Source organism: Nyctibius grandis, chromosome 6, assembly GCF_013368605.1.
Source record: "Nyctibius grandis isolate bNycGra1 chromosome 6, bNycGra1.pri, whole genome shotgun sequence".
NCBI classification, from domain to species: Eukaryota; Metazoa; Chordata; class Aves; order Nyctibiiformes; family Nyctibiidae; genus Nyctibius; species Nyctibius grandis.
Window position 1 is genome coordinate 30702339 of NC_090663.1, and position 119137 is coordinate 30821475.

The window sequence follows — 119137 nt, forward strand, 5'->3', positions numbered from 1 at the left end:
CTAAGGCAGGGAAAACCGAGTTATTTTGCTGACACTGTCACCATATTTCACCAATCTGCACCAGAGCTAAAACTTTTCAAAACCAAAGATGATTAATTTAGGTGCTGTGCTCCAAAGCATGGTTGCACCTTTGCTAGTCTCAAGCCAGCACGTCCTTGTGGTGCCCTGTGGAGATGCGTTAAATTCGCAGCTCAGTTTGGCTCCAGTTTGGGAGGTTCTTGTGCGTGCTAAAGGTCCTCAGACTATCCCAGGAAGTTTGCTGGGCAACTGTAGGTTAGCATGTAATGGTTTATTAAGCCATATATTTTGTAAATGTATTTCACTTACCGATGTTAAAAACAAGGGCTTAGACTTCTACCTTGAAACTATCGATTGGGTAATAAAGACAATTGTTTCTAATGACACCCTGGAGCCTGTTCAACCACAGGGAGTCATGTTAGGGTAAGTATCACCAGGCGCTGCCCTAGTTCGGCGAAGCTGGGATAGTCTGGCCAGGGGATCCCGGTGGTCAGAGCCAGCGCAGGCAGCCCATCACACACTTCATGTGGTGGCACGTTGAAACTGCTCTCCTCTTCTCCCAGGTGTGAAGGGGAGGAAAATTAAATCTATAGAAATTTCCAGTAGACACAGATACTGCCTAGGTACCCCAGGAGAGAGCTCTTTCCTTTGGATTCAGCGTTCAGGTGGGGTCGCAGAAGTCCCAGGTGACAACTGGGACTTTATAAGGATTTATACAAAATAAAACCCGTTCGGGGTCGCTCCTGGAGCCCTGCGTGGCGGTTCCCCACGGGCGGGGCGGGGATGCCACCTCCAGCTCCGGCTCCAGCTCCGGCTCCCAGGCCGGGGGCCACGGGGCGGTCGAGCGAGCGGGGCGCACCCAGGTGCGCCGGGCCGCGCCCGGGCAGGCGGAGCCGCCGCCGCCCGCCCGCGACGCTGCGCAGCCCGCGGAGGGGGGAGCCCGCAGCCATGGGGCACCCAGAGGCGCTGCCCGCCTGCCCGCCCTGCTGCACAGGTCAGTGCTTGCGCGGGCGCGGAGGGGGAGCCGGGAGGCACTGCGCTGTGCGGCGGGGTGGTGGGTGCGCGGCGCTGGGTGTAGGGCGCGCTGGGGACGCGGCGCTGCGCGGAAGGTGCGCGGAGCTGCGCGGGGGGTGCGCGGTGCTGGGAACGCGGCGGTGCGCGGGGCATGCGGCAGTGCGCGGGGCGTGCGCGGCGGTGGGCGGAGGTGAGGGTGCGGGATGTACGCGGCGCCGGGCGCCGCTCCCGTAGCCCCCCGCGCTGCACCTGCGCCCGCACCGCGGGAGCGGCTGTCGCGACACCTGTGTACGTAAGACTTGACTTCGCTGTGACGTCACGCGGGTGTTTTCCGAGGGGCGCGGCACTGCCGGCGGTGGGGGGGCGCCGGGTGGTTCTTCCCCCGTGGCTGGCTCGTGTTTAAAGCCTCTTTTCAGCGTCTTTTGTGCATTTCTGTGCTTGGGGCTGTGCCGGGAACGCATCCTCGCTGCTTCTCAGTACACCGGCTTTCGGCCCCAGTAGCAAGGCCTTGGCGAAACTGGGCTTGGTATTGCCCGGGTGACCGCGAAAGGCATTTCATGTTCCTGCCAGACGGGAGCTGACTCGTGAGCACAATAAAAATGGTAAAATTACGTGTCTAATCAAAGCAAATAGTTTTCCAGATGACTTAGGACCAGTATCTTCAGTAGCTGGATAAAAGCCAAGCTGGCTGTCACTACCGAACTGCAGGGTATGTTAGTCCTAGGCTTTTGCAGGACCACAAAACGACAGCAAGTTAAACTCGCTACAAGGAGCATGTAGTACCGGGCTGGCTGATCTATCCAGCTCAGACAGAGAATATTTAGGTGTTTGAGAAAACATTTTTGGGTTTAGCTGAATCGTAAAAACACTTTTGAAGTTACAACAGTGGCTGCCTGAACTCAGACTGGTTTCCTGTTGCTATCAGCCTTGAGTCAGAGCTGGGAGAGTTTGTTTCTTCAAGGAGGGGTTCTGCTGACAGGTTCATGTTTGTTGACGTTTGGAAGTGGAAGGTGAAACTAGCTTAGCTACGGAAACTGGTTGCTGAACCAGCCAGGCGGCCTCAGAGATTTGTCACCTTCCTCAGTCCTTCCAGGTAATCTTCAGGCTGTTCACAGTGAGCAATAAAGTAATAGTAATTCCTGGATCAGCCTCTTCTTCCCAGCTCTTAGGTGGTTCTTTGATCAGGGGAGTGACATACCGCTTTACATGCAAGTGGAACAAATGACATGTTTTTTGAAACTAGAAAAAGCTTCTCAGCACAATAAACAGAGATGGCAACCATTCAAAATGACTCTTCTCATCTGGCAGATGGAACAGGTGAAAAATCCAACATCTCTGCAAAAGTGACGAAAGATGGTATTTCAGAAAGGAGAGAAACATCCTGTGGCAGTCACTGAGTGACTTACTACAGATGGCATGATTAAATTTTCATTGTTCGATGTCATAAGTCTGCTAGGGAATGGAAAACTTGAGAATCCATAGAAAAAGTAGTAGTAGTGTCATATGGAAGGGAATAAGCCTGCCATTCATCTCCAGCTAAGTGAAAGTACACTATTCACAAAAAGGGGGAGAAGAGTGTTATTTTCTTCAATGTAGAAACCCAACACATTGATAGAAAGCTGCCTCTTTCCATTGCAGGTAGCTAACAGACCATACTTATCAGGAGCTTTTGTCTTGATGCTTTCTAATAATTAAAGGCAAGAAATGTTGCTGCTTCTCACATAAAGCCTGTAGTATCTGAGTGGTGGTGGTACAACTGCCACCAGTCCAGTTTAGCATCATTATAAGGTATTGAGAGCTAAGGGATTTCATTCATTGGCAACCTCTCCACTTTTTTGCCTTGCCCTGATGTATGTTAGCTAAGAGACATATTTATGCTTAAAGGACTTTTCTTTCATGATTTAATCTTCAATAATTATGTCAAAACCTAAGTATATGCAAAATTTTATTCTTCTAAGATTACGCTAATACTTTAGGATCTTAAAGTACTTTCAGATACCAATGCAAATCCCCATTCTTTTTCATTATTGCAACTTCTAGTGATGATAAGATGGCAGAATACTATCTATCCTACATACTATGCAAAAGTAATTTCATGTAGATACATGTTCTTTAAGATTTTAATCTTCAGCTGTAGGTTACGGACATACCCATCTTGTGGGACCATTTTTATGAAGTCTGGCATAGCAATACAAAACAACTCCTGTTATGTAGAAACTCTCTTGGCAAACAAGGAAATGTGATTGCACAGCCTGAAAAAACAAATTATAACTTCCTGTAGTATGTTTGTTGTACAGGATGGCACAGGAAAACTGGGAGCAGATACTCCTTGTAGTTCCTTACTTGTAAAGGGTGGTATCTCCCAGTGTTAATATCAGCATTGTCAGCTGCACATGAAGATATGCTGTCAAGTTTCATAACTTTTTTAATACTTTTGATATTTTACATGTTCCTTCCTGAACAGTATTAGGTGAATTATCCAAGGCTCCTTATCGTTAATTGTGCAGTGAAGCACTTTTGACAGAACATTAATATTTCCAGAGCTTAGATATGAACAGACACAGAGACACACCCTTTTCTGCCAAGTCTCCAAGTGTTTTTTTCAGTTGGGGAAAAAAAACCCAGCTGAGTGTATTACTGATGGTGCCACTCAGCAGGATGAATCCTTCATGTGTCATTTTAATTACAGGGGAAACATGGAAAGCAAAATTATTTGTTGTATCCAATGCTTTATATGAACCACAGTGGACTGAGCTTTTGTACTTCTGCATCAGCTGTTTCATATTTTAGTATGTCTTTGCAATAAAACCTTTCTTTCCAAAAAGGTTGTCCTTAAAAGCTATTCCAGTTTAGGTTCTCTGATCCACGCTGTTGGTGTGGTGCAGTCTGCCGTGAGAAACTCTGAAATGTCAGCTTAGACTACTGTAAGCCCTGTTGCAGCGTTGCTGCCTGTCCCCTGCTTCCCCATGCAAAATAACAACTCCTTTTGTTCTTGGAAATGCAATACCTCTTCTTCCTTTAAAAAACACATCTAGGCTGATGGTAGTGACGTCGTTCCTGTCATCGTAGTGATGCTGATAAGGCTTGACCGGCAGAGAGTGTGAAGCTTCAGTCTTAGCTCAGGATCACCCAGCTCTGCAGCTGGGTTGCAGGGATAGCCAGGGGGACCCATCCTTGCGGGCTGTGGTCTTCCTCCAGCCAGGAGTTGTTGGGGTTAGATGAAAATTGCTGTGAGGTGTAATGAGGCCTCTACCTCAAAATTTTGAGTGGTTAAAGAAGATCTGGCTCACACAGTCACTGAACAATTTAAATAAAAAATACTAGTGCCCATATGCAGCAAGAGTTTGCTCCCTGTATAGGTTTTCCTTCTCTTTTTTTGTTTGTTGTTTCCAAATCTCAGCTACAAATGTAAAAGCAGAAGCCTGGAATAACAGCAGGCTTACTCTAGCAGGCAAAGTCTGAAATCATGGATTTGGCTATATGTTTGTGTTTTGGGGATGTGCTTTCTGCACAACACAAAAGGACCCTTTCTTCTTGAGACTTCAGGTTAGCTTTTAGTATTTTAAGTCGAATTTTACATCGAAGGTAATATTTTATTGTTGCATTTCCTGGTATTGCCCTAATTACTTGACTGAGCTAATGTAGTGCAAAATATATGTACAAAATAACGTATGCACCTGTGAATTATAGGGGTGGGTAATGACCTGGGACAGCATTGTGTATGTTATGTGGATTTTGTGAGTTATTTGCACAGTCAGAAATGGTAAGTGCTCTGGGAAGACATGGAAAGGAGTGAGCACAGCAAGGACGGGGCTCCTCCAGAGCTGTGCCTGGTTCATGAATCACTTGTCCTCCTTTTTCTGCTCCCAGGTGCTGTGCTCTCTTTTGCTTGCCATGACTCCTGCCAAGCCTGGTGCCAGATCATCAACGTGTCTGAATCGCGCTCTCCTCTCCTCGCCTCTATGGACGAGACTATCAATGAAACGTACCAGAGCATTTCCACACCTGCTGGAAGCAAATATCGCCTCTACGTTGGCTTGGCTTTGGCAATAGGTTCCAGTATCTTTATTGGTTCTAGTTTCATACTGAAGAAGAAAGGACTTTTGAAACTGGCAGACAAAGGAGTCCCCCGAGCTGGTAAGCAGTGGTGCCTGCCTTGCTCCTGCTGGGGACACAAATGCCCCTGTTATAAAATCAAGGTTTGAGTCACAGATCACACATTTAAAACTGTCATAGTTGAAACCCGTTGTACTTTAGTGGTGATCAGAAGTCCTGTCTTGGCTAGGGATGGAGATACAGTATTATTTCTCTGTATGTGATTAAAGGGACTGGGATTTCAGAATTCCTAGGGCTATGGGGGCAGCGGTGGGTATTAAATCTAGTGTGCTGGTGATATTTCCTCCCTGACAGCAGTTAGATACAAAATAAAATTCTCCATTCATCTTACCCTTCAAAATGCCTTTCTCTCTCTTTTTTCCATCTTTTTTTCCCCCGCGTTTCAGACAGAAAGTCTTAAGATGGTAACTAAGTTTAGTTTGTTTTTTTTTTTAAAAAAAGAAAATACGAGCTGTATAAAGGATACTTATTACAAAAGGTTCTACAGTTAGCACAACTATTCTTTCATCAAAGTCAACAGATGAAGAGCTAGAAAAAGACCCATTGGACTAATCTCATAATTCCCTTTGTATGGATTTAAAAATATAGCATTAGCAGTTTTTCTTTTGTTTGTTGTGTTTATTGCAATATACTGTTCCAGATAATTTGGTTATCTGAAAAAAACTGTGCTACTGAATATTCAATATACTTATATTTTATGTCAAAAAAAATTAATGCATGCAGTGGCATTTTTCTTTCTAATTTCTCTCAATTTAAAGTATAAGCGGAGTGAAACTGCAGCTGGCTATGTATGAATATATTGGATCTGACCTGGGAACGCACTTTGAAGCATTTCTTAAGCTCATCAGCAATCTTCATGGATGTTTTACTTTTGCTTGGAACTTTCCCTTTAGTTAAATATAATTTTTCAGGAGTCCAAGTCATAAAGCAGTAAAGCGATTAATAAAAATGTCAGTCAAAATTAGACGAAATAGTCTTCGTGTTGCATCCAGATAACATGCTCTTTCAGTACTTTGTAGGACTAGATGCAAATGTGAAGCTGTAGTTTTGTTTATTATAATAAGGTGATCTTTTTTTTTTAAGATGAGATTATTTTTTCCGCTTTCAGGACAAGGTGGATATTCTTATTTGAAGGAATGGCTTTGGTGGGCTGGATTGCTTTCAAGTAAGTCACTCTTTCCTCTCAACCTATATGTAAATGCTACATAAAGCAGATTGTTTTCAGTAGACTTATTCCCTATTTTTCACTCCCTTCATTTAAAAGAAATGTCTTTGCAATCACATTTATGACAGAAGCCGTTCTGATATCTCATCTCTCAAATATTGTGTTTGCTTCTTGGAGCTCTTGGCAGAATAACAACCTTTTCTTTAATGTCCAGTCAAAAGCAATGGGATTGAATCTGTCCACCTTCTAGGAGTACTTAGGGGAAAAGCATTTAACTTTCTTCAGCCTTTATTATGTCCAGGGGAGGTTAGATAATTTTGAAAGAAAAATTTGCATACATAGTGTAGAAAGAAGATTTTGGTTTATATTTGCTATCGTACAAAATATCTATAGCTGTATACCTTTTATTGCCTCCCTTCAACCTGATCAAAATGCTCTTTCTTCTGCAGTGGGATTAGGAGAAGCTGCGAACTTTGCTGCCTATGCCTTTGCACCTGCAACCTTAGTTACCCCCCTGGGTGCACTGAGCGTTCTCATAAGGTTAGTACAAACTGGAAGCAAACCTTGACAAATGAACCATTCGCTGCGTGAGGAAAAAACAGTATCTTTGGCTGAAAGTAGAGAATTTTAATAAGAAAACAGAAAAGCAAAATATTGACAAAAAATGCTTTTTGTTCCTTGGTGGAAAGATCCCTTGCTTATTTAGAACTGAATTTTCTGGGTAGAGGGAATGAGAAGTCTTGTTCCAAAGACTAATATATGCTTTCCCAACAACCTTCCACCTATATTATAAAGTATTTCTTATCAGCGTATACCAGGTATACTGCTGATGCACAGTGGTAGAAGGCTGTAATTCATCTCTTCCTAGAGAACTGAAGCATTCTTAAAAAGTCTTACCCTGTTCTTCAGTTGTGACAAAACTTTGAAAGAAAATACAGTGTTCCCCCATTAAATGTTTTCAAAAACAATTCTTTTTATAGGAGAATAATTTCATGTTAAGGCACACTTTGTAAGCATTTTAAGTTTGTTTAGTCTTTTCCAAGTCCTTCTGGAAAGAAGACAAAGAAAATTTTAGCTTTTTTAATATCCACAGTTAAGATTTGTCGTTCTTTTGAAATATGAATGCCCTTCAAACACTCGTTATTTCCTATGTATGAAAAACCAAATCATTTACAAGTACTTAAGCACATCTATTAATATGGCTATCACAGAAGCAGAAAAGACATGGATTATGCTTACAACAAATTTCTGGGAAATAATTTTTTAGCAAAAGTGGAATTATTGTGTTTTAAGTGCAAAACTCTTATTTGTAAGACCTGAGTATACTACATGAAACATTGTGTTTAAAACCAACCTGGGTTATGTATCTTTTCTTTTTTTTAAAAGATGTTTGCAGTAATCTAACTGCTAAAAAATGCATCTGTTCTGTCATAGCAAAACCAGTGTAACTCTGTTACCTACAGATGTGCTGGGATCAACGTGTAGGTAGATGCAGACTAACTGGCTGCCTGGCTGCTGCTTCTCAAAACAGCCTGAGCTTTAACACCCTCTCCTTTGATGTGGATAGCAATCTTTCCAATTTCCATGAAACAGAGGTCGTGAGAACTTCGTGTCAGTGAGCTCGTTACCCTTGTGTAAAAAAAATAGGTGTAATTTGAACAGTGGGTTGAAGAACGATTTGTGAGTGTACCCACACACCGTTAAGCCTGTTCCTGTGCCTAAGGCTGTGCTTTAGCTGACTAATCATGTGCCCTGTTGGTGGCCTCATTTGGGCCATATTATTATCCTTAGGTTAAATCTTGAACCCCTTGGAGAGCCTGGGGTCAGTCTTCTTTGAAGGGGGAGACGTGCCTTCTCTGTGTTTTTGGGGGAGTCCTGGCAAGCCATCCAGAAACTTTGCCTGGGTGGGAGAGCCTGGGAAGGGATGAGGAGGAACAGTTCCCAAAACTTGTATGCGTTGGTTCTGATGGCAAATGAAGTGCTTTAAACTATTTTTGGAAAAAAATGACAGCTCATGTAGTCAATCTACAGGTGTGTGAGAGTGCACACCCCTGACCCAGGCAATCAGTGATAAGAAGTTCCTTGAGCAATTCAGGCCCTTTACAACCTGGAGGGGAGGGATCAGGGTTGCTAACCCTGCTAAAACCTGCCCTGATCTTCTTACTCCTGACCAGCCTTCCTGCAAAACTCCTTAAAATTTGTTTGTTTCAGGCTGTTTTCCCATATATCCAAATTCAAAAGAGATTTTGAATTACTATCATGTTACACAGAAAGATTTTGAATGTCTCACATGGCTGGTGAAGCTGAACCTTTTATTTATATTTTGCCAAACAGTGCTATATTGTCATCCTATTTTTTAAATGAGAAGCTGAATATTCTTGGAAAGCTAGGCTGTGTACTGAGCATTTTGGGGTCAACGGTCATGGTTATTCACGCCCCTGAGGAGGAGGAGGTCACCTCACTAGATGAGATGGAAAGAAAGCTGCAAGATCCAGGTCTGTATACAGTTGCAATGAACTTGTGCTGCAGTTCATAGAGAAGTGTTCAGGACACTGAATAACTTCTAGCATGTACTTGGACATAGTCTGGTATTTTCTCTCACGCGCATTACTCTTCTTCCCTTTCCACTTTCTTACAGTGTTTGTTACATTTGCTGTTCTCCTAACAGTTGTTGCCCTCACGCTGATTTTTGTCGTGGCTCCAAGGAGAGGTCGGACAAATATCCTGATCTACATTTTAATTTGCTCTCTCATTGGTGCCTTCTCTGTCTCATCCGTGAAAGGCCTGGGCATTGCCATTAAGCAAATGCTAGAGCAGAAGCCAGTTTATCGACGTCCATTGGTTTACGTTTTGGTGGGCATCTTAGTGCTCTCAGTCAGCACTCAGATCAACTATCTCAACAAAGCGTTGGACATGTTCAATACATCTCTAGTGACACCTATTTATTACGTGTGTTTCACCACGACGGTTGTGACATGCTCCATCATCCTGTTCAAGGAGTGGAGTAGTATGGACCTGGGTGATATCTTTGGAACCCTGAGTGGATTTTGCAGTATCATCATAGGCATTTTTCTATTGCACGCTTTCAAAAATACTAATATCACCTGGAGTCAGTTAATGTCTGCTATTGCCAAAGAACCATCATTACCACACCGTGAATACGAAACCTGTCACACTTTACTGGAGAGCATGGAAGACCCAGCTTTGACATATGAGGAGGACAACATTTTATTCAGTCAATGAAACTCTCAAGCCTTGTTCATCATCGAAGAATCATGAATTGCAGACTCAGCCCACCTGTGTCTACCAGAATGCTCTTCTTTTCTGCAATCCTCTGGAAAACTGTCTGTAAGGCCAATTAAGTGTGCCAGCTGTTGGTAGTAATGAATAAAAATGTTCAATAATTAACAAGACAGACAGAAACCTGATGGTGATTGTATGTTAGGCAATGAACAACCTTATCCTTTTTTTTTGTGCAGCATCTCCTATTGGAGAATTTTAGCAGAAACGAATGGTCTTGTAAGCTATGTTTACAAGTGCAATTTTCCTATTGTGGTAAAAGATGATCCTTGCTGAAGTGACAAGCACTCTGCTATTATCTTAGTGACGGCCTTAATATTTCAGGCTTTCTTTATATTTTTATAATTTATTGCCAAGCAAACTTGTAGATAGTCTAGCTGAAGGATATTCATTGGAGATATAATATGAAGAAAATATTGTTTAATGCTTTTAGCCTGTAATATAAAATTTTATGCAAGCTTTTTTTTTTCATTTTTGGTAACATACCAATGAATCTTTAATAGAAGTCACAAGAAAAATTTATGAAATGTAGTTCTTGGTAACCATTCTCCTTCAAAATCAGTTTTTTAACAGCAAAGTCTTAACTCTTCTACCTTGGGAGTCCTGATTGGCTTGCAAATCCCTGGATGTGCATGTACCTTTTTATTTTAAAACTATGACCAAGTTACATTTTAAGAAAAAGCAAATTCATTAGAGGCCTGAACACAGTTGTTGTTGGCTTAAAAAAATTACATAAGGTAAAATAATAAATTATTCAAAGGCAGAAGAAAACCAGAATGTGCATTTAAGAATTTCCACTCTGTTTTATACCACTTTGAGGCTTAAGAAGGGGCTTAACTTATTTCGTACTTTTTCCTGATATTGCCATCTATTCATCAAAACCTTGTTTAAGCTTTCAGAACTTTTTTTCGTTTTCCAGAAAGGTATCATTGATTCTTGATAGCAAAACAGTCCTGTTATTTTATATTCCATTATAAAAGCAAAATTCATTTTCCAATCCATGCGCTATTTCTAAAAATATTAGGTAAAGGAAGGGCTGTAAACAAGGTTTGAGAAATATCAAAACATCTTTTGTTTTAGTTTGGCCTTTTCATGTTTTCTAAAAATGAATATTCACCTCTGTTAGATGTTTTAGCTATTAATCTACCGTAAACCTTGAAGATTAGTATCCGTACTACAGTATGCTCCTCAGTTGTGGTCACTGATCGTTATCTCACAAAAACAGCTTGCACAGTCCATGGTTACTCATTACAATCCGCTTTGTTTCCACTTTGTGAGCAAGAAAGTAGCTTCAGCAATCAATCAGATGTGTGGGTCACGATGAGCTCATCAGAAAGGTAGTATTTCCAATTTGGGGGTTTTTAAGTGTGAGTCCAGAACCTTTGCCAGAGGATGCTAGCATTTCAGCAATTAAAAACTGATTTTAATCAGCTGAGATTTATATGCCAAGCAGAACCTCCTTATAAAGCAGGCTGTGTATTCTCTAACGTGCAAAGAGTGTAGTAAAAGAGGACACTTTGGATGGATAGTGAATTGTTCCATGAAAGAAAGCTTATAATTTAGCTGTAAGAACAAAAGTGTTGGTACTGATATTTCATATGTGTTTGTGTTGTGCAAAGTTTAAATACTTCCCTCATGAAAGACATTCATGAAACATTTCTCTTGTTAATGATTTTAATGGTGCTTTAGAAGCTATCAAAACCTAGAAAGTAACACTAGGGATACGAGCTTGAAGTTATTTTTAAATTACAAGCACCCTTTTTTTCACTTGACTGGGTTTGTAGTTGACATACCTACAGGAAGAGGTAGACATTGTATCAATCACACCTTATTTCTAAACCCTCATTTTTACCATGAAGAGTGTATCTGAAAAATGTGATACTGAAAAGTGTGTCCAGTTCTTCTGCTCACAGTGCTTTATAAAATATTACAGGTAATCTTGCCAATGTAAAGAGAAACACAGAAGATGTCATTAGGCAATGGGTATTCAGGTTATCACCTGTGATTACCTAATTTGGGAAGTACATTCAGTAGTGCAGGAGGTGGCAGCAGTGTTACCCCAGCAAAATTTTCACAAAAAAATGTACTTGCCTTGAAAATATAATGACAATGTATGCAGCTTTGGAATATTTTTCAGCTTCTGAAGTGATGAGACTTGCAGCAATTTTTTGTTGTTAAAATGCATGTGTTAAAAAAGCTTCAAAGAAAAAAATATATAAACAGAGTTTCGTTACTTCTTAGGTAATGTAGAGAATACTTCGGCTTTATCGGCCAGATTCAAGGTACAGAATCTTTATAGTTAAAAATAGATAATGCAAAGACTTAAAGACAGTGTTTTCTTTATAGTTTGCCTTTTAAGAAAAACTTGCATTGCTTTTCACTGTGAATTACTCGTACAATTCAAAGAATAACTGAAGAAAATATTGACCCTAAAAAAGAGAAAAAGAAATCCTTTTACATAGCTGGTGGCCCCTCTATTTGCTTATACAGTCATCACTGTGGTGTGACCAAATGGGTTATTTGTCAAAAAAGCAACAAGTCCGATTCTTGAATGGATGTGTGTTGGCGTTTTTAAAGATAGGTAGGAATATTTTCTTTGATGAAGCTCTGGACTCTTTTTATACCAAGTCTAGGCTCTTTTTATACTAAATCGTGTCAGTCAATTAACTTGTACCTAGCAAGAATTCTGTATTTCCTACAGGACCTGCGTATCTGCTTTTATACTAGGAAAATAATGTTATTTTTCTTACAATATCAGAAAACCAAAGTTAATGCTTTTTTCATGGTGTACAGGAAGTCTGTAATGTTGAGGTAAATTATTGATTATCTTTTTGTATAAAAAGCATTTGCTATAAGAGATGTTATTTTTGAAAATGTTTATATTTAGTAATTAATTTTAATTTTTAGTGAAATTATGCTAATATGTCTCTTGTAATAAATTATTCATGGATTATGTACTAAATGATCTGTGTTTTGTAAACAAGGGATAAACTGGAATGTAACTCATATTTCTGGTGAGCATTTAAACACTATCTATCTGATAGATCCAAAGCAAATAATCTTGGTTTTAGCAGCTGGTCCTATGCACACAGAAGTGGATTTTAGATGAAGAAGGTCTGGCTGATGTCCTTGCAGTTTTTTGTGCATCGGACCTGATCATGACCTTCTTTTAGTAGCTTTGACTTTTACTAGTTTTTCTGACAGGAAAGAAAATTTCCTACTCCCCTGGAAAAGCCACATGTGAAACTACTATATATTCACCTTGAGCTAAAAAGTCTGTAGTGTTATGATGGAACTGGAGGGAAGAGTATGGGGAGATAAAAAGGTTTTAGCTCTTCTTACAGAATTACTGAATTTGACCAGATGTGTTATTTTTACCCTGGTGTTCTGTAGAAATCATCAGCAAGGAACATTTAATACTGATGTTTAGTAGTCAAAAGACATGGATTTTGAGGGACAAAAATAGCAGGCAAGTGAAAAATGCCTTACCTTCTAAACTAGGGAAGAAAACCCAAAGCTGATCTATTAGTGTCCTGGTTTGGCCCAAACCAGGCCAATTAGTCTTAGAGAAACCAAGGTCACTGCTAAATTCCTCACTGCTTACGAGTGAAGAGCCAAAGGGGGGGTCACACCTGCAGGGAGGAGCAGACAGGGCAGGTGACCCAAGATTGACCAACGAGGTATTCCATCCCATACATGTCATTCTCACTTTCCTATTTATCACTAACCCACTGCCTCCTGGAGGTGGGGCCCAGGAGGGAGGGGCCCTCCTGTCTCCCACTGATTGGTACCAGCTTTGCCAATTCTCCAGTTAAAAGCCTGCAGGTGTGATGGCAGGGGGAGCTACTGCATTTTCCCCTCTGCCCATGCTGGGGGAGCAACTTTGCCTGAGGAGGATTTCCAAGCTCTCGATCTTGGTTTTGTATATATTTGTATATATTTGATTATTTCTATTATTATTGTTATACTCTCTTTCATTACTATAGTTTATTAAAACTGTTTTAACTTTCCAACCCGTAAGTCTCTCTCCCTTTTCCCTTTCCCTTAGGGTGGGGGGGGAGAGGGTTAACAGAGAGCGTCTGCCACTGGGTTAATAGCTGGCCCAGCTTTAAACCGTGACAATTAGGAATCTCTTTTCTCATGGACAGTCTCAGTGGAGAGTATTTCAGTGAGTTGTCAGGTTTTCCAGGCAGTGAAATGAAGGATATTATCTAAAGTAATTTGAAGTGTTTTGGAAAGTAGAGGGAATGGTTAAGAACTAGAACAAAGAAAACCTCAGAAGCAATACATTGCTAATGAAATTATGGCTTTTAAATGCTAATGCAAGACAAATCTCGGCAGCTACTCATTACTACCGTACCTCAGGACAAATTAATGGACAATTAAATTCATTACATAGCTGTGCTGATTAAATGTCAGTAGGTCAAGAAGTCTTGGATAGGTTAAATAATCTGCAGGGAATTTGGAAAGAAGTACATAGGTTATTAGTTTCTACAGAAACCTGTTCTACCATCTTCCTTTACCTGCATTCCCAGACACACTTAAAACAGCCATGCTATAAAAAATTTTCATCCCCAAGAGTACTGATACAAAACTTCAACCTTTTTACTCATCACAGTTGCATCCTGGAGCTGTATGAGGTATTATATGCTCCTAGCAAACACCATTCTCTTACTGTTTAAATTCCAGCCAAACAAAACTGGCAAGTGTGTTAGAAAATACCTTTAAGCAGCGTGGGTTTCCCGTAGCTGACTCGTTTCTGGTGGGTTTTAAAGTGGTGCTGAGGTTCAGGACAGGATGGGGAGGCTGCGTGAGGGGGGAGCAGTGTTTGATCATGTGCGTTAGTGTGTCTGCACGGCCTCCCTGTTTGTGCAACTTTATAGAGGGGGTAAAAAAGTTGGTCTGAAAACCAAATGGCACTGGGGATAAACATCACCAGACTCGTACACACAAGTAATTGATCTCCATTGCTCGTCAGGAATAATTTTGACGAGGGAAGTAATTTCATTTTCTGACAATACATTCCAGTTTGTCAACAGTGGAGCTTTTTTTTATAGAGAAGAGATATATCCTAAGCAGCTAGCACACAGAGGCTGGGAATTCTGCCCTTTTTTCCATAATACTGACTTGCTGCAAGTTTTCTGATGTTTAGTCAGGAAGCATCAACTGAATTTTTACAAATGCTGAGCACTCATATAGCCTTTGACTAGACATTCGCTGTATGAGGATGGTGTAGTGTCTCCTTCTAACCCTTACTGCTCTTCTAGGTCTCTCTTTAATCACACAAAAGTTTTAAAAAAAAAACAGCTAACATATCCGTTTGCCCACATGTGCCTCTTTATGGTCAGTGACATGCATGGCATTCGGTGTTCACCTGTGTAAGTACTTTCATTTTTGCCTGTCTGAATAGGGTTAGAGTTTGAGCTGAGCTCAGAGACACCACGAGGACTAAGGTGGCCTACTTAGACTTTATTTATGGGTGTAGCTGTTCTGGTAAGTAAATACACTGTAGATAACCTGACCTTTGTCCTGTGGACCTTTCTTGTTGCTGATTAAACACTGGTTTCACTGACTTTTAAGCATGTTCTAGGGCTTTTTCATTTATTTCCTGTCAGCCTGATGGTAGCAGCTGTTAAATTTATCTGTGTCAAAGCATTAATAACAGCCTACTCACAATTTTCCCAAAGCAGCCTACAGAAAGATTACATTGAGATGTTGAAGCCTGGTAGGCAAGCATTATTGGCTCTGTGTATTAGACCAACATGTTTCAAGGGTGGATGCATATTCAAGATGGGACAGCTCAGTGAAACGGCCATGAGTAGGGTGCTTTGTGTACATAAACCTAATGGAGCTGCTCTTTACTGCACGGTACTGTAGTGTATTACATATTAACTTGCAGTAATAAATGTGGCAAAACCAGTTTCACAAGAGCTATTAAGAAAGATGCCTTATACATTATTCAAAGTCCCCACGTACTTTTATACTGCAGAGAGTTTGAATTTCGCATTTGTAGTGCATTATGTGCTGTAAAGCCTTGTACTCCTGTGCTCTGGGTGTAAAGTTGTGGTGGGCTCAATGTGTGGTACTCTGTTGTATAGATATGTATTTAGTCGTAGGTCTGATAAGGATCTGAATGTTCATAAATGAGTCTACTATAAAAGTAAACAGTGACATCAGTTGGTGGCAATTCTTCTAGTAGATTATATGAAATGATAGGGATATCATGCTTCACTTGCAGCAGAAATGCTTTAGAAGTGTGCTTGAAGGTACTCTCAAGTGTTCAAACAATAGGATGAACAACTTCCTTTCCCAAGGGATGATAACTGGCAAAATACTATTGCAGTAAAGGTGAGTGATTAATGTCAGGAATGGATGTGACCCGAAGATGCCATCATCTGGAAATTCAGAACTTGGGTTGGTTGATACATTTTATTCTATTGGTGCAGTTATTTTTTAAATTTGGAAAGGAAAAATTAAGTTGTGCAGAACTCAGTCATTCTTGAGCTAGTGGGTTTTAAGTATTTTGTCTAAAAAGTGCTATAAAATGAAATATTATTATGTATTTACCTATAAATAATGCACAATGCAATCACATATTTTTCACAGAATCACAGAATGTTAGGGATTGGAAGGAACCTCGAAAGATCATCTAGTCCAATCCACCTGCCGGGGCAGGATTACCTAGACCATATCACACAGGAACGCGTCCAGGCGGGTTTTGAATGTCTCCAGAGAAGGAGACTCCACAACCTCTCTGGGCAGCCTGTTCCAGTGTTCAGTCACCCTCACCGTAAAGAAGTTTTTCCTCATATTTATGTGGAACCTCCTGTGTTCCAGCTTGCACCCATTGCCCCTTGTCCTGTCAAGGGATGTCACTGAGAAGAGCCTGGCTCCATCCTCATGACACTTGCCCTTTACATATTTAGAAACATTAATGAGGTCACCCCTCAGTCTCCTCTTCTCCAAGCTAAAGAGACCCAGCTCCCTCAGCCTCTCCTCATAAGGGAGATGTTCCACCCCCTTAATCATCTTCGTGGCTCTGCGACGACGATTTTTAAGAACTTATTATTTGTAATGGTCTGAGACTCTCTTCTGTATTAAACAATCAACTTTATCTGTCCTTTCTTTTCTATAATATATTTGTATGAACCAAAATTACAATTCAAAATTAAAAGTGAATAGTAACAAGTACAGTTACAGTCATTGTCTGTGTCAGGTATTGCAGGATCCATCTGAGCTAGACTAATTTAAAGCACTTTGTTTTACTGCCAGGTTCCATTAACTTGTCCATTAACCATTCTGGGCATTTGCAAGGGGAGGACTAAGGCAGCAGCGGGCGAGGAGTGGGAGATAATACTGGAAAATTCCAGTACTGGAATTTGGAGGTTTGGATAAGATAATCCTTACCCTCCTTCTTTTACACAGAATTGGTAGAGAAGGTGCCTTGACCTGCGATGCAAGTTTAAAATGCTTCATGGATGCTCAGTCTTTCCAGCTGCTCAGATGTGACTTGGGAGCTGCTAAGTGATGACTGCTCCCTTTGCCTACCTTTATCCACAGCAGCGGGTATGGGCACACGCGTGGGTGCTGCTCCAGCAGTTTGTAGTTAGTTTGCTGTCCCTTTCTGAAACACTGCTCCGTTCCTTCAGTGCTGGATGCTTTGCAGCAAAAGGGCTTGCCTTTAAACCTGACCTAGCTAGAGCTTTATCAGAGGTTCTTCCATCATTTTTGCTGCTGCCAGTCAGCATTCCCCAGTGCATGAGTCATATTCAGTACCGAATAATTTAATAATATTGTTTCAGGAATTAGTGTAGCTCTGGAAAAAAGAATAAATAAAAAGGCCTATAAGGTGAGTAAGCTTGGTTACTTCTTCCCAGACAGATTTTTCTCCCTAATCATGAAAACAAGCCTGAACCAGTCTCCTGAGATATCTTTCTCAAATGAGTAAAAATTAGGCCAAGTCTGAACAGCTTCTTCAATATGTAGGATGCTGGTACTGCAGTTTAAGTGGAGACTGCTGTAAAAGGCTGAGGTTTTCTGTATCAGCTACATTATTGACATGTTTAATGCTAACCTTTCAGTAAATACATTCATGTAAAATCTCCAATCATCCCATCTCTATTATATCTGTGAGAGTCTCTATTAACTCTGCAAAAGTAGGACGTCCTTCAGGTTTCTGAAAAGAAAAGCAGAGGATAAATTTATATTAGCAGATCGATCAATTATGGTATCAGACTTCAGAAGATGGTTACAAGTACATATGAGCTACCACTTAAAAATTATATTTTATTTTATTAATACAGAAGAAAATATCAAGTTTATAATTTGAGGGGGAAAAAAAAATCATCTGTTCTTCATGACACCAGCAACGTGAGCACAGCCACTTTTCCAAGTGTTCCTGAAATTTCTCTGTATTTATTTCAGTTCTGGACCAGAATTCCTATAGGATTTCTCCCCTGCAACGGGTCACTGGAAAGCACTACCTCTCAGGAGACCATGATACTCAGGAATGTGTCCTGGGCTGCTGAAAAAGGGTCTTCACTGTTGAATCCTTTGATGTATCACAGCTCAGCATGGAACAAACTCCTGGGTGATAGCAGACAGGAGAAGAGAGAACTTCTTCCCTGTCCTCTCTCTGCTGGCTGGCATCCTGATGGATGTTTGCAGTAAGCAAGCTAGATGCAGTTTAGATTTCAGTCTCTTAAGTTTGTTTTACTCAGGGTCTAAAAATTTCATGTGGAGTTACAAGATGGGTAAGAAAGGAGAGGTAGGATAAAGGAGACAATGGTAGCAACAAGGTTCCCCAGCTACTCTCAGTGCATGGCTGCCTGTTTACATGAAAGCATTGCACACGAAGTTCTTCTGAAGTACTTTTTATCTAAAATTAAAGATTCATTTCCTGTAGACACTAGAGAAGGAGGGACCTTAAGGGATTACTCAGATGGAGAATCTGATGAACTCAATGTTTTGATACCAATATAGAAAAAAATAGGTGAGAAATGGAGAAATGACGAAAGAACATAAAGTACTGAATCAGAGAGGAGAGGGTGAAAGAGGTGCAGCCTAGGAGCTGTAGTGAAGTACAGAGGTACTGATGTACACCTGAAAAATGGGGTTTAAAAATCCACATTTAGTGGGCATACCCACTTTGTATATGGATGTGTTAAGGTTATCATTCAGAGCAGAGCTAGAGAAAGCTACGCATGATAGAGAGCTGTGAAAAAGGTATTACATTTGACGTAGTAGAGAAGCGAGACAATAGTGGCATATTCAAAACCAGGGATGGTCTAGACCTATTGTACTGATGATGTGCTTTATATTTATTAGATGCAACAGTCAAAAGAAACAAAGGCTTGTAAACCTAGGCATGATTTGTGAAAAGCATAGTAAGGGATACTGAGGATGCCGCAGATGTGAAATAAGGATTTAATGCCTCAATTTTTTAAGATTGCTTTCAGATCCACATTACAAATTAATAATAAAGTAATATCACAATAAAAAAAAGGACAACAAACCTCGTGCCAGCAGCTGTACATGACTTTGTACACAGTATGTGATGCCAAATGTGGTCGATAAAGTCGGTTACCCTGAGAAATCTCACGGACAACTTCAGAATTTGACTTACTTTCAAAAGGCATTTTGCCTTCTGTGAAAACTTCCCACATCAGTACACCTAGAAGTGAACCAAAATATTTAGAACAAAACAAAAACCCAAAACCCACAAGCTATATAACATTAGAAGCACAAAAACCACTCTTGATTTTTTGTGTATTGCATGAAAACATGGGCAACATGAGCTGAATGAAGACAGACTACCAAAAACATTTTCAACTGATACAGTTCTGCTCTCTTTTAAGTCAGCTAAGATGGTGGTCATGAAACTGAGAAGAATATACATTTGGCTAATGGAGACGTACCAAGAATGTATATTTCAGTCAAAATCAAATATTTAGGCACAGAGCCTTTCTCTTAAAAAAACACACTCATCCAATATAGGCAAGATTTGAAAAAAGGGAAGGACTCAAGCTTAAGATAGGTAGTATCAGTAAAAAGTTACACTTTCTTAAATCACATCAGTAGTTTTAGGGAAGCACAGTATGTTGCATATTAACCTAATCAACTCACCAAATGACCAGACATCTGATTTGCTGCTATATTTTTTGAAATGAAAGACTTCAGGAGATGACCATTTGACTGGAAACTTGGCACCTGAAGAGCTAATATATTCGTCATCAATGACATACCTAAAGAATAACAAGTAACAGCATATATTTTAATGATAGTTAAATGGCAAGCAGTTCTGGCAACATTTCCACAGATGGTTTATAATTCCGTAAAAATACAATGTCAACTTAGAAACAAAGAAATGGTATCACTAATTTAATATAAAATGCACACAGATACCCACTGGAAGCTACGCACTTAAAGATATTTCTGTTTAAATGAATGATTTTAGTTGTTCCTAAGAAGTACATCAGAATAAAAAATTTTAATATGCTCTGCAAGACTGACAGGATGGTTGCTATTGTCATCTTTTGGGTATATATTGATAGGAAAGATCCCTATGCCATGGGCAGGAAAACCAGCAGCAATAGACAATTGTTGTCTCTTAAGAGTCCAGCTTTTCAATCACTTCTACCCAAACATTAGGCAAAGGGCTACACTTCGTAACTGATGGGTAGAATCCACTGCCCAACCTCACAGATGTAATTTCTGGCATGTTTTTACAGAAGCAATACAGAAAGAGATGTTCATCACACACAAGGCAACAGCCCTTGCAGGTGCACTGGAAAAGTAATTTTCTTTGCCCAAGCTTATAGGAGCTGACCTCCCAGTTAAGGTGAAATTATGTGCCCGATGCAGGCATTTATAGGGCAACATTTTAAAAGGCTATTAGACTGATTCCCTACCTACATACAAGCTCTGTGCACATTTTCCCAGTATTAATGTTCCTGAGCAGGCGACAGATGTGCACTACACAACATTGGTTCTCACAGAAGGCATGACGCAAAGGGACCTTTTAAAGCACCTTTTAAAGGAGGTCACATTAAGAGAAATCGTCTCCCTTTCTTGTTTTGGTACAGGCACAGAAAGATGAGAGGTTATTGGATAAGGAACATATGAAATAGCAGTACAAAATAACCAGCAGTGGCAGTTGTGTGGGCTCTGAATAAGATCATGATCCCATCACCTCTCCATGGTCTCCCTGGGAGAGTGAGTGCCTGACCTAGAGCCACACCACTGGTCTCCACTTTTGGGCAGCAGTGAGCCATTTAGGGCCATTATTCTTGGACTGGACCCTGACAGCCCTTTGGTCTCTTACTGTGTTTTCTGGTATGTTTGGGTGAGTCCAGACCCCTGGTACTGACCTTACTCTTTTGAGGAGCAGTGCAACCAGTGGGCACTGCCATGGTATAGGACAGCCTTTTGAAAAACAAATATTTAGTTATGAACTGCTGGGGTGTTGTAATCCTTAGGTTACAAATAGGAGACAAAACCCAAAAGAAAGGTAAGCAGCATGGCTGGCTGATCCAATGACTTGCAGCCACAAGGTGAATGTCACCACCACCTCTTGCTCAGAGCCACTCACTGCCTTTCAAGCTCGTCTGCCTCCAAAGCAAGCCTCCAAAGCAAGGCCATTCAGTCTACTAATCCAGCAGAAAAACGAGCCAGTGAAAAACAGAAGTGGAGAGCTTTGCACTGGGCTTGCAAGGGGGAAGAAGGAAGGAGTGAGACAACCCCTTTGGGTAGCAGTCGGTCATTCGGTCAGCTCAGCCATAAAATACGGGGAAGTCTTGTGAGGGCAGAGCTACGTTTCTCTGGCCTGTGCTTGTCAGAGTGCATTTTGCTTTCTTTCTCCATGTTTGGCTGGTCCTCTCATTAAGCAGAAAAACCACTTCCCTGCCAGAGCAGCACGTCACGCTTCCTGCCTGCCCTGCCTGCCCTCCCTGCCTTCTGCCTCACCTACTCAGCTGCTGCCACCTCTAAAAGTCAGCACCAGCTCCTGGATCTGTCCCTAGGGACCTTCTGTCCTCCCCGCTGCTCAGAGAAGTTGGGGAACTTGTTTCTTCAAGCTTCTGGCTGTCTTGCACACACTGGGCATTTCTCTGTCCATGAACTACTTCTGAAGTTTACCAGGCACTTTGTTTACCTGTCTTACACTCACTGATATCAAGAGGAGAACGTGACATCCAGTTCGTGGTACAACAGTTAAACAACGTTATAATTTCCATCAGAATTCAAAAATTGACCGCAGTGGGATTCCCCAAATCAGTGAAGGAAGCAAGCAATGAGGTTAACTCTAGGTCATGCTGCAGCTGACTGAGAGTAGGTACTCACTAAACCTGCGTCAATGGCCTTGTACCTTGCCATGCCGAAGTCAGATACTTTAACAATGTGCTCAGCGTTGACTAAACAGTTTCTTGCAGCCTGGGGAAAATGAGAGAAACATATCTGAAATCTGTGCTAAAGCATTTTAAGAAAAATTTTTGTTTCAGCTCATACTGTTTATATTCTAAAAGGAGATCTAAGTGAATTTCTGGCTCTGAGTCAGTGAACATGTTTCGCTACTGTGTAGTTACACATCCACAGCACATATCAGCTGAAATGCTTGTAGTGTGAGTTGCAGTATTTTCACATATTCCTGCATGGTGAAAGAAATTTTAGGCTACAGAGTCTAGTTATCCAAGCAGATATTTTCCTGAACACTAGCATTAGGACACTCAATGTGAATTTTAAAAAATGTTTTGTGACCTTTTCATTACAGAAATCAGGAACTCCTTGGAAATTTCCAATATTTTACATTTCTTCAGGAAACTAGGGAGGAGAGCAGGAAGATTTCCTCTCTGCATCCAGATGTAAGCATTGAAAAAAAGCAGGGAGTGAGGAAACAAGATCTTCTCCTGTGGTTTCTTGTGTTTGAAGGGTAGGGCAGAAAAACCACCCAGATATCCCAGCATCAAGGTAAGGCAGTATGGAGCAGAAAAAAATGTAGATAGAAAAGATTTTGTTTTAAAAAGAAATAATCCTCATTGTTGCTGACCTTTTGCATTGCTGTGATTTTGGTTGTGTTGTGATCACTGCATGATACTCTTGTACCTGGATGTTCTAACACCAGCATGCTCCATGCTAATATCGCAATTTTCTCTGACTTCTCTCAATTATCAAGTAGTTTTTCCAGCTGTCCACAGACAAAAGAACAGCTGAAAAGTTTTCGTTTACAGGCAGGAAACCACTATTGGCTTACAAGATCCTGCAGGGCTGAAGTCTTACAGGACACGTTAGTGTCCCATAAAATGCAGTGGCATGTTCTATACTGCCAATTTTTATCAAAAACTTCAGAAAACCTATTGTACTTACTAAATCACGGTGAATAAAGCTATTTCTTTCCAGGTATTCCATCCCTTCGCACACATCCTGGCACATGCTCAGCAGAACGCCTCTGCCGAGTTTCCCTCGCCTTTGCCGAAGGTAATTGAGCAGGCAGCCGTTTTCCATGAATTCAGTCACAACGTAGAGAGGCCTGTGGCGTGTGCACACTCCATAAAGCTGGACCAGCTTCGGGTGGGAGAGTTTCCTGTTCAAAATCGCGTTTTAGACAGGGTAGCATTTGTCCTTGGCAGGTATCTAGACCTTTGATTCTCATGATGGTTTTGAAAAATACTTTCAGTACTTGATAAACAGTATTCAATTCAACTGGCCTTAGAGTTGTCCCACTGTCTAACACATTTCTGCCTACAATTTCCTCCAAAAAGTGCACTCTTTGAATTCATAATTGTTCATCAGTTATATAAATGCAGTGAATGCAAAACTTGATTTGGATGATGTGAAAAACAAAGGTCTAGTTATGCCTGGCTTTCAGGCAGGGGACCTGACCCTGAAAGGGTTCTTCTCTTCTGGGTTGTGCCAAGACCCGGATACCTCCTTAATTTACAAAATTAGCAGAAATGGTAATATAGTTTTTCAAAAGCTTTAGCTAGGTATGAGCTTTGCCAGTGGTCCTAGAGGCACAGAATTATGGATGAAAGAATAGTTGCAGGAGCATATTTATTTATCAGCACATTTACTCCCCATCGAGCTCCGCAGCACAAAGCAGTGCATGCTCTAAAGAAAGAGTCTGGCAATGGATGCAGTGAGCATCTGTGTCAGTCCAATTCAGACCTTTATGTCAGCCTTTCTGTCCTGCACATCCACCATTCCCATCAAACTGATTTGTCTGTTTTAAATGGAATTAGGTTATGTTTATTTCTTGGTGCTCTCAATGTCAACTGTCAGATATAATAGCTTTTGTACTTACATCATCACTTTGGCCTCTTCGATGAAATCATCTTCAGACATTGCACCTTCATTGATGGTTTTGATGGCAACCTTGATGGTTGCTTTCCATTTACCCAGCTGAACGACTCCAAACTGCCCACGCCCAAGTTCTTTCATGAACATCAGTTCAGATGGGTTTAATTCCCACTCTTCTGTAAAAGCAACCCAATATGTTACAACAGTCAGGTCCGCTTTCCTGAGCTGTGCTCCAGGAGACATACCTTGCTATTTGCAGTTAATGCATGCAGCAAAACATCACAAATGTTCATCAGCTATAGCATGAGTTTTAAATATCAGAAAATTTCCACATGCTCCTATAAGTTTACATGTGAATGTGTTTTTACAACTTGTAGAACATGATTAGTGTTTAAATTGCTTAATGTAGGAATATCTGAGGCTTGAAGATAACACAAGTGTTTAGCTTTGACTACATATGAGAATTTTTTTGGTATTATCATATGTGATGTTGAACTCTGAACCAGTTCTGGATGGATGGTATTGCTACAGAAGTAGTTGCTGGCTGCCTCTATTGTAATAACCACAACAGTTCTGCCCTTCAGAAATATTAAGCCTTGAGATTAATGGGAACATTCACAGGAAAGATACATGATTTTGGAGGTTCCTGTCATCAGCCAGATGATATGAACTTCCTGACCTATATAAATAAAACTGGCATTTATTGCTTGTTTTCTAATACTGTATAAGATTTCATTCTTATTTCTAAAACTTGCAGAACTGACAAGGAAAATCTTCACCATGAACAATATTCATTTCAATTTCCTAAGTATTTCAATAAATCAAATAGCCTTTGAAAAGCTACTAAATGTATATTTGAGTCTTAGTCCTGCTTAGAAAAGTCCAGATAGCTCTGAAATACACTGGTGGTTGTAACAGAAACGCAAGTCGCTCAACAGAAGGACTCGAGTCAGGTGTCTCTTTAGATACTGACGCCTTATGAGGAAATGAGTGTCTGTTTCTGGTGAATATGCAGCTGTTTATGTGTTTCTTATTACTGGGAAATTTCACAGATATGACTTAATTATTAGCTGGGTGAATGAGATCTAAATTCTTGCCTAGGCAGGTATTTGTATCTCCACCAAAAGAACATAAAAAATTTACCATGACTAAATCCTGCTGTTGCTGGTGAAGAACATCCATCTGATCCAACTGGATGTCGAAGACGAGTGATAAGACCTGTAGGGGACAAAGCAACAATATTCTGTTGACCAATTAATCCATTTTAAAGTATGCTATATTGTACCTCTTCTCCAACAAAAATATTTGGAATCCAATGTACATTTCTTATTTCTTGAAGTTACTTTTGCTTACAGGTTGTTTGGATAAAACACTACAGTGAGAACAAACAAATGGAGGAAGACTATTCAATAGGGCCCTGGCTACAAAAGTATCTATACTTTCATACAACCAAAAGTGATACTCTTGCTTGTTTGTACGTTAGTGATCTTAAATAAATGTATCTGTACATTTACTGTACTACAATACTGTATCACCCACCTAAGTGGTCTCTTCCAGCATGATTTCTCAGGTTTGTTTCCCTTTGCAAACAATATTTGTGTCTCTCATTCATTTTCTTTGCATTCATGAGCCAACAGTACCAGTGAGTACATCCCTCACCAAGGACTCCCTGTGTTCGTTCATTCTTCCCACTGTTACTTTCAGGTCCTTTCTGCTTCATGTGTTTCCTACAATCCTCCTCCACCCAGCAAAAGGCTCTGTCCATTCCCGTATCTTCCTTCCTCACTAGTATGAGGAATCTCTGTGTGCTTTCCCATCTCCACTCATTCAGGGTAAAAACATTTTATCAAAATGATGGGCAGAACCAAGTTGAAGGGCATTTTTTAATGCTAAAAATTATAAAAGGTTGCCGTCAGCCAACAATTAGAGGTGGCTAACTCTAGTAAGCTGCAAACCAGTGTTAGAGAGTCCTTGTGCTCCCTAATTCTGCCTTTGATTGTTTGTGGGGTGGGGTTTTTTTTTGCAAAAATCTGTAGAATGCTGCCTGCTGATGCACAGCATATCTCCTGCTTTTCTTAAAATGCATGCATGCATGCAAGTCCTTGTTGTAGACAAGGAGAGAATTATGATCAAATTTCATACAAGTCCCATTCAGTCAAGTATGAACCAAGAGAATACAGAGCAGGTAAATACATTAGGCTTCTAGCTTTGTAAAATTAATTTAATACATGTAGATGAGCTTGGTAGTTTCACTTCCCCCGTGGTATATGCACACTACAGCTATGACTTTGGCAGAAAGGATCATGGCATATTTGAATTCATTAGCAACAGAAAAACTTGTGTCTCTTTTTATAAGGAAAGTATTAGAGGAAAAGTGATTTCCAACTTCTCGAAGCCCTGAGGAGCTTCAAATCATCAGTTGTAAAACCTTATCAGCTTGCATGCATTACCTGCAGCATTGTGTTGATGATACTTGATGAGTTCAGGAACAGATGAAAAGAGGTATTTTTCTGCTACATAATATTGTCCCAAGTGGTTTTTCTTAATTTGATAATGTCGAATATCTCCACTATGACTTCTGAAATCAACAAAGGATTATAATTTTCAGTAAAAAGCATTTATACTATAAATCTGATGAAATTTCACTTTGAAAGAAAGCACAGAAAAATCTGAAAACTTGGGGTACAATTCTCAACTTAAAATGGCTCTGTGTAACTGGGGTAGTGTTTCAGGAAAAAAAAAGACTCTTTGAGTGGATCTCTCTCCCAGCTTTGGGAGATATTGTACAATGTTTTTTATTGCACAAGTATCATTGCATCCATAAGAAATAGCTGTAGCATTTAACAGACGTTCCTTCTAAATCAGCACTTACTTGAATCTATGCTTTTAAAATTAAAATGCTCTTCATTACTTGAGTTTTGCCCCAAAAGTTAAAACATATTCATGTATACTGTGAGGTTATATTTTCTGTTCTACTTTTCAAAAGGCTCCTCATTGGAACTTTTATTTGATACATTTACTTCTCTATATTTCTCTATACTATCTGTCTTTCTTGCTTTCTATACATTTTGCTGCCTACCTACCCCTGCTTTCTGGGAGATTCAAAATGAAGTTAGTTAGGTTTGCATTTCAGGCTGGAGGTGGTTGCTGAAGGTTGGTACCCTACTGCAAACACGAGCCTGTGCCCAGCACAGGGGGTGGCAGGAAGGGTTTGCCCCACCTTTCCGAGGAGGCGGGGGAGAGAGGAAGAGGGTGGTGGTAGCAGCAATGCCTTTGCTTTGCTCCTCTCACCTCTGGCTTGCTCTAAGAGGAAGAGAAGAAAAGCAGATGCCACTGATCCAGGAGGGTGTAGGAGGGCTGAGGGAGGAGGGTATAAGGCAGCTCAAGAAGGGATGAAGCCAGCACTGTAGGTGATTGCTACTGATGTGAGGGAAAAGCAAGTCCTGTGGCAGCCCTCTAGTAAAAGAAGTAAGACTGCACAGTGAGGAAGTGAGGTGATTTTAGGAGAAAAACAGGAGAAGTTTGGGAACAGCAGAGTCTGGGATGAATTTACAGTGCACAGAGCCTGCGGAGAAGGGAAGCAGTTCGGTGTGGCAGCCATGGCACTTCATGTAGAAAGAGAGGCATAGAGATGCAAATGTATTATTGCCTGCATTGTGTGAGTGGGATATATGGCTTTCACAGCAGATTATTTGAGGATTTCAATGAGTGCAGTTAATCTTGTCTTGGCAAGACATTTGCACCCTGACTCCCAGCTCCACTGCCCACCATCAACATTTCTGCACATGGGGTAATTAACTCTGCATGAACCGCACCCCAGTGGTTCCCTGCTCCTGTGCACTGAATGTCCGACCTACCCACTTATCCCGAGGAGTTTGGGGGGAAGCTCCCTCCATCACCTCTTGATTCAAACCCTGACCATTCAGAGCAACTCACCCTTTAGCCCGTGAATACATGGACAGCGTAAGAAGTCCCTGTTGGCTTGAATCTCTGACAACAAATGCACCTTCTTTGGACTGAAAAGAAAGCCAGATAGAGTTATTTTCTGCTTTTGAGCTTGAATAATCCTCCCTTGAGATAGGACTTGCAGCTGATTACCAGATTCTGTAGAATACCTATGACTACTTGGGAGGGGGATAAAGCAGTGGAGAAAGCGAATTGATAGCCAGGTAGATAGCAGAGCAAAATTAACCAAGGGAAAACACTAAGTGCCAGGCAATTTCTCAGAGTTAAATAATTTAGGTGAATTATACTATTCAGTGTGAAGTAGTGAAAATGCTTTGATTTATCAAAAAAAAATTTGTACAATTCACTAGAATAAAATACTGTAAAACAGTTCTATCTGAGGTGTTCCCTGGTGTTTCTTGTCCAAGCCCTGTGTTAGTCCTTGAGCAAAAACCTAATGAGTTTAACTGAGTTAAGCACTTTAGTAACTGATAGGGGGTAGAACGCAATATGGATTGTTTGCTCTATACATAAGGAAGATGCAGGGATTTTTGTTAAGCTCTGCCAACTGCACTAACTTACTTACTATATGCATTTCAGTCTTCAAGGTTTCATACAAAAGACAAGCACAGTAAACCGCATGTAATTCAATTTATCTAGTGTGGAAAATCTACGTAGAATTTGCTGGGGATACAACTTAAAAGTCTGTGAAGTCTGCATAGCCTGCACTGTACTCTTACCCCAGAAAGCCTTTTTATTTTAAAGTACTCTCTCTCTTACTGCATACCAAACAGATTTGGATTTGATTGTAGTAACGGTCTTGATGCCTCTCCTGATAGATCTTTCTAAATATCATTAGCTCTTTGTATAAGCTGAGTTACCTTCTGGTGCAAGAGTAGTGCTGTATAAGCTGAGTTACCTTCTGGTGCAAGAGTAGTTCTGCCTGGCTTCTGTTTATGTTTCTGCAGTACCATCTGCAACAAGAAGATAACCTATCCTTTGATTTCAGCCAGTAAAAATTAACGTTTGCTCTGTTTCACAAAAGTAATACATCTTAATAGTTGCACTATTCCACATCCAAAACCCAGAATACAACTATTGTTGTATATAAGCATCTCTAATTTGGAATTACTTTCTTAGACCACTGTAAATATGACAACTCTTTTCCCCATTCACTGTGACTAAATATGAGCTCAAACAAAAGAAAACCCAGGAAACAGTTACGCCAAACGGTGATGAAATTTAGTCCCACTCGCTGTGTCAAGTCTCTCTCCTCTAGAATTTTGCAGAATTTTACTCTTCTCTCCAGTAAATTAGGTTGAAGGAATTGGAATTAACTTCTAGTCAATTAATTACATGTTCACAACAGGAAGAGATCAGGATATAGAAACATTATGTAGTGAGCCTACAGAAATAAGAAACATCTGGATTCTGACATTCTGATTTATGCAAATGAATGTTGTTGAAGTACTCAGTGTTTGAAACGTCACATTACGCTCTCTGAGTAATAGTTCCAAACCAAAATGGTTACTTCATTCTAAGAGCAATGTTTTGTAACAAAAAAAAGAGAGCTTTCGATAAACATCTGTTCATGTCTAAAAGACTGAAGGATCAAGCACTAAAATGCACTCCAATCCATTTTTAGAAAAGAAAGCGTAATTATAATTTTCAAGAGTACTTACTCATATGTTTCTAAATTACTTTTCTTGTTCTCAGTAACATAGTTGCTGGGAATTAGACCTTCATTCCTGAAATGACATATTGAGGATAGTTTAGAGTGGATATTAGGAAAAATTTCTTCACCGAAAGGGTTGTCAAGCATTGGAACAGGCTGCCCAGGGAAGTGGCTGAATCCCCATTCCTGGAGGTATTTAAAAGACATGTAGATGTGGTGCTTAGGGACATGGTCTAGTGGTGGACTTGGCAGTGCTAGGTTAACAGTTGGACTCGATGATCTTAAAGTTGTTTTCCAACTTAAATGATTCTATGATTCTGTTATAGTATGGTGTAAAATATTAATAGGATTAAGATATGCATCTTCCTTTTGTTGAACTATAAAGATTACTTATACTCTTGGCTATGTCATTAGCTACTGAATTCCAACGTGGGAATTGAATAGAAGTCTGAGTCCTTTCATCCCAGGCACAATCTTTCTGACCCACAACTGTGGATGGCTACTGAAATGAATAAATCAGCTGGGATAGGATATTTATAGAGTGCTGAGAGCAGCATGTTAAGAAAAATTTTCAAGTCAAACCACAAGAAAATTTAGAAAAAAATGACATTTCTTCTGAATCAGAAACCACTGTCTTCATTTCTAACCTTGTAACTATATAAAGCTTTGTTGTTTAAGTCTAAAGTATATAAAGTGTAAAGTGTGTGCTTGCATGTATATACAAAATAATAATCCAGTGGACTCTCACTACAAATATGAGTTGAGAAAAAGCATTTAGAAGTATTTAAAGTAGATTTGAATGAAAAGGAGACACTTTTTGTATAACATATAACCATTCCCAGCATGTCGGTACAGGATACACTGAAGAAAATGCAAAGGAGAAAGGGGAACAACATGAAACAAACGTAGATGTGGAAAGGATCCTAACTGAAGTTATCTAACTCTCTAAGATGTCCAGGAATTTTGGATCAGGGATTTTGTTTCAGACACGTCTTAATAATCCCTACGGTCTTTATGAAGTGTTTACACATATACACTGCATTGTAAAGCACTTGAAGTATGGAAAGCTGGATTTGCACATGGCTCAGAGCCCAGTGATTTACATGGTCCTCAAATGCCCTTATGTTGCTCAGGAAATTACGGAGTCTAGGACTTAACTCCAAATTCCCAAGAGATTGTAGATTCCCCACCCATTTCTGGGGTGCCAAACACTGCTGAAAGTCTGCCCAGTCAATCCATGTGCCTCGTATGTAGCTGAACACTTTCAAAACTGCCCCTAAATTGTTGTGCGTGTCTCGTTCTACCTGCCCACTTTCGCAGGGTTTGTTTTAGGTTTTTATCTTTCTGTGTAGGGAGATTGAAATAGATGCCCACTGTCTTACCCATGTTGGTCTCTTGCCTTCCACCAGTGGGGATCATACTGTTCGAGGATAATGTATTCTTCCAACTTCTTGAGTGGTAAATCTGAGGGTCCTCTAGCAAAAAAGTCATAGAGTGCAATAACTCGGGGTTTTTTTGTGTAGTCTTCCAAGGCCTCAGCAGGTAGAGGAGGTAATGGCTTGTTCTTTAACTGCAATTGCCTCTTACGCTAGTGAAAAAAAAAGTATCTTTCATAATTAGTCTTTTCTCCTTACTACTGCTTGCTTAATTCCCCTGCTATTGTACCATCTCAGTAACCAAAAGGAACTCATCGTGGTCATTACTTCCCTTTGTAAAACACTATCACCTCATCACTTGTAAAAGAGTGAGACTTACATTTGAGTAGCTTGGTCTAGAAACCAAAATGACAATGGAAAGTACAGTGAATAATAAACAAGCCATCTACCTAATAGGGGTGATTTCTACATGGTATGAATGCTGGGACAACTCCTCAGCTGGTGTAAAAGCAGAGCAGCATTGAAATCAATGGAGTTACAATGTCTGGAAATTCGGTCATTTATCTGGAGAATTAGCACGGAGGTTGCTGCACACTTTCTTAGCAAATCGGCAGGAATATAATCATTTTCTTTTGCATCAAGTAGGTTGTAGCTTTGCACTTGGTTATGCTTTGAAAGCTCAGATTATTCAACTTAGATCTCGTAAAACTGAGGTGGGTGTTTCACATGCCAGCTGGGCAAGGCAAGCTTGCATCTGTCCAACAGGGCAGTCCCACCCTTCCCACCTTCATCACCCAAACCCAGAATTGGGAGAATGAACCACCTTGTCCATGACAGAGCACTTGGGAAACCTGACTGTGACCCTGTATTTATATCAGTATGAATCTTCAGATACCTTTACTCTATAATTTTTATGCAATGAAGCACCTTACATGCTCAAGAGTTAGTTACTCCTCTCCTTGTTCTGGTACTGAGCCACCATATGGCACATCACCTCAATTCTCTCTTTTCACCTGCCAAAATGTTACTTACCCTGCACTTCCAAGTAGATGCATAAGAAACTGCTGGTTGTGAGGCTGAATACTGGGTCACCAGGTCAGTGTCAGGGTCCAGGTTCATTTTTGTTCTCATTGCTCTGATTTTGAAACACATGAAGTATTTGTGTGAATACATATCTATAAATAGTCACATAAAAATATTCATTCGTGGATATGTATGCCTTCTTTCATATTAGGGATATACAGAATCACAGAATGTTAGGGATGGGAAGGGACCTCAATACAGGGTAGAGCTGCTTTAAACTTCTGTAGAATTAGCAGATCTATTGAAAATAGAGGGATTTTTAAAAGTCCTTTATGTGTAGATATTTTGACCATCCTAATTGCTGAAAAGATGAAGCATTTCACATACCTTTTTTGCACTGTGCAGCAGCAGCAGAAAACGGACTGGATAGTATGATCTGTGAACAAGAACATTTCTCATATTAGCAGTGTTCCTGTTTGTTTACAAAACTTACAGAATTAAGGACTACTATATGTACTTAGCCCTATTATTAGCTCTGTCTTGCTGTGAGAGATCTAGCAAATCAGTAAGGCTGGACTTGCATCCATCAAAGACAGCAGACCTTTCCTGCCGCCCCATCTGTTTGCTCCCACTGTCTCCCTTACAATGTCTTAGTGATTATGAGGCCATGTGATGAGTTAAATCAGCTCGCTAAATCAGAAAGAAAAAAAAAAAACCTTGTCAGCCAGATCAGTACCAATCTAACTGATCACATCACCCTGTGCAAGCTCTAACCAGTGCAATAAAGGGGATGAGAACATCATCAGGGACAGGACGTGGGGAACTGTCCCCTTCAGCTATGACATAATTTTTAGATCATTCAAGCCGAATACAAAACCACACTTGCACGACAAGTTTTTCTTATTGTGAGGTTTATTAAAAGAGACATGCTACATTCAATTCTTTGCATTAATATCGATTTTCCTGTTTCTGTTGCAGCCATTAATGTAATACATGCATTAGCCCAGGTTTAAATGCTACCAAAGATGTGCTTTACACTTATGTGCCAAGTGGTTGATATTTCTGAGAAATTACACATCATCACAAACATCATGCATTTCCAGAGAAATCCATCTAGTATTTCTTGTACAAGCAACAGAGAGAATATGGTATTAAATAGGTCGGAAGGTATTAAGAAGATTTGAACAAGGTAGATAAATGGTTGACATCCGCTCTGGTCCACTTCTGCTCAGGCTGAGACCTGCTTTCCCCAACTCGTGTTCCCACAGCAGTTTAAGCCATGCTGTGGCAGCTGTGGTCCCATCCCCTTTCCCTCTGCACTGCTGCTCATGTCATCCCCAACAGAGCGAGATGGGACGCTAAACCAGTGGGGAATTGCGCTCTGCTGGGTCGGCTCCCTGAACCGTCTCACCATCATGCATCACCAGTGGGCAGGTGGGAGGGCAGCAGCACCAGCGGGCCAGGCTCAGGCTCTCGGGTGTAATGCATGCTCTCTTATGAAGCAGGAGAGCCAGGCATGCAGAGACAAGGCTCCAGTCATATTCAGCTGCACTAACAGAAAATAAACATTATATCTCACTCCAGTGAGTCCTAAGTTTTCTCTGCCGCAGAGGTCATAGTACAAAAAAAAGGCCTCAGAAAGTTATTTGAAATAGAATATCCAAGGTCTCGGTATTCTGTTGTTTTATCTTTCACAATCTATGTCTTTCTCCCAGAAGTCCCACTAGTGTCTTCCACTTTATTTGTTTTTCTCTCATGGCATTTTTGGCTTGTTGATCCTAATAACTTAAGTCAGCTTGGAATAAATAGGACGTCCCTTCTGGTGCTCTGTAAGACTTTTTGCCAGTGCCTGTTATCAACGTTTCAGCCAAGCGTGCTGAAAGTATGCACCCTTATCACTCAAAACATTAAGCAACCTTACTACACGATGAAAATGTGATTATTTTCTCTATGAAGGTACCTAATTTAGCAAGTCTTGCACTAATAAGAGAAGGGAGAATGTCAGAAAGATAAGACCAAAACTAGTTCTTAACTGGAAGAGGAAGAGACCTGTCTCATATGCATTTTGGTTAGAGTATTTATCCTGAAAGTCGCGAGGCAATTTCCCTTAGACTGTTGCATCCTGTGAAGAACCTATTGTGTGGGAAGCTGGTGAGACTACGTTAACCAGAAGACGCTATCAACCGTTTGATAAAAGTTTCTGCTGATGGCTTCGCAAAATGCAGTGATTACAAATACACAAGCCAGCTGACACCAACAATTTTCTTTAAAGAAACCAGGCTGAAAACACATGGGCAACACAATTTATTTGCTGCATAATTTTCCAGTGTACATTAAACTGTCCCTCAGCTGTTTAAAATTATAGTGGCTGAAGTTTGCCTGAACCTAGTCTCTAGGTTTTTTTGATCATTGTTTTACTACAGGGTTGAGATTATTAATGTTCTAGGTAAAAACAAGCTTAGAATGAAAACCACTTTTAAAAAGTCAGCTGGGAATGATTTCTGGTGTATTACCATGGCCTTTTTGTTCCCCAGAAAACCCCATAAATTCAAGAGTAAAGTAGTGTCACAGTGTTAAGGAGTGAATGTCTCTAAAGCAGTATTAATTAGTGCCTTGGAAGCATACTGCATGACAGTGTGGTCTTACAGGTACTGTCTTTTGAGTAAGTTATGGCAATTTCATTAGAAAAAGGATTGTTTAAAATTACATGCTACTTACCAAATCTTCCCAAATAATATCTTGGGAGGGAATTGTGTTTGTCCCCTGACCTAGACTGTGTTATGTTCCCATTTCTTTTCATAATCACTTCTGTGTGTCATAAACAGTGAACACCATGGGTGAAAAAATTCTTGTCTGTCTTTTACTTCAGCAAGTGCCATGAAGTATAATCAACGTTTATAAAGTATTTAGTGATGTGCAAAAAAGGAATATGACATTTGAAAGCTTGTCTACTTCTGATTAAACCATCTAGTCTAATTAAATATATTATTCCTCTTTAGACAGCTTGCTTTCCTTATACAACACTTACCAGAAATATTTAGAAGCAGCACTGCAGAGTTTCAGTGTGACATAAGAATGATCTTCTAATAAGATTTTAAAGATTTGGCTGTTAGCACAAAAGTGAGGGGTTCAGACCGATGTTATGGACGTGTAATTCTGTCTTGCTTTTCTTTGTGAGCCCAGTGATTTCAACAAATTTATAGCGTAAACTCAGAAATCCTTTTTGCCTTCAGTGAATTTCAGACTTGATCTGTTAATGGATGCTTTTCAAGTTTTACTGTGCCAAAAGCAATTAGCAATAAATGAATATATGTGATGTTTTTTAAAACATCCCAAGCATATATGATATTAATCCGCATCTGGAATATTGTGTCCAGTTCTGGGCCCCTCAGCTCAAGAAGGACAGGGAACTGCTAGAGAGAGTCCAGTGCAAAGCCACAAAGATGATTAAGGGAGTGGAACATCTCCCTTATGAGGAGAGGCTGAGGGAGCTGGGTCTCTTTAGCTTGGCGAAGAGGAGACTTTCTCATTAATGTTTATAAATATGTAAAGGGCAAGTGTCATGAGGATGGAGTCAGGCTCTTCTCAGTGACATCCATTGACAGGACAAGGGGCAACAGGTGCAAGCTGGAACACAGGAGGTTCCACAAAATCCGGCAGGGGGATTGGACTAGATGATCTTTTGAGGTCCCTTCCAATCCCTAACATTCTGTGATTCTGTGATTAAGTATTTAGCCTCTTGTCCTGTCCATAGAACCACAGAAAAGGTATAGGTTAAAGCTTTAATTAAAGTGCTTCTTGGGACATCTGCTTCATTTGATGAGTGATTTTTCCAAGGCTAGAGTGTCTAACGAATTAAAGATCACAAAATATGACCAAGTTCTGCAGGGGAAAAGTGAAGGCTCCGATTAGACTAAGGCCACGGGCCTGATACGCCCACGGTGAACTGAATTGCTGGTCCCTGAGGAGCATCACAAACTTTGCACAGTTCTGCAAAGTTTGCTTCTCCTCGTTCTCCTTATTGGAGTATATTAAGTGTCAAATCACAGCCTATCAATTCAGCAGATATTTATCATCCTGAAGAAGAGCATTTCCAGCTCTTTGAAAACAAACCTGTCTTCACACATCTGTTCTCGGCAACCTCATCATTTCTGAAATTCTTTTGTCCAAACATTACTCCTAGAGCACTTGTGGAATTAACTCAGTAGAAATTAATAAAAGCATATATTATAGCAGTGCAAACTGTTAATTTCTGTTTGGAAATTTGTCAGGTCTGCTGGGAAACATTATCAAGGAACATAAGTAGAGAAAGGCCTTCAGTTCTGTGGAGCTAAGTTCTGCTTTAGTTAAATTGAATTAAGTCAGGAAGTTTTGATGTGATGGATTGAAATTTCAGCATCTCAAGCAAAGACCTATGTACTGATCTATGCATTTTACATCCTCCCTAGTCACTGGTAAGCTTCTTGCACAACACTTTTTCTTCGCTTGATTAAAATCATATTTTTTGAGTTCATAACTCACTACAGAAAGGCCCAAAGCTGCTCTGTGATGCTCTTTTAGAAAGACTTGGCCAACACTGCAAATGGTGAAAGCTTTGACACACTGAATGAATAATTTGATTAAACTGGCTCACATCTTGACCTTCTGCTAGCAGTGGAGGAAGATGCAGGCTGCCTCCAGGTGCCACAGCAACGCTCACTGCAGTGCTACAGGAAGCCTCCATTTCCTGCCTGAAGCTTCTCAGAGCTACACGCACCCTCCTGTGACTCAGGCTCTTCCTTCCTCTCTCTTTTCTTCTATTCAACAGCCATCAGACAAACTAAGAAATAATAATAATTTCTAAACCCCTTCATTTTCATGCAAAAAAAAAGCTATCTTCTAAAATGCAAATAAGAAATTGAAAATAGATTCTTAGAATTTACTTGTTGTTTAAAATATTTCTTGATTTTCCTTTCTGCAATTCCTTAACTCAAATCACTGAAATCAATAGAACTATTCTATCTGATTTCTTTCAATTTTGGACCAAGGACCTTTTCTTAAGCAAAACACTCTGGATTTGTCAAAGGGTGTTAGAGTCACATATGTATTAGCAGGCCTTGACCCCTTTGTCCCTAACTGAAGTAACCACATTGAAGAGTACATAAATTAAAAATTAGCCAGTGATGGTATCAGAGAGATTTGTGCTTCAAGCAAGACTATCACATTTTGGATTCCATATTTTGAAGAGAACAGAGACACCAATAAGATTTATCATGTTACAAATAACAGACTGCTTGGACAGGACACAGGAAAGAAATATAGGCTAACAGAACTATTCCATAATTTTTAACAGTAAATTATTTTTGAAGTCTGTTAAAATAAAGTACATATGGACCTATTGTTATTTTCAGGTCCCACTTCTCTGTTTCCTACCTAAACAAAAATTTTCCCAAAAATTCCAGAAAAAAGTGGTCAAATCCTGCTTCTTTTAAATCCACAGGAAGGAAGGTTTCTCCAGCATCCATAACCCCACTAGACCTTTCAGCCCACATTTCTCTGAGTTCTATCAAAACATAAGCTACCAAAACACATTTGGCTTTGATCCTCAGGGTGCGTCAGCATGGACAAATTAAAGTCAGTAGCTTAAGACCTAGGTTTAAATCAAACAAGATGCGTGTTTGAGCTCTTGAATCTAGCATTTGCTGAATCTTCCTTCTTCAACTGTGTGGAGAATTTAATTTCTTCAATTTCTGATGAAAGCTTGCAACCTCAAAGTTCAGCCAATTCTACAAATAATTTAACACAGGAACAAAACCCGTAGCCCATGTCACTGCTCATGTCTTTTTCGTTCTGGAAATGACTATGTTAGGAGGAAGACACTTGTTTTAAAAAGTGTCATATTATCTCCCTAGTGGCCATGATAGCCTTTCGAATTATGGTGCCCAAAATCAGACCTTTTAGCATGCACAGTTTTAAAACGAGAAAAGATATCATGGCAAGAGAAGTATGTGGATGAAGTGGAAATACTAGGAAACTGGTGTTGAAGCTAGCCTGACAAATACTCAGCCTAAAAATTTGCAGCTGACATTTTGATAACCAACTTAAAGGCCTGAAAACAAATTTTATCTGTGCACAACAGAGCAGATGGGATGCTAGAAGAAGAAGAAAAAGATTGGTCAGCTGTCAGGAACAGCCGTTTGCTTGAGAAGCTGAAAGGTAGTCCCACAAAAACAGAGAAGGCATAGTGAAAGCACACAAGTCCCCCTGAGATCGTCTGTTGCTGCCAATAACTGGCCTGATAAAGTCCCACCAGTATGCTTTGGGTAGATAACATTGTCCATAATCATTTTATTATTTCATAGGTTTCTTGGCTTGCGTTTCTTTTTCTGATTCACCGTTTCTCAAAGCATTACTAATCGTGAAAGCACTGTAGTCAATGTCCAAGACTTGCCCTCTTCTAGCATATTTTGCAAGAAGTTCTTGCTCTTGCAGTGGGCAGCAGGTTACGTGTGTTCAACACCACAAACTCAGCTTCACCCATCAAGCCCAGATCTTTACTGTAACACATGGTATTGCCTCCTGACCTGATATGTCTGTCAATTTTCAACAGTACTAGAAAAATCAATATCTAGCAGAAAGCCACAGTATAGAATTTGCTTCTAAAAACACTTTAAAAGACCACCTTTCAGCTTTTCACAAGTGCAAGCTGAGGCTTTCTGTCTTCCCTGTAAGTTAATTCTTCTCTGGAGGAAAGACAGCCCTAGTTCTACCAAACTCTTTATTCATGTCTACGCTGTACATGCTTTTAAGGACAGTATATGGGAATATCTCATTATCTGTATGTAAAAGTAGTTGCTTTGCTGAATCTATCATACAATGGATTCATATGTGTGCAGTAATTCTGAAAGTCAAGACAAGCAGTCTGAACAGAGCTCACCTGAGCAGCACAAGAGAAAAGCTGGTTGGTATTTTTATGGCAATATTTAAATAGCTCATTTGCTCAGTACACTGCTGCTACACAAAACAAAACTGCAAGATCAAAATACACAGCCCAGTTTACTTACAGGTAGAAAGAATCATGTCTGGATGTCCGCTTATGTTCCAATGAAAATATAAACCTCTCTTCATCAGTTGTGCCAGTAGAACAGCCCTAGCTGAGCTCTTCTCTCTGATATGAAACATGGCAAACCACAAATACTGCTTGACCCCGCCTACTTACCTTTTTTTTTAAATAAAAAAAAGCCCCAAACAGGCTAGATACTAATCTCACATCTGTTTAAAAAATAAAAGTAAAAAAAAGTGTCTGCTTTCTAGTATCAAAACACACATTTTACAGAAAAAAATTATTAAACTAATCAGTAGGGCTAAGTATTTCTTAAAAATAAAAGGAAGAAAATACAGCAGATGTAAATCACAGTCATTTGGTTCTGTTCAGATGAATTTTTGACCCCAACATTTGAAAAAATTCAGTTATAATAAAAAGAGGAAGAAGGACTGAAGTTGCTTAAGGATGAGTGAGCTCATCCAGAAGAAGGGATAGTGCAGCATTTCAACCTGACTTTGAAGACATCAGGAGAGTCAGCAAGACAGCTGCCTCCAAAGGTGTTCTGATCCTTTCCAAAATTAACCATCTAAGGGTACATTCAACTAAAAAAAGAAATGCATTCCTCTAGAAACTAGGTGCCTCACAGCTCCCAACATCCTAAGTAAGTATCAAACCCAATGGCAGGTATGCAGAAATTATCCTCAGGTAGTGGGAAGCGGCAGGTGAAGGGGTCAGATTCAAAGCACCCCCTCCACTGAGGAAACTTCTGCCAAAAGTCCACACAGTTAGGGTGTGTTTTATCATACAAATTAATAATAAATAAATAATTATTGTAAAGAAACAGGCTTAAGGTTCATTGGTAACTATTAATCTCCTGGTTTTCCTATGCTTCATTTGTGTTTTAAGGGAAACATTACTTAGTACTGTAGAATTCCTCATGATGTATTGTTGAAAGCATTGGCAACGCCATACTTTGCAGGTCTCCACTGAGAAACTGAGGTGCAAAGGAGCAGTTAGGGAAGGAAAGGCGAGCTTGGCTTACCTTAGATCTTCCACATTCCTTTTTCTTCTACAGGTAGAAACCCCTAGATTTTCCCGTTGAACAATACATGCTGTTGGTATTGAATGGGTAGTGGTTTGGACTCAAGACTTTGACAGGTTGGTTTGCATAGTTGCAATAATCTTCTGAGAGTTTGTCGTTAAGAAAAAGGAAATAGCCATTTAAACCTTTTCTGACAGCCTGTAACTTTTCAATGGAATAGCATGAGAAAAAGAGAGCACTTCTTCCAACAAACAAGAGGCTTCCTCCTTTTGAACATAAAAGGTTTAGGCAAAGCAGTGCTGGGATCTAAGCATCTCCAAAATTGATTACAGAAATACTCAAATGCAACAATGATGGAATGTATTAAGCTAACTATAGTTAGCTTGAATAATTTGATTGGAAATAAACTTCACCATACTCCTCTCTGCCTACTTGCAAAAAAAAAAAAAAAAAAGGGTTTGTGCAATCTATTTTTTGTTACACGTGGCACAAGAGCACAAGTAACAAAAAGAAAATGAAAACATGTAATAGAGTCGCTCATGAAGCAGCTACAGCAAAACTGAAGTGCAAATACTCATTCCACTGGTACAACGTTAGATTAATTGAAATAGGCTTCAGCAAGGCTGTGGAGACATTAGCCTCTAGCAGAGGGGACAGGGCATGTAACTTCCAAAGTGAGTTCAGACATTTCTGCACGGAACATTTCATCATGGCCAAATTCACTTAAATATATATTCATACTGCTATATATATATATTTAGTGTAGACTGTGTACACACACAGATAAACCTACCTGGACTATCATAACACCATATTCACATGAACAATGTGAATAGCCATGAGTTTGGCTTATGATGCACTGACAGTAAATTATTGGCAACACATTAGTTACTTCCAAACAACAGTTAACATTCAGTTTATTTACATAGACATGTAGTATGACATCTTCTGTTAAAAACAGAAAGGTTAGATCACTGTACATACAGATGACAGACAAAGAGGAGCCCTCCTTAAACACATTTGAGAGTTTACTTACTTTCATTTACAATCCCATGTATTGAGTTGTGTATGTAAGTGAAGGTAGGACAAACTTGTGCTTGAAAGTTTCAAGAGGAAAACACACTTTATATAAATAAATGCATGGAATTTATATATTTACAACACATACACCATATAAATTATTTTATAATTAATCTCCAACAAGGTACTATGGTACACTGACAGCCAGTTGTGCTGAATCTTGGACTTACTTTCCACAAGCAACATCAAGACTAACCATGGGAGGTCCCTGGTTGACCAAACAGCCTAGAATGGCTTGGGGCATATCATGGCTCAGTTCTGAAGCAAAGCTTTTTGAGTGTTACACTAAACAGAAGACTGTGCTGTTAACAACCTACTATGTGCAAATGAAAAAGGCACGTTTTGTGTTCTTGATGTGTCATCAACCAAGAAAAATAATGTTTCTGGAGAATCTCTGGAAATATTTCAATGTCAGTAAATAGCCATTTATAGATGCCTTCAATTTTTAAGCATGCAAATCACTACTATTACTACTGCCTGTGTAAAGAGAAACTCAGAAACGTGGACTGTATGTACATGAACCCAACTCACTAAATGCAAGTTAGGCTCCTGGGCTTTGGCCGCATTCTCTCCCTTCCTCCATAAAGAGCTCAACTTGCCAGCTATGCCATGCTGACATTTCAGAGAAAATATAGAGACTGCTAATATTGCTGAAGATACTGTGCTCATTTCCCAACATCATGCAAAACTCTCCTTGTGCTGGAGTGGATCAGATGTTACAGGTTCCCCACACTGTTTAGCAGCATCCAGCAGCTTACAGGATCAAGCTTTTAAAAAGAAATGGTAAAGCCACATCTCTGGAAAGTTGCGTCTTTCCTGTACTTGTGCTGCTGTTGTATTTTTTCAGAAAGCATCTTCACCCTCTGCAATGTCAATGATTGTGTGAAGCAAGTCTTCAAAAGTTGGGCGTCCCTCTGGTTTCTAAAAATAAACAGCATGCACAGCTGTGATCAGAAAGCAACAAAGTTGTGTTGATTTTGATAAATTATTGGTCTTGGTATTATTCTGTGGCAATGAATTTACCATTTTCACTAGATGTGACATGCAAAAATATTTCCTTGTGTGGATTTTGGATGTGTTGCTTAATCTCAGTAAGCGTCACTTTTTTTTTTACGCTTTGAAAAAGCATAAATAGGCATATGAAGAATGTAGTCCAGCAATAATTCATTATTTTGCATAGTGCTACATTTTTTCATTTTTGTTCCCCATCCCCACCTCCCCCAATGAATTGCTCCCATCTTTCTTTATGCAAGTTGTTCATGCTCCTAAGAATTTTGAGTGTCATTCTCTGAAGTGTCTCTTTTACTTCATTATTTTTTGGACTCCGAAATGAGACTGCATCAGAGACTTATGCAATGGCATCCTTCATCTACTCTATTTTCTATACAGTTCCTCCTTATGTGTCATAATATCCTGTTTGTTTTGTTTAATTACAGCAATATACTGAGGTAGTCTCTTCGCTGACCTTGCTAATACAGATAATTTAGCATCTTCTGAATGTCTGGGTAACTTGCACTTGTCTTCCATTTATCAGCCTCTTTAGATTTGTATCACCTGCTGAATTGTGAAGCCTCAGTATTCACCTCCCTCTACAAACCATTAATAAATTTATTAAATAAGGACTTAGGTACCTACAGTTAATTATGTTTTATGACACAGATTGACAGTATCTTGCCATTACTTCTGTCTTGTTTGTGAATAAGATTCTTTCTCTCCCACATGATGACTGCTTAGTTTTTATTGTTAATAAGCCCTGATGAAATCATTGATGTTCGTGTAAGTCCAAGAAATACATATTAATATTCAAAGAGCATTAACAAATAACTTATTATCTTCCAGGTAATTTATTATTCCATTTTAATGACCATTTCAAGCAGGTTACCAAGTACAAACAGAATTTAATGATCTGTAGTTTCCTGGCTCCCGTGAACAGCTTTTTTTGAACTACAGACATATTTGTCATTCTGTGGCCCTCCAGGGCACTGTTGTTTCTAATGTATTTTTTACTGCATAAACCAACTGGTTTGTAAGTTTTAGATCTCCACCAGTTGTTTTGATGAGTAATTGATCTCTGTTCCAGCACCTTCTCCAAGACAAGTGTCAGACATTATGTCATCTTTATTGCTGGAAAAGAGTAGTTTTTCCCCAGTACCCCCTGTGGCAAAGACTAACTAGAAATAAAACATGTAGCTTTTTCCATTCTTTGTTTCCTCCATTGCTCTCTCAAAATTAGAGGCATCTCATTAAAATGTACATATCCTCTTAGAGACTCTCTGCTTTAATACTACAAAACCTGCTTTATACTGATTTAGTTGATAAAGTTGACCTCTGAAAATTGTACAGTCAGTATCTTTCTGGGTTAGGAGGCTTAATAGTACAGTGTATTTTTATCTTTCTTTACAAACCTTGGGATAGGTATTTAGATTCAACTGCAAGTTAATCTATATTTCCTATATAATTTTTAATCAGGTAGTGAAGTATTCGTTTAGAAATATTTTTGGTCATTCTGGCGTGTTTCTGTAATGATTAATAAACTGAGGCAATACAAAATCAGGTTCTCCACCTCCAGGCCATTTTGACTGAATTTATTTTGCTAGCAGTATTTGTACGCAGATATAATCATGACCAGCACAGATTTAGCAATTATTTCATTTTGTTACTAAGTGCCTTTGCATACTTAATCTGACAGTCCCTTTATTTCACAGAAATTTCCGTGGTGGTTTTTCTTATCACAGCTCTAGTTCAATTGCAAACCAGGGGGAGATCTTTGTCTTAGCAATAAACACATGAAGAGCTGAGAGAGCTGGATACAGTCAGAATGCTGCAACAGAGATTAATTGCTGTTGCTAGATTGACCTTTTTTCAACTCAAAGACAAAAAAATAAAAAAGTATATACCTCCTGCCAGCACTTCATCATCATTTCATACACCTGCTTACAGGCTAGTTTGGGCCGATACAAACGATGTCCTTGGCTAACCATTGTTACCACTTCATAGTTGGAGCTTTTTTCAAAGGGCATTTTTCCTTCTGTAAATACTTCCCACATTAAAACACCTAAAAAAAAAAGAAAATAAACATTAAGAAAATAAGCAAATAAATTTTTAAAAATATATAGAAACATAGAATGGTTTGGGTTGGAAGGGACCTTAAAGATCATCTAGTTCCAACCCCCCTGCCACAGGCAGGGACACCTTCCACTAGACCAGGTTGCTCAAAGCCTCATCCAACCTGGCCTTAAACACTGCCAGGGATGGGCATACACAGCTTCTCTGAGCAACCTGTTCCAGTGTCTCACCACCCTCACAGGAAAGAATTTCTTCCTAATATCTAATCTAAATCTACCCTCTTTCAGTTTAAAACCATGACCCCTCACATCCTATCACTACATGCCCTTGTAAAAAGCCCCTCTCCAGCTTTCCTGTAGGCTCCTTCAGGTAGTGGAAGGCTGCTATAAGGTCTCCCCGGAGCCTTCTCTTCTCCAGGCTGAACAGCCCCAACTCTCTCAGCCTGTCTTCGTAGCAGAGGTTTGTTTATTTTGAGCCCTGGGCTCAGGATTTCTGATAGATAAATAGTTTAAGATCCATATTCTAGAAAGCATTCCCATGCATCATTGCTGAAAACACCTTATTCCAGTAGCACGGGTTTTAATAAGTAACAGTTCTAAAGGTCTCTGTGGAACTTTATGCAAGCATAGAACTGTGGCAAATGGTTTCTCTGAGCTGCTTCTCAGATGTCTGAATCCTTCCCAATAACTGAAGCTTAACTGCTATTGATAAAATGTAAAAATAGTGCTTTCTTTCAATGATTAATGTCTTACCAAACGACCAGACATCTGACTTGCTGCTGAATCGGCTATAATTAAAAACTTCTGGGGGGCACCATTTCACGGGAAATTTAGCCCCCGAGGAGCTTGTGTATTGATCATCAAGGACATACCTTAAAAAAAAAAAAAAAAAGAAAGGAAAAACATATCCTTCAGTCAGCCTCCAAGCCTGCAAATTATAATTTAGATTTGCATTTGAATATTAGAAGCTCATATTGCCACCTAATGGCCGTGACTGTTAGCATCACAAGATAAAAATATCTTCGCTGGGGTAGTACTAATGTTTCAGTCAAGACCCAGTACACTTTTCTTAGGACCTCAGAGTCTTCTCTTGTGATTATTAGCTATACAACACAGGTCTAGGCCACCTGCAAGTTAAACGTCTATATTACAAGAGAAAATTATGCAAAAGCGTAAGTTTCTTGCTCTGTTTCTCACCAGCCAGTCTGAATTCAGATGTCAGGGGACATGCAAGCCCAGTAGCATGGAAAGGTGGCAAAAGCCAAGAAGAGCATGGTCAAACCATGGTGTTTTAACACCTTCCTTGTAAGCACTGCTCCCCACCGCCTGCCTCACCCACACATCACCTACCTGATATAGCTAACAAGGGCAGGAAATTAACCCCTCTCCAGGTCTCAGCACCTCCCAGCGCTTCAGCTAGCGAGATGCAACTCTGAACCATCTACCCCAAGAGGATCCCAAACTCACCGAACAGCCTCTTTCTATCATTTTTTCAGATTAACAACTATTTTCTCTGCAGCATGAGCTCTGCTGTCCTAGACACAGGCTCTAATATGCCTCCTGCACCACTACAAGATTAATGTTTGTAAGGTTTTCACAGATGCTACAGAAAGTTGCTAATAGAAGACCAGTCAGACCATGGAGTCAATTCAAAGCCAGGCCTCTCATGGTAAGCACTAGACACTTCTCTAGAAAATAAATTGCCTAGTTTTGATTTTCCAGAATTAAAGCGAGTAAGGAAATTGACACATGACAACTGAACGAATAAGCTTTAAAGGCACTGGAAAAAAATGAACCACAGGATGTTTCCTAGAGAGGTCAAAAAAGATCATTTTGCCTGTAATTTTGCTGGGTGTGTGTTGCCTTATGGCTAAGTACAAGGGCTAGGTGAGTTTTCCCAAATCCCCTCAAATGTGTTTGCACACTCAGCCATACCTTGTCATTCCAAAATCCGACACCTTGACCACTCCTGAGTCACTCACCAAGCAGTTCCTGGCAGCCTGCAAAGGGAATGGTTAGAGTCTGATGAAAAACTTGCAGTCTCTGGCAGACAAATTACAACGGTCTAATGAGGACTTTGTCCTCATTGCTTAGCAAGTTCACTGATGTACCAAGTTTAGTGGTGTATTCTCATTGTAAAGTGTACATGTGCGTTTGCTCTTGATAGTACTGTTTTGACAACTAAACCATTTTGTAAAAAAATCACTAGAAAAAATGATGATCTCAAGGGATTCATGAGTGGTGAAAATGGCACCAATACAGAACAGAGATACGCTATTAAATCAGCGCAAATAGCTATTAACTCTTTACAAAAATTTCAGAGAGATTTTATTCCATTTTCTTAGGAGAGAGAAACCTCTCATCATTTTTGGTACAGAGCAGTTTTAGAAACTTGATTAGACCCTAAAGAGCCAACTTTAACTACTTACAATTTTCTGCAAGAACAAAAGCAATTATTTACAAACAGCCTGTTTCAAAAAGGAATAGGTAAGTTCAAAAATAAAAATTTCAAAGAGGAGAGTGTTGCCTGATGGGATGTTACCAGGTCTCTGTGGATAAAGCTGTTTCTCTCCAGGTACTCCATTCCCTCACATACATCTTGGCACATAGTGAGCAGGACGTCTTTACTCAAAATTCCCCGTTTTTGTCTCAGGTAATTGAGAAGGCAGCCATGCTCCATGAACTCTGTCACAATGTAAATAGGTCTCTGTTGTGTGCACACACCATACAGCTGAACTAATTTAGGATGCGTTAGCTTCCTGAAAAGATTGAAATCATGTTGTTACTTCCTCCGCCAGTGCTAGCTCTCCACCCCACAAAACTGCAAAAATACCACCTGCCCTGTATTTTATTTATAATCAGTATATGGCATCAGAGGCCTAGAACTGGCAATAAAAGTGCCAAGCACACAACTCACATCATTACTTTAGCTTCTTCAATGAAATCCTCTTCATACATAGCACCTTCCCGAATCGCCTTGATGGCCACTTTATACTGTGCCCTCCATTTCCCAAGGCGCACTACACCAAACAGACCGCTTCCCAGTTCTCTCATGAACGTCAGTTCAGAGGGATTAATTTCCCATTTCTCTATAAAACAAAACAAACAAGAGCCCATGACTCCTGAACTACTGAACTGGTAGGAAGAGGAAAGGGAAACTGGATTACTAGCAAATTTAGGGAGAAAGCATCTTAGAATTAACTTGAAAACTGCACACTTCTATACCTCACAAAACAAAAACACTTTTAGGTAGATGTGACCTTTAAGCAGCTCCTGACCAAGACAGAAGGCAAAACTCGAACTTTCCTGAGGCCAGTCATTACATACTGATATTATCAGACTTGATTTCAACAAGCTGCTGTCACAGAAAGTTGTGCCAATGCATAGAAGCTGCTCACATCACTTGATGTGCCATGCTTAAAACAGGTTATTCTAAATTTATATTAAAAAAAGGAACTCCTCCACGAAGATCAAAAGGGCCAAGGTTGAGTCAGAGTCTGGAGGCTTATGAAGGAGCCAAAGGCACAGCTCTTTAATTGGGCAGACCTCAAGGTGTTCACAAAAGCATGGAAGAAGATGCCAAATTCCCCTGGAGCACCAGTGACATATTCTGCCTCTCCTCACTGCTGCCCTTGGCATCACGTTCCTACCACAGGCTGTGATGCCTTTGCATACCAATCCTCTGTGCAAGAGTCTCAAAGGTACAACTTGGGCCCACATAAGTTAGTATAGCAAATCACAGTACAAAATTAGGTCTTTTCAAAAATTTCATTGTAGTATCTTAACATACATAAAATCATTAGAAAAGATATATGTAGATGAATATAACATGCAGTTACCATAGCTGAATCCTGCCGTTGTTGGTGCTGTTGTCTTCTTTGGGGTCACTGGATAACGCAGTCTGGTAACAAGACCTGAGGTTCAATGATAATTCAAGAGACACAGTTTACTTCTGAAATAGCACCAGGCAGCAAATCAGGCACTTGTTCATTGCAGACTTCAACACTGATTAACATTAAGCTTATCATTATACACAGCTTTGACCATATTTTCTGCTACTGCATTGTATTGACTATTCAAAGTGGCTACAAGAGGTACACAGGAGCACTCACTGCATTTATCTCATTGCATCATCTTTACTCATGAGAGATGGATATCACATACATATTTGTGCTTTACAGTTATGCTGGCACCAATAAAGGCTGAGGACCCCTTTCATAAATGAGATCAGAAAGATTATCTAACACTCACAACATTACTTTTGATCATTTCTGTTTCACACATATAAGCCCTACCAGTTTCATGCAGGGATTTTATGTATACAAAATAAATGCTGCATGCTAGCTGAATATTCTCCTAAAATCTTGTCAGAACTTGATATGACAAAAGGAATGGAGAAATTAAAAATAACTAGTAAAATCAGTTATAATAAATGAAAAGCAGGGTTATGTTTTTGGAGCATATTTTCCAGAAAGGCATTTTCCAGAATATCATCAGGAAATTCTGGATCATTCGAGTTTGATATAAACATCTGGAAACTATAGCTCATGAAGGAAATTCATGCACAGACTGGACTTGAAAAAAATATACTATATTAGCATCTGTGCCTTGAGCCTGATTCCTAAACTCTCCCCATCCCATCATACAGTGGGCGGACACCAGCATCAGCCATCAACTATAGATCTGAAGTGTCTAACCTTTACAAAGACTCATCTTTAGGGATTTCCTGAACAACACATTACTACTCTCTTCATCTGTTTGCTATATGGGAAGGTTAGATCATTTTAAGCAGTGGTGACCAGCAGGTAAAAAGCTAGCGCCTGAAGAGTATTCTGGGGAAGAAAATCCCCATCCATCTGCTGTGAGTTACAGGCAGCTGTTAGACACACTATGTGGAGTGAAATGAATTATTTTTCCTGACTTGATACAGCTATTCTTCTGTTACTCTGGGGACAGTAACATATTTGTACTTTTTTTATACATATATACTTACATAAAACTTTTCAAATTATTTCCTTTATTGAAAAAATGTGGAAATGCAGTGTCTCATGACTTCCCTGAAAAGAAGGCTCTACAAAAACCTAAAAACATTCCTTAAAACCCTAAACCACCTCACACTCCTTTTCAAATCAACCCTAAGTGACAGAAAAAAATTCAATTCATCTACCTGCTGCGTTATGTTTATGATACTCAATTATTTCTGGAATGGAGTTAAAGAGATGTTTTTCTGCGAGGTAGTACTGCTTTGGTGATGTCACTGTTTCTTTTATATGGTAGTGTCTTATTCCTGATGAACCTTCTCTGGAAAATTAACAACAATAATAACAATTAGTAATAATACAATGTCACTTGTGACTTTTTTAAGAGGAGCACATTGACAAGGAAAAGGAGACCGAAAGGGCCAGCACGGGTGCCCAATGCCACACACTTCAGGAACAGCTTGAATATGAGAGATCCCAAATGCTGGTGACCCAACTCCCTCTCTCTGCTCAGACCAAGTTGAAGATTAACCCATAAAAGGTTAACTTTCAGCCCAGTGAGCTCCCCGATTCAGTTCACCACACGCTGACGCAAACACTTGGGCCGGCAGGAAGGAAGACACCGAAGGGGGTGGGAGAGCAAGACCTCCTTCTTTGGGTGGAGGTTCAGGTCTACACTGGATTAAACCAAACAAGACCCAACCATGGAGTTGAGAAGCTCATTTTAGTCACCTGTCTCTTCTATCACAGCAGGCCTCATTTCTTTATTGAGCTCTCTCCTGGGCTTTCCTCCAGCCCATGGATTTGGATACAGATGCAAATGGATTTGGACGAGACAAGGTGTGCAGAGCAGCCACAGAAACTCACCCTCCAAATTTTGTATAAAGGGAAACTGTATACAGGCCAGGCTGACTTGAGTCTCTCACCACAAAGCCACCTTCTTTATCCTAAAACACAAGCACATGGAGAGTTTTGTACAACCGGTTTTAAGCTGCGTGCCTCTCCTACTCATTCTATGATTTGCGCATGCCAAAATAAGCCTCAGCTTTAATAAAAGAAGCTACTTTGCACAACTGTCATGGTTAATACTGCAAGGCTGCTGTGCTCACCTCATTTCTGAGGAGCTGCTCTGCCTTGCTTCTGTTCAGGTTTCTGCTGTACCACCTGCAAAACAACATCAGTAACCAAAACTTCTCCAAGGTGCATGATTTACCTAATATGCTTGAACCGAAGTATTATTACAAAACTACAGATTCAACAATTTTATAAGTGAAGGTCAAGAACTGAACCTTTGTTCATGCACAAAAATCAGTCTCCATTACATTGTGGAGTTACCCCATAAACATGCCCCGAGACAAATCCAGTGAGATCCCACAGAAGCCAATAAAGTTCAGGTAATTGAATGAATTTTTCAGCAAAAACACTTCTCAAACACACACAGGCTGATGGCAGGGGTTGCTCTGAGCGGTGGCCCGAGGGCAGGCTGGCAGCCCCAGGGAAGCAGCTGCCTGCACACCGGTTGAGCCACCTGCAGAGCTGGCTGCCAGACTGCTATTTCATTCAATAACGTCATGGTTCTGCTTTTCCAGGGAGGACCCACCTACCAAAGAGGAGGTCTAAAGTGAATTAAATGTCATGGTTGCACATCCCCGAGCTCAGTGCTGCATGGGTAGGTTAAAGCAGCCATGGAAGCACTGACATTTCAGCCAGCTGCAGTCAATAACATAAAAAGGAAAAAACGCAGCTCACAAATGGCATGGGGCAATCGTTTTAGAATCATAGAATCATAGAATGGTTTGGGTTGGAAGGGACCTTAAAGATCATCTAGTTCCAACCCCCCTGCCACAGGCAGGGACACCTTCCACTAGACCAGGTTGCTCAAAGCCCCATCCAACCTGGCCTTGAACACTGCCAGGGAGGGGGCATCCGCAGCTTCTCTGGGCAACCTGTTCCTGTGTCTCACCACCCCCATAGGAAAGAATTTCTTCCTAATATCTAATCTAAATCTACACTCTTTCAGTTTAAAACCATGTTTTGAGCTATACTGTCACAGCAGTAACCAAGCAGGGAAGTGGCACAGCAGCCTCTGATCAAGTTCTGCTGTTCCGGAGATAGTGGTTTGTTGCAGCTGGTAGGTGACCTGGAGTAGTCCTCCCTGGACTGCGCGGTGACTCAGGACAGCCCCAAGGTGGTAAGGCACAAAGTGGCTGGACCAGATAAGGCAGCCCCATTCCTTCCTTCCCTTTCTGCCAGCCCCGCAGCCCAGCCCAGAGCAGGGCAGGGCTCTTCGCAAGAGCCGCAAAGATGAGAAGGTAACAAAGAACAAGTAATTCCCTCTAGTAAAGCTGAGGGCAAAATCCCAGAAGAAATTTTACCTTCTATCAAAACACAGCAGTAGGAGCTATATATAGCTGAGAGTAGAGTTTTGGAGCTACTAATGTGGTTTTGTAAACTGGTTTTAATTATTATTTCCTCACAGCTCCATTTAATCTAAAAGTAATTAAATACATCATAATTTCTCAGCCATAACAGTTTATGCTGTACTGAAATTTGAATATCAAGAACAACAGGCCTGGAGACTACAGTGTTAAATTTTATCCTGATATGCTTAAATAAGTACTCCATAATTAAACATCAACTGGAAAAATTTTTTTTTTTTTTTAAAAAAAAAAAAAGGCCTATTCTTTCATAGCTGATAAGTTACATGCACACACTGAGACTTAAAATGCACAGAGGGATATATTTTCTTGAAAATTAGAGCTGCCTTCCAAAATATCTGATCTGTTATGTTTACTTTGAATGACTTCCACTGCTTTCTACTCTACTATCTTACTGGCACACACTTTGGATAGCCAAGTCACTTTAATATTAAGAAAAAAAAACATTCAGCACACTTATAATGGGTAAATTTCCTTTAAAGTTTCCCTTTGTTGATCAGAGAATTGGGAGGGTTTTTTTGCTTTAGTAGTAATAGCCTACAAACTACATGCCTGATGGCCATCTCACTGACTTCACTCTACATTATATATCAGAGCAAAAAAAAGAGGAGAATCAGAACAAATACATGCATATTTCAAATATTCACATTTAGTCTCTGAGATCAGTGCTATTGTATGTAAATGACTGCTTTCTAAAATTTAAAACTACTTTGTAATTCTCAAAGCATAGCTTTCATTTTATGATCTTCTAGATTTTAATTCAAATATTCACTTACTCATATTGATCAAGGTTGTTGGACTTCTTTCCTGTTACATAGTTGCTTGGAATATAGCCTTGTTTTCTAAAAAAATATATATAATACATAATCTGAGTGAAAACATGTAAAATTGCATGCCTAGAAGACAGTGTTTCATTCTGCTAATTACCGGTAATTTATTTATTACTGACTCACCCACTCTACTGCTGATTATACAGAAATTAATTTTCCACATCAGCATTGCCACATTAACTTTCACTGCACCGAGAGGAGTGACATAGGCAGCAAAAGTGTCCAAGAAAACCAGTGGAAGGGGTGAAGAGGAGTAACCCTCTGCTACTCTCTGTCACTTCTGTGCTCGAAGGTCCCATCCAGTCACTGGAAATACATTTGGAGCCTGACACAGCCTGATAACTCTCAATAACCCCTAACATTGCAACAGGGACCTGATCAATATTGAAGTATGGAAACTTTCACCTTTAAAACTACAGGGAAAAATTTTAATCCAAGGAATGTAAAGTTGTAGTCATTAAGGCATCTCACTGCAACTCTCTCTCAACTCATTCAAAGCTTGCCCCTAATAATCTAGCTATTAAATAAGATGATGATTATTCAAGTTTGAAAGCCGGAGTCTGCTGAGCTGAGTGTTAACCATATTGCTCCCTAATGAGTTGTTCGCCAGGAAAGCGGGAGCACTGTACCAGTCTAGTGAGGTTTTGCAGGTTGGCTGATCCTTTAATTGGTAAACCATAAAGTCTGACAGGAAACGTAACTGCAAAAGCTTCCAATTCTGCAACCGTCTTTGCACTCAGGCCCCACAATCTATCAAGAACTGTACTTTCAAAAATTGGTTTCTATGTGGGAATAAAGATACGGATGAGATTTCAGGGCTGGGGTCTAATACAGCTATTTGTTGACACACAGCCAATATAAACTACTACAACATGGAAACAGCCTTACTAACTTTATAATGAAAGATAACGAACTCATGTTTACCCATATTTGTCTCTCGCTTTCCACCAGTGAAGGTCGTTCTTCTCAATCACTGTATATTCTTCACCTTTCTCTAATCTTAAGTCATGGTGTTCTGTAGGCTCAAAGTCATACATTGCTACCACTATCTCTTCCTCTTCCTTGACATTTTCTTCAACTGGAGGAACAGGTGGTGGAGGCCTTTGCTGAAAATGACCCAACATTATTATCATCCCACTCTGCTCCATTATTCCACCCCACCCACCCTTACCATCACACCAGTACAAACCAGCCCAGCAATCCTGGAGGCAAAAGCTGGGCTAGTTCTGAGTTGCCCCAGGAGTGAGCTGCGGTGGCCCAGGGAGGCAGCTGGAGTGTGTGGCAGACGATCACCCGGGTGCTACCCACGGGGCTGGCTCACACTGCAGCCCCGCAGCTGCCAGTAAAGGGCAACGCTGGCTGGCGTTTGCTTTTCGACCACCTCTCCCATCATCAGTACAGACACAGCTAATAGGTGCAGCTAAATTGCAATGGGATTTTTTCCACCCCGAGATAGAACATGATGCCCATTGACACGTACAGAAATAGACCTTTACCTAGGATATGGAATGAATCTCAGTAAATCTAAACTCCATCTCAAAACCCAGCAATTATCTATTCAATATTTTGAAGATACTACCTACCGCACTTTTTTCTGGCATCGGAGAGGGAGATCTCATTACACCTAGAAACAGAGCATAGGAAAGCATCTGTGTCTATCCATTTAGCTATAAATTTTAAAACTGAATAAAAGGTTTAAACTTCAGATAAGGTTTTAATATCTTAACTAGCCTTCAGGATAGTTTAGTAAGTCAGAAAGAAAAGACAGCTCCAGATGAGCATTAGGAAAACACTGATTAAATATTCTTGCAAAAACATCCTAAATCAGATGGCAGGCTACATTCACCACAGGATTTAGCAATATCTGTGCCAAACCTGAGCATGCCACGCAGAGATCCCTGAACCAGCCCTCAGATGCAGAAATACATGAGAAATAAAAAAAGATATAGAGATTTAAAAAGGCATATGAAAAGGAAGCAGTGTTCTTGTCACCATGATAATCTAAAGCTCTGTTCCTATCAATATCTGCTCTTCTAAAAAAAATAATACTCCACCTGACCCTTGTTTCGCTAAATAAGGCATAAATGTTGTATGTATTTTTTATTACTTCTCTCAGGTCCAAGAGTATTTTTTTCTCCTGTGCTGCTTTTTTCCACTTAAAAGGTTGAGCTATGTGTCAGGTTTTACATCTTCCTGCCAAATAAGGCCAACCACGAGCCACTGTTTATTCTTCAAGTCTTTTAATGCAACTAAATCCACAGGACCCCAACATTCCCATTTAAGGCCCTGATGTAGGAAACCATCCGGGCACTACTGATTTCACTGAGAGGTACGCAACGGCTCAATTTCTTTTCCTGCTATGGGTTTTTCCTTAAATTGAGGACTAAATAATTACTGTATCCTTATGTAGGACAATATTGCAGTGAGGGTCACGCTTGCACATCTCTGCATGCTACAGCATCCACAGCTGAACAAGCAGAATCTGTGATTCAGATGCTGGAAGATGCACGTGCCTATGGAAGTCATGGTTCATCCAAGTTCAGCATACAGGCATTTACAAGCCTCTAAGAAAATTCAGTCACATGTCTGTAAATACATTGAGCCTTCTTGTACCATTTTTACACTGATGTAGTAACACCAAATGCAACATGGTTATTATTCTTTTACATGGGTATGTAGAAGTTATTCATTAAAACTGAAGAGCTGGCAAGGATTTCTAGCTGAATCTTTTTTTGCCATCGCTTTTATCCTCAGTCTGAGGTAAACACTTGGACAAGTAAGTTTCAGATGGGAAAATCAAATCAAATGAAACAAATTCAGCAACCTCAGTGACTCCTTTCAGCTTTTTCTAAGCGTTTTTTTGGAGGACAATTCACTGGCTTTTATATTTTTTACAAAATGCTTGGAAATGAAACAAATATTTTGATTTCCTTTAGGCACAGTATCAATGATTCACTCTGCTCTATAAATTTGCCTAATATCTAATGCATTCAGGTGTGACAACAGGATCACATAAAAAAGCAGAAAAATATGCCAAAACAACTTCATATGAAAACATATGTACTTACTGTTTTCAAAAAGATTATATTTTTCACAGCCAGGTGCTAATTTTTCTGTCTGTCTGCAGCACTGATAAATTCCCTCTGTCCAGAATTTAGGATGATATTTTACCATTATATTGCTGTTGTTCTTTATTTCTACAAGAAGAAAAAGAGCATATACTGAAAGATACCAAAAAAAAAAAAAACTGCAAGAGGGCCATTTTTAATAAATATTACAATATGTTTGACATGAGACATAATCTTCACTTGTCCTTACTTTAGCACTGCTTCTCTTAAGGACCTTTTTGCAAATTTACATGGAGGTGATACAAAGAGAGTAGAGGACATTTTTAGGATAATACATGACTTTGTTCCAGAAGAGAGTGCTACACTCCCTGCCTAAACCCGCCACCCAGCAGGGCCAGGCCTTTGGTGCATCCATGAAAGGAGAACCAGGCACCCGCCCGCACCATGCAAAGTAGTCAGGCAGCTGTGGAGGCCCTGGGGGCTCTGCCTGCCCCTTTGCTTTTTATTACTACTGCAAGCAACTCAATCTCCTCTACAAATAGTGTTCTGGAGAGAAAAATAGCTGACGTTTATCGCTATTGTATGGCCCAATGCCTGTGTTTGGTCTGAAAGGCTCCTTATCCCCATCCTATGGGCTTGCTGAGTTTCAGAGGTTATTCCCTGCCCTGTGGTCCCCCAACCCAGGAATTATTTCTTGTTACTTTACAGAGTATCTGCAATTAAGGTGACCATTTGATGGTGGCAGAAAGCATCAAGAGGCTCTTGAAAAAAAGATCTTTATTCACTATGATAGCATTAATGAGATGGCATCTCAGTGGAGATTTCATTTTACATCAGTGTAAGACCATCATGAGGCCCACAATGTTGTCTAGCTACGTCCAAACAAAACTTTTGAGTGCTGCCATTAACGAGCTTGGATAAAATTTTCGGTGATTTACATGTTGTGCAAAAGCACAGAGTCAAATTCTGATTGCAGCTAGACTTCACAAATCAAATTAAATCAGCCTGGGTGTTTGATACTCCCCGTACCTGTTATAACATGCTGTGTATGCAAGCAATGAGCTGGCCCAATAAAAATAAAAATCAGTGGATACATGCAACGGGAGCTTGATCACTGGTCAGCAGCTAAGCACCCACACAGCCACTTGCCCACTCCTTCCACCCAGTGGGGAGAGAATAGAAAGAGCAAGAGGAGAAAACTTGTGGCTTCAAATAAAGACAGTTTAATAACCAAAAGATAGAAAAAAAACAAAAGTAAGGTAAAGGCAATCACTCGCCATCTCCCACAAAGCAGACCAATGCCCAGCCAGTCTCTGAGCAATGGTCAATATGAAAGCCAGAAAACCCCAACCCTCATCTTCCTCTACCCCAGTTTATATTGCCGAACATGACATTATATGGCCTGGAAGATCCCTTTGGTCAGTTTAGGTCCACTGTCCCAGCTGTGTCACCTCCCAGCCTCTTGCCCACCTCCAGCCTACTTGCTGCGGGGGCAGCGAGAGAAAAAGGCAAAGCCTCCATGCTGGGCAAGCACGGCTCAGCAGCAACTAACACACTGGTGTGTTTTCAACACTGTTTTGGCCACAAATCCAAAACACAGCACCAAATTAACTCCATCCCAGCCAGACAGCTCAAGTAAAGGTATCTACATATGTCAGATGTTAAGTATGAGCAATTTCCTTCACCTTCTTTCAGATTCCTCACCCACTGATCCCGGCTTTGTGCACTTGGTGCAAAAATATAAAGTGTATTAGCATCATGTACAACCTGGAGGGAGGAAAAAGGAATAATTAAAATACATTCACCTGGTAATATTAATTTATTTATTCCTCACAAAATAGAAGAAACAGAACAAGACAGATGACTGTTACATTTGGCAAATGTGTACTCATGCACAGAATGCAGAAACTGGGAAAAGGTTTACTATTCATATATGATGCTTTCAGTAGAATAAGGAAGGACTTTGTAATGGTACATTATCTTGTGAGGAATCCTTAGGAGGATTTCCTTCATGCTTTGCTTTGTTAATTCTTCACCATGTGTTTTCTAAAAACAGTTCAATGTAATTGCTAAAGCTATTTCATAATCAGAGATCCTTTGTTCCTGGCCATTTCATATCTCCTTATGATTCTGTACTGCTCTGGGGTGATTCCTGCCTTCTTTTTCTTCACCGTTTGTACTGGTGGAAAGCAAGTATTGCCCCCCTTCACTCCAACTATTCCTTCTATCGTAAGCAGCAGGCACAGCATCCAACCCCCATATTCTAAACATTTCTTTTTCTCCCTCCAAGTACTTTGTTTTCTGTATTTATCTCCATTAAGTTCACAATGGAAGAAAATGCAAAAAGTTTTATCTTAATTTTCTTACTCTTATATAATTTAATGGTAATTAAATTTAATTTAATGTGAAAGAATGAAGACGGGGAAAAATGGGCTGCCAGCTAACCCGTTTTGCAGGAAGACCAGGAGAAGGCACTTCCCAGGCAAAACCCAAGCAGAGAGGGTGGGGAAAAGAAAAAGACCAAGTGTATGAGGCACAGCTCCCAAGGGAGGGGACTGCATGGGGAGCAGAGCTTGCTGGGGATGGTTTTTAATCACTGATCCTGAACCACCTCCCACACAGCCACACAGAGCCAGAGAACAGGCTCAGAATTTAGAAGTGACAGCGTTTTCAAACCAGTTGCATCCAAATGGTTTGGTGCTGTTGAAAAGAGCACTGTAATTTATACATTTTATATAAAGGAACATACCTGAAATGGATATTTATTTTGACAGGGAATAATACCATCACTTTTTACAACTTCTACACATTTAATCCTTGAAACATCGACTGATCCTTTTCTGTACTTTTTCTATAAGAGAAAAGCAAAAAACATTATGTAAAATATAACCAATTTTTTTTTTCAGTAGAGACTTCTTGCTTTCTTTTACACTTATGACACTGATGTTGTTTCAGCTGCAGAAGTAATTTGAAAAATGAGAGAGTATAAAGATCTACACTGGTGAAAGTATACAGAGTACAGTGTAATTGCTTAGTTAAAAGTACCACCTCTTTCTATATAAAGTTTCCAATCAGTTGTAATCACAGGTTTAAATCTACACTTCTTTACAAAAAAGAACTTGAGTACAGATGAAGGAAGGCTTCCCCCTTGCATCATCTCATCTGCTCCCTTCCTCTGTTGCTGAAGTGCTCCCACCATTTTGTGGCTACTGCCAAGTTTCCAGAGAAACTGGGATGCTGTTCAGGCAACACAAGCTCATGCTGAGGCAGAAAGCAGATGATGGGGGTGAAACCCATCCCTGGGCCAAGGTGGGGTCTGTGTTGAAGGAACTTACTTCACCGAGGCTAGCAGAAGTCCTGAAGAAGCAAGGTCAAAAGCCTAGACATCTGAGAAGGTTTGGGTTGCCTAAATTGATGATGATGATGATGAAAATTTTAAAGAAGGAAGGAGTGCCCACAGTGCTCAGCCAGTGCTGGCTAAAGTAGCAATGCATGGAAATACATCATAGTTCAACACTCCAGAGAGGAAGCTCTGTGGAAGAACAGCCAGTAACTGGCAGTAGCATGTGCTGGGCTTTAGTCTGCATGTAAAAGCAACAGGTAATAACAGCAAAGTCCACACACGAGTGGACTTTAAGGTAGCTGTTTCTGAAGGAACTGATTGAGAACATTTTTCTTTACCTGAAGCAGAAGAGGCTAAAAATGAAAGCCGAACACATCCAGTTCAGAGTGCAGCTTATGAAAGATGGACGCTGTTCACAAAATGTGGAAATAATTAGTAATGACTGAATTATTTTAAATACTCCAATCCTTACTTGGCTGCCCTCTTCTCTCCTGAGGGTGGACATTTCAGCCCAAATAGCTGAAGTCTGGCACAATCATAAGCAACTGAAAATACAGTCTTATTAACAGAATTAAAGAACAACTTCAAATATAGCTGTCACGATTCCACCACCCCAGAAACACAATAGTTACTACCCATGTGTCCTGGTTTCATTGGGATTTGGTTTCAGTTTGTGGCCAGCCATGGTGATCAAGGCCCTTAGCAGTTAAATCCAGGGCAGCTGACCCTGGCTGGCCCACAGGTGTATTCTAGATCATTGACATCAAGCTCACTATAAAAGAGAGGGTTTGCTAGGAAGAGGTGGGGCTCTTCCTGCCCTCCTTGCCTCTCCCTCATTGTGATTCCTGGAGCAACTTGCCAGTGATCTGTGGATAAGCATACTTTTGTCTGTTTTGTGTTGTCATTTATATTGATTTCTTCATTTCATTAAATCTGGTTAACTTCAACCTACAAGTCTCCATCCTTTTCCCAATTCCCTTCCCCAAATGAGGAAGGGACATTGGGTGAGAGAAAAACTGCTATTGTTTAGCCCTGGTGTGGGCTAAACGAAGACACCATGGAAAACAGGGAAGCTTTGTCAGCATTTAAAAAAAACTTAGTACTCTGTCTCTTATGTATATTGTTATGAACAAAGCAGGCAGAGAAAAAGTGCATGAAGAATTCATGCACGTCGTGGTCAACATCAGGAAGAATGACAGGAACTAAGTTCAGATAAAGCTGTAAATGTTAGTTAACACCAGAAAACCCAAAAAACTCCAAAGAGAAGCCCCAATAGGGGGCTTTTTAAAATTGGGTGGAAAAAGAAAGAAAAAAAAATAATTAGGCATTTTGATGAACCATTAAAAAAAAAGTCAAATCAGAAACATTATCATGATCTGTACTACAAAGTTATATCATGTTGTGCTGAAAAATAATTTGCACCAAGCATGCAAACTTGGATTTTTTCATCAAAAAACTGTTTCAAGTCTTTTGTTTATTTTATGGTATCTCCTTACTTGAACTTTGATTGCCTGAAGTCAAACATACATTCATGGAAGTGCCAAAAACTGAGTTACTGAATTCTACAACACTTGGTACAGCAGCAAGTATTGCTTCTCCCTCTGCTTGTCACTGCGTGGCAGTCCTGGCAGCTTCAGGGCTGCCAGATTAGCCGAGGCAGAACAGGAAGATCCAAATGAAACATGCTTTTTCATAAAGCACAGAATTCAACGCTCCACATAATTGTTTTGAAGGCACCTCTCCAGATCTTTTTTCCTGCACAATAACATACAAAGAAAAAATGCTTGCCCTGCCACTTCTGTAACATATCTGCCCAGCTTTCTGTGTCCAGTGGGGTACTCATATCGCTTGGATCCCATCTCCTGGTTAACCAAGCTTGTGGGACAAAGAGAGATGGTATGCATTGGGTTTTTTTTACCTGGAATGACAGAAATTCCTTAGAGGCTTTATTATTTCTCTGAACCCCCCTCTCCTCCAAGACTCAAGAGATTTTCATGCCATTTCTGGCATTCAGTGTTCACTCAAAAGGAGCACACATCTGCAAGGAGGACAAAGTACAGGAATCCAACAAGATAATTAACTAACATTTTGGAAAAAAATAAAGCAAACCTCCTGATACACAGAACATCATTCTAGTAATCATATTTCCATGAGATGCTAAATTAAGCCAACTCAAAGCTGACCTGCCTTGCAACTCAAACCAGCAAATTAAGCCTAATGTCAGAGAAGATTTTTTTATCTTTGTACACTTTAGATTTAAAAAAAACCTTACATATGTGAAATTAAATACAAATTTACTGCTCCAGACACCTTTCAGATTGCATCAGAAGCAACAGTTACTAATGGCCAGCAGCCTCAAAACTGTCAGGTGTGCAGCTGCATTTTAGCTCAGCACTTCTGACTGTTAAACCAAGGGGCACAGGCACAGGAAGGAATGACTCAAGAAAAAAAAAAATGCTAAAAAGACCACTGCAATTCCTCTCCCCTCCCTACTTCAATGATTTCCCTTTATAATGGGACAGCTTGCACACCATTACTGTGTTGCATTTATTCTGCTTGCCAAATGGCTTGCTGTAGACTCAGGTGTACGGCAGACATGAAATGCAGAATCAAGGGAGAGCTCAAGCCCTGAAGTAGTTGGGAAGTATAGGCGCAGGCATGAGCCAGCCATAAGAAATCCATCCACAACCACTCTTTCCAACAAGCAATCTCTGCTAAAAAAAGACAAAATTAGTACAATGGCTAATTACGCAATATCAAACCATAGGAGGCAGAGGGGCATTTTTCATGGTTTTTTTTGGAGGTGGAAGATGGCTAACATAGTAGAAAAAGGTTGGATTCACTGAAGAAATGGTAGTATTTCACCAGCACGTTCATGTATGCTGTCTGAACTGGACACAAGTGTTCACAGAGGATTTGGAAACATCACAGGCCAGTGAACCCAAGGGACCTATCAAAGCTGGTCCACCTCTTTTCTGAAGATATATGCCTTTAGAGGGAGGCCTGTAGAAGGAAATATGGTTAGAACAGTAATGAAGGTAAAAAATACTATAACCCAATAAGGATAACAAATAGATAAAAATATGTGCTTCAAAGCCACTCTAAAGGGTTGTTTGCTTTTTTTAAAAAAATGTATCTGCTTGCTGAAAATAACAAAAGAAAAATGACTGTACAGAAACTACTATACAAAGCTGCTCAAAATGCAAAATGCTACCTGTACTTCATACTTGCCCATTCTTCGAAAACTTTATTTACAGTTTCAGAAGCCCTGCTCCTTGCTCACAATAAGGATGGCCAAGTCTTGTCTCCATTCAATGCAAACAAATAAGCTATTCCTATTGTTTAACACATAAGACAGTAATATCAAGAAGTTATAAAACTAGAACTACATTGTCAGATACGGTACAAATATATGATTACACAGTTCCTGTCCAAAAAAATAAAATCTTAGAACACAGGAAGAGAGAAATACTTAAGTGTTAGATAAACTTAGTACACAACCAAACATCTCATCATCCACCCACCTAGAATTACTCCTCTGCTAAACAGTAGGTTTAGAAGTTAAGAAGCCTATATTCCCACTATCAGAGAAAAAGGTTCTTCAGTGTATTTCCTCTTTGCTTATGAAGATATTGTGCTGCTTACCCTCAGAAAAGTGGGGTTGGGGAGTTAAACAGTACAGTGGACACTCTGTTTGGAAAAAAACTCAATGAGAACACATAGAAATCAGCCCGGCTGCAAAGAAATTGCTGCATTCTGTCTGACCTACTCTGTCTCTCTCTCTGTTGTTCATACTATTTCTCTCTCCCATGCTTATCACCATATAGGAAATCCTGAGGTCATCAGCACGTGACTCATGGAACTTGTGTTCTAACAAGTACAGAAGGTCTCAGCATCAATGACATGTCCTTTTATGGAGCTGCTCTTCAACTTCACAAAACGTCAGAAAAGCCTGGCTAACCCAACATCTCATGTAGATAACTTCTCTGGTAGAATATGCTCCACAGCCAAATATAAGGGTGTTTTCATACTTTTTTTTTTTTTTTTTTTAAAATAGTCTTGCCATTTAGCGATAAGCACTGGATACTGCTGCAGTTCCCTCTTGAGAGGCGTTTTCACCCAAGCAATTATGATTATGCAAATATAGTTACTGTAGCTAGGTGTTAGATGGCCACATTTTCCATCCCGTTATTTTCCAGTGTGTCAGATATGTTGAAGAATGCCCTGCCTCCTTTCACTTCATTTTTTAAATTATTATTCTAAGAGAAGCAAGTATCAAGTATTTCTATTCCGCTTTCCAAAACAGCTTGAATTGTAAAAAACAAGAGGTGATTATTACTCTGATCTAGTCTGGCCTAATCCAAGATCTGACTCTTTGGAAGAACTTCAAGGGGAAAAAAAAAAACAAACATAAGTGAGAAGGAGAAAGTCTTAAACCCTGTCCTGCAAAATAGGAAACTGAGAATCCTTTACCATGACCTGGCTGCTCACCAGACATCAACCACCAGCACTGGAGAGAGCGAAAAGCACAAAAAGAAATTCTCCGTAATAGCACTGATGCAACTTCCTAACCATGACTACAACACATTATCTGTAATTTACTCTTCTCCTGCAATTGAGAGGCAGTCAGTTAGATGTACACAATTACAGTTATGATACATTGCTGCAATCACATAAGGCAGCAATATAAGTAAGACTAAAGGACAAAATAATCAGCCAGGCCTCCATCCATATCAGGCCCTAAATCACCTACAACTTTCAACTTTCAAAATAACTAGCACATAGCTTCAGGTTCTTTCAGACAAATATCCTCTTCCTGGTTTTCTGTGAAGTCCTCAGAGCTATGACTCTGCCCAGCTCAGCCGTAGCATTTCTGCCCTCTTTTCTCCCTTCTCAGGGCCATCTGTCCTGAGTGCATGACACCTTTCACTCAGCCACCCCTCTTAACACAGCCTTCATGCTATCTGAACACTAGACTCAGACAACTTGAGCCAAGAAGGGAGGACAGCCCAAGTCCATGGGCATCGCAGGCAAGCAACCAGAGCCCCAGGACAGGACCCGAGAGGTCACCTAGCCAAGGCACCAGCTGCTTTACCTACTCTTTCAAGGTTCAGGCGATGGAGTCCACAACTATAGAGTTGAGGGGTTTTTCTTTGAAGGTTCCTGTCCATCACCAGTACATCTCTCTGCTTTAAACACTTGCTGCTTCACCAACCCTTCATCACAGTCCAGGCTTTTGGGAACCTCATCCTTCCCGCTGTTCCTGCACTGAATCTCACAGACAGGTCCACATCTTCCTTGAAAGTTATTGCCCCAAACCAGATGCAGCACTGCAGCTGATCCCCTATCATCAGATTGTAAGAATTCACAGTCACATTTTTTCATCCTAATGTAACATTTGCCTTTTTCACAGCAACAAGGTATCATTGATGCATACCCAGGTTATGATTCACTATCCCGTCACCCAGGTCCTGCCAGGGACAGCTTGACACTTAGCTACTTAATCACATTCCATATTTGAACATTCCAGCATTCCTGCCTAAGCTTTTACCTTTTGCACTTGTCCACACTGAATCACATCTACAAAATAAAAAAAACCAAACAAACCAACCCTCCACACACCTAATCCCAATATACCACTTCAATTTCTAGACTTGTTTTCCAAAATGCTTGCAGCTCCTTCAAGTTTTATGTCACCTGAGAACTCAACAAGCTTCTATTTCAGCAACATCACTAGTGAAAATTCTGAAATGCAAGACAGGACACCCCATTCCAGATGGTCTTTCAATCTGAAAACAAGCCACCGATGCCTACTGAACACTGTACCAGTTTCCCATATGTTCTGCAATCAGATTTACAAGAGGTTTATATAGGTCATTTCTAATGCTGACATCTGAAAACGTCTCATACAGCAGTGTAAAGCAATCCTTACTAGAATGAAAACACAGGATATCTGCTGCTTCTCTGCTACCCACAAGACTTGTTACCCTGTGGTAGAAAGAACATTGCTAAGCCAGATTTTTTTTGTTGCTGTTGTTCTTGTCAAATCTTTGTTGGCTGATATGCCATTTGGTATCTTCCAGGTACTTTCAACAAGTCTGTTTTTTCTAGCACTTTTCTGGAAATTACCTTCATAGCTTACAGTTTCTCAGCTTCTCCTCTGCACTCTTTTAAAACTAGGCCTTCTCTAGCCTTCCAGAATCTCATTTATCTTCCAGGTCTTCCTTATTAGCACCTTTAAGACTCATTCACTCCTGTGAATGAGTGAATACTTACCGCTAGCCATACGGTAAGTATTCTCATGCATGCCTTGTCAGTGTCAACAACTACAACCTACTTTTCAACTTCAACTATGTCTCATAAACACCAAAATTCTTCTAGAAAGATGATTATGGCAGATCTTCATTTTATATCAGACTTTTCTTTTGATAGATGTTCTAGAGAACAGGGAATCATCACTGCAACATATCCAACTTTTTTTACAATTTAAGTTTCTTTATGACTTGCTCTTTTCAAGTGAGCATTCCCATGCATCTGTTAAGCTGCCTCCATTCACATGAATAGCTTTAAGTTATTTCTCTGATTTGAACAACTTTCACTTGCACCTGCTTAATATTTCCCCAGCTGTGCCTACTGTTACTTGTCTTCTCTTGGATTTTCAGGCAATATTTGGGGTCTTCTGGATCATCACCAATACAGTAGTTCCACCTATGAGCAAAAAATTTATTTTAAAAAATTATTTTCCTGAATCTGGAGGGAAGGGGGGGAACAGGAACAAATAAACCAGGAAGGATGGAGCTTCATGGTTCCCAATGCCAACGTCTACTACTTTACAGCAGACCTTCTATCCAGACCTTCTCTGTGAGATTTTTCTTCTCAGATTCTCTCAGCTGCCTTCCCTCCTGGCTCATTTTTGCCCCTCCCACGAGGTTTCTGGGGCCTTTGCTGCAGAACAGGGTCTTCTCTTTCAATCACCTCGATAGCTCAAAATGCTGACCAGCTTTATGTGCAGCTCTATTTTGGACAATTAATTCTTACTGTTTGATCTACCTAAAAGAAAACTGATTCGTTACTATATTTGCTCTGAGCGGTGGCTAGCTACAGACCTTGATCAACCCTCCTCTTCCCCAGGCTGCCATACAAAAGAGGTCTAGGCAACTAATCTGCAGTAAAACCTCTCCTGGTTACTGTAACGTCTCATCAATGCTTTGCACCACGTCTCTACTCACTTGTTTGCGCATCTTATGCTTTGATAAACAGCTCCTCAGAAGGACTGGGTTTTTGCTTTAAGTGTTCACTGCTGTTGTGGGGGACTAGCCGCTATCACAAAATAATTAAATCAATATAAATATAAAACGGCTTATATAATTTTTACATCTGTGTATTTACTTGAAGCAATACTCAGCTTCCTACATTGCTCTTCCTCATCAGAGAGGGATCTCTCACAATTCCATTACTCTAACTGAGAAAAGAGATCTGTATATAGGAATAACAACGTGGGTATTGTTATATCAGAGTTGTCTAAGTTTGCTTGACAAACTATAACCTGAAAAGTATCCATTGGTCAGCCATCTACAGATTACCGAAGTCACTTGCCAATTCTCCATCTTGATTAGTGCAAAGAAAATAAGTTAAAATTAACTATTTTCCTAATGCTGCTAATCTGTAAAAGCAATGGTTGTAGTCATTATAGAGGTATTATACAATTAGAAAAGGTGGCTACTCATATTCTGAGTTAGCACTTAAATATAGATCTTGTGAAGAAGTTTGAAAGGCCCTCTATTCCATCATGGATTTTTACTCTTTAGTTTTTCGTAAGAGGTACAAACACAATTTTCTCTATCCAGATGGATGTGACAGGCATCATCCTAGGTGGGATAACTTGCAAACACATCGTTGTACTTGCTCAGCAATATAGGTTATGCTGAAAATCACTGTTATAAGTTATTCATTACATCTTTAGTTTTATATATATATAAATATATATAAAAGCGCATGTGTGTGTGTGTGTGTGGTTTAAACAATCCACCTATACTGACTGCACTTTAAAAATGGATTCATTCTTTTTCTGACAATGCTGGGAAACAACTGTGTTTAATTCCATTTAAAAATGCTAGACAGTAAGAGCTGAACCAATCTAAAGCCCCACTCCCTAAGAGACAGTTGTGAAGGTATGTCCCCAGTGAGTACAGCTAAGGACTTCTATGCGATTCACGGGGAAGTGTATACCCACTTCTACTTCCTAGAGGGGAAACAGCAGCCAACTCACAGTCCTCTTCCAGGTCTAGCTGGAATAAAGTTACTGTGCAAACTTGTAAGTGTTTTAAGAGCTCTATCATTACTACCTACGACTTGGAACAAAAAAAGGTTCTGCCAATCTACTCATTTCAGAAGCTTTCATCTTAGTTAAAGAACAAGAGTAATCAGTGATCAGAAGCATTTTAATATGGAATTGTGCTTTCATTTATATAAAGAATTAAATCACCTATGCAATGACTAAGGAAACCATATAAATCAGGGTAATCAAGTTAAAAATTATAAGGGATAAGCACTATAGGAATAAACAACAGTAGAATTGATACACATTACTCTTCTGTTAAAAAAGTAACTAGCATAGCTTTTTGGAACTCTCTAGTGTTGTTATGCTCCAAAGGAAGTATTTGCACAAGATTAGTGTTGCAATGAAGCTACACAATTTTACCCTGAAACCTGCAGCTTTAGAGTGGGCCCCAGAGCTTTTAAAGTTATTTTTCCTTCCTTAAAATATCACCACGGTAATTTCAGTAGCTTCTGTCTCCTCTCTATTCAAATTACAAGAACGAAATACAACTCTTGCAGAAGAACCTTTTTTCCTTAGGAAGAGACTTTCAAAATTAGCAACCCCCAAGAATGTTCAAATTTTTATTCTGCCTTTTTCATTTATATCCTGGTTGTTTTTTGTTAGTTGACAGTTCTGTTTATGCAAGACAGTTTTCACACAGGTCTGATCCTGATGGCAAATACCACTACTGCCACTGAAGACAAGAGCACTCTGCGTCTCCCAAGATCAGCTCATCGGAAAATCGCCTTCTACTTGTCTCCACAGAAGCATCCTTCCAAATAAGACTCTTAAACCTTTTCCCTCTGGAACTATTATTTGCCTTCTCTGTAGAAGCAAATGGTTTCTGCATACTAATAAATAGGTAAGTGCCGTGCCTACCCCAACATCCCCTGTGCAGCCACTCCAGAGCTAACAGGTATTGCAGCACAGACTCTCCCCCATTTTGTCCTCCCTCTAATGCCACAGATCCCCATTCACCCAAACACACACAGGGTAACCATGGGGACCAGGATTTAGCCTACACCTTTTGAAAATGCAAAATCCAATATAAACCATTTATTACTGTAAACTAATCCATACAGCAACATAAGCAAACAATAAAAGTGCTAAAGCTTAAAGCAATTTCACATTCATAAGCTCATACTCAGCTTCATACTCAAGGTCAGTGCAAGTTGCTGTGGTCTGGAAAGGTTAATGTGAGCATGCCACGCCATGCGTGGGAGGATGGTAACCAAACCACACACATCAGCACACTTTCAAACTAAAGAGTGTCACTGCTAAGCAAGATGAGAGAGAGAAATACCACAGCGAAAGGGAACATTCCACAACTCCAATAGATATGAGTATACTAACAGTCTGCACATTGATAACAATTTATAAACTAATGACCGGATCTGCACCAGCTTTGTGGAAGCACTGCACTCATGATAAACATCAGTGTGAAACTTTTCAAACCAACAAACTAGCAGGACATCTCACTTGGCAAACCAGCTCCTTTCAACTACTCCAGTGACGAGAAGTACTTTAACACCTACGTTTATTATCTCGCCTTCATCTCAAAGAATTTCCCTTGCCTAAAATGCCATCTAGAGCAAAAACCTCTAGTCTAGTGGCACTTAGTTCAAGCCAGATACTCTGTCAGCATGAGCTAACTAAAACTTGTGTGAAGTACATGTTACCTGGTACCATGGCTATTCTGTAACACAGCAGTAAGCCTGCTCCAGTGAGGGCCATCAGACTGCCCTAATGTCTTCTCCCAGTTCAGAGACATCTTCTGACCATTCGTTGAGAAAGAATTCACAACAGTAAAATTCATTGCCACACAAGGAGAAAGAGGATAAACCAAGAGCACTTGGTGGACCACTCTAGTGGACACAGTAGCTTGAATGCTGTTTCTGTGTGGTGTGTCCTGTTGGCTAACTCAGGAGGAATAAAAGATACTGTTTGCAGCAGCTAAGCCACTCTGCAAAGGAGTGTGTGGGGCACTTGCACCATGGGACACCAGCCACCAGGCGTACTGGTAGAGCTGTAAAGTGCGTATTCCTTTCCATTACAACTGTTCAGCTGATATTTACTGATGTATTTCCAATTTCAGTGATAAAGTGGACTCCTAGATAAACACTAAGGTTTGATTTTCCAGAGTCAGCTGAAAGTGTGAATGCACCACATCTTTGAAAATAAACTCCAGAGCATTTTAAGTTGAATATGCAAGATATGAGGCCACTTTTGACAGAAAATGGCCAAATATACCTAGGGCCATGCATCTGTGAAGTTATTTCCACAAATGCCTCCTTGGATTTCAAACCTGCACTCCCTTCAAGATGAAATTAACAATTTGGAAGAAGTCATACTAAAACTTCAGCTAAATTTTTGCTGGTCAAAAATACAAAAAAAAAATCCAAATGAGATTTTTTTTTTTTTTTTTTTTTTTTTTTTTTTTACTTACTGCATTCAATATTTTATTTTCAGGCAAGCAGATTTATTTCAAAATTGCTTAACTTTGTTTATTAATTTCCTACAGGTTAGTATTTTTTTATTTCTTAGCAGAAAATAGTTCAGGAAAATGAACAGAAGCATACCTGAAGTAGTACGCTGAGCTTTCAAACCACACAAAATTGGAAAGAGATTTCCTAATAAAATATTTCACACTAGTGTTTCCTCACTAGAACACTACATGCCTTTGCTATACAACCAGATTACCTGGAGAAGCTACACTGCAATGAATGACTCCAGCTGACAGCGTTAAGCATAGTGCAGGAGTCCTCAAGAGCAAGGGCCAGTTTGCACAAAAATGCCTACTACCTCCCACTTCCAAACCACCGTAATTACTACTGTCTACATAAATCTATTTAAAGCTGGCTCATTAAATCTACAATGCATATTTGAGAACATTGAATGTATCTTAAGTCTTTCTCACTGTAGCATATTCAGTTTTATAGTGCACCTCATTACTCAGAATAGGAAGATATTTTACTGCTTCCCTATTTTTATACATTCATGATCAGTTCTTTGTGCTTGGAGATCAATTAGTTCAGTTATTTCTTACTACGATGAATTTTTGTCTTCATTACAAATGGAATCCATCACATTCAGATCTCATTAGCCACTTCTGCAACATTAAGGAAAAAAAAAAATACTCTTTCCAACAATGACAACTGATAAACCGTTAAAGGCTTCATGAAACTTAGAACATTAACTCAGCCTTTTATACTCTTGTAATTATTGTTAGCCCAATATTGCACACTAGTGCAATAATGGCATTTCCCCAACATTTACACTTACTAATTCACAGAATTCCTGCCAAAAAAGCACCAAAGCCAGAAGCCATCTCCAGCTTAAATAGAATATTCCTCTTTCTTTTTTTAGGGAAGTGATCATCCCCCTATACTCAGCACAGGTGAGGCTGCACCTCAGATGCTGTGGTCAGTTTTGGGCCCCTCACTACAAGACAGACATCAAGGTGCTGGAGAGAGTCCACAGAAGGGCAATGTAGCTGGTGAAGGATCTAGAGCACAAGTCTTATGAGGAGCAGCTGAGGGAACTCGGGTTGTTTACTCTGGAGAAAAGGAGGCTCAGGGGAGACCTTATCACTCTCTACAACTACCTGAAAGGAGGTTGGATCAAGGAGGGTGTTTGTCTCTTCTCCCAGGTAACAAGCGATAGGATGAGAGGAAATGTCCTCAACTTGCACCAGGGGAGGTTTAGATTGGATATCAGGAAAAATTTCTTCACTGAAAGGGTTGTCAAGCATTGGAACAGGCAGCCCAGGGAAGTGGTGGAGTCACTATCCCAGGAGATATTTAAAAGACATGTAGATGTGGTGCTTAGGGACGTGGTTCAGTGGTGGACTTGGCAGTGTTAGGTTAATGGTTGGACTCGATGATCTAAAAGGTCCTTTCCAACCAAAATGATTCTATGATTAAAAATTGCTTAAGGCAAGTCAGTTCCTGATGTATCTTTATTTTCAAGCTTTTTAATGTCCATCCTTTTAACCAACCTTAAGGTGATACATCTCCCATTTTTTTACCAAACAACATAATGCCCAGAAGAAGTTAAGCCATAAAAGCCAAGGTCCTATTTGGCTTCCCATACAACATAAGTTTCCCATGACATTACTCATAATTGTAGAGCTTTGCACAGGTGACCTAGAACAGTACTCTCCTTCCTCAGGAGAAAAAAAAAAAAAAAAACAAGAGTCTTTGAAACCAGTCTTGAAATTCAGCCTCTTTTACTGATTCTGTAGTTATGCTTCATCAATAGTTCACACACCTCCTCCATGACCTACAGTCCAGCAATATTTCTAAGTGCAGAAGCTACATTTCTCCTTCTCATGGCAGCAGTGCAGCTCCAGCTTCACTATAGGCACTTTGTACCATGACAGGGTGCTTAGGCTGCTTGAAAGCACATATAAAAAGACTTAAATAGGTTATGAGCAAGTTTAAACAAGATTTTACCCTGTTGCTAGTAGTCATGTTGATGAGATAATCGTTTATGACTCCAAGTAGGTATATGGCATTTTGTCAAGACATAGGACAGAAAAAAAAATAGAGAAGAGTGCTTCTATAATGTGCAGTCTCTGGTCAAAGAGCAAGTGATCCCCACTACCAGCTGCACAGAACAGGGTTAATTAAACATCTTGGCAGCATTTACAAGAACAAAATTTGCTATGGTTGACTGCTTTCTGTTGTCATGAATGTTCCATTTCTGTCACCAGACATATCAAGTATCTAATTCTGTCACCTTATTTATAAACCCGATTTGTCCACACTGAGTATTGACTAATCTGGTTAATGAGATTTAATTTAATCTTGTTTTTAAAAAGAAGTGGTATGACTATTCATATGACCACAAACCCTTAGTTCTTCTTGAACACTTTCTGCTGAATTCCCATAGCAGTTAAAATGGAAAAAAAACAAACAAACAAAAAAACAAACAAACAAAAAAAAACAAACCAAAAAACCCAAGAAATTACTTCAGTTTGGCCACTGACCACACTGAGAAACCACACATGCCTAGAGGAGCAGAACTCAGCCACTCTTGGCAGACTGCTACCACTGCAGTTACGTGATTAAAATGAGGGTGTGGGATCATCTTGGCATGGGATTTCCATGCTTATCTTACCGATATGGACTTTGAATATTGCCAAGCCTGAAATGAGATCAGTCCGTACCTATTCTTTCATCTGTCATAACTTTAAATTCAACCAGCATACACAGTACTCACATCTATTTCATCAATAAACCTCGAACTATTCAGATGGGCCAGAGTCATTTTAATCTCTAATATTTTTTTTTCTTTTTATATAAATTACTTCAGCCAGAATATACAACTGTCTTATTGTAAATACAAATTTACAGCCACCATCATTGGCCTAAAAAAAAAAAAACCAAACACAAAAAAACACAAAACCACAAAACAACTGATAAAACCCTCAAACTTTTTCCATTTCAGTTGCCAGTGACACAAAGGAATAACTGCCACTGTGTCAGAGATCTTAGTCACACAGTAATTTTTTTTTTCCACATAGAGACCATGAATTGCTGACTAAAATATTCACTGTGCCTCTCTAAGATCACAGAATCAGTCAGGTTGGAAGAGACCTCAGGGATCACCGAGTCCAACCATTGCCCTGACACCACCATGTCAACTAGACCATGGCACTAAGTGCCATGTCCAGTCTTTTCTTAAACACATCCAGAGATGGTGACTCCACCACCTCCCTGGGCAGCCCATTCCAATGTCTAATGACCCTTTCTGTAAAGAAATTCTTCCTAATGTCCAACCTGAACCTCCCCTGGCGAAGCTTGAGGCTGTGTCCTCTTGTCCTATCGCTAGTTACCTGGGTGAAGAGGCCAACTCCCACTTCACTACAACCTCCCTTCAGGTAGTTGTAGACTGCAATAAGGTCACCTCTGAGCCTCCTCTTCTCCAGGCTAAACAACCCCAGCTCCCTCAGCCGTTCCTCGTAGGTCAGACCCTGCAGACCCTTCACCAGCTTGGTCACCCTCCTCTGGACACGCTCCAACACCTCAACATCTTTCTTGAAGTGCGGGGCCCAGAACTGGACACAGTATTCAAGGTGCGGCCTCACCAGTGCCGAGTAGAGAGGGACGATCACTTCCGGCTGGCTACACTATTCCTAATAGAGGCCAGGATGCCGTTGGCCGCCTTGGCCACCTGGGCACACTGCTGGCTCATGTTTAGCCGGCTGTCGATCAGCACCCCCAGGTCTCATTCCACGGGGCCGCTTTCTAACCACTCTTCCCCCAACCTGTAGTGCTGCATGGGGTTGTTGTGGCCCAAGTGTAAGATCCGGCACTCGTTCTTGTTAAACCTCAGCCGTTGGTCTCGGCCCATCTATCTAACCTGTCCAGATCCCTCTGTAGGGCCTTCCTACCCTCCAGCAGATCGACACTGCCACCCAGCTTGGTGTCATCTGCAAATTTACTGAGGGTGCACTCAATCCCTACATCTAGATCATCTATAAAGATATTGAACAGCACCGGCCCCAGAACTGAGCCCTGGGGAACACCACTAGTGATCGGCCACCAGTTGGACTTTGCCCCATTCACCACCACTCTCTGGGCCCGGCCATCCAGCCAGTTTTTAACCCATCCAAGAGTCCACCCATCCAAGCCCCGGGCAGCCAGTTTGTCTAGGAGGATACTGAGGTCTAGACAGACTACATCCACAGCCTTGCCCTCATCTACTAAGCGGGTCACTTGGTCATAGAAGGAGACCAGGTTGGTCAAGCAGGACCTGCCTTTCATGAATCCATGTTGGCTGGTCCCGATTGTCCTGCATGTGCCATGTAATGACACTCAGGATGATCTGTTCCATCACCTTGCCTGGCACCGAGGTCATGCTGACAGGCCTATAGTTCCCTGGATCATCCTTCCGGCCCTTCTTGTAGATGGGCGTTACATTTGCTAATTTCCAGTCAGCTGGAACTTCTCCAGTTAACCAGGACTGCCGGTAGATAATAGAGAGTGGTTTGGCAAAATCATTTGCCAGTTCCTTCATTACTCTAGGGTGAATCCCATCCGGGCCCATAGCCTTGCGGGTGTCCAACTGGCACAGCAGGTCACTAACCGTCTCCTCCTCGATTACGGGGGGTTCACACAGCCCCCCGCCCCTAACTTCAGGCTCTGGGGGCCAAGTCTCCTGAGCACAACCTGTCTTGACATTAAAGACCGAGGCAAAGAAGGCATTGAACACCTCTGCCTTTTCCTCATCCCCTGACCCTATGCTACTCTCCTCATTCAGCAAGTGGGGGAGGCTCTCCTTGACCCTCCTTTTGCTGTTAATGTATTCGTAGAAACTTTTTTCATTATCTTTGACTGTAGCAGCCAAATCAAGCTCTAATTGAGCTTTGGCCCTTCTAATCTTCTCCCTACATGACCTGGCCACGTCCCTATAGACCTCCCAAGTTACCCGACCCTTCTTCCAGAGGAAGTAGGCTCTCTTTTTTTCCTTAAGTTCTAGCCTAAGTTCTCTGTTTAACCAGGCTGGTCTTTTTCCCCAACGGCTTGTCTTCCTACAGACTGGGACAGCCTGTTCCTGAATATTTAGTAATTTCTTTTTAAAGCACGTCCAGCCTTCCTGGACTCCTTTGCCCTTCAGGACCGATTCCCAAGGGACTCTGTCCACCAGCCTCTTAAACAGGCTAAAGTCAGCCCGCCGGAAATCTAAGGCAGAAGTTCTGCTCTTGCCCCTCCTTACTTCCCCCACTATCGAAAACTCTAACATTTCGTGGTCGCTATTCCCAAGACGGCCACCGACCCTCACATTTCCCACTAGTCCTTCTCTGTTCACGAACAAAAGAGAAGAGCTCATTATTTTCAGACACTATTGCTAAAAAGCCAAAATGCTGATTAATGTTTAAAAGAATCTAAAGTGGGAGGAACAGTGAAAATGGAAATAGTTTGAGGTTGGAAAGCTATGTGTTATGGCTGAGCGAGTCTAACAACCTGCTGATGTCAACAGCTGGAGCATCCTGTCTTCCTCCACCACCTGGCACCGCCTCTGGCACCTGTTAGATCCTGCACCAAGCTAACACAGCTTGCTAACCCAACAGAATGATAATCCAGCAAAAATAAAACCAGATCAAATATCTTTCTGCTGATTAGCAATTTTTTTCAGAGCCGTATGGATTCCAAGAAGTGCCAGGACTCATTGAAGCAGATGGCAGAGGCCTGCAATGCAAGCACAGGGATGAGACGGACTTGTCTGTTTCAGCAGCAAACTGCTGGGCTAGCGTAGGTGTAACGTATATTTTCACCCCAACTGTTTTTATCTTAGGCTGGAACATTTTAAGAAGTAACTGCGTCCACGGCTGAGGGCACTATGGGCAGCCCTGCTCCACCTCACTGCAAATAAAACTGACAGTTTAAACCCCCTCTCAGTGAGATCCACCAGTCAGTCTCCTGGAAGGGTATTTTAGCCAGAGGACGTTAACCTGCAGGGGAAAGGTACAGCTGGAAGGGGAAAGCTGGAAGTGGTGACTTCTTAAAGGGTGATAACTAGAGCTGCAAAACCTGTCAGTTACATTTCTATTTGACCCGAATGTAAGCTGACACAGGATAAGCATGCAAGACATGTTTCAGAGAGCTTCTTAGCCCCCACCTATTTATTCTCAGGGGTGGTGGGGATGCATTCTTAAAAAAAAAAAAAAGGCATTCTAAAATAAGTACATATTTTAACTCCACAGTCAGTGAATATACACAAATTCATATTCTGAGGTGGACTGAAAGCTGGTCGAACAGCCAGACCCAGAGGTTGGTGGCCAGTGGCTAGCGGTGTACCCCAGGGGTCAATACTGTGTCCAGTCCTGTTCAATATCTTCATTAATAACCTGGATGATGGGGCAGAGTGTACCCTCAGCAAGTTTGCTGATAACACAAAACTGGGAGGAGTGACTGGCATGCCAGAGGGTCATGCTGCCATCCATAGGGACCTTGGCAGACTGGAGAAAGCCTGACATGAACCTCATGAACTTCAACAAGGGGAAGTGCAAATGAGGATTGTCTCCAGAGGTCCCTTCCAACCTCAGCCAGTTTGTCATCTTTTTCTTAATCCTTGACTGTGTCCAAGCTATATTCAGAGAACAGCAGCTACAGCAGACTGCTGTGGTCTCGGAGCATGGGTAAGTGAGCTCAGTTCTGCCACAAGCGCAAGCTCTGGCAGAGAAACGCACTTAACAAGCCTTAGCTCTCCTGTATCCCCTTCTTTCATCAGAGGTAACACAGACAACAAAAGAGGTTGCAGAGTTGTCTCCATTAAGTTTTATTTGTTGAATGGCTTCCCAGGGTGTAGCACGTGCTCCACTAGCTACTGCAGCCATTTTAATCCCCTTCAGCATTGTGACAAATCTCGAAAGTAGCCTCAGTTAAGTGGAAAATCTCACCCCCAGCACTAAAGATATGACAGAGCACTCTGGGGCAGGTGATCTTGATGAAACAAAGTCTGGAGCTCATTTGAAAAAATGCTGGTCTGAGGTTTTACCTGGTCTACACTACAGACTTCTGGTGTAACTGAATTCACACAGAAAGTGGTAACATGGATGAGCTGCTCATGCTGCCAAAGATAAACTGCTTCAAGATTCATTTCAATCACTAGCTTACATGATCTACTCCAATGGATCTCATCTCTAGTGAACTTGGTCTGCAATACACTGCTCCTATCAAATGCTCTTTTTCCTCTTTGAATTCAGTTAATTCCCAGATGTGAAAGTAATGGCCTTCACAGTAAACATGGCCACAAGCAACTATGACTGTAAGTTCTTCTACCTGTTCCCCACGTTGTGACAGCAGTGATCTTTCATCTCTCTGGAGAGAGAAAGAAATCAGCTTTGATGATCACCTATAAAAGCTGTTTTATCTTATTTCTGGCATCCTGGCTATGTACTATTGCTCTAAGAACCAGTTCACATTGACTACCAGATAAATTATCTACATCTCTGTCAATCTGCATCATAAATATGAGAAAAGAGAAATGGCAGCTCATGTTCATTGCCACCCATGGCCATTGCCCCCATCCGCTCCTGACAGTTGATACACAGTAGGAAAAAAGCCAACAACATACAAAAGCAAAAAGGAACCGAGGCACTCTATAGTATAAATCTGTCTCCTACCTCCGCTCGACCTTCGTAATATGTTAGCATAGACTTTGTAAGTACAAAAAGTCTCTCTTTGTAGTTTAAGGGAGAAGTCCTCTTCTTCTGCTGGGACCTTTTAATCAAAATCTCTTGTAGGATAGTAGTCGTGTTCATTTCAGCCACTTGTCAGCTCTGTTTCTAGCCATTGAATATCAGTTCCTGTGAAGAGGAGAGGAATAAATAATTACGACACCTTTGGAAGATCACAGAGCTGGAGATTTCTGTAGTAAAAACAGCTTCTACTTATAAGTGAAACTGCCTGAATATACAGAAAGCTGGAGCTCACCCTAACCATCTGGAAGTTTACAAAAGTTAATTATTAGACAAGAAAGTTCAAGCTTTGCTCAGCTGAGGGCTGCACTGACATGTTCCCAGGAAGCCAAAGCTGTACCTGACTGGGATGAAATAAGGGACACTGCAGCCCACATCACAGAAAATATGGGTGAGAAGTCTGAAAGGTGCTCCAGGCAAACAGCAGTGTACAACTGCTCTTCACCACAAAGCCCTGATGTGGATCAAAGGTTTAATTGCTAAGGTCTGCGCATATATAAATGCTATTTGCAAAAAAGTTCAGTATATAAAATTGAACATCGATCGGTAAAAGTAATTTTGAAAATTCACCCCAATCATATTAATGAAAATTTTCAGGCACAAATGGTCATTCAGATGTCAATTTGAGAACAGAGAATTGAAGCTTATTTTTCAGAAAGTGCTAAGTATATGCCCTCTGTCTTCTATTTAGAAAGACATCATGCTGCCCATCAATAATCTAAGTAATTTACTTCTGACTGTTCTGGTTGCTCAGTAATATCAAGCTGCTTTAAAGTTTTACACCATGATTGATACCTGTAGGACAGGCTTAGGAGTACCTAAAAACGAACGCACCCACAGTTACTTTGTTTGCAAATCTGGCTCCAGCATCCTGCCAGAGACATTGCCAGGCAATCTCTCTGATCTCTGCAAGGATAGCAGCTTAAACACAGGTGACCTCCTCCCTCATCTGCTCGCTGCCGCCCCAACGCGCCACCCTGCCTCATGTGGGTGTGAGCGTTCCTTCTGCTGGGCTGGGGGCGAGGGAAGGGATCCAACCAGATGTTTCATCATGCAGCACAGACGGTTGCCTGCACAGACTTAACACATGAGGTGGCAGGAATGAAAGGTGTGGGAGAGGTTGTGCAGAAGATGTTCCAGAAAACGTTTTCCCCCATTACCTTTCCCTTTACCAGCTTTCTGCCAGACCTGTCCACTGCACCGCCCAGTTGCTGCCTCAAGCCATGCTCTGAAGCCAGGGCATGCTGCAGGCACAGACCTTAACCCCAGCCTGGGCTAGAGCAGCACAGCTGTGGGCTGAAGCCATGGCTTGAAGAAGGAACAGCAGCATCTGCTGAAGCACCGGTGACCAGAACTATCGTCTCAATTATGTGTATGTGTGGAGGGGGCAGGGGCATACCCCAAGCCAAAGCCCTAGATAATCACTGCAGATCTCTGTACCAATAGGAAATTTCCCTCCAACCTATTAAAAAAGAAAAATCTTTTCACTTCTCACAGGGCTTAATTTATGCACCTATTTACCACTTAGAGTATTTCAAAATTCACCAGGGAAATGTATATACATTTTTCTCTGCAGGCAACATAATTCCAGCATGGAAAAAATAGTGCATTTCATAGCATTGTGCAGAGAAGCTTGAAAAGCCACAGCCCTCCTCACAACATTACCTTACAAAAGTAAAGTTTAAATAAAATTAAATGTAAACAAATTCACTTTAGTGCCTCTCCTTTTGCTTTGTGCCCAAACACGTCATTATTTGTTGTGACAATAGATGACATTACACCCTTTGCCTTCCACTCTAGTCCTGATACCATGTTTCACTCCCTGTTTTGGCCAACTAAGCTCTCGTATCCTACACTCCTGCCACTTCACACAGCTGGATGTAGTTGTTCACTGCTTTAAGATATCCTTTTCTTTTCAAGGTATATCTCTGCATATGCTAAAAAATTAGTCAGTGGTTTACATGGAGCTACAAAATAAGACCAGGTTAGGATACGTAAGTAAAAGACTATAATAGGATCGGAAATGGTGATTATTATGAGTAATCTCTGTTTTTCCTCTTCCTCTGATGCACGTACATGCATACATTTCGCTGGTCATCTGTCACATTGCATTCTTGGGAAGAAGATGGATCTGTTTGAATTAATAATTGTCTTGAGGGCATTCTTTAATTACTCAAGCTGCCAAATTCTTTTTTATTGCCCTTCTAAAAACGAATTGGCAATATTAAAGGTAACTGTAGAAGGGAGGATACTACCATGAACTGAAAATACAATCATTGTTCAAAGAATTAAAAGTCAGTATTAACCTTCAGACCAGCTTAAAATACGTGAAACTATAAGGGTCCCCATCACGGGCTCTCCCACTCAAAACAAGCCTTCTGTTCTCTATAGTGCAAATTCTCTCTTGGCACTTAAGAAAAACATAATTATTATTTGTCTTAGAAATCGGTGTCTCAGAGATCCCCATAGTGCTACAGTAGGGAGCACAAGAAGGACTCAAAATTAACCATGATTTCAAACCTTAATACTGATAATGCTAAAATACTTCATTGTCCTGCCAGCCCTCTTTGGTCATATTAACATTATACATGAAATAAAACAATAATCCTTTTGACAAAATTATCATTAAAAATAAAAACATTAATAACATAATTGGTCAATGTCTGCACCTGGTTGCTACACTGAATTGTTGCTGCTATGGAGATCTCTGCAGATAAGAACCAGTTTCCCAGGTCAGAAGATCAGCCTTTGAATCTGCATTTGGCCACAGAAACCTGTTTTGTTTGGGTTTTTTTCCAAGCCAATGTCTCCAGCCACATTTCTCTTTCCATAAGTAAGGCTCAGGACAATTGAAGGTTCACCTGTTATTCTGAAAGTTCCTTTCCAAAATTGCAATACTTCCTTGAGAAGCACCTGTAACAGCCATCCTTACCTCTTAGCAAACCTATACATCACTTCTTTTTCTTCAGTAGAGTTTTAGAACTGCACTTTTCCCTCCAAATATTCCACTGTTCCCAGCCCATCCCTCAGGACATGAAGCTGTTTTCATGACACATTGTTATCTTCTTCAAAACAGCTGTGGGAGTTTCGTGCCCCCACCCATCTAAACTTTTCACAGTATCTCCTGCCAAGGACTTGCCCTGTTCCCTGCCAACCTTAGTTACATGATAACAAATACGATCTAATTTGCAGAGATGCCGAGTACTCAGAATTAGGACTGAAATTAGAGTTACAGACGCTCAATGTCTTTGAGGAGGGACAGGGGGATGCAACATTATCAACTTTAAGCATCACAAAGTCTGCATCAACTTGCACTGATCCATCTTCACATTTTACAAATATTCACCCGTACAGCCATGAAGTCACCACACATCTTCCTCAAAACAAATGAAAACAACTACTAAGACAAATCTGTTACTTTGTACATCTTGACCCATATTGAATTAAGTTTTTACTTGTAGACAGAGCTTCTTATGCATGCCACTTTTCCTGGTTTTCACTGGGGAAAACTGAGGCACTCAGTGATGAGGTAACCCCAGCAGTTGCAACACTACCCATATATCTCCCTGAATCCCACTCCCAGCTCCTGGATTTTGTTTGTTTATTCAAACAATTAGGCACCGTAAGCCAGCCCGTAAGCACATGTAATATTCAAACTGTTGAATAAATGGATGAAAGTCCCAGTGGAAGTTCTAGTGAGTAGAAAAGCGCATCCTGATCTGACACGGGCTTCTTTGATCCAAATGCATTAAGTAATTGTCACCTTTTATGGCACAAAGCTTTGTAGTGCACAGTCATTAAGTGGTTCAAAAGAATAAAGGCATTCTGAAAAACACATTTATCGTAATGATATCAAACAAACACCAACAGAACACATTCATCTGTCACTGAAAATAAAATTAAAATCAAGCTGGAACTCTGTTTTCTGCGTTTCAACCCCTCCTTAGTGATGGTAACATTTACCTAGGAATTTGGGTTCTCCCATGCAAAGTCTTAATGCTGAGCTGATGGGCTGCTATCTAAGATAGAGAATCCCTCTAAGAAATTGGCATCCTCAGCTTTGTGACTTGGGTTTTATGCATCCTGCACAACTGCTCTTTTTCAGATTTTGGGCCCATTAACCCCAAACTGGTAGCAATTCCAGGTCTGTGTCTTTAACATTGAAAAACATATCATCTAGTGCAGTACATTAATTAAAATTATGTAATATTCACAAATTCAATTTTTAAAAATATCAAAATGTCAATTTTAAGTATACAGGTGGTATCTTGTAATTCTGACTCAAATCTGTAACTCTTCCAGAATAGATATATTTTTTAATTAATTCAGATCAATTTGCTGATCAAGTTCATAATGTGTCCCTGCAAACAGCTGCAGTGGGGTAAGTGAATAGGCAGCATGCTGCAGCTCTGAGTAGAAAGCAAAAATAGCACAGAAGGAAGAAGAAAAGGAGAACTCCTTACCCTGTTTTTTCTGCTGAAGCTGCTGTTGCTTTATCATGAAACTACAGCGTTACATGTGAAGTTACTTACATGAGTATCCAGCACAGGCTTATTTGAATAATTACTACTCAGTGTAAGCAAGGATTGCAAAAATCTGCTCTTGTGCTTCAAATGGTAGAAAAGTCTTTTTGCCCCACATCTAAGGTTGCAGATTCAAATTCCAAAAAATAAAAGACAACTAAATAAGAGACAACTGCTATTAATTCCTGTTCAAATGGTAAATTTCACAGAAAAAGAAATACAGAAAAATATACTTAGCATAATTTGTTTTAATTTTAAAGTTGGAACTGGGGGGAAAAATACTATAATGATACCTGAAACGTATCATATGCCACAAAAACGAGAAGTAAAAAATACTTGGATTTGCTTTTTTTCCCCTCTTCTCATTTTTTTTAACAGCAGACTCTCAGAAACCACTTCTATCATATGCAAGCTATTTTTTTTAACTGAGAAATGCAATTTGGGGAGGTTACTTTCTAACAGATTTCAAAATTACACCCAAAGGTTTGCAAAACCCTAGTCTCTGTCCGAAAGTCAGCCAAAGAATAACTGGCTAATTTTATATACAATCAGACCCTGTGAAAATAAAATTCATATTTGCCTGCACTAAATTTAGGTTAAAAAGTAAACAGGCTAAGGGGTAACTCAGTGGCAACTCTTTGACTGGAGATTCTCTGAGACAACCATGTCATGTTGCAAAATATCCTTTGTTCAGTTGAAAGCTACTCACGTACACACACAAAAGGAGTATTTCTCTGCAACTAGCACAGGTTTTCCAAAATTCCTGGGAAACAGGCTCACTACATTTTACAAAATACAAGCGTTTGTTTCCTTTTAGCATTATAACTTAGGTAGCTGGGATAAGTGAAGAAAGCACTGCTGAAAAAGTGACAGTCCCTCTTAGACAGGGTCAAGCTGGGATTGAGGTGGTTCATCACACCAAACTGGATGATCAACTCATCAACCATCACAAAAGAGAACTGGAGCCAAAGTGCACAGACAGCTCAGGAAAAATGGTAAGAGCAGCAAAAGGGTTTCTTTCCCCTTACAAGGATGAGTTCAGATTTAGGAGAATGACATGTATATGTCTCCAAATGTTTGTAAACTCAGCTATTGCTCTTTATTGTGACCTCCTGTAAGCAGTACACTCCAATGACTAAGTTATCCTTTCACAGCTTTATAGTGCACCTTCTTCAATTCGCTCACAAATAAATTATTTAGGAAAGGAACCTCTGCTTTATGAAACAAAAATTACATTATTACCGTCCATGATGTAGAAAATATGTTGACACAGGCATTTTTTATTTGAACTATTTACTGCTAACTTTGAGTTAGCAACACTACACGATACCATACAAAAGATGGACTGATCAATTTTCACTATCCTCAGCAAGTTCTTGTATTTTTATTTATTCCTCTAGAGCTGAGTTTATGTGAAAGAAATAAGAAAAGTCACAAATAAGCTCTGCACTACCTATAAACTTGCAGTGACTATTTTGCCTTCAGTTTATTCAGATCAAAACTCTCTTCAGCATTTGTAATGTTCTTTGCTGGAAGAAAATAAAGCTGAAACTTAGTTTGGGACACAGGAAAGCAAGGTACACCAGATAAAGTAGCGAAGTCCAGAAGTTTTCTCAGCCTACTGACCTTCTGCACACTCAGACACCTCTCCTTTCTAAAGATAAAAAGCTTTTGAATGTGTCACTGCCTCAAGAAATAGTATTGGCGATAGAGCAGGTATTCAGCTCTCACATCATAGGCTATCCCAAATTTCCCATGCTGGTTTTGTTAGTCAAAAGGTATTATGAGTTCATCTTGCAATTTCATCGAAGACTAGAAAGCCGTCTTCATTTCTCTACTGAAGAAAAACCCACTGCCCAAGAGCTGCAAATCTTTCTGAACATGAACTTGTTCCCCTACTGTATTTATTGCCTGCAAAGTGTCATTGGGACGGCTGTAACATCTCCAAACCTGTGGTTTTACCGCTCTTCCAATGCTTGTGAGAAGTCTTTGTTGTTCTTCACCATCATCTATATAGATGAGTTTAACCCCTACCTTCATCCATCCCCTTTTCCTCACAGAGAATAATAATATGACATGAAAAGCTGATGGTTTATGTTGTTGGGGGGGAAAGGTCTTTATCTGTCTATACATATACAGAGTACTGGTAATTCATCATATTCATGGGAAAGATAACTAAAAATGTATGCAAAGTCATACCCATAAAACTTTTAACAGTAAAAGAATCTAAAATACTCTGCCAGTCTAGTTGTTTTTAGAGTTGAGAAAATTAGATAGTTCTGTAACCACATAAATAACATGGCTTTGCATCACCCTCTGCTCTACCCATATGCAGCAGTTAATGGTTGCTATTATTCCCATAACAACACTATTACCATTATCTACTATTGTTAAATCCCACTCCAGCATCCAAAGTTACCACCTTATTTTTACTGTAGACTATGAAAAGCTTTCATCGTGACCTACCACAATTGAACAGTGCTTCCCACAGAAGAAAACAGATCTCAGGACCTCTTCTACTGAGAGCCTGTGGTTTGGGGCTCACCAGAAGCCATATGCAGTCTAACATAAACTAAAATATCCTGTCTGTCAGCAGGGGTTACTGCATTCACAGAGCTTTCAGGCAAGAACTTTGCATATTTGGTGGCCTAGCACATAGGCAGATCAAACTTGACAAGAAGATAAACTTATCCCCAGCTGGGCCTTCTGACAAAGCCTCCTGCAACAGCCAGCAAAATCACATGTGAGAAAATTAGCTGTATTTTAATTATCACACATTTGATTCAGGCAAAGGAAGATTAAAATTAGATAGAGAGGCAATTAAAAAAAAAAACCAAACCAAAAAACAAAAGAACAAACCCACGACTTCACTATCTTTTCAAAGACTTCTTTTTGAGGGTAGATTTCTGAATGAGGGAAGAAGTGCTGTCACAGCAATGAATTTAACCAGCCGACTGAGGATGCTGTCACTAACTACACAAACTGCCTGGTGTGGCACTTGTTGCCATTTCTATGATGCCTAATCTACACTGTTCAGATAAGGACCAAATCCAAGCCTCACTAATATTTTTATGCACTGATATTTGAAATTAACCCTTAGAAGGGACACAGCAGATTTTCCCAGGTCTGAGCTTTGTTGCTAAGGTTTATTTCTATTTCTAAATACCAGGTATAAAGTGCAGCAAAAATGGTAAACTTCATTTTCTGTTGCCATACCGCAGCTCTTATCAGCTGTAGTGCCATCACCAGGACTTCAAGGTGCTGTGAGGAGTTTGACTGCAGCTGGCCGAATCACAGAATCAACCAGGTTGGAAGAGACCTCAGGGATCACCGAGTCCAACCATTGCCCTGACACCACCATGTCAACTAGACCACGGCACTAAGTGCCATGTCCAGTCTTTTCTTAAACACATCCAGAGATGGTGACTCCACCACCTCCCTGGGCAGCCCATTCCAATGGCTAATAACCCTTTCTGAAAAGAAATTCTTCCTAATGTCCAACCTGAACCTCCCCTGGCGAAGCTTGAGGCTGTGCCCTCTTGTCCTATCGCTAGTTGCCTGGGAGAAGAGGCCAACTCCCACTTCACTACAACCTCCCTTCAGGTAGTTGTAGACTGCAATAAGGTCACCTCTGAGCCTCCTCTTCTCCAGGCTAAACAACCCCAGCTCCCTCAGCCGTTCCTCGTAGGTCAGACCCTCCAGACCCTTCACCAGCTTGGTCGCCCTCCTCTGGACACGCTCCAACACCTCAATATCTTTCTTGAAGTGCGGGGCCCAGAACTGGAGACAGTATTCAAGGTGCAGCCTCACCAGTGCTGAGTACAGAGGGACGATCACTTCCCTAGACCGGCTGGCTACACTATTCCTAATAGAGGCCAGGGTGCCATTGGCCACCTTGGCCACCTGGGCACACTGCTGGCTCATGTTTAGCCGGCTGTCGATCAGCACCCCCAGGTCTCTTTCCGCTGGACCGCTTTCTAACCACTCTTCCCCCAGCCTGTAGCGCTGCATGGGGTTGTTGTGGCCGAAGTGTAAGACCCAGCACTTGGTCTTGTTGAACCTCATGCTGTTGGTCTCGGCCCATCTATCTTACCTGTCTAGATCCCTCTGTAGGGCCTTCCTACCCTCCAGCAGATCGACACTCCCACCCAGCTTGGTGTCATCTGCAAATTTGCTGAGATGAGGCAGATCATAAAGAGATTTGCTTTTTCACTTGTGCAGCATAAAGGTCTGGTGAAGAATACTACTTGCACAAATATAACTGGCTCTCATCTGACAGAGAAGAGATAAAAGGCAAAGCATGAACAGAAAGAGGTCAGGGTCTGAACTGGGAGGTGGTATGTGGTACACTGGTCCTTCTTATGTGTGTGTATGCACCTCTAAGAGACAGTCCTCTTTGTTCTGGCAAATATATTCAAAGTAAAGTTAGAGAGGAAAATGGAAGAACTACCTCCAGACCAGTATGGCATTGATTTGGAGGAGCAGAAGCTCAGAGCAGAGTCTATTTTCTTCACTTCTACACAGACTGAGGCTATTCCGCCAGTCCCCCACTGGCCCTGCAGCACCGGGTGGACATTCAGCAAAGCAGAACTGCTTCCTCAGCCTTTCTCCTAAAAAAAACCCTGTTGATAAGAGGGGAAGAGAAACAGTAACACCCACTTACTAAAGCAACAGGCAAAGATGAGTTTGGCGAAGGAAACGGGCGATGCTTGTGCAAAAGATTTTCCCACTTCTCCAGTAAGCCAGAGATTTAGAGGGCTGGAAAAATAAATGTTCTGCTAAATCAGAGCTTGAACCTAATTCTCTCTAGGAATCCTAAACCTCACCATTAAGTAGAAGGTCAACTGCTATTGTACACAAAACTGCAAATCTAAGAAAAGCAAATCAAATCTATGGGGAAGAAAAGAGGGGGGGAAAAAAAAAAAAGAAAAAAAGGTCAGCAGTGCCTAAGGCTATCCATCTTCTTAATTACAGTAGTCAGTTTAATTCACTTTCTTCACAATCAGAGTTTGTTTTTCCAAATGTTCTACAATCTCGGTTGAGCACATGATATATTGCACCAAAAATAAGCTCAATTTATTTCAGTATTCAAGACACTCTTTTGACATGGTCTAACTAAATCCTGTAATACGTACAAATTATGACTTGCTTTATGCACAGGGAGTGACTAATACTTCCTCAGTTACTTCTCTTTCCAAACACTCTAAGATGAACTTTTTCCCCTAAACAACTACTTGTTCTCCGACTACTAAAGTTAACTCTTTCTGCTCTGTACATGCCAAGTAACTGATACCAATACAATGAACCTGACTTTGCACTAACTTGAACGAGATCACAGTCTTTTTTTGTACCATTGGGCTGACATACTTCTTAAAGTGGAGAATGGCAGAAGTAAGCCACCTATTAACCATCTAGCACCACCCCTCCTCTGGTGTTAAGCCCATTCATTCTGGAGCTAGAACGAATCCCCCACAATAATATTTCAACACATAAAAGCAATGCCCAGCCTTCTAGATCATTACCTGCGATCATCTTAAAAGTTACCAAGAAAAGTCAATCAGTGGCTGAAGGAAAGCTTTTCTAGCTTGAACATACTACATGGCACAGCTGAAGCCATAGAAATCCTGGCTTGGCTCCTGAAAACAGAAAAGCAGGACCCCGCACTTGCACTACACTACTTCTCCGGAATTACTCATTCAGGTGCAGATTCTGCTGCACCTGCTTGTGATCCTAGCTGGCTTGTTGCTAGCTTCTCTCACCTGAACTCCACTTGGCTGTAAGTTTGATGAAGGCTTTATGAATTAAAAATATTTTCTCCATGTCTCACAAGAGTTATGTAGAAGTGGTCTGTATGTACAACCCACATGAAGTAGAAGCAGGCATCAGTTATGACTCCACCTCAACCACTCTGTCCCAGGCTACCCTTAAATGTCCTGATATGCCTTGCCTATATAGAAGCACAGTGGGTCATGGAGCACCTATAATATCCTCAAATGCCTGCAGGAAATCCAGTGACATGGATACACAGGTTTTGAAATCCACCTCCAAAAGCCAGCCTTTAGTTACAAAAGCTCAGACTATGTAGTCCATCAGAGCCCTGCTAGACCAGGTATAACGATCTGACAGTACTCAAAAAGGAAGCAATTCACCTTTGCAATGTGCCAGCCAGCAGTACAATTAGTGAGATGAGTTTATTGGGAGAAGTTCCTCATAACTGAATTGAATCAAAACAGCATTTGGTTTTAAGACACCCTACAAACATCAGCTATATATGCTGATTATTGCTATTTACCTAGCAGCCTGTCACCTGCTTTTTGCACTTATATTTTATTCATAAGAAATGCAAAGGAAGTTTTCACTTCAGGGAAACTACCATTTGCCAAATTCATAGCAGGCTGTAGCTCCTTAGCTGTTTGTCTTCTAAGATTATTTCTATCATTTCAGTCATCAGTTTTTCTTTAGTCGGATGGAACTGTCTCATCAGAATTCTAGTATAAATCCTTTTCACAGAATCAACCAGGTTGGAAGAGACCTCAGGGATCACCGAGTCCAACCATTGCCCTGACACCACCATGTCAACTAGATCATGGCACTAAGTGCCATGTCCAGTCTTTTCTTAAACATATCCAGAGATGGTGACTCCACCACCTCCCTGGGCAGCCCATTCCAATGGCTAATAACCCTTTCTGAAAAGAAATTCTTCCTAATGTCCAACCTGAACCTCCCCTGGCGAAGCTTGAGGCTGTGCCCTCTTGTCCTATCGCTAGTTGCCTGGGAGAAGAGGCCAACTCCCACTTCACTACAACCTCCCTTCAGGTAGTTGTAGACTGCAATAAGGTCACCTCTGAGCCTCCTCTTCTCCAGGCTAAACAACCCCAGCTCCCTCAGCCGTTCCTCATAGGTCAGACCCTCCAAGCCCCGGGCAGCCAGTTTGTCTAGGAGGATGCTGTGGGAGACAGTGTGGAATGCCTTACTGAAGTCTAGATAGACTACATCCACAGCCCTGCCCTCATCTACTAAGCGGGTCACTTTGTCATAGAAGGAGACCAGGTTGGTCAAGCAGGACCTGCCTTTCATGAATCCATGTTGGCTGGCCCCGATGCCCCGATCACTTCTTATCACTTTTATCACTTCTGCAGTGCTCCTCAAGATATTTTTCCCCCCTTTGCAGTTATGCAGAAACTATATTACTTCCCAAAATGGATAAAAACTTGTAGCACATGCAGCATAAAAGCCAGGTGAGTGCTTTAGTACCTACAGAATGATAGCTACACACACATCCTTGAGCCTGAGTGAAAAGGGATGGCTTGTGGGAAAACGAGTCCAGATCCATCTGTAATAAACTGGCTACCTCCCAGCTAAGGACTGCACGATTGTAAAAGTAAGCATATGGCTGGGAAGAGCTGCCAGGAAGTCCCGGGGCCAGGGAAAATTTGCAAAAAAAAAAGTAGTTGGCTTTCTGGGAATTTGAGGGAACTCTTAGGCATGTGGCTTGCAGAAGAGAAATCTACCTACAAAAGAGCACTAGGACTCAGAGAGAAGTGATAGCTGCTGTATTGTTTTCCTTTCATATTATCACCAATTTAACAGAACCAGATGAGATGGCCCTGAACCAGCTCCAGGGATGTGCTGTTACTTTTTCCTGGGCTGTTGAAGACCACAGTCTACTCTTCATGTTGCTAAAATCATGATAATCATCTTTTTTTTTTTCAAGCATCCACCCATCTAAGTCATTCATGTAGAGTAGAAGTGAGCCAAGTTTAAGTCTACTCCAGAACAATAGCTGTTAACAGCCCTGTTGTAGGCACAAAACCAACCATTCTCTCTCTGAAAAGAGAATAAGCTTAATCAAATCACATCCTCTTTTCAGTTAGCCTTTCTGTTGCCTTTCAGATGGTTAAGAACATCTTAGCAGCAAGCTGTGACACTGAAGTTGATGCATTTCACTGAGTAGTTAGGTTAAGAGTTAAACAAGTTTGTAAGCAAGAGATCAAGCACGGCTCCTGCATGCCCTGCACCCTCCACCGGCAGCAATTCCAACATCTAGACACCAGAATTATGCTTTTAACAAAATTAAACATGCAAAAGACATAGCCCAGGTAACCATATGCTATGTGGTAAGATGCTGACAGTATATACTAGTATATATCTAGTATATACTACATATTTATATAACATACTTTTTTCATTCTCATGACAGTTCAATTCAAACTAAATTTACCAGAAGCTATACTATGTTTAAACACATTCATTAATAGGGCTATTAATATGAACAATATACACTTATATTAATAACTGGTTTTAAATAGAGATAGAAACAAGCACCCGCTAGACTACACGGAAGCTACACAGTAAGAAATACTTCAATAATAAACAGGGGAATTTCAGCTGAAGACAAAGCTGTGAAGTTGACTCAGATGATGAACTACTGGCCTCAACTCATGTGTTGGCATCCACGTTGACTAATGGTTATATTTCCTCTCAAAGTCTTTATTTTGAGGTAGTGTTATAAGGCCACTTGACAACTGTTACTTTTTTGCACCTACTGAGTGGCCGACTCGCCCCAAACCTCTCTCATACAGACAGTGCTGATATATCTGAAGTTACAGGTCAAAACTGCCTTCTGTGCATGAAGAAAAACCCAAGGCAACAAGTAGGGGACAAGAAATACCGCAAGTTCCTGTTTGTCAAGTTTCCCCTGCATCATTTTCACCAGGATAAGTCCCCTCCGCTACAAAACAAGCGCAAGAGATTGGGCCCGAAATGAATGACCATTTACATTTCAGCCGAGATCTCATACTGCTGTTCCCATATCTGGCAATTCAGGACTACGCATACCAAAGCAGCGGTGTTGGCAAGGTCAGTGTTCTTATCTTCTGATTCCAGACACTCTTAGCCGGTTATGTTGGATGGGTTACATAGAAAATTTCACATAAATGAAACCCAAAGTTTCCTCACCATCATACCACACGCTCGCATCACTGAGATGGGACAACACGGCTCTTGGTGCAAGAATTACCACTCAACTGCACTGAAAACTGTAGAAGTAATGCTACCAGACCAAATTTCACATTCTCATGCTTTGTGCAGGCCTAGCTGACATACTACTAGAAGGACTGTGCTTAGAGCAGCTTTCCTTTTCTTTAACCAGCTAACAAAGCCTTTCAGTTTCTGTGTTGCTCTGTGCCTGAACCACATGTATGTTATGATAGGGATTAAAAATTAAAAACAGACAAAGACCTCTAAGTAGAATCCACACTGCTGTGTACTTTCTGGAGAGATACTTGGAAGAGTGAGACCTATTTTCCTGAAGTTCCTGAGGCAGATCCCGCAAGAGTTCTACCCTAAAATTATTTGTAGAGTTCTGTTAAATTGTTAAACTTTTACTTGCATTTCAGCTGCTTACTAATAAAGTCTCCACATACAGGACTGAAAATCCAGGCTGTGACCTTGAAGAATTTCTTCTTCACATAAAGAGCAGCCTAAGCAACAAGGAACACCACAGAACTTTAGGTTTACTCATGTCAAAATATAAGTATTAATTCAGGGAAAGAATTTCTCACTGAATCTGAGTAAGCATAACTGAGGCAGTGCTGTGGTCTTGTGTTTTCCCTTTCACTCCTGCAAGGGAGTGAGCATCTCTAATGAAGTGGCTCATTATGTCTGCTCCTCTTGATGTCAGTTCTCAGATGTTGGGGTGTCTCAACTGTTGCAATCTAAACAGGGAATGAGAGGCACTTGTCAGGTGTTACAAGACATTTAGCATCTTAAGGAACTGCATTCAGCTTAAACTCTTTTTGAGACACTGTGCAATACCATCATTAATGCTTGATAGTATCCTACTCCTTTTAATCCACTCTGGTCATGTATGGTGAGGCATAAGGATACTACAGAAATGGCATCACCAGAAGTTGGGCTGCCACCATCCAGTTCCACCAAGGTCAAAATTACAACGGGTAAAGTGAAGACTCTCTAAAGGTACAATAAGATAGTCCTTTATGGCTAGGTCCAAGGTTTTCACAGGGAGTGCCTGCCTCACACTGACTTTCAGAGTTAGTTTCAGTTCAAGAGATCCAGAGAAGCAACTAAACAAAACGGAGGGAATTTTGCTGCTTGCCTGTCACTTTATTTTTTAATCAGGCAGCTGTAATCCCCCTCGTGCTCTGAGAGAGTGTCTCAGTGGGAAGAGAGAACCACTGCAATGGCAGAGGAGCCGCCTGCAGCCCCTGACGCAGAACCACAGCCCACTGGCCAGTCTCTCACTGCTCTCACACCCCACAGCCTTTCACCGTGCCATTCTCAAACTTCCCTCCCATAAAACAGACCCTCACAGTTCATCTAACACACCACAGCTGTAAATACACCTCCTCCCAAGAACTGAACCATTCAAGTGCCACTGAGGATGAACAGGAGGTCACCAAAGCTGCAAGCCCGGTGCCAGCCTTCAGCACTGAGGACGAGTTGGTCCTCACAGCCTACCATGACAAAGCAAACTGAAACAGCCCGGCCAGCGATGGTCTGAATGAAACAGTGGTCTGATGGGAAAAGAAAACCACATGTGGCCACATAACTAAAAACATCTCATCATGCAATACACGTAAGTGAGCTTTATTGAAGACACACTGGCAGTTTTGAACCAGCCACTCAACACTCGAGTGCTAGATTTCTTCATGTTAAAAAAAATGTTCTTTTAAGCACCTTTGCTGGATACAGTTTAGGTAGCATTTTCACTTCCAAAAGATCCCAAAGTATATTTAAGATTTCCAGTTGGAAGGATCTCCCATGGGACAAAACAAGTGGTCCATTCAGCTCAACTCAGTTTACATGTTAAGAGCACATCCCCCAAATTGGGTCACACAACCCAAGGTGGGACAGGCCCCCTCTCTCCTCCTCCCACCATGACCCTGGTTCAGAAGGAAGAACCCTGTTTCCTGTACCACCCAAAGCCATTTTTTTCTGCCCTACATTCAAGTGCAAACAAGGCCTAGATCTAAAGCATTCTTACGATTTAATCAGATCCCAGCTTGTAATAGGCACAGGGCTGAGCAAAACCCCTCCTGACAGGAAACTCAGCTGTGACCTACTTGAGCATACATGAAGTTATACCCTACATGTGGCAAAGTGGTACCCATTCATACATCCGCTGAGAAGAGGAACATAAATGAGGAAAAGCAGGAGTGCCAAGAAAGTGTTCACCCAGGTTCCACATACCCCAGCACACTGCAATATTTTTTTCTTTTTCCTGCATTTGTTTAATGTCACATAGGATTTTCACCCTGAGAAATGAAATGGGGCAGCCCAGTTGGCAGCCTGCTGCTTTGCCTCGGAAAAGGGGCTGCAACTGCAAACATGGCCAAATGCTTCTCCTTCCCATCACCAAGAGCCAAGTCCTGTGGCTGCCCTGAGCAGATGGGCAACAGGTCTCCTATGTCAGCCGTCGGCCAGGCTCAGGCTCTCCCAGAGCAGCTCATTTCCCTGTGGCAGGCTCCCAAAAACCATCTTTCCTGTCCACAGTACCAAGGCTGGACGACACCAAGCTAGGCCATGAGCTTTACTGAACCACCCATAATACAGGACAGAGTCATCCAACCAAGATGCACCTTTTCAACAATGTCATTTTCCTCCTAAACGTTTGCATATTGCCAAAACCAAAGACTTCTCCTAGGCGACCTCATTCTTCGTAAGAAAGGTAAATCCTGCCTGTGATGGACAGACCTACTCCCAGGAGGCTTCTGCTACTCTTCCAGAGATTTCATTATCCCATTTGAACATAGCAGCCACTTCACAGTGCTTGCAAGGAATGGACCTCTCCTTACTCCATCCCACCTCCACGTCTAGGAAATTGTAAAAATCTGCTCCCCTCCCCACAAAACATCTCCTACAATTAGACTCATCTCCCCATATGTAAAAAGAAGTCTATCTGGTTTTCGAAGTTTTATCTCACATGGTATTTTTCTTGACTCTGAATCACAGCCTGTGCGGCTGAGCTGGGGCAACGGATGACTGAGAACTGCCAGAACTGTAATGGCCATGGGGCAGTGGTCAATCACAAGCCTCTGCTCCCCAGTTCCTCTTCTGCCACACCAGACAAAGGGCATACATGTCCACCCAAACGCCAGCTTCCCTCACCTACACACTGCTTTCTTTCCTAATGCTTTTTTCCTTTAGAAAATACACTTAGAAAACCAGACCAGAAGTAGGAGAGCAGAGTGCTCCTCTGCCTGAGGGCCAGCAGAGCAAACTGAGGATTTGCCTTTAGGAGTAACACCCTTAATTAACAAAAGCTACATTTCTTGAGACTTGATTGACCATTTGCTAAAGTGCAGGTGCAATTTCACTGGTTTCTGGAGAGTCGTACCCCATTATATCAGTAATATCCCTAATGCCTAGTGCCAGCATGAGGCCCTGGCCAGGAGAATTAGGGTAAATTGGGCAAATCTCTCTGCAGTGAGAAGGAGGTCTATCAGGCTGCAATCACTGTAAGGAGTCCTTCCCTCGTGTTTTGCATAACAGAGGAAGCTATGGGTATCAGCAGGTCATTTAATGAACATCATCACTCTAACTTCCATGGTGCAACAACTGACTGACCATTGCTCTCACTTTTTAGCCAAGGTATTGGTCATTCTGTACAAATAGATGCATCTACATAATAATAAAGATATCTGTAGCACAAATTCAAAAATATATGATAGATATCCTTCAGAAGCACATATGTTCTTTGAAATATAAAAAACCCACCACCTCGGGCCACCTTCTCCATGCCAACCTTTACCCCACTACTGCTTTCCATATCTTTGGATTTTTGTACTGGTATTTTCTTATCCTATTTCTGCAGCAGAGCCACCGTAGACTGCTACAACTGATTCTTTGGCATACACAAACTTGCCTTTTTTTAAAGCACAGTTCCAAGTTCAGCAGTGAAAAGGTAATAGGTTACTGAAAGAAGTCAAAACAAGCAAAAGTAGAAAAACATCTTAGAGGTCGATGGTTAACAGAGGCTGAAGACATTTTTTTCCATGATCTTTGCATTGACAGCAGGAAGCACAGACTTCCATTGTCTAATACACAGAAAATGTTTTGCATATTTGAGCTATAAATATTTTTATGAAACTTACACCATTGTGCACCTTATCTTGTGTATCCAGTCTATAAGCTAACACAACACAGAGGAAATTAAATCTACAACAGGTTGCACCTACATTTGGTGGAGAGGAAGAGTTTTCTTGATGCTTCCAAGCAATTCTGTGAAAGTAACGACTTCCCAGTTATTTTAACTTTAATTACAGGATACCACACTATCACAGCATTTCTGAATACAATGTTGTTTCAAGGCAAGATGAAACAATATGGAGCTAATATTGTTTTATCAGGTCTATTTTATTTTTCTCCCTTTTTAGCCATTGTAGGCAGTCAGCCAGGTTACTGAATACATTGCAACACCAACTCCATAATACTGAGCCCACAACTAAGAATTAAAATGTAACTGAACTTAAGAGATAATTCTAGCTGCCTCACAATCAATGATTTTAAAAGATTTTTAAAATCCTACATTAACATCCAAAAAAAAAGAAAACGGGGTGGTACTCCTATAAATTTTGAAGGGGTAATAAAATCAGGTCTGGCAGCTCAGAACTGGAGTTACTTCACGACAGAGGTCTAACTGGCAGTATGTTTCAACTGTGTGAACTCCAAATCTTTTTGATTTTCACAGCTGTGAGATTATCTCATTAAAAAAAAAAAAACAGAGCAGGGAGTAACCAGGTGCCAAATATAACCACATCGCTCTGTTTTCAGTGGTTTCGGCAGGCAAGCTCACATAGAAATCATTTGGTTCAAAACACTCATAATATTCATTTAGAAATTTAGCAGAACATGTAAAGCACATTTTTATTGATGACTAAACACAGAGACAAATATGATTATTTCACTATAAGATGTAATTTCTCAATAAATAAAACATGTAAAATAAACCTAGAGAAATATGAAGACTATCAGAGGAGAGTATGATAGCAAACGGGCTCTTTCCTGCTGTAGCCCCCTTACAAACCATAACCATCGAAAGGCTACGAGTAACACCCTGCCCAGGGGCTACCTCCCCACCTACAAGAGCAGCACCCGTTAAACAAGACCAGGACACCTAAAAGGCAGGTGGCGTGATCCGAGTAGCACAGCTGGTGTGCTGAAAGGGGAGCATGTGCAAAATCACTCTGGGTACTCCCTCAGGTGTAACTGGGAGCCTATTTGTATGGGTGCTGCTTTCTGATGGCCCAAAATACCCTAAACATTTATACAGCAGCCATAAGTAGCAACTCATCTTCCGGTCACTGGAGAGTTCTGAGAAATTAAACAGCGATGCTTTGCCCTGCAGCCACACTATACCAAAGGTCAGAGAGTCAGATAAACATCAGCAACATGTACTCTAACATGAAAATGCTCCAGAAGCAAGTACTTGCAAGACACCTTTTTATCTGCATTTCTGCTACAGTCAGTTTTTCCATCTATAAAAGCTACAGTCTCACTTATTTGACTCATAAAACAATACTAAGTATTTCAGATTAGCATTTGTCATAGTAAGGTACACATCTGTCATTCCAAGCAGAGAGCTCACGGCCATGTCTACACTAAAAGTTCAGTTTACAAATAATTATCGGTTCCGACTTACAGGGAACACAGAAAGGAAGCCTGTGGAAGAGCACTGAACAAATCGAGTCACCTGCTGCGTGAGCCACAGGTACACAGCATCCCAGCACGAGGCTACATAGGAGCATTCACCGCCAAGAAAGGATAACCACGCCGCGGGACGGAAAGTGGGGGGAACCGTTAAGATGACTGAGCTCACACACAAGGCTACTCGTACCTTGGGACGAGGTGGAACAGTCTTAGTAAAGCACAGAGGTTACGTGGATATAAGGAAAGACTCAGAGGAGAAAGTCACATAAAGAATAAAACACTCAGCACCTGTTAGCTTTAAAATGGATTTGGCAGCCTGGGCTACAGCCCCTTATATTACACAATTACAGCAGTTCTACGCAAAGGTTTAAAATGCAGCTTTTGTCACAGCTCCCGCTCACACATCCGTGACACCGGGACGCCGAGGAAGGAACACTTCCAACGTTGTAAGCTGCGAACAGCGGCTGCTGCCGGCTCCGCTCCGTGAGCCACCGCCCCGCCCGGGACAGGCGGCCCCGGGCACACCGGCCGCCGCGGACCGGGGCTGCTGCGGGGCGCGGACTGGGCTACCTGCACTCGGGGCAGCCCCGGCTAGCAGCACGGGGAAATAACCTCCGCCCGGTCTCTTTGCGAGGACGGCCCCACTGCTCGCTAGCCCCGGCTCTGCCTTACCTGGGTGTCCCGGCCGCCGCCGCCGCCGCGGAAGGAGCCCTGGGCCGGCGGAAGGAGGGAGGGAGGTACCGCACTGCCCCGCTCCGGCCCGGGAAGGCGGCGGCGGCGGCCGGGGCGCCTCCTCCTCGTCCCGGCACCCCGCCGAGCGCAGCTCCCCGCTGGGCGGTGGCGGAGGAAGCGGCGTGGGCGGCTCCTGCGCCGGAGCCCGCTCCCCTCCCCACGCTGCCGCCGGAGGGGCAGCGCTGGCCCGGGCGCCCGCTGCGCATGGGGCAGGTGCGGGGCGGCGAGAAGCCGCAGTAAGAAGGTGGCCCCCATCAAACAGACCCGGCAGGAGCTGCCCGGAAACGTGTCAGTGATATTTCCATCCAGTAAAGAAAAAAAAAAAAAAGGGTGTGTGTGGCAAATTATACAATTCGGAGCAAGATGCAAACTCCCCCCCAAAATCTAGGTGCACCCATGTGCCTCCCACCAGCTGGCTTTAAAACGTGTGTAACTGGTGCCTCTGCTCACGTGTTTCTCGTTCCAAACCGCGGTGAAGAGGGAGAGCTCACAGGGCTACAGGGAAGGGGTGGGTGCAGCTTTCCACTGTCCTGAGTGGGCTGCACACCCTGAGGCTGATTCTGTGTAATGCCCATCGCAGACCTGCTCGTGCCCAGGTGCCCCCCAGGGTTGCAATGCCTTCCTTCATACTTGTATAAGGGTCGTGTCCAGCCACCCCAAAGCTCAGATGCTCATCTACAGCCAGAATAACTGAAGGTGGCTTTTTGCACCCATCAGGAGTCTGTATTGAACTTCAGACTTCAGGGTTTATAGTGAGATGTCACCCATGCTCTCTTCTTTACCTCCTTCTCTTAACCCAACCTTAGTTCTAGAAACTGTCACTCTGCAAAACCTTATTGAGAGAAAAAGAGCTTGTAAAGTTCAATCGAAATATCTCTCAGGTATCTAAGGGTCAATCTAGAGGAAAGCAAGCGAGGTCTATGCTGCTTGCAAGCAAATTGTTTTGTTGTGACTCCTGCGTAATAGCTGGATCAACACAGGTGTCTTTCTGTTCAGCTTAGAGGAAATGACTTACGGAGTCTTTGTTTTTACTTGGAGGATTTCCTTTAAACTATGCGTTTGGCGCTGTGGCCATGTCTCCCGTGCCTGTTGCACTACTTCTGAGCCCAGGGAGTCACAGGGCTGCATCCCTAGTGCTTGGGGCACCTCTGGTATAAACATGAAGGCAGTCTCCATGCGGCCACCTCACAGTGACCAGTCCCACCAGCCTGCTCTGACCACCCTCTCTCCACTCTGTCCCTGACCATTTGTAGTAGCACACGCTCAGGTGTCGGTGCAGACCTTACCCACTGCCACTGATGCTGTCAGTTTTGCAAAGTGGGCAACTTCTGCTTCATTTTTCAAGCAACAGCAGCTACAGCTTTCCCCACCCTGTCTGCTGCTGCTGTGACAGGAGGAAAGGACAATAAAACTGAACAGTTGCTTAAGGAGACACTTGGAATAGCTTTACCCCATAAGGTGCCATTTCTGGGCTCCAGAAAGAAGTGTCATCCAGCAGAGAGTGGTTATGCTACAATGTGACCTGACCAGCAGCAACTACGTTACTCCTGAGATCACCCGAGAGCTGCAGCAGCAGCCAAAGGACAGGAGAGCAGATCTCCATGGTCCAAAGCAAGAGGCTTCCTGCATACCATTCCTACCATTACCTCAGTGATAACTATAGACTTTGAGCGTTACCTGCCCTAGAAGCAGACACTGTCTGCAAAACATGCAGTTAGTTTCAGAAAGTGCAGTTACTTAGAAGAAACTTAGCTGAAAGGAAAAACCACTGAAAGGAAAAATCACTGAAAGAAAAATTGGTTCTGTCCTAGTCCAAACCAGGACACAGGGTTTGCAGAATTACTAGGGGAAGGAGTTTTCATTTCGCAAGGAGGGTTTTGCTTTCCTTCTGTACTTCATAGATACCGAAAAGTGCCCATCACCAGGGCTACTAGTGTGTCCTGATCTAATGTATTTAAAAAGCAAAAGCACTTTTCAAATATTAAGCTCCTTTTACACTTCTGTATAAATTTTACAGGCAGGAGGGGGATGAGCTTTCTATTCAGGGGAATGTTTTGTCTTCAGGATTAAAAAAAAAATCCACTTTAAAGAAAAAGCAGCAAGTTGGAACCAGAAATGAAATAATTTCCCTAAAATTTCACATGCAGAAATGTTATGCAAATGAGGGGAATGCAAAAAAAGAGGGGATGTTTCAGGGCTTTGGTTCTATTTCCAGAAGAGCTCGGTGTTACTTGCTGCTTCCATCTTTTTTTTCCTTCCTCTTAGAAGTTCAGGACCTCTGTGGACTGAGGTGGTGTAGCATCAATCCCACCTCTGGGTTGCAGGGATCAGAGCACTTGTTGACAGAGCCTTTTCTTTTGTATGCCCCCAGGGACTCAGTGAACTGAAATGGCAGGGTGATCTTGCACTCAGCTCCCAGAAAGGTTGATTTTGTGCTACGGTAAAGGAAGGAACAGCGGTGAAGAGTTCTGGTGGCAAAGGGCCCCTCTCTAGGAGGAAGTCTCCACTTTGGGAAAGACAGGCTTATGAAATTTCAGGCTCACATGTGGTGTAAAGTACCAAAGAGAGAAAGAAAAGTATACTAGTTGGATGGCAACTTTGTGAGACCATCTTTTCCAGCAGTTATTCACCTATTCATCATCTCATGGTCTACGTCCGTTTTCTCTTTGGAGCCAGTGGTGTTGTTTTGGGTGAGCTCTTGAGTCCAAAAAGCCCCTTCCCTGCAATCTTTCTGGTCAGAGAAAAGCATCTCTACCAGCCCCTTAGTCACAGAGAGGCTCTTCCTCTTTTTCCTGTCAAACACTCTTCACCCTATTCAGCTGTTCTTCATTTCTCAGAGGCTTCTGTGAATTCAGTCACTGAGCATTTCCTCTGTTTATTTCTCTTCCCTCACTTGCTGTGGGCAGAGATGACAAACAAGAGGTTTCTTCACTCTCAAGAGAGAACCCTGTGAATGAGAGAAAAATTACAGTCATTCCTCCTTGTCTGGTTTCCATATCAGTAGATGTGCTGCTTTTCCTTTCTCCAGAGGCTTTTCCCAGTTTTGAGAGACTTTGGGGGTGATAATTCCATTGCACCATTGAAAGTAACTCTAAACAGTAGAGTGTAATACAAACCCACCATAAAATATTCTTTCTTCCAGTCAATATTGTTGTCTTGAAGGTGAATGGAAGGACCAGCAAAATAACTGAAAACCGCAGGGACAGTATTTGAATAAGGGTTGGTTAGGAGAAACCAGGAGGCAGGGGAGCCATGGGCTCTCTGACTGGCAGACCAGCTTGGAAGGTGGGCTATGGATTGCTGGCAGGCACTTTGAGCATGTTTTGAGGAGATTTTAAGTGGGGGCTGGGGAGCAGAACTCAGTAGGTACCTCTTCATGCTGTGGTTTTTTGATCCTGCCACACTTGGTGACATTGGACACACCAGTCATATTCACAATGATGTCTAGATCAATACTGTAATTCTCTACCAAAGTCCTGCCCAGCTTCACAGAGGTCCATGTTTTGTCTCTTGCTTCCCTGTGAGGCAGCTGCTAAATCCTCAGTTTTAAAGCAGTGCTATAGTATGCCTTGTAAACTAACAATAAAGTTTTAACTGAAAATTTAAACAAAAATATCTGTGTTTTGACATCCGGGCTCCAAACTTTCTTGAATTTTTAGGTATCCTCAGAGAGTTGACAGGTCCAAGATCTCAGCATGACTCCAGTAGCTCACATGACCAGAAGGCTTAATGTCACAATAGAAAAAAGGCTGGATATAATGACTTTCAAAGAGTGCAGCAACGAACCGGATCATATGCAAACAATTAAAGAAGATCTGGGCCATCCCATTATGAGAGAGCAAAGAGCAATAGAGGATAGACAGGTAAACACATAGTCCAGGCTTGGACAAGAGCAGCATAGGAAGGTATCTGAAAGAGCACCAAAAGAAGTTTGTACAGAGACTTCATGAGCAACACCAATATTATGCAAGGGAACTTATTGCAAAGGTTTTTTAAAGGTACCAGTTAGTAATGAACACGCCAGAATAATTCACCAGTTGCTTAACAGTGAAAAATGCATCTCGCAGAATTTTGCCCAGTGTAGTACAAAGACTACCGTTTAAACCTACTATTTATGCCTCCCATTTGATGAGAGAAAAGGGCTTTTAAGATGTTGAGGGAAAAAAAAAGAAGAGAGATTGTGCACATCCATGGTGCACCTGAAGCTATTGCTACCTTTTGATGTGTAGTCACATGGAATAGCTGGGCAAAATAAATACTAAAAGATTACTAGGAAGGGAAGGGGGAGAATAAATATGTGAATAGACCTTGACAGAGAAGCTTTCACAGCTAGTAATACTGAAGTTAACTAGTTTACACCTAACTCAGATATATTTAAAGGACCTACGTTAATCTTTCTTAACTTCACACATTTAATATGAATGTCTGTACATGAAATTATCATCTAGACTTTTTCCAAAGAGAGAATTCAGCACTTTTAGAGCCCAGTTCATCTAATCTGTTTATTTTAGCATGAGATGAATTGCCCATCGGCAGGTTTCTCCTTCTCTCAGCTAATCATTAAAGGCATGAATAGATCACGTATTTAGTGCATCTTCATTGTTAACTTTTGCAGCTAGAGAAGATTAATTTCTTTTTAACATGCCTTCCTGTTTAAGCATACCCATAGAGTTCCTTACTGCAGCCCATTGTGGTAGTATCTTCTATAGCTTTCTAGTGGGAAACCAATAGCAACGTTCCCCCAAAATTTCCACACTGGCTCAGGCCAAGAGTCTCCAATATTGACTAGCACTTGGCACCTAAAACCAAGATGTAAGTAGGTCCTAGGATGAGGAGTTGTAGCTCTAGGTAAGGTCTCATGGGATTCTCTAACAGTGAGACAATTCCTTAAGCTCTGAAGTGTAAGTTTTAATTTCCTTGCAGAATATTTTTAGCTTAGTTTTGGCTGTTAGAACTCTGGGTGTTCCTGTTATCCATGTAACAACCTTCCTTTTTAATCTTGCTAAACTTGCTGATGCCCATGGCAATATGTTCCACGGTCTAATTGTGCATTTTACCAACACTATTTCTCTTCCAGTGACCTGTAGTTATAATCTAGACTTCTGGAGCAGCAATTATCCATATGCACCACTTGTCCTGTCTTTGATCGCCATCTCCTCTGAGGAGTCCCCTCTAAAAGCTTTTCTTTCTGGACTGGGCAGCCAGCTTCTCTGCGTGGGAGGTCCTGGCTGCCTCTGCTAGGACACTGGGAAGAGGGAGGGCAGCATCATGGTGCTGACCAGGACCTACCACGATGATAACCCTCACTGATCCAGCTGGGATTAACTTTCCTGCAGATTCCAGATGATTTTCACCATGATGACTTTTTATTCTTTCAGTGTTAACTGTTGTCAGTTGATGCCAGATTTTCCTTTGGCATGCAGAGTTATGCCACCTGAGATTTTGGGATTTTCATGTCCACAGTCTAGGCAGCAGTGATAAAGCAATGAACACTAATTCTGTGTAGGAGAAAGAAACTGGGGAGATACATTATTAAACATTCAGGTGATTGATATATTAGGAGTAAAATTCACAAGACTGTGCAAGGAACATTAATACAGTTATTGGTTTAAGGATCAAAAAGTAAAATATATGTATATCAGGCTGAATTAGCCTTCAAAAACATGTGCATACACCTCTCTAAAGTGACTAGATCCATATATTTGCAAAAGACTTTGCTAAACTTCTTTAATAAGTGGTGGACCTGTTTGACCCCAACGATTGGTATAATCGTATAACCACACACATTTGTAAAATCTTTCTTTCCCCTTTCTCTCTGCTACTGTACAACGCTGCAGTGCAACTTGCCATAACCCAGTGAGTCAATTATATAAGAAGATTTTGTGTCAGGATGTGGTCTGTTTAGCTAGAATATACTATTGAAAAATAGGTAGTCAATGTGTAATTTTAGCTTGTACATAAAGTCTCATGTGAGACTCTGCGTAGGCTTAGAACACAAAGCAAAAATGTAAATATAACTTTTCTCCCTCAGGAGACAAGAATATTTCTCCACTTATGAGAGGTTTGTATCATTGTCTAGATTGTTTAGATTAGATTGTTTAGATTACCATTTGATTAGAAGGCTATCATGCCAAAACCCTAATCCCCAAGAGAAGTTCAGATTCTGACTGTGAATCAGATTGACATTATTGTAGATACATTCCTAGTGAAATTGTTCTGAATTTACACATAGGTCAGACTATGGCTTTGCTTATGGAGCTTCAGTGTATCTGGGATTCCCTAACACAATTGTAAACTGGAGAACAAAATATATCATGCATCAGGTTGACTTTGTAAGCCGACTTCAACAAATGCAATCAGTAGTATTACAGCAGTCTTCAGTCCAAGCATTTTGTCACATAACCTTAATTCATGCCCTTATCAGGCTGGCACCCCAGTATCACAGAATCACAGAATGTTAGGGATTGGAAGGGACCTCGAAAGATCATCTAGTCCAATCCCCCTGCCGGGGCAGGATTGCCTAGACCATATCACACAGGAACGCGTCCAGGTGGGTTTTGAATGTCTCCAGAGAAGGAGACTCCACAACCTCTCTGGGCAGCCTGTTCCAATGTTCAGTCACCCTCACCGTAAAGAAGTTTTTCCTCAAATTTAAGTGGAACCTCCTGTGCTCCAGCTTGCACCCATTGCCCCTTGTCCTGTCAAGGGATGTCACTGAGAAGAGCCTGGCTCCATCCTCTTGACACTTGCCCTTTACATATTTATAAACATTAATGAGGTCACCCCTCAGTCTCCTCTTCTCTAAGCTAAAGAGACCCAGCTCCCTCAGCCTCTCCTCATAAGGGAGATGTTCCACTCCCTTAATCATCTTTGTGGCTCTGCGCTGGACTCTCTCTAGCAGTTCCCTGTCCTTCTTGAACTGAGGGGCCCAGAACTGGACACAATACTCCAGATGCGGCCTCACCAGGGCAGAGTAGAGGGGGAGGAGAACCTCTCTTGACCTGCTGACCACACCCCTTCTAATACACCCCAGGATGCCATTGGCCTTCTTGGCCACAAGGGCACACTGCTGGCTCATGGTCATCCTGTTGTCCACTAGGACCCCCAGGTCCCTTTCCCCTACGCTGGTCTCCAACAGCTCTGTCCCCAACTTGTACTCATACATGGGGTTGTTCTTGCCCAGATGCAGGACTCTACACTGTGATATCGACCTACTTGAATTTATTCCACAGTGAACTTGATACTCTGCACTCACCCTAAAAACATTTTTCCAGTCTTCATTGACAGCCATTAATGTTATACATTTTCAAGAGTTGCAGCAAACAGTATTTGTTTTGTGATTAAAGAATTAGTAACTTTATGTTAAAAGGTTTTATTTAACCGATGTTCACTTTTCAACATATTATTTTCAACGATATTATTTTCAAGTAATATTTACCAGTTAAATAAAATAGGGACAGAAAATACAACATTTTTGTCTAATTCAACCCCCATGAATTCCATTGCTGTGAGCAAAGCTCAGTGGAGATGAATGTTGCACCCTTTGCAATGTCATTTCCAAATACAAGTGGAAACCATGTAATATGGTTCATCACTTTGAGCTGCAGAAATATGACAATATAAACAACAGACAATAATCCTACTCTTGCCAAATTAGTACCCCCTATGCTTCAGTGGATTGTGTCATAAATCCAGTATTTCAGAAAACTTTAGCTATCACTGCTTAGATGCTTAACTCTTAAGAAAATTCAATTGTGATGAGCACTAAAAGCATTTTTTTTAAATAATAATAAAATTCTCTGGAGTAACCCTAAAATTTTTCTCAAACTTTTCTTGCCAAAATGCTTATGAGAAAGGAAGAAGACTGTAAGTCCCTTGCCTTCATGTGCTTCTTTGTTCTAATACACAGGCATGTCACTAGTAAGAGATGCCTGTGCCGTGACTACGAGTGGGCTGACCCATTACTATCTAGCCTCACATTTGGCTTGTAAACAATAGTAGGAACTGAGCCCATAGAAAATATCTTGCTCTCACCAGCCTGACACATTGTTTGACCTGGGAAATCGAGACAAACTGCTACATTCTTGGTTAAAAATAAGAGGGCTTTGAATTTTCTCTCTACTCTGAACTTTCCACCAAGGGTTGACTTTTGTCATTTTGGCACATCTTTTGAGGTCTGAATATAGCTTAGCTCTTATGTAAGGCTTTCTGTACTTAAAAGTATTGTGCAGCACTAGAACAGGCTCAGACCTATTAATAAAGGAAGTGCAAAATGTGCCTTATTGCATCAGACACCAGCATCCTACCATGCCCTAATGTGGGGGCTTGGTTGTGACAGGGGCAAGACAGTGTTACCACAGGTGCCTCAGCCCAAGGCAGTTTCCTTCTCCTGGAGGAAGCCTAAGTGTTGTTCATATTTAGCTCTAGAGCACCACTGACTGCAGGCAGCCACACCTGGGCTGAATATGCCCCATCTATTCTTTTGATTTTGCACCCTCCACAAATCCCTCACAACAAGTGACTCAGCCTTTCCACCAAGCAATAAAGGCATTTAGAAGGTCACAGCTCACTGGCACGCTCCAAAGATTGTTTCAAGCTGCGAATGATAAAATCAGTTAAATTGCATGTGTACAAAGTAAAATACTGCAAGGGACCAGGGACATTCACAGAGGATTCATACAGAAGGTAACTTCTAACGAAATGTAGATGTTATGTTAAGCTTGTGGTTGTCAAGCCCTCAATAAAGGGATTTTCCATGATAGTAACCTCATGTTCATATATGATTTCTTTATTTTAATTTTGGTAGAGAAATATCATTGTTTAAAAGGATTATACATTTGATATTCTACCTGGCAACAAGGTATAATAGTTCTATTGCTACGTTACTCACCATGTTATAATACCTCAGTTTAGCATTTTGATTGAAGTCAAATACATATATATAAAATATGTACATTAAAAAATATATAAAAAGATATGTCAGTGGACATATGCAACATGTTATATGTACTGGCACACTCATAATTATCACATGCATTAACAAAAACCAACATTGAATCTGTAAGTTTGCAATTTACCTGAATTACAAAAGGACCTGAGGGGCCCTGATGCTGCAAGCTTTTAATCCCCACTGATTTAATAAGGAGCAAATTGAGATGAGTTTTTGGCTATAGTATATACACTCTTCATCTTTATGTAGTAATGTATTTACACTGTAGTGAGTTAAATTTCACTTATAAAATGCAGCAAAATCTTTCCTTCTATTAAGCTTGTATGTGTTGCCTTGCTTGAATTTAAATAAGAGGTTCCATTATACATCCCTCTTTTCTCACGGTTCAGGTTTTCCCCTGAAACCTAAAGACCTGATGAGACCAATCTTGCGTTTAAAGTTAAGCATGTGCATCAGTGTATTGCTTGCTAATGTATTGCTTGTATTGGGAATGTTCAGAATGTGTAGAACTGCAACTTGAATGAGGAGGAAGCTGGAAAACATGGGACTCAGAACTCAAATCCTTCCAACTCCTGTTCTCGCAGCAACTCCACAAGCATAGGCCACGAACAAGGGGAGCAAACTCTAGATGGAAGACAGCTGTTTGCCTCCACTACCCTCAGTAATGAACAATTCTAGATTATCTGGTCGTGACGAGTCTGTTATCAGTTTAGATTCAGTGCTAGCTAGTTTATACTCATTTGTTCTCAGGGTAGTATCCTTTGACTTGCATAGTTCTTCCTCCCCAGTGTTTACCCTTGTTACCCTCTGCAACCACATCTGGCTGAGCTAAACAAGACACTTTCTGGCCTGTACTGAAGGTATCAGTATTTCCTTGGCCATTTTAAGGTCCTCTTTCCTGAACTTTTCCCAGTATGTATTAATCTTTTGTCTCTGTGACAGTTGTTCTGAGTACTCTGCATCAGCATATATGGTTGCACAAATATTTCCCTTTAACCTACTTGAAATACAGCACCTATAGATCTTTAGATGTGTTTTAATTTTTCCTGATGATGTCACAGTAGTGGTCTTTAGACATCCTGCAATGGACAATTGACTAAACCAGCCAGGCCTTTCTCTTCACCTTTTGTCAGCAGCTGATGGACCTGTACGTACTGAAGAAATTCTTCCTGGTCTGTAAGTCCCTTGCCTTTGTTGCATTAGACTTCTGTTAATTGAGCCCTTGCCTTATGGCAGCTCAGTCCTACCGTGCGTGCGAGATACCTTCTTTCTGTCACCAGTGTATTTCATGAATCGTTTCTATTCTTTGGACATAATAATTAACAGAAATGATAAATGCAGTCAGTCCCTAATCCACAGTTACACAAATCATCTCCCTGCAGCCTGAGCGCTCTCCTGTAAGTACAGCCATTGCTGTTGCTCTTCAGCTGGTTTCTTCCCTCTGATTTTCCTGCATCATCACACTGACTTCCACATAACACCATGTCAGTCACTTTACTGAAATCTATATAGATTTGCTTTATTGCAATTCCATTCTCTAAAAATATTGCATATTTTAGCAAAGAAAAATTCCAAGTTAATTTCTCACAATCTCTCTTTGGTAAGTTTTTCTCCCATTTTTATGTACTTTTATATCTCTATTTCTTTCACAATATGTTGAGTCCTTGTAGGCAACTGAGATCCTCCTAATATACTTTTGTGGATCACTTTTCTTCTCAAAGATCACTACTTCATTTTTTATTTTTTTAATCATATGGTATTGCCATCTGTTTCAGTAAATGCATTAAAACTCTTATCACTGGCTTTATTATCTCAGTTACTGGGTCTCCTTGAGACCTGAGCTCTTTGCCCTTTGGTTTCACCTTGCACATGACAATTTCTCTTTCCACACCCATTCTCATTAACATCCTTGCTTTTGCCTCTGTGTCCTGCAGCATTATCATTGCTGATGCCGAGCCAAATACTCAGGTAGTTTGGAGCAGTACCTAGATTAGCTTTAATTGCAACCACATCTATGTTTGATAAGGTATCCACTTCTTTTTATTGTTTATATGGCCAAGGTACCTTTTACTATTTGCTTGAATTTCCTTTGCAGCATCTAAGTAAGCTTGACTTTTGGCATTTTCACCTTTCCTATATGCTTCTGTCTGGCAAGACATTTTTTTCTTTTTCTGTTCCTTGTAGGCTCTTTCTTTACACATAATATAAGGGTTTCTCAGTTAATTGTGAATGGATTTATTTCCTATATTTTTTCCCTTTGGGATACATACTTAAGATAATTTCTGGAGCACTGGCTTAAAGGAACTCAAGATGTCTTCCACAGTTATCTGACTGAACTCTTCTGTCTCAGTATGTGCTCATACTCCAAATCAGCTGAGCAGCAACAATATTTTTAAATTAATATTTCAGCTAGTTATATTCAGCAGAGCTGGGCTTCCCATTGAGTAGTGCTATTAGGTGTAATGGAACAAATGAAGCACTTAGTAAACAAAAGTCCAGTGATTGCTCTGACTAGAGATCTTAAAATCTAAAAGAGATGATAATTAAAGAAACAGAGGAAATACAAAGCAGGAGGATGGATAATGAAACAGACCATTTTATCAGTTTCATTTTTTAAATGTTTAATAGTCTTTAAAATGTCTGTAAACTAACGTAGAAACACAGTAAAATAAGTAAGATTATTTGTACTGTACAATTTGGAGGATCATCTTGCTGTTGCTGTCAGTAGGTCATTACTGAAAAGAAAAAAATCCCAGTTATGCAATCTGCTTGGTGAATGTCATGATAATATTAGCAGGGAAGCAAACAATTCCATAGGAAAATAATAGAGTAAATTTGTACTGAAATTTTTTAAATCAAATTGTTCATCAAGATCCAGCTACAAACGAAGGGAGGTGACAGGGCGAATCCCTGTATCAACCCTACTAACTCTCAATGAGAGTGACACCTGCCATTTCAAGATCAGAGTAGTTTCTTGAGGCTTTGCAGAGAGCCACCACGAGAGGGCCGTTTCCCTGCAACCCCTCCTAAGGAGTCTCCTGCTCACCCTCCCTGCACAGCCTGCTCTCTTAATCTGTTGTGGTTTCTAAATGATATTTTCCCAATTTGCCTCTCATTCACAAACCCTATAATATTCTTGCGGTGGGAAATCTAATGATGGTTCTTCTTGTAGACTTCAAGGTATGCACTTAATTAGGCACTGAGAAACACGCTCTGGGAAAAAAATGAATTTGAATTTTCTTTTGATTTCCCTGCAGGGCCTTTCCTTTTGCTCATCCTTGCTGCCAGAGGCTGAGGTGGCCAGCTCCGCTGCTCCCTGGGCTAGCTAGTTAGGTTGAGCAGCAGGAGACCACAGAATGAATGGTACTAGAAAAAGCAGTAATGTTAAGCAGGAATGTTTTGCTCAATCCTATGTGTTATTTGTTGTTTTACCACCGTGGGGTAAAGTCATTCTTCCACTGACATGTGAAAAAAAATCACCATACAAGAATCAAGAAAAAAAAATAATCATGACACTGTGATAAATAATAATACTGATGTTGAAGAAAAGAAGATAAATAAGCGTTGGGACTGGGTACACAGTACGATTTACTTTATGGTATCCTCCAAATACAAGGAATTTCCTCCACCGTGGAATGAGCGAGGGTTCCTCTCCAAGTGCTCCCAAAATCTGGGCAGGGAATTGTCAGCACAGAGGCTGGAGCACGCGCTTACCTGTGCTACCTCACCACAGCACAGGTACGGCAAGAGCCGTCCCACCAGAAACTCTCCGCACACATTTGTGCCATCTCTGGGACACCTCCTCAGGAGTGAGCCCTGAGCCACCAGGGCGGTTACCGAGGTCTGATGACCTCCAGTCCTCTGGAAGAAGCTGGCAAGGGCTCTGGTGCACAACCTTCTCCCTGGGCAGGCTCAGCTTAGGTGCCTGATTCCGACTCAGGCACGATGTGGTGTCACTAGATGGCGACGGCTACCTTCCGTACCGTGCAAAATAGCCACACGCTTTCTCAAAACAGGGAAAAAAGAAGCAAAAATTGAAGTTTCATTACACTGTAGTTTTTAATAATGCAGCCGTACGCCATTTCTCAAATAAGGTATTCTTGTTTTCTCTCCAGGCTCAAGTACGGGGATACATCTCGGGCTTCTTTGGTAATTCTTTTGTTCGTTAAAACTGGTCACAGAATCAACCAGGTTGGAAGAGACCTCCGGGGTCATCGAGTCCAACCGTTAAGATGGTCACACATCTTCCTTTCTTGCTTGCAAATCCTAATTATTTTTGTCCGTATTAGCATATTGTCTTCAGACAGAAGCACAGCCTTGTTAAATACAAGTCATTAATGAATCAATTGAGCATAAACTGCAAAGTTTGGTCTATGCTATCTCTATACCCTCTCTCCCTCCTTCAGTTACAAATTTTCATGAAAATCTAACCAAGAAGATATTGAAAGCATACTAGCTTTTCCAGTATGCATGTAAATGCAGCATTTCAAACTTCCAACATGTTTGAAAATTGCTCCCTTTTCAATTATTTTGCATCCTGAAGATTTTGCACTTTTTCCTGATAAGAAAGTGCATAGAGAAACTGTTTTAAGAACTTCTTGAGCGCAATGAAATCTTTTTCCTTCCAGCGTTGGCTTGTTAATAAAGGCGTGTCAGGAGAGATCTTAGTAAATTTAGGATGTTTTTTTGAATGTTAGAACAGAAGATTGCTTCATACGGGTGGAGACATATAAGGTTTCACTCAATGTTACCCAAGCGAATTAAATCACTGCAGTCTGCAAATGAACGTAAATCATGAATCTTCTTGACAACAGAAAATCCTTTCCCAGTGATCTGAGTCACTTCAGTCTCACCGCAGCATTTTAAGTATGCTGAGCTTAGCAAGTTTCTAAAGAGCAATTAAGTTATTTCCAAGTGACTGATAAACATGAAATACTGGTAGCTAACTCCATGACAAAACTGAATTTGCATTTGTTAATGAATGGTACATGCAGGTATACCAAAAATGCAAGGAGCAAAAGATCTTAAACCTATGGAAGGTACTGAGATACCATGATGATGAACCTAGTGTGAATATTCAAATATTATGTGGGGTGTCTGCAGTGATCCAGGCCCAGAAGGTGGTGGTCAGTAGTTGGAGGCCAGTGACTAGTGCTGTACCCCAGGATCCGATCCTGTTCAACTTCACCATTAATGACCCGGATGATGGGGCAGTGTGTACCCTCAGCAAGCTTCCTGATGATACCAAACTAGGTACACCAGAGGGTCGTGCTGCCATCCAGAGGGACCTCAACAGGCAGGAGAATTGGGCTGACAGGAACCTCATGAACTTCAACAAGGGGAAATGCAAAGTCCTGCACCTTGTGAGGAACAACCCCATGCACCAGTATATGCTGGAGGCCACCCAGATGGAAAGCAGCTTGGCAGAAAAGGATCTGGGGGTCCTGGTGAACACCAAGTTGAAGATGAGCCAGCAATGTGCCCTTGCCACAAAGAAGGTGAATGGTATCTCGGGCTACGTTAGACAAGGTATTGCCAGCAGGTTGAGGGATGTGATCCTTCCCTTCTACTCAGCCCTGGTGAGGCCACACCTGGAGTCCTGTTTCCAGTCGTGGGCTTCTCAGTACAAGAGAGACCTGGCCATACTGGAGAGAGCCCAGCAAAGGGCCATGAAGATGATGAAAGGAGCTTCTCTCCTATGAGGAAAGGCTGAGAGAGCCAGGACTGTTTAGCCTAGAGGAGAGAAGGCTCAAGGGGGTCTTATTAACGTGTATAGTGCCTGAAGGGAGGCTGCAAAGAGGCCGGAGCCAGGCTCTTTTCAGCAGTGCCCAGTGACAGGACCAGAGGCAACAGGCACAAACTGAAGCACAGGAGGGTCTGTCTGAACATCAGGAAACTTTTTTTTTTTTTTTTTTTTTACTGTGAGGGTGACCGAGAGCACTGGCACAGGTTGCCCAGAGAGGTGGTGGAGTCTCCTGCCTTGGAGATATTCAAAAGCTGTCTGGAGACAGTCCTGGGTAACTGGCTCTATGTGGCCCTGTTTGAGCAGGGGTGTTGGACCAGATGACCTCCAGAGGCCCCTTCCAACCTCAGCCATTCTGTGATTCTGTGATATGGAAGTACATATTTGTTCACACATTATCTAGCCACATGGCATGCCATGAATACCAGCCTGTGGCAGGGGGGTTGGAACTAGATGATCTTTAAGGTCCCTTCCAACCCAAACCATTCTGTGATTCTATGATTAGAAATCTGTTTGTGCAGTATCCTAGAATTGCTCTTGCTCCAAATTTGGACCATAAAATACATGTTCAAAGATGGTTGTGGTCAAACTGTTAACATCTTTTTTTTTCTGTGCAGAAAAAGAAAAGGCACATAAATTCATGCCAAAGAGCTATATTTTATACTTGATGATACCAAAGATAGATGTACTTTCAAAGGCAGAACTCGGCTGGAATCTTGCCTGCCCTTCAGGCAGTCTTGTAACTTGGTAAGAGGACTGGTGTAGCGAATGTGGGTCTCTCTCGCCCATGAGAGTGTCAGTAGTAAATACCTTTTAAAAATTATTTATAAAGGCTTTTAAGTGTATTTACCCACAGATGCCTTCACCAAGCTCACTGCTGTTCACAGTTTCTAGAGGACAGTTACTGAAGATGTGTGCAAAGACATTGACTGTCTTTCTGAGTTTCCAGATAACCTCAGTCTAATCTAAAGGGCTAAATGTGTTGTCTCACCACTGATAAGGCCAGATATACTCAGAGATATCTTTTATAAATAATTGAAGTTACAATGTTGGTTCTTTCAGTAGAACCAGCTGAACAGTTTTGAAATTAATTCTGAAAGGGACATATTTTGAAAGGGGCATACTTATTTCACTGTGTGTGCAATGTTTGCACATACTATACATTGTAATGACAAATGATACTTTCTATTTTGTCAAAGGTTTAGATAAACACTGCCGAACAAGAACATGTGTGGGCCTGCTGAACACCTCCTTCAAGAATCACAGAAGTCTGGCAGGCAACAACCTTCTGCAGGAGACTAAACAAAGCTGCTTAAAAACCAGTCCAGTTTTTCAGGTGTGAAGTTAAATATTTGCTACAAATGTTAACTTCCCACTATGCATCTGCCCATCTTCATGTATTCTTCCCCCTGAGGGATCTTCTCCCAGGCGACAGCTGAAATAAAGGTTTCAAAGTCAGATTCTAACAGTTTCACCAGATGTAAAACCAACAATGCAGTGAATTACAGCCATGAGAAACTAACCACAAGGTTGTCCGTGCTAGAGAGCCCAAAGGCCGTCAAAACTAGGCTCCTGGTGGCCTTTTTCTCAGGAACCACCTGTCAGGGAGATGTGTGCTGAATTATTTGAGTGACACGGGAGCCTTGCCCAGGCTTCTTTTCCTTTGGAGGGAGTGCTCCTCATTTCCTCTCATCACATGAGTTAAGAACCTGCCCTCAGTCAGAGAAGAGAAGCACCCATGCAGGTACTGAGACCAGAAAATACCGCTGCAGAAATGCTGCTTTTCCCTTCCCTCTCTATGTATGCGGAAAAGACAACTGCAGCTGCTCAGAAAAAATCTGCAACAGGTCTAATTTCACATGCAGAGGAATTTCTCTTGCTCTTGTGATGGAGTGGAAATACTTCATTTTTGTGGCATTACTATCAATTAATGCTGTTTGTGTATGATCACCCAGGGGCCTCTGTTCGTGTGTGGTCTCTCACATCTGGCCAGTGCAAGCTTGGAATCTGATGACCAAGAAGCTCATGGAAGCTCATTATTTACCCCACATTTAATGGGAGGCTTCTGGTCCAAGCCTTGCTGCTCCTCAGCTCCCAAAACACGAGAAGAGCACTCGCAGAACAAGAGTGAATGAGAAAGCAGGATCATGGTCCTTGCTATTCAAGCACAGACTATGGTGACTATTAATCAGTGACTCCCTTTGTTCATCTCAATTGCCTTTACTATTTGTAAAAATAGCAGCTGATTCAGCAGTTCTCAAACTTTTTTTCCTCACTTTCCTTCGCCCCATCCACACACCTACAGGGGAGTGTATCTTGTAGGGAGAAATAATTTCTAGAGCTGCTGGCAGCAAATGGTGTCAGCAGGGGACAGAAAGTTGGGGCAGGGAATTTGGGGGACAGATAGATCATAAAAGGGGCTGGGGGAAGAGGAAGGGAGGAGGAGGAGGGAGAGGAGAGGCAGGATGCAGGCAGCGCACAGACCACTCAGGGGCTCTCAGAGCTGCCCCATAACATCACAGAGGAGGCTCCTAAACATGACATAACCAAACAACTGCAGTTTGACTCAGTAGCTCCCAGGAGCCTGGGGGTCTTTCTGGTCCTGGTCCTTCTCCACACTGTCTGCCTGTGTTTCACTGCAGAACCCTTCGTCACAGCCTCGCTTCGCACTCTGTCCCTCTCCCAGCCCCGGCCACCAGCCCCATCCTGATCGCAGTAGCTGCAGGATAGAAAGGACTGAACTCTTTCTATTGCTATTATAAAAGCATGATTAATGCAAGTGACTGAAGGTTAATCGTGACACTGACATTTGGACTGAGGATAGTTAAAGACAAACAAGGAAGCTATATTCTGTGGTCCTGCTACAAATATTCTAAGTTGGAATAAACTTCCTGCATAGGTTAAGACCACTATTACACTCACCAACCACTGAATTGTTAGCAGTGTCACTGAAAGTATCGGTGTCACAGAAGATCCTTATTGTCAAAAACCTTTTTATTGTTTTGTTTGCCTTTTGGAGGACTGTTAATCACAGAATCACAGAATCAACCAGGTTGGAAGAGACCTCAGGGATCATCGAGTCCAACCGCTGCCCCTACACCACCCTGTCAACTAGACCATGGCACTAAGTGCCATGTCCAGTCTTTTCTTAAACACATCCAGAGATGGTGACTCCACCACCTCCCTGGGCAGCCCATTCCAATGTCTAATAACCCTTTCTGTAAAGAAATTCTTCCTGATGTCCAACCTGAACCTCCCCTGGCGAAGCTTGAGGCTGTGTCCTCTTGTCCTATTGCTAGTTGCCTGGGAGAAGAGGCCAACTCCCACTTCACTACAACCTCCCTTCAGGTAGGTGTAGACTGCAATAAGGTCACCTCTGAGCCTCCTCTTCTCCAGGCTAAACAACCCCAGCTCCCTCAGCCGTTCCTCGTAGGTCAGACCCTCCAGAGCCTTCACCAGCTTGGTCGCCCTCCTCTGGACTTGCTCCAACACCTCAACATCTTTCTTGAAGTGCGGGGCCCAGAACTGAACACAGTACTCAAGATGCGGCCTCACCAGTGCTGAGTACAGAGGGACGATCACTTCCCTAGACAGGCTAGCTACACTATTCCTAATAGAGGCCAGGATGCCATTGGCCTTCTTGGCCACCTGGGCACACTGCTGGCTCATGTTTAGCCAGCTGTCGATCAGCACCTCCAGGTCTCTTTCCACCGGGCCGCTTTCTAACCACTCTTCCCCCAGCCTGTAGCGCTGCATGGGGTTGTTGTGGCCCAAGTGTAAGACCCGGCACTTGTTCTTGTTGAACCTCATGCCGTTGGCCTCGGCCCATCTATCTAACCTGTCCAAATCCCTCTGAAGGGCCTTCCTACCCTCCAGCAGATCGACACTGCCACCCAGCTTGGTGTCATCTGCAAATTTACTGAGGGTGCACTCAATCCCTACATCTAGATCATCTATAAAGATATTGAACAGCACCGGCCCCAGAACTGAGCCCTGGCGAACACTGCTAGTGATCAGCCGCCAGTTGGACTTTGCCCCATTCACCACCACTCTCTGGGATCGGCCATCCAGCCAGTTTTTAACCCATTTAAGAGTCCACACATCCAAGCCCCGGGCAGCCAGTTTGTCTAGGAGGATGCTGTGGGAGACAGTGTCGAATGCCTTCCTGAAGTCTAGATAGACTACATCCACAGCCCTGCCCTCATCTACTAAGCGGGTCACTTGGTCATTGAAGGAGACCAGGTTGGTCGAGCAGGACCTGCCTTTCATGAATCCATGCTGGCTGGTCCCGATGCCCCGATTGTCCTGCATGTGCCGTGTAATGGCACTCAGGATGATCTGTTCCATCACCTTGCCTGGCACCGAGGTCATGCTGACAGGCCTATAGTTCCCTGGATCATCCTTCCGGCCCTTCTTGTAGATGGGCGTTACATTTGCTAATTTCCAGTCAGCTGGAACTTCTCCAGTTAACCAGGACTGCCGGTAGATAATCGAGAGTGGTTTGGCAAAATCATTTGCCAGTTCCTTCATTACTCTAGGGTGAATCCCATCCAGGCCCATAGCCTTGTGGGTGTCCAACTGGCACAGCAGGTCACTAACCGTCTCCTCCTGGATCCTGGGAGGTTCACACAGCCCCCCATCCCTAACTTCAGGCTCTGGGGACCGAGTCTCCTGAGGACAACCGGTCTTGACATTAAAGACCGAGGCAAAGAAGGCATTGAGCACCTCTGCCTTTTCCTCATCCCCTGACACTACACTACCCTCCTCATTCAGCAAGTGGTGGAGGCTCTCCTTGACCCTCCTTTTGCTGTTGATGTATTTGTAAAAGCTTTTTTTGTTGTCTTTGACTGTAGCAGCCAAATCGAGCTCTAATTGAGCTTTGGCCCTTCTAATCTTCTCCCTAAACGACCTGGCCATGTACCTATAGACCTCCCAAGTTACCCGACCCTTCTTCCAGAGCAAATAGGCTCTCTTTTTTTCCTTAAGGTCTAGTCTAAGTTCCCTGTTTAACCAGGCCGGTCTTTTTCCCCGACGGCTTACCTTCCTACAGACTGGGACAGCCTGTTCCTGAATATTTAACAATTCCCTTTTGAAGCATGTCCAGCCTTCCTGGACTCCTTTGCCCTCCAGGACCGATTCCCAAGGGACTCGGTCCACCAGCCTCTTAAACAGGCTAAAGTCAGCCCACCAGAAATCTAAGGCAGAAGTTCTGCTCTTGCCCCTCCTTACTTCCCCCACTATCAAAAACTCTAACATTTCGTGGTCGCTACTCCCAAGACGGCCACCGACCCTCACATTTCCCACTAGTCCTTCTCTGTTCACAAACAACAGGTCAAGCAGGGCCCCTCCTCTAGTGGGCTCATTTACTACTTGCATGAGGAAGTTGTCCTCCACACATTCTAGGAACCTCCTAGAATGCTTCCTCTCTGCCATGTTGTATTTCCAGCAGACATCCGGCAAGTTGAAGTCGCCCACGAGTACAAGGGCCGGCGACCGGGCGGCTTCTGACAGCCGCTTGTAAAACGCCTCATCCGCCTGCTCATCCTGGTTGGGTGGTCTATAACAGACTCCCACCGTAATGTCCGCCCTGCCGACCTTCCCCCTGATCTTCACCCATAAACATTCAACCTTGTCATCCTCACCATCTTCCTCAATTTCAACACAGTCCAAGCACTCCCTAACATATAGCTCTACCCCACCGCCTCTCCCGCTTCGCCTGTCCCTCTTAAAGAGCTTATAGCCATCCATAGTTGCACTCCAGTCATGAGAGTCATCCCACCACGTTTCTGTGATGGCAACCACATCATAACCTTCCTGCTGTACAGTGGCTTCTAGCTCTTCCTGTTTGTTGCCCATACTGCGTGCATTGGTGTAAACGCACTTCAGCTGGTCTAGCGGCCTTGCCCCCGACACAGGCCTGTCACCCCTAGGTTCATTTGTGGCTGCCCTGGTCTTATCCCCCTCCCCCATCGAACCTAGTTTAAAGACCTCTTGATCAGCCCTGCCAACTTCTGGGCCATAACCCTTTTCCCCTTCTGATTCAGCTGTTCCCCATCCGGCATAAGCAGGCCCGGTGTCATGAAAGCCGCCCCGTGGTCAACAAACCCAAAATCCCACCTCCGGCACCAGTCTCTTAGCCACATATTAATCTGTTGTAATAAAGTAACTGTGCTCACAGAACACATCTGGATTCCCTTAAGGCACTTGACTTCGTACAAAATGATACAGACTTAACAGAGAATGAGCTGGATTTACAAACTGGTTTACAGACCAGCCTCCAAGGGTTGCCATTGATGGTTATTAACATGGTGTCAATAAGCAGAGTCTCAAAGGTCTCAGCTCATGGGCCAAAACTGTTTAATAGTTTTACAGTTGTGACAATCGTACAAAATTTGTGGTAAAGTTTGCTGCTGATGATGAAAAGCTTGTTTTGCTAGCAGATAACAAAGATTACCACAAGAGCAATTTAAATTGCTTTATTAAAAGATACTAGGCCAGAAGCATTTTAATACAATTAAATACTTAAGGTGATAAGGGGTGAGTATTACATAAGGCAAGGAAGTGACCCCATCCTTGTCCCCACACCTAAGGCTGCTGTAGACTCATGTCTGGCAGCCTCAACACACCAGCAGCCTCAGCACCCCATGCATCATACCTGACACAACCCAAACACAATTGTGTGGTACTTACTGCCCCCAAGCTTCACACCTCCTCAGCACACCCCACAGGTCTGAGCACCTCAGTCTGCTTTCTCTTCTTCCCTCCCTGAGCCTGGTAAATGCTGCTCATCTGCGGTGTCATGCCCTGCAGACTCCAGTCCTCCTCCAGCTCACTTGCTGGTGTTCTTCCTCTCCCCAGTAACTGCAGGCTCCAAAATGAAGCTGTTGAGCGCATGGAGATTGGGAAGAGGAAAACAAATGTGAAGGGATGGCACTAAGGGCACTGTCTCACAGTGGCATGGGGAAGGAGGGGGCAGAGCATCCCCGCGATGCCAGCAGGTGAAGTTTGGAGACTCAAACCTCCAAGCCCCACTAATTCCTTAAACCTAAAGGTGTAAAAGCCTTGTTGTAGATGGCAATTTCATGTCACTTTTTATATGAATATATATCTATTTATACAACATGAAAGGCTTAAGGGATATCCAGGGAACGGTTCACACAAAGGGTCCCAAGACCAGGGGCACACCGCGCATCCTTTCA

General features: G+C 41.5%; 3 protein-coding genes across 3 annotated transcripts; 1 reads left to right on the plus strand and 2 right to left on the minus strand.

Annotated features, from left to right (window-relative positions):
* The first annotated feature begins 801 nt into the window (after nt 1-801).
* On the plus strand, nt 802-9556 carry NIPAL1 (NIPA like domain containing 1). The gene is given in 8 exon segments (XM_068403828.1): nt 802-825; nt 864-917; nt 919-1012; nt 4903-5169; nt 6257-6313; nt 6763-6853; nt 8648-8808; nt 8952-9556. Coding segments are annotated over 8 exon segments (1353 nt in total).
* An 8164-nt stretch (nt 9557-17720) lies between these two features.
* Nucleotides 17721-32376, minus strand: TXK (TXK tyrosine kinase). Its single transcript, XM_068402966.1, has 14 exons — nt 32312-32376; nt 31934-32036; nt 30908-31113; nt 29533-29598; nt 28770-28824; nt 27842-27921; nt 26356-26483; nt 25049-25123; nt 23910-24081; nt 22973-23189; nt 21978-22042; nt 19739-19857; nt 19129-19286; nt 17721-17789 (listed from the first exon to the last, which is right to left on the minus strand). The coding sequence occupies exons 1-14, from the start codon at nt 32374-32376 to the stop codon at nt 17721-17723; spliced, it is 1578 nt and encodes a 525-aa protein (XP_068259067.1).
* An 8513-nt stretch (nt 32377-40889) lies between these two features.
* On the minus strand, nt 40890-97270 carry TEC (tec protein tyrosine kinase). The gene is made up of 18 exons (XM_068402601.1): nt 97186-97270; nt 77246-77428; nt 58200-58301; nt 57136-57217; nt 55451-55579; nt 53966-54006; nt 53307-53488; nt 52329-52394; nt 50224-50278; nt 49982-50061; nt 49303-49436; nt 47975-48049; nt 47053-47224; nt 46678-46894; nt 46071-46135; nt 44889-45007; nt 43968-44125; nt 40890-41991 (listed from the first exon to the last, which is right to left on the minus strand). The coding sequence occupies exons 2-18, from the start codon at nt 77381-77383 to the stop codon at nt 41914-41916; spliced, it is 1893 nt and encodes a 630-aa protein (XP_068258702.1). The 5' UTR covers nt 77384-77428; nt 97186-97270; the 3' UTR covers nt 40890-41913.
* Between the last annotated feature and the right edge of the window lie 21867 nt (nt 97271-119137).

Coding starts and splice junctions, on each gene's coding strand:
- TXK (XM_068402966.1), bottom strand. CDS start 32,376: ATGTTCTTGTTCACAGATCATACTATCCAGTCCGTTTTCTGCTGCTGC. Junction 31,114..31,933: donor CATCTACTTGGAAGTGCAGG/GTAAGTAACATT, acceptor TTTTTTCACTAG/CGTAAGAGGCAATTGCAGTT. Junction 27,922..28,769: donor AACTACTCTTGCACCAGAAG/GTAACTCAGCTT, acceptor CTTTCTTTTCAG/TCCAAAGAAGGTGCATTTGT.
- TEC (XM_068402601.1), bottom strand. CDS start 77,383: ATGAACACGACTACTATCCTACAAGAGATTTTGATTAAAAGGTCCCAG. Junction 48,050..49,302: donor TCATAAACATAACGCAGCAG/GTAGATGAATTG, acceptor ATTGAACCTCAG/GTCTTGTTACCAGACTGCGT. Junction 46,136..46,677: donor GCTTTATCCACAGAGACCTG/GTAACATCCCAT, acceptor TTCCCTTTGCAG/GCTGCCAGGAACTGCTTGGT.